The sequence below is a fragment of the Abramis brama genome (assembly GCF_963993115.1).
Source record: "Abramis brama genome assembly, chromosome: 1".
NCBI lineage: Eukaryota > Metazoa > Chordata > Actinopteri > Cypriniformes > Leuciscidae > Abramis > Abramis brama.
Window position 1 is genome coordinate 41,782,401 of NC_139963.1, and position 144,179 is coordinate 41,926,579.

Sequence of the window (144,179 nt, forward strand, 5' to 3'; positions counted from 1 at the left end):
TGGTGTAGTATTTACCCACTGCAATATGTGCTTTTTCTAATTTCTGTATTAGTTATATATTTCACCGTTGTTGACTCTAAAACTTAGCTAGATTAAGTTACAATAAGAGAAAAAAAATTATATTAATTTCATTTTTATTGATGTAGAGAACCAAAGCGTATATAGGTTAGAGTAATTGCTTGAAGCCAGAAGATACTATTTGATTTTAAAACCAAATAATTACTTAATTTCAAAGTAGATTAAACCTTCTGTGGTGTGTTATAACTTGATTTCTTACAGTTGTACTGTATATTTTCCATACATCCTCTTATTTAATTAACATTTTTACCATTAAGTTGACCCCTCAGCTGTTGAGTTCTCATTTCCTTGCCATTAGGGGAGAGCAGGGGCGAAAGTACCATTTTTCAGAAAAACTTAATTTGAAAAGATGATATTTTAGACAGAGATATATTTTTGCTGTGGTCAGACACTTACAAGTGTGGTCTATCAATAGCAGGTGGTATTTTGAAAAAATGTAGAAGGACTTCAGTATAATTTCACTTTGAACTTAAGACTGCTTATGTTACTTTCGACCCCGTCAGTTGGGACGAAAGTAACACACAGGTGGGTCAAAAGTAACACAACAATATACAAGCTAGATTTTTTGTGTTACTCTTGTTTTTTTTGTTTTTTTTTATTAGCCTAAATATACCTGAGTATATGACCTTGTTAACATGTAACTGCAAACATATTTTGGCCTTTATATAAGCAAAAGATTGTTAATTTAAATTTTCATTTTAAATTTCAGTTTCATCAATGTTTCAAATAACCCAACAGTACAAACTTGAATTGTTTAAAATCTTTTTTTTTTTATTGCCAATGTCAATCTATTTTATAAAATGTGTTTTCAACATGAACAATATGAAAATTAAATTAAATTACCATAATATAAATTCTCAACATAATGTAACAATAGGCATGTATCCATCAAGCTGTTTTTATGCATAGATTTAAAATCTGCATAAAAACATCAGGATGGAAAGCCTGCAAATCCAGGAGGTAGAAAAGCTATAAGGTATGGCTAAAACCTAAATGTGACTATGGTAAATGGAAACAGATTGAGTGTAAAAAAATGGTGACACAGAAATCAGCTGATTTAAATGTGAACGCCCTCTCATAAACATCTGGCTGAATCAGACCTCTATCTGTCTTACTGACCCTCACTTTTGCCATATTCTGTTAGCATAATATGACATAAACATGTTTTAATAAAAGCTGCAACACAGAAAAAGTCACCACATTAGCAGCGCGACAAAAGAAACACTTGTTTTCACTATAGAGGGACAAAAGTAACAAGTGTTACTTTCGTCCCGACAGGAACTCCGGACATTTAAACCCGATTTACTTTTATACTGAAAAACTCTGACAAGGCAAACTTCAGGATGTGTTACAGCACTTAATAACCTGTAGATTGATCATTACTGTGTGACATGAAACTAAAAACACAACTTGTAATTAGAAAAAAAGTACCGCTTCAGTAATTTACTTATCGCACTCGAAAACTGCTTACTGGACCTAACCGCGGGAAACGATGACGAAATCGCGTGATATTTGGCAGCTCTGTCAAGGGATGCGTACTAAACGTGCTGTCATAGCTTGAAATGCTAATATAGTCAGGGCTCTGAGAAAATTGCTTTGTTACTTTCGTCCCGCGTTACTTTCGCCCCGGTTCTCCCCTACTTCTGTAATATCCTGTTCAATATCACGCCGCTGGCCGCAACTGGAATTTTATTTCTTTAAGCTGTTCTCAACTTCATTTTTAAAACAAGGCATTGCTCTAGGGACCCGTGTTAACACTTGTCCACTTTGTGTTTTCACTGATCGGATATAGCTAATCTTCGGATCGTGAATAGATCAGGTGTAAATGCCCTCCAAAACGCATTCAAAACTATTTGCAATCCAAATACTCAAACCACTTCAGAAGTGTAAAATGCAGTTGTTTGTTCAATCCACATACTGTATGTAGGTTACTCCTTCCAAAAACGGTTAAAGAAAAATTAAGGTGCATGTGATTATTAGCCAGATAGCACAGCACTAGCCTACTGCAAAAATGTATATCGACAGATTTGGCCTGCCACAGATGAGTAGGCTATCTCTTCAGGAAGCAGATGCTTCAGTGTTTGTCATGCAAACTCCAATGAATTTCCATATTGAAGATCATATTTATATTCATTTGGTGAAGATACATTTATGTGACCAAGTATAAATGAAACTGTTTTTACAACTGATAGCTATCTGATCTCTGAAACGCATGAAGCGGCCAAGTGTATAAACACCCCAAATGTATAAAACTGATAACAAAAACCAAGAAGAAACATCATTATTTAAATGAAATAGCATCAAATGTGAAGTGTCACACAGGGAATTCTGGGAATGTCCATTTAGAGAAACAACAGGAACAGAAAAAAGAGACGAGCAGAAACACAAGAACTACAACTGACTTCAGCCACAGCCTTAGATGAAATCAACTGAAGATAAAAAACATTAAATCTGTGAAGATCTCAGCAGAGGAGGATTAAACAACTCCACAAACAGCATTACCAGCTTCACTTATTACTAACCAGACTGACTTTATTTCTGTCAGACGTCTACAGTTCTGTTTGAGAATTAACAGAGGTTTAGATGTTGATGATTTATTGTTTCATTTGAAGTCACCATGATGGAGATCAGTGACTGCTTTAGTTGGGCTCTTGACCCTTGACTTTCTGACATTAGTTTTTCTCTGCCTGCTGTAACTCTGTGTTTATAAGACATGTTGATTATGGCTAGGAAATCAGAGAGAAAATGAATCATGTGATGTTGGTTGTGTATCAGTGATGGCAATCACCATGTTTGATTCACTGAACTCTTAAAGAGTCTTATCTTTGATTATATGTGTTATTAATTTTACATTATTGATTGTAGTAGCCTTATGATTCTACAGCATGTGATCCATCATTGCTGTAATAATCAGAAGACTTTTTAAAACATTGTGTACAATAAAGGTTTGAACTGCTGTATCTTTCAGACACACACAGACATCAAGAGTCAGCGTATGAATCTCAACAACGGTGATGATAAAAGTGCAGTGCACTTGATGGAGCCTCCAGTCAAAACTCATCAGTATCTCCCAGCATGCATTGCAGCAGGAATACATTATGCTGAATTGCCTTAGTATTTTCTTTTATTATTATATCTGCTTTTATTTTTGATGTTGTTTTTGTTGCAGCTTTTTAGTAGCTTGTTTTGTGATGTTCAGAGTTTTATCTGATTATTGTGTTGTCACCGTTGTTGAGATTCATACGCTGAATCTTGATGTCTGTGTTGGTTTAAATCAAGCAGTAGTTCAAAACCTTTTTTCTACACCATGTATTTTTAAAGTTCTTCAGATTATCTGTTGCTCACTTACAGAGATATTATAATCAATAATATGAAATACTTATTTTTAATATTATAATTAATATTATCACTTTGCTCATAAAGTGAGAAATAAGACTCTTTATGAGATCAGTGAATCTGGCCACAATATGACGATTATCTCATCATTAACCTGCCATCATCACCTGGTCACATTTTCTCTCTGATTTTCATGCCATAACATTTGTGTTATATAACCACACAGTTAAGGCAGTCAGAGTAAATCTAAAGTTAAAAAGTCAAGGGTCAAGAGCCCAACTAAAGCAAACACTCATCTCCATAATGGTAACTTCAAACTTTATTATTTTCAATAAAACATCAACGTCTAAACCTCTGGTAATTCTCAATAATTAGATTACAGGAAACCACAGCTGGCAGGTTTTTATTTTTTATTTTTTATATAAAAGTTCAGTTCAATGTTCAATGCCATAAAACCTAAAATATTACTACCGTATTTTTTACGGTAAAGCACTTGCAAGCTGCTAGTTTTTTACCGTAAACTTTAGTTCAGTGCCGTAAAAGCAAAATAAATTCTACCGTATTTTTTACGGTAAAGTACTAGCAACCACAGCTGCCAGTTTTTTTCCGTAATATTTAGATCACTGCCGTAAAACCTAAAATATTACTACCATATTTTTTTACGGTAAATCGCTTTCAACCAGCTGCCAGTTTTTTACCGTAAACTTTAGTTCAATGCCGTAAAACATAAATATTTATACCGTATTTTTTACGGTAAAGTACTGGCAACCAGCTGGCAGTTTTTCACTGTAATTTTTAGTTCGATGATGTAAAACTTTGTAAAATTAGTAAACATTTGCTACCGTATTTTTTACGGTAAGGTACGGTAAATGCAACGGTAAGTTTTTTTTTACAGTGTACTTCCAAAATCCGTACATTTAACAGTATATTAATGTAAAATTACATGAAATGTCCCGTGAGAGCTATTACAGTTTTTCACTGTATATAGTAAGGGTACATACCGTTAAGGAATTAACATTTTTTTTCCGTTGCTTTTTTACAGTTTTTTACAGTTAAAATTACGAACATTTTTTACAGTGTAGTTCAGTTTAACACATACAGTATTACAGTATTTATATTCATTCTGCAGATTTTGATTTAAAATAAATGTGGAAAAAGGCCACGGATTCAGTTTGGTCCTGCTCATAACTAAATGCTCTCTAATGCAGCACTTGCCACAGAAAATGGCTTGGTACATCAAGTTTTCAGTTTCAGAGCCCTAAACAAAGCTGAGTCAAATAATGTCATTGTGACCAATTGTGTTTGTACAGTAATCATAATAATACTTTTAAAAACCTAAAATATGGACTAGATTCACCTCTAAAATGATCATTGTAATGGGGCAAACTAAGTTTAAATGATTGAAAGTATGACTTGTTTAGCATCACCCAGTTGATTCCCTCGACAAAAACCCAATAGGATTTTTCCATTGGCTTCAGAATTATAAACTATATATAGCCTATGGATGATAGCTTGTGTTCACTGCAGACCTTATTTTAAACATTTAACCAAAAACCCATTCAAAAAACCTATTGACTTCAGGACGATTATATACAGGAAGTGCTAAAATGCTAACTCGTTTCCGGGGGTTTGGCCTACAAAAATACGTCATCCCTGCCTGCACTACTCTATTATTTATTAGACACCTACAGGTAGACTGAGGTGGAACTCTCATCAGGCGGTGGAGCAACAGCAATGGGGATTGGTGCAGGCAACTCTGGGTTGTGACTGAAACCAAGATGGATGGAAGTGGACTAGAGTCCGGAAGTGATCTCTGGATATGGAGGAAGAGATAGATGGCGGGGAAAATGAAAGAAACAAAAGTAGTAAGTGGACTGTAGAAAAGTGAAGAAGAAAGAAAGATTGGAGCCAAACATCAGGAACCAAAAGTGTGAGAGAATGTCATCAGTTGAGAAGAAGAGAGGAGTAAGTTTATGACAGAGGAAGCAAATAATTTGAATCCTTTGAAATTGACTAAACTGCTGAAGGAAATGGTTGTAAATATTGAGAATGCTAATATGTTGAGAGATGGGAAAATTATGTTTTGCAAAGACATCAAACAACAAAAGGCTGCTCTAGGGATTAAAACTATATTAGAGCAAAACGTTACAAGTCAAGGTATGGGAGAAAAGAAGTGGATGAGAGGAGTTATCACTGGAATACCAACGAATGTTTCTACAGATACGATTAAGAAAAGCATCTCAGGAGCGAAAGTGATAGATTGAAGGAGGTTGAAATATACTCGAAACGAGGAGAGGATGAACACTCTTTTGAAATGAGAATTGACGGTGATTAACCATGCTGCTTATAAGATGCTGGCTTTCTCACCCTCTGGAGTCCAAAGCTTGGGTTTTGGTCACTGCGGTTCTCGCTGTTCGGTTGTCATGCTGGCTTTCTCACCCTCTCCAGTCCAAGGCTTGATGTTGTTGTGTTTTGCATCTTTATATTTAACTTTTTGTTTGATGTAGTTATGTCTGTTTTCTTGATTAAATACTTCTTGTTTCAAATTTGATTACGTGTTTGGCCTCCCCATTCATGTTGCTACTCCTTGAGCCAAGGGGTCATAACAGTCCCCCTTGGTGGAAACTAGTTTTGCAGCAAAAGGTTACAGACACACACACAATACATAATACACATCGCACACATCATACTTCATATATATATATATATATATATAAACATTGTATATAAAACACAAAAACACTTCCTATGAAGAGTTCAATAGACCAACAGCCACCGACACACACACACACACACACACACACACAAAAACCTTTACCTGTTTTGTTCTACCACCCGGCACCCTAAAACGATGCCCAGAAGGCAACAATTGAAATTCTTTAAATAGGGGATGATCAAAATTTTGTAAAATTGAATGTGCCTTATTCAAAACCTGTCATGATAAATATCAATAGGCTGGATTTGACTTTTCCTGCAGACTTAACAAGAATATTTAGCCTATTTCTATTTGTCAAAGTTAAATTGCCAAACCAAGCTACAATACAAAAGGAAAAAAAACTGATTCAATAAAAAACTTATAAAATAAAGTCATCTTAGAGCAGCATTGAATATTTTCATCTTCCTAACAAAAAAACAGTCTTTGTTGAAACTTATTGCAAACATCAATACTTTTGCTTTGTTTGTTGTCAGTCACAGTTCCCAGATATTAACAAATGTATAAAAGTATCCCAGTTTTAATAAAAGAGGGTAGATATATTATGACAAATGAAGAAAAGGCAGAAGATTTAGAAGCTTTCATAGTAACAATAACAAATCTGAAAGTATGAGAGTACAAAGGGAACACATTTTAGAGTTTTTTAATAAGATATGGGAGTTGGGAAAACTCCCTACCTCTTGGAAACTTGGAGTGATCATTCCAATTGCCAAGCCTGGAAAGGATCACTCAATAGCATCAAATTATAGACCAATTGCTTTAACATCTAATTTATGCGAAGTGACGGAGAGAGTGAAAATAACCCGATTAAACTATGTAATAGAAAAGAAAAACCTATAAGCTCATTTCAGAGTGACTTTAGAAAAGGGCGTAATACAGTGGATTCAATAATATTACTCTGACTTATTCAGCAGATAACGGGACCCCACAACACTGTAAAAATGTCATGTGCTATTTACTTTAAAAATATGGTAACAATATTACACATGATATTTTTGAGTAGCCTAGTTATTAAGGCTTGATTTGTTTAATGGAATTTATCTGAATTAATCATGTAAAATCCCCTAAATTATTTAGTCTATGACACAATGATATTATTCTAAAGTATTTAAGAGATACAGATTTGATTAGAAGGATATGATTTCTTTCTTTCTTTCTTTCTTTTTCTTTCTTTCTTTCTTTCTTTCTTTCTTTCTTTCTTTCTTTCTTTCTTTCTTTCTTTCTTTCTTTCTTTCTTTCATCGAGGCTTCACACTCCATCCCAGTAGGAGGCGGAAATGCACCTCAAGTTGGTTTGCTAACCGCCAAAAACACAAAGGAAGAAGTCGGCTGAGATCCGTCTTGTTCCCTGTGCTGTCTGAAGTATGCTTCTGGTAAATATCCATCCAGTACAAAATAGCTAAAAAATAGGTTCATTTTGCATTTTGACAGAAACAACTCGTTATATTATTTGTATTTGTACGTATACTTTCCTGCATTGCGTCATTTTATGTCAGTTATCGCGTCGCATGAACAAGCTTAGCCCATCGTCTCCGTGTATTCTCTTTCCAGAAAATTTTGTTTTGTGAATGCTGTGAAATGAATAATAATAATAAGAATAAGAATAATAATACAAATAACTTAAACCAAACCCATTCGGTGACTGCAGTTATGAATGGCTTGAGACAAACAAATTTCGATCTGCTTTCGGTTTCGTTTTAGTTGCTTCTATTACACTTGATGTCGCCTTGGGGTTCTAAGGCCGGTGACACACTGGATGCGTGACGTGAGCGTGGCAGCTGCGTGGCGGCTGCGTCGCGTTTTCCATGTCTTTGCACACCAGAAACGTGTCTGACGCGGCGCTGCTGCTGCGAGGTGACATATGATCAGTGGCGTCATGCCCATTCACGTGCCCCCTCAGATTTTTCCTCCCTGATAATTTTTTTGTCACAACTTTATTCCTATTATGCTCCATAATATACCAGCCTATAACGACTCAAATGTATTCTTCTGGATGTGTAATAAATCGGTCAGCATCAGCCCGCCCCTTTTTCCTAATATGGTGTCTGTGTCTGCTCTAGAATCTTTGCTGTGTATGTTCAAGCAACTCACTCGTCTCGCACGTTGAGCTGGCAATGTTTTACATATGGTCTTGAAGTGGTGGGCAAAGCAACAAATCGGCATTGAATTAGTTATCGGATGATATTAAAAGGTAGTGGGATTATTTGTGGTTGACCTGGAAATTTTAACTTGATCAAAAAGTTATGGATTTGATATTTACGGAAGAGGATTAGGGCCAGGCAATAATAAAAAAAATAAAACCATCTCGAGATTAAAGTCATTATAATGCGAGATTAAACTCGTTAAATTTCGAGAAAAAAAGTCGAAATACAATCTTGAGAATAAACTCATTAAATATCGAGAATAAAGTCGTTGTGTTTCGAGAAAAAACTCGTTAAATTACGAGAAAAAACTCGAAATACAATCTTGAGAATAAACTCATTACATTTCGAGAATAAAGTCGTTGTGTTTCGAGAAAAAAACTCGAAATACAATCTTGAGAATAAACTCATTAAATTTCGAGAATAAAGTCGTTGTGTTTCGAGAATAAAGTCGTTGTGTTTCGAGAATAAAGTCGTTGTGTTTCGAGAAAAAAACTCGTTAAATTTCGAGAAAAAAGTCGAAGTAATTGTGAGAATAAACTCCCTACTGATAGAGGACATGGCAGAGTTAGATCACTTAGTCAATCTATATTTTTGACTTTCTTTCAGTAACAAAGAATAGAACATGGTCGAGGTCGGCTACGTGTTTTTAGAAGAAAAAATCCAATTTGCGCGATGTACTCGCTTTTGTCCAACATGAAATTCATCGAGGTTTCGTGGTTTCCCAGGCGTACACAACCAACAACGATTAATAATGAGTCTTATGGTAGCTGGGAAACCACGAAACCTCGATGAGGTTGATATCAGTAGGCTATGCAATGAACACTGATCTAATGCGTTATTCTCTACATTTCATTTCGACTTTTTTTCTCGAAACACAATGACTTTATTCTCGAAATTTAATGAGTTTATTCTCAAGATTGTATTTCGAGTTTTTTTTCTCGAAATTTAACGAGTTTTTTCTCGCAACACAACGACTTTATTCTCGATATTTAATGAGTTTATTCTCAAGATTGTATTTCGACTTTTTTTCTCGAAATTTAACGAGTTTAATCTCGCATTATAATGACTTTAATCTCGAGATGGTTTTATTTTTTTATTATTGCCTGGCCCTAATCCTCTTCCGTAGATATTAGCTGCGAATTCAGAGCATTAACTTGTGTCAGTGTAACGTTATCGATAGCTAGCCTAGTCTAACTGTAAACTAGTTGTCTAACATTACTGCCATACAAAGCCATAGTAACGTTATCTGATCGGTTTTGAAACATCTGTTCTGTTTTGTCTTGTGTCAAAGTCTCCAGCTGGTTCAATTGTTTTCAGTTTCATAGAAACGAGGGTGTTAAATTTGTTGTAGGCTAACTGCAAAATCCAACCTAACGTTATCAAGGCATCGCTATATGGTTCATGGCTAGCTACGCATCATGGCTAGCTATAGCCCTTCTGTCTGGTTCATAGGTTAAATGTACAAGTTACAAGTTACTAGCTTTTCTGTTAGCTCATAAATTACTCTTTACAAGTTCCTTATTTAAAATATAATAATGAGCAGTGTAACTACAGTATTTCAATGATTTTACTAAAGTAATGTTACATATTACATTTGATTTGATTACTTTTTTACATTTCTGTCAAATATTAACCATTTTCAAATAAACGGGGTAGTGTTAACCTTATTCAGCACTGAAATCTGTCAAACTTCTTTCAAAGTCCATCACATATTAATATTAAAATAACTTAATTTCAGCACCACAAAGTCAGACCTCAGCACTAGGGGTGTAACGGTACGCAAAAATCACGGTTCGGTACGTACCTCGGTTTTAAAGTCACGGTTCGGTTTATTTTCGGTACAGTAAGGGAAAGAAATGCAAACATTAAACTGCAGGTTGTTTATTACTATAAACTTTTTTTTAAACAATTTGTTTACACTTTTTAATAAAATATAATAAAATATATATAAAATAAAAAAAAGAATAAGAAATAAAATACTGCTGCAAAGCAAAACCAATATCACATAATAAATTTAATCAAAAATATAAATAAATAACTATGATTACAGTGCAGCATTACCAATCCCAGCTTGTAGGCCTGCTTATATTTAAAAATTAAGGCTGGGAATCGATTAAAAAAAATTAACTAATTAATTGCACAATTTGCTGTAATTAATTGCAATTCCTCCAAGCTTGTAATCATCAATAATTAGGCCTAAACTTAGAATCACCTAATTAAATGAAACACCAGGGGTAAAAAGGAACAGAAAATAGCCCTATATTAAAATAATATTAAACATAAATGTTATACTAAACAATAATGTTAATATTAAACAATGTATTATTATTTTTCAATAATCAATCAACATAATCAATTTAAGATTTTTTTTTTTCCATTTTTTTTACTAATTATCAAAATAAAATATAGTCCTACAAAGCTATTATTACCAGAGCATGTGATCAGAGCAGGTCATTTTACCATTGTTGCCAGCATGACTATACCAGCTCAGCAAACAGAAGTCTACTACTGAGAAATTTCACCTTATTTGAGCGGACTTTGCTTTTCCAGTGCGTGATCGGTCCATGATTGGAGTGTTTGGGCCGTTAACGACAGAGCAGAACGCGCAGCGCAAACACGGAGTCGAACATTGAGCAGAGAGCGCAGTGCGCAGACACACACACACAGATGGAACGGAGAGTGCGGCGGCGCACACGGAGCGGAAAAGCTTTTTTTCGCCCTGCAGTCGATTTCATTGGTTTAGGTTACAGTGACGACGGGTAAAACCAGAGAATGTCTAATAAGGCAGACGGGCTCTGGTAAAACTTTAGAATCAGCTGCAGGGCGGGATTTGCGCTGAACGCGGAGACTTCCGCCACTTAATATGTTCGTGTGGAAACACGAAAATGTACCTATGTTCCGCACACAAAATATTGCATTCGGTCATTCGGTACACACGTGCACCGAACCGAAAGCCCTGTACCGAAACGGTCCGGTACGAATACACGTACCGTTACACCCCTACTCAGCACCTTTATGTACCTTTAATGAAAGATCGTTCTTAGGTCACATACCAATTTAAAATCATAACATAAAAACTGCAATGGTACTGTTTTTAAAATCATGTGTAGTAGGCCTAAGTGTACAGTAAGTGTGTGTGTAAACATGCTTTAATGAAGTAGACTTCAAAAGCTTTTGAATTTGAGCTTACAGTTCTTTCATCAACCTGTCTTTTACATAAACTTACAAAATAGATACTTTAACTTAGTCCTCAGATAGAGGAGGGTTGCTGCTAGCTCCGTTAAGGTATTTCTGTCCCTCCCAAACTGCATTGAAATGGTATGTTTAGCAGCCAGAATTTAAAAATTTTCAGGGGGAGAAACCCCCTGACCCCTCCTAACATGATCCATATCACCCGTCAGAAAACAATTGCAACGTCTCAGATTGTGCCCCCCCCCCAGAATTTTGGCTTGCATGACGCCCCTGCATATGATATATTTGACATACGGGGAGAGAGTTGTGGAAGGCCTATACTTCATGTTAAACATAAATATATAGCAGCAAAGACAACGTCGGCAGTGTTGACGGCAAAATAGGCTACAAAATATTTCGTTCTGTATTGACAGGTGCAGTATTTGAAAATCGATAATATTTTTTTTAAAATTACATTTATATTTGCATTTATGTCAAAACCTAGACACTTTTAAACATCAAAATGACATTTATTAATATGTATTCGTGTCAAAATGACATATAAACATCTTTTCCTATTCTATTTTGCCTGGAAACGCTTCCAACACGCTTGCGTGTCGCGTGAAAAATAGGCGTCGGTTCTATTTCTAGCATGCACGCGTTTTCCTGAAGCCCCATTCATTTTTCTAAAAGAAAAAATCCAGAAATCACAATATATGATTTTTTAACTATTTATTTGTATGATACAGCTGCAAATAAGTATTTGAACACCTGTCTATCAGCTAGAATTCTGACCCTCAAAGACCTGTTAGTCTGCCTTTAAAATGTCCACCTCCACTCCATTTATTATCCTAAATTAGATGCACCTGTTTGAGGTCGTTAGCTGCATAAAGACACCTGTCCACCCCATACAATCAGTAAGAATCCAACTACTAACATGGCCAGACCAAAGAGCTGTCCAAAGACACTAGAGACAAAATTGTACACCTCCACAAGGCTGGAAAGGGCTATGGGAAAATTGCCAAGCAGCTTGGTGAAAAAAGGTCCACTGTTGGAGCAATCATTAGAAAATGGAAGAAGCTAAACATGACTGTCAATCTCCCTTGGACTGGGGCTCCATGCAAGATCTCACCTCGTGGGGTCTCAATGATCCTAAGAAAGGTGAGAAATCAGCCCAGAACTACACGGGAGGAGCTGGTCAATGACCTGAAAAGAGCTGGGACCACCGTTTCCAAGGTTACTGTTGGTAATACACTAAGACGTCATGGTTTGAAATCATGCATGGCACGGAAGGTTCCCCTGCTTAAACCAGCACATGTCAAGGCCCGTCTTAAGTTTGCCAATGACCATTTGGATGATCCAGAGGAGTCATGGGAGAAAGTCATGTGGTCAGATGAGACCAAAATAGAACTTTTTGGTCATAATTCCACTAAACGTGTTTGGAGGAAGAAGAATGATGAGTACCATCACAAGAACACCATCCCTACTGTGAAGCATGGGGGTGGTAGCATCATGCTTTGGGGGTGTTTTTCTGCACATGGGACAGGGCGACTGCACTGTATTAAGGAGAGGATGACCGGGGCCATGTATTGCAAGATTTTGGGGAACAACCTCCTTCCCTCAGTTAGAGCATTGAAGATGGGTCGAGGCTGGGTCTTCCGACATGACAATGACCCGAAGCACACAGCCAGGATAACCAAGGAGTGGCTCTGTAAGAAGCATATCAAGGTTCTGGCGTGGCCTAGCCAGTCTCCAGACCTAAACCCAATAGAGAATCTTTGGAGGGAGCTCAAACTCCGTGTTTCTCAGCGACAGCCCAGAAACCTGACTGATCTAGAGAAGATCTGTGTGGAGGAGTGGGCCAAAATCCCTCCTGCAGTGTGTGCAAACCTGGTGAAAAACTACAGGAAACGTTTGACCTCTGTAATTGCAAACAAAGGCTACTGTACCAAATATTAACATTGATTTTCTCAGGTGTTCAAATACTTATTTGCAGCTGTATCATACAAATAAATAGTTAAAAAATCATACATTGTGATTTCTGGATTTTTTTTTTTAGATTATGTCTCTCACAGTGGACATGCACCTACAATGACAATTTCAGACCCCTCCATGATTTCTAAGTGGGAGAACTTGCAAAATAGCAGGGTGTTCAAATACTTATTTTCCTCAATGTATATACAACTATATCATTTTAATTTGACTAGGAGTTAGGCTCAAAAGAAACAGTATGCTTTTGGGACTGGGAGAGTGTTTTTATATTACCACAGCATTGTTCAGTGGATTAAATAATTTAGCCTAGTGGATTAACGATCGATCAATCAACAGAATAACTCATACTGTCATAAATTACTAAAACGACAAATAATCAATTTTCTTGTCCCTAATAGTCAAGATAATGCAGGGGAAACTGTAAAATGAACTGCAGCAGTGCTAAACTTGCATCATAAAATTACAACACTCGTACTAAATGTGTGTATTAAACTCACTGAGACTGTCGACAGTTTCTTTTCCATGCATCATTTTATTATATCCATGTATGTGGTTACAACCAAATCATGTAAAACAGTGAAATCGCCCTCAAACTCTTCTGTCTTGCCTGCACTCGAGATGGTGACGTGAGCTGAGCTCCACTGAAAGTCGTCTTTCCTATTGGTTGTCGCTCGCGAAAATTGCTTCTCATTTGCATAAAGTTTAAATTTCTGAACTTTTGTCGCGCGACGCTTGACACGCCCACATTCTGTCACCAACGGTCACTGTCGCTTGTGTCGCCAGAAGTCGCCAGCGCTCCATTGAAATGAATGGGATCATGTCGCTTTGTCGCTGCGTGTCGCTGGCGGTGTGAACGGGGCTTGAGACGCGCGTCTCACGCAGGCAGTGTGCAAACTCTAACCTGTTAACATGGTCGCCGCCATCTTGAAACAGGGGTCTTGTCATAGGAAGTAGCTAGGTAACGCTGCTATCTCCGCCTGTACTTCGAATTCATGGATGATGCCGGTGTGGTGAATAATCCGGTCACTTTGAATTGATGAGTCCGGGCTGTGTCAATAGCAGAGGAGAAAGACCTCGAAATTTAAAAATACGACTGTTATTGTGTCACGAAATGTAGTTTTAAGAGTTTCTCAGTCGAGAATGTAGTTGTTTGAAGCTCAAATCTTGTTTATTTATTATAAAAAACACACTAACAACGATAAATGTTTAATTTCACAATCTATAGCTTCGGTTAAATACTAGTATATTAAACATATAAGTTAAAATACATTAATGACTCGTTATAACGTACTACAAATGTCTTCTATAATAAAGTGATTTTGTATGATTTGTAATCAGGCACTAAAGCGATTACCCATAAAACGTGCTTTGAACCAATCGGATTGCTTGGGTCCTAAGCCCGGACTCATCACTTCAAAGTGACTGGATGGTTCACCACACCGGACTTTTGTGCTGCGTGTGGATGTTCACGCGAACGAAATCTAAAAACCAGACAGCAGTGATACATTTCACAAGTGAGAATGTGTTTTATGATATTGAATGATACGAAATTATATTTCTGGTTACGTTGGTTTGTTTCAGTCCTTGGTTAACGACAGCTAAATGTTTATTTCTGACCAAACTGATTTTGTACAGTTAAAGTAACCCCATTCACGCAAAACATGGCTTAAAGAAATATCATCAGTCTAGTTACTGTGTGGATGGTAGTATTCAAGTTGTTTTTTTAAGTGTACATTTCTCTGCTTGGAGGAAGAAAATGAACTGTGAATGTGCTGTACTCTTTAGATATTATTTGAAATAACCCTTGTGTTTAAAATGTACAATATGCAGGAGTTGATCCTCAATACCCACTTTTGGCTGTGTTGTTCCTGACTGATTTTTTACCGATTGTACTCAAACCTTTTAATGGAAAAAAACAGTGTGACGCTTGTAACCTGTACAGTCCTAATAGTATGCTTGTCCTCTCCCTGTCAATCTTCAAACAGTACATCCATGATTATTATACATAGAATTCCACAAATCTTGAGTTCTTTTTTCTATAGTACACTTCTGTGTGAAATTGCTCAAATGTGGAAATTGAGTAATGTTGTTTGAGTAAATCTGTCTTGTACCTCAGGTTTGAAATGCCTGCAGCATGGCGTGTGCACGGCAATCTGCAATTGAGTTCCTCAAAAACGCCAGGAGAAACCTGGTGACCCATATGGAGAACCTTCCTCTGATCATTGAGAATCTTTATCAGCAGAGTGTTTTCAATGACCATGTGGTCGATGATCTCAAAGCCGAGAGGACAGAGTTTGATAAAGCCAGGTGTATATTGGATTGGGTCATTAACAAAGGGGAAGAGGCCAGTTATGAATTACTCAGGATTTTGGATGTCACTAAGAAGAAGACATTACATCCTGATTTACACTCCTGGATCAGCTGTTTTCCATTAAGAGTGGAAGATGAAGAGACCAGCTATTCATTTGGTAAATAGATAAATGAAAAAAACATTTTGGTGTCTTAACATATTTCTAATATAAATTGTGTTTTTGTTGCTGTTTTAGGTACAAAGCCCTGTCAAAACTACCAGTCAGCGCTCAAGAAGAAAGCAAAAAGTATTCTGAAGGACCAAAGGAAACATTGCTGTAAATATCCTGTTGACAAGGCACAAGGAAACTTCCATTTTATACCTGTCGTTTTAGAGAAAGACTCTGTGATGAAAACTCCTCAATGCAAAATAAAATGGAAAAACAAAAAATCCAAAAAGCTACGGCCCAAAAAGCTGAGAGCATACATTCCTACTGAGCAACAAGCACTTTCACCTGTGGATCTGCTGAGATGCCAAGATAAGAACATCCTCCTCATAGGCAAACCTGGAATAGGAAAGACTACAGTTGTCCAGGAAATGTTGTGTTTGTGGGCAGAGAAAGATGACCGAGAGCTGGACTACATGTTTTACTTTGATGAAAGTGTTTTGTCCGGTTCTAGCAATGATGATTTGGAATCTATTTTGTTTAAAGTGTATTTTAAACCAATGGAAAAAGACAGAAAGGACGTGTTTCAAGATATGGGGAAAACTCTGAGAAAGTTGTCATTGTATTTGATGGTGTCGTTGATTTAGAAGAAAATTCCACCTTATGGAAGATCATGAACCACAAGCTCCTGCCTGATGCCAAGATTATAATAACATGTAGATCAGAGGTGGAATATGATCCGCTTTTCTCCGTCTGGCCGACACTGAAAGTGTATGTCCAAGGATTCAGTGAGGAGTCTATCAACACTTACTATCAGAAGATGTTGGGTCACGATCCTGTTCTTCTAGATGTTGTTTTGAAGAATCAAGAGCTGTTCAGTCTCAGCCATGTGCCAATGTATGCATTCATGATTGTAGACTCGTTAAACGACAACGTTATCAACCATCCAAACACAGTCACAGAAATGTACATCCACATTTTCCATGTTGCTGTGAAGAAACAAATTGGAAAGAAAAAGAATGAGGAAATAGATAATTACCCGAGAGAGATCAAAGATCAGGTTTTTTTCTTGATGAAAAGTGCATTCAATGCAACCAAGCAAAAGTGCCTGAAATTTCTAGATATTACCAGTGTTAAGAGAGACATTTTTCACGCTTTTCTGAAGACGATCACAATAAGAGACTCTGCAATGACGTACTGTGCTTTTCTCCACAACACAATGCAGGAATTCTTCTCAGCTTTGTGGCTTTTTGGACATCCAGATGAAATTGAGAAAGTCCTACAACTCTGTCAAACTGAGGAGAATAAACACTTGAAACATGTTCTTCCCTTCCTATGTGGACTTCTGGGAGAACACAACATTAAACTCATCAAATGTCTCTTCCCAGAGGATCAGATAAAGAAAACATCTGACTGGTTTATTGAGAAGTTTTTGGAAACTTTCCTCCAACCTCAGAGTGAAAGTGAAGAGTTTGATCTTCTCTATGTGTGTCAGTGCTTGTATGAGCTCCAGTCTCCTAAAGCGTGTTTAATGTTCCTGGAGAAGATGGACCATCAGCTTGAGCCTGAAGAGGATCTCGACCCTCATCAGTGTTGTGCTTTGACTTATGTGATCACTCAGTCCGGAGATAAAGAGGTTTATCTGAATCTGCAGGACTGTAACATGACTGACGCAGGAATGAACATGATGCTCAGCTGCTCACCCAAGATCAGGTACTAGGGAATAGGGCTGAAACGATATATAGCAATATTAAAAAACAAATGTGACAAACGTATGGTGGATGTGAAAATCAATCGCAATATAGTTTTTCCCTCCCTAAATATTTATTATTTCATCATGCATAAACCTTTTTTTATGAAACCTTTTTAGTTTATTCTTATCATGTAAGTGCATTTTAAAAGTTGTGAGAAAAAAAGTTAAGTTTCAGTGACAGAACTATATTTAAATGGTATCGTGATAACAGTATTGTGTATTTTACCAAATCGCGACATGAGTGTATCTTTACACCCCTACTTTAGTTAGGAAGGATCATGATATTTGACTAGTCAACCAACAACTTTTGGACTACACTTAGAGACGCAGTATCTCAGATTTTTAGCCTGCCAAGAGACTGACTTTACAGGACTAACTGACACACTTTACTCCAGTCATTTCTTTCACTTCAGCTAAAATGGCCATGAATTTTTACCCCTAAAAGCTGCCTCTAAATTTGAATTTATCACGGACTCTTTAATGCAGTTCAGAAATGACATGAATATATTTACACTGCAGTTACGATTGATTAATTAATTAAATTAATTAATGGTGTAAGATTATTATTATTATTATTATTATTATTATTATTTTTAATTAATATTGAAATCTGAAATGTATTTTCATATTTCAATATTTAATGCTCATCTATTCTAGGCCACACCGTAAACCCACAGCAAAAAACACACTTGTTGCAACTTGCAAACTTAATTTACATTACTTTTAAGAATAATAATACAAATGTTGGGAAAGTGCATGTAGGGGTTTTTCTATTGCATGCAGAAGTCCTTTATCAGAGATGAGGTAAATAATAGTGTTGCAGTCCAAACTACAGCAGATTAATGGTTTATTATGGGGCTATTGTCCATTAAAAAATATTTTTTTCTTGCATTTTGTGCTGTGTTAGCCTTTTAAACTATATACTTCTCAACGTCCATGCAATAGGCCTATGTCACACTTCCTGCTTCCGGAACGTGGAGTAGGGATTCAGAACTTCCGGTCAACAGTATTTCTCGATAAGGATTTAGATTATCAGCCATAATGTCTAAACCATCCGAGGTAGACTGACCAAGAGCTATGAGGTTGTGAAACTAAGGTTTTTGCTCCTGTAGAAGCTATAAGTTCGTATGAAATCAACCTTGTTTTAAGAAAAACATGCTTTATCCATGATCTTATGAAAAAAAACTACACTACCCACAATCCTAAGCGTAGCAGCAACGTCTGCTGATTGGTCCAACTCACTGTTACCATAGAAACATTTACCTTACTGGCGAACGGATTCAAACACTTACCTCTGTAATTGAAAATGAATTTCTCCCAGAGGAACTTGTACCCTTTCCTCAGTTTTGACGTTTCCATTTGAGAGTTTTCATTTACTACCCGAACCACATCGTCATATGTGACTTCAGGCAGGTTGTGGAGAGATTTGATCCAGCGGTATCTATTGGACTCCGCCATTGTAAAAAGCTAACTGGAAGAGCCGTATCCCTACTAAAAGACATACTTCCGGTCTTCAATTTTTTTGTGACATAGGCCTATAGGATATAAATGATAACAGCCACCCCCACCCCCTGTGCTATGGTACAGCCCACAGTGCAGAATGCAAGAAAAACGGAAAAATATTCAATATTATTCAAAAGATCATTTCTAAAGTCACAATTAAATGATGGGTGGGGGTGGCCGTTATCGTTTATACCCAACTGTGTGCTTGTTGGGAAGTAGCCCATATAGTTTAAAAGGCTAACACAGAGGAACACCTTTTTTTCACACAAAGTGCCAAAGTTTTTATTGTAAATAACTGCTAAATCTAAGGCAGATTGGGAGCAGTGTGTGAAATGGTGGCCTGGAAACCTATTTCACCCGCTGCTGCAGGTCGTTTGTATTTATTTACTTCTTCGTTTTTACTTTATTATATTGTTGCAAGCCTGATGCACCCAAATTATTTTGGAAACCAAAACAAATTATGAATCCGGTAATCTAGACTTGTGGCATATATTTATAAGATAAAGCCTATCATTCAACTCATCCCGGGCGAACAGCTTCTATTGTAGTGAACTGAGTTAAAGACTGTGCTGAATTTAAGGAGAACGAGAAGCACAGAAGTTCAATGTTGCCGTGGAAACGAACAATGGTGTCCACTAGCGAGTGAAAATATCTGCATCTGGGGAGTTTACTATGTAGGCCTAAATATATTGTATAGGAGAGACCGGGGATAAAGTAACACCTTAGTTTGAGCATCTGTAACTCAGCCACTGTTTGTGCTAGATCTCTCAAAATTTGATACATGGCAGCAACATTTTTCTGCTACAAATATAACTCACTTGGACATATACAAAACAATCACAGACTGTGTGAGTTAATGTCAAATACAAAGAGTTCAGTTGTTACAATCTTCCCCACAACTGGCTGGGGATAGATGCAATGATAGGTCATTTGCTGAAATAAGATTCACACTATTGCATTTTTAAGGACTTTAAATTTAGCACAAAAACAATTGCAAATAAAGGTAATACTCTGTGTTAGACTTTTAAACTATATACTTCTCGACGTCCACGCAGGAGGCTATAAACTAAATAAATAAACATAGGAGGCTATGGAAAACAGTCAGAAAAACATCAGGACTGCACAAGCTAGCAGACGGTGCCATCAGCGATTGTGTGCAGAACACGCTTAGCATCTCAGCCAGTGTCCAAAGTTAAAGGCACCATGAAATCAAAATGGAATATTGCAGTGTTTATTATGAAATATTTATTTGTGCACATAACTTTTTTTTTAAATCATAAATATTGTAATATTTATTCAGAATAACTTCCCCTCCTTCACTGACATCTCATCTCGTCTCTGATGACGTGTTTACTGGCGTGAGGACGGGAAAATAAACTCCAGCAAACTTCTGTCACTCACATGAGATCAAAGCAGTAGCAAACAACAGCAATCCAACAGGCAATTCCCATTTTGCCATCACAATATGGGGGAAAAAAAACGGTCACAACCATTTCATCTCAACTTTTAACACTTGTCAAGAGTCTATTGTCAGTAAAAATCGTCTTCACACTAACTCTTCTCTGGTGGTGCTGTAAGTTTGGGTCACTTGTATCATGCGTTTAAAAAGGCAACATGTTTCAACCTTCTGCAGTGAGATTTGTTATGAACTAAAGAGAAGCTCTAAGGTCTTCACCAAAATAAAAGTTAAAATTTGAAAGCAAAGAAATTAAGACATAAATATTAGTATTTTAATTTTACTGATGTTCTGTACATTTAAATTGGATTATTATTATTATTATTATTATTATTAAATGCCTTTATTTCACAGTACAATATAATTATTGCTATAGTAATGTATTTCTTTATTAATTTGCTTAATTGTTATAATTTAAAATTATTATTATTATTGTTATATGATTTCTGTGTTGCAGATTAAAGATTTGGAAAGAACCACTGAAGCAAATCACATTCTTTCGAGAATTCTTCCATAAAGCATCTCAGTGCAGTTGCTCCTTTTTTGACACGAGACACAATAACAACCCAGAACTGTGTGATTTCCTGCTGGATCTTTACTCACATGTGAAGAACTATGAGACTCAAACAGGCAGGAGTTTCCTTCCAGCATTACAGTCAGTTTTCCAGTCACCTGATGTCTGGATCATAGATCTCTCACAGAGAAAGACCTCCGTCCTCCTGGAAGTGCTGAAACTCCAGACAAAGAAGAAACCAGTAGATCTGAGAGGATGTTCAGAGGAAGAGAGTGAGATGAAGAGTTTCCTTCAGTGTCTGCCCTACATCTCACAGCTGAGGTAAGATATTGAACAGCCTTTTGCTCAACATGTTTAAAAAAACTGGAGTAGGTATTTGTGTATTAAATGGATCATTATTATTTATTATTATTATTTTGTATTTACCTTTGGATGCAGAAATGTGTAAAATTGAAAAAAAAAAATGTTATTCTAAGGGTCACAGAGAAGCTGGAAAATAGTCAGGAAAATTAAACTGACTGGTTCTAGAAACCTCAACTAACATTTGTAGCAAATTAGCTCAAAAAGGAAATATCACCAACAGTTAATCTTTGAGAGCCGGCAAAGAATCAAATCACCTTAAGGCAGGGGCAAACAATCTTAAACGCATCTAAATTTCGATAGAAATAATACTTGAACTTATTCTTTGGTGCATAGCGTGTGTGTGCGTACGTGCGTGCGCCTGTGTGTGTGTGTGTGTGTGTGTGTGTGTAGATCCTCGGTGTGTGGTTCGTGAGCTTGAAGTGTTCTTTGGGTTCTTCCGGAGGGCGCGTCGTTCACGGAAAGTTTAAAAGGTTAACTTGAAAGCAAAATTGCTGAAAATCAAGAAGATGTTGTCTCATCCGAAGGACAGGAAAAAGAGCGGACAGGGAAGAAGGAATGAGAGAAAATTAGCTATTGTCATCGTCCTTTAAGGATAAATCAGTCCACACCTATTTTGGATGAAATGACCAATAGTAGTTATGAACGTTTAGCGGGAGAGTTTCTTTGTCTCCTTCTGACAGCCTAATCTGTTTAATGATGATGTCAGAATTGATCATTTTTACTCCAAAGGATGGTAAAAATAGTATTATACATTTTATTGTAACACTAAACATCGTTAATTAAGGCGTAACAAGAGGAATATTTCGATACCAAGAAAAATATGTCTGGAAGATATCAAAGCAGAGAAACATTCTTACACTTGACTATAAGCACTGAGAGTTTAACTAACACAACTAGAAAGTTGTAACTAGGCTAATATAAGCTGGGGACATTCATACACACAGGAATATATCATATACATTCTGGGATGACTTAATTATGAGTTAAATGGAAAGAATGTCTGTGTATATTGGGTGCGTTTCTCCAGTTTCCAAGCCACGTGTTCTTTCGTTCCTGGTGTGAGAGGGAAGTTGAGTTGATTCAGATCTTTTTGAAGCTCACGAAGGTGTTTCTGTTCAGCCTCTGCCAGGACACTAAAGTGACAATGGGGGAAATTTGATCCAGACTCATCGGCGCTAGGCCTGTGATTTACATGAAGTCCAAAAAGGTTAAAAGCTTTCTGAAGTTTAAAACTGAATCGGTCATCGTGATTCAGTCCAGACGCTACACGTTATGGACCTTGGAAAAAAGTGTAATAAATGTCATTAGATTCTGTCCTCTTATATACAGTAAATGTTTCTTTTATGTTTCTAATTATGAGAATAATTGTTTTGTGCACTATATAGTTGATTTATAAATGTTGTATGTTGTCATAAATTAATGGGATTTTTATTTCTCTGTGTTTTATCAGGTTTAAATTATATTATGATGATGAAGAAATGAAGTCTGCAGTGAAATTCCTGCTGAATCTCAGTGTTGCTGCTGTAGAAAATGTCACAGTTACAGGAACAAGACTCTCTACTCTGCTGTCGTCTGTGTGCAGTTACAAAACCTTCCCTTTTGATGAAGAGCGGGATGATGATGATCCTTATTATCAGTGTGATTTCCTGCTGGATCTTTACTCACATGTGAAGAACTATGAGACTCAAACAGGCAGGAGTTTCCTTCCAGCATTACAGTCAGTTTTCCAGTTACCTGATGTCTGGATCATAGATCTCTCACAGAGAAAGTCCTCCGTCCTCCTGGAAGTGCTGAAACTCCAGATAAAGAAGAAACCAGTAGAGCTGAGAGGATGTTCAGAGGAAGAGAGTGAAATGAAGAGTTTCCTTCAGTGTCTGTCCTACATCTCACAGCTGAGGTACCTGAACTTTTGGATATTCACTTGCCTTCTTATAGATCAGTATCACTTCACTGTATCTGAATCTGTTTATGGAAAGATATGTTATATTAATTTTAAAATCATTTTCACAATGATTAGAGTTTTAAATAATTTTTTTCCCTTTCATCCGTTTCACTTATTAAACTATTTATAACAAATGAAGCTGAAATTTGCTTTCAAGCACAAATAGAATTTCTGCGTTTTTGTCTTCGTCAGAATTTTGTGATCATTTATCTCTGTTTATAGTATTTTTTTTCTTTGGGAAACAGGTTTGACTATATGTATATCAGTGATGAAGTGCAGTTTCTTCTGAGACTCTTCATTAAAGCAGCAGAGACTGAGACACAGACAGGAGAGCAGAAGCTGAAACTGTTATCATCAGTCTGCACCTACACATCTTTTCCTTATCAAGAGACTGACAGAATTAAGCAGAGTGATTTCCTGCTGGATCTTTACACACATGTGAAGAACTATGAGACTCAAACAGGCAGGAGTTTCCTTCCAGCATTACAGTCAGTTTTCCAGTTACCTGATGTCTGGATCATAGATCTCTCACAGAGAAAGACCTCCGTCCTCCTGGAAGTGCTGAAACTCCAGACAGAGAAGAAACCAGTAGATCTGAGAGGATGTTCAGAGGAAGAGAGTGAAATGAAGAGTTTCCTTCAGTGTCTGTCCTACATCTCACAGCTGAGGTACCTGAACTTTTGGATATTCACTTACTGTACCTACTTCTCAATCAGTTTCACTTCACTGTATTTTGAATCCGTTTGAATCTGCGCACATTTTATGCATACAAGCTTGATTTTTAAAGTCAACAAAACTATAAAAGATTTACATTATATACAGTAAAAGATTGAAAAAGTAACCAAACTTTTTTCTTTTTTTCTTTCAATTAAATAAATATGCTAAACTTTAGTTTAATTATAGCGATGGCACAACAGGGCAAAATGAAAGATTAGATAGGGCTGAGTTTATCATTCATTTTTCCAACATGTTTAGACTTTATTCATGTATAGACTTTATTCAAGCTGTAAAACTATACATGTAAAACTAAATGTATCTTGCAGCACAGGGTGAAGTCAGTATGTACATTAACAACAATTCTGGACAAATTTAATGTAATTGAATTAAAAACTATGTTCAGTGGTGCGTCAGGATTATGAACAGTGTTGTATCTGTGCGCGCGGACAGACGTCGAGTGACACTGCCGGTGTTCGTACACTCATAGAGAACAATGTGTTTAAATTTTAAAGACCCATCATCGCTGCGCTTCTCATTCGGTGTGTGTGTGTGTGTGTGACCCCTTTCAGAGTTCTGTGAAATGTCTATTCATATGTGCCGACTGGACCAATCAGACACACAATTATTCATTATATTTCATTAATATTTAAATACTCATATTTCCCTTGAGATAGATTGCTACACATACAACATTTTAATTTTCTTTTGGAAACAGGTTTGACTATATGAATATCAGTCTTGCAGTGAAGTTTCTTCTGAGACTCTTCATTAAAGCAGCAGAGACTGAGACACAGACAGGAGAGCAGAAGCTGAAACTGTTATCATCAGTCTGCACCTACACATCTTTTCCTTATCAAGAGACTGACAGAATTAAGCAGAGTGATTTCCTGCTGGATCTTTACACACATGTGAAGAACTATGAGACTCAAACAGGCAGGAGTTTCCTTCCAGCATTACAGTCAGTTTTCCAGTCACCTGATGTCTGGATCATAGATCTCTCACAGAGAAAGACCTCCGTCCTCCTGGAAGTGCTGAAACTCCAGACAAAGAAGAAACCAGTAGAGCTGAGTGGATGTTCAGAGGAAGAGAGTGAGATGAAGAGTTTCCTTCAGTGTCTGTCCTACATCTCACAGCTGAGGTACCTGAACTTTTGGATATTCACTTACTGTACCTACTTCTCAATCAGTTTCACTTCACTGTATTTTGAATCCGTTTGAATCTGCGTACATTTTATGCATACAAGCTTGATTTTTAAAGTCAACAAAACTATAAAAGATTTACATTATATACAGTAAAAGATTGAAAAAGTAACCAAACTTTTTTCTTTTTTTCTTTCAATTAAATAAATATGCTAAACTTTAGTTTAATTATAGCGATGGCACAACAGGGCAAAATGAAAGATTAGATAGGGCTGAGTTTATCATTCATTTTTCCAACATGTTTAGACTTTATTCATGTATAGACTTTATTCAAGCTGTAAAACTATACATGTAAAACTAAATGTATCTTGCAGCACAGGGTGAAGTCAGTATGTACATTAACAACAATTCTGGACAAATTTAATGTAATTGAATTAAAAACTATGTTCAGTGGTGCGTCAGGATTATGAACAGTGTTGTATCTGTGCGCGCGGACAGACGTCGAGTGACGCTGCTGGTGTTCGTACACTCATAAAAAACTATGTGTTTCAATTTTAAAGACCCATCGCTGCGCTTCTCATTCGGTGTGTGTGTGTGTGACCCCTTTCAGAGTTCTGTGAAATGTCTATTCATATGTACCGACTGGACCAATCAGACACACAATTATTCATTATTTTTAATTCATATTTAAATATTCATATTTCCCTTGAGATAGATTGCTACACATATAACATTTTAATTTTCTTTTGGAAACAGGTTTGACTATATGAATATCAGTGATGAAGTGCAGTTTCTTCTGAGACTCTTCATTAAAGCAGCAGAGACTGAGACACAGACAGGAGAGCAGATGCTGAAACTGTTATCATCAGTCTGCACCTACAAATCTTTTCCTTATAAAAGGACTGACAGAATTAAGCGGAGTGATTTCCTGCTGGATCTTTACTCACATGTGAAGAACTATGAGACTCAAACAGGCAGGAGTTTCCTTCCAGCATTACAGTCAGTTTTCCAGTTACCTGATGTCTGGATCATAGATCTCTCACAGAGAAAGACCTCCGTCCTCCTGGAAGTGCTGAAACTCCAGACAGAGAAGAAACCAGTAGATCTGAGAGGATGTTCAGAGGAAGAGAGTGAAATGAAGAGTTTCCTTCAGTGTCTGTCCTACATCTCACAGCTGAGGTACCTGAACTTTTGGATATTCACTTACTGTACCTACTTCTAGATCAGTTTCACTTCACTGTATTTTGAATCCGTTTGAATCTGCGCACATTTTATGCATACAAGCTTGATTTTTAAAGTCAACAAAACTATAAAAGATTTACATTATATACAGTAAAAGATTGAAAAAGTAACCAAACTTTTTTCTTTTTTTCTTTTAATTAAATAAATATGCTAAACTTTAGTTTAATTATAGCGATGGCACAACAGGGCAAAATGAAAGATTAGATAGGGCTGAGTTTATCATTCATTTTTCCAACATGTTTAGACTTTATTCATGTATAGACTTTATTCAAGCTGTAAAACTATACATGTAAAACTAAATGTATCTTGCAGCACAGGGTGAAGTCAGTATGTACATTAACAACAATTCTGGACAAATTTAATGTAATTGAACTAAAAACTATGTTCAGTGGTGCGTCAGGATTATGAACAGTGTTGTATCTGTGCGCGCGGACAGACGTCGAGTGACGCTGCTGGTGTTCGTACACTCATAGAAAACAATGTGTTTCAATTTTAAAGACCCATCGCTGCGCTTCTCATTCGGTGTGTGTGTGTGTGACCCCTTTCAGAGTTCTGTGAAATGTCTATTCATATGTGCCGACTGGACCAATCAGACTCACAATTATTCATTATATTTAATTCATATTTAAATACTCATATTTCCCTTGAGATAGATTGCTACACATATAACATTTTAATTTTCTTTTGGAAACAGGTTTGACTATATGAATATCAGTGATGAAGTGCAGTTTCTTCTGAGACTCTTCACTAAAGCAGCAGAGACTGAGACACAGACAGGAGAGCAGAAGCTGAAACTGTTATCATCAGTCTGCACCTACACATCTTTTCCTTATCAAGAGACTGACAGAATTAAACAGAGTGATTTCCTGCTGGATCTTTACTCACATGTGCAGAACTATGAGACTCAAACAGGCAGGAGTTTCCTTCCAGCATTACAGTCAGTTTTCCAGTTACCTGATGTCTGGATCATAGATCTCTCACAGAGAAAGTCCTCCGTCCTCCTGGAAGTGCTGAAACTCCAGACAAAGAAGAAACCAGTAGAGCTGAGTGGATGTTCAGAGGAAGAGAGTGAGATGAAGAGTTTCCTTCAGTGTCTGTCCTACATCTCACAGCTGAGGTACCTGAACTTACATGCTTTTGATTGTTGATTTAACTCTCAGAGACCCAGACATTGATATTCATGATTTCATTTTTCATCATTAAACATGTTTTAGGAAGGCATTGATGAGAAAATGTATTTTGTTTATGTATGTTTTGGATTGGGGTGTAATTTGGAAAAACATTGCTAATTTACTATGTTGATTTTTAATACAGCAAGTGAAAGTTTGGATTCACAACACAATTCAATGCACACATCTATATGTAAAATAATATATTACAATCAGTAAGGACAAATTCAGTCCGTAAAAAGTTTAGAAATTTGACTATTAAAACCAAGAACTATTTAAAAAAAAAAAAAAAACTGCAATAAAAAAAAATCAAGTACAAAAAAAATAAAGGATAAAGAATCTGTCCACGACTGTTGAACCAAATAGCGTCTTTCTCCTTTTGTCACTTACATTCAGAAAGTACATTTTTCTCCATTAATTGTTTGGTTTTAACTGTTTTTTCCATTGTCTGGTATAATCAAAATAATAGAAATGCTCTCCTCTGAATATAACTGTAGGCTGTGTAATGTAGTATTTTAATATAAATCATTGAGATATTAATGACTTTACACAGCATAGAAAATAGATGAAAATGATTTGGAGTAGTTTATAATTGATAAGTTGAATAGAGTCCATTGTTTTGCTGAGCGTAGAAAAATAGTCTCAAATGTAAGTTGATCATTTCAGGACACATAATGTTGTTCAATATTTAAACACTTTAAGAATTAAGTAAAAAAAGTAAGATGGTAAATACTTTTTCAAATATATTTGGTGAAAAATGGATTCATTATAAAGTTCATCGCTAGAACTGGCTGATCCTGCAGATTTGCCTTATACAACATGTGGGATATTCTGCGCGCAGTGGGATGGTTGGAACTCAACTGGCCTAATTCTTCGGTTAGAATGACCTGCAGCTACTCCAGAGTGAACTTGTCCATTCTCCATATTTATTAGGCCATACAATTGCAGGTTTGCGTGGATATACACATAAAAGTGGTTTCTGTGAGAGAACAAATTAAGGATGATAAATATAAATGATAATATGACATGACAGATTATACACACATAATACCTGTATAAATATACATGGAGAAGTTAAAGTTGTATGAAGTAACAGCAAACCAGAGCTTACTGAAATATATGGGCTCTAAATGCAGCTACATTAAACTGCCGCTGCTGCTGCCGCTAACAAGAGGTGTCCGGTTATGAAAGTGTGTGCGCTGCTCTAGCACTCCCCTGCACTCTTTGTAACATTACTAATATGCCGATAAGATATTGGATAAATATTTTAATCAACATATGACAAGCAACTCCCTTTCCCAAATGAGTAAACATTGTTGATAAAATATAACTGGATGATTCGTTGAATACGTGAGCATTGTGCCGATTGTGTGTATATTGACACAATTATATTTTTGACGTAAAATAAACTGAATCACGCTCTGACACTCTCTGAAAAACATCTACAATGGCAATTTTTACTTACATACTTACGTAATAGAACGCACATCAATACCACACAAGAAAAAAAAAGACTTTTAGAAAATAAACAGTGCCAGGAAAACTCCGTATAACTTTGGTACTGGACGCTGCCGAATGAAACTTTTTGCTCATGCATCAGACAAGTCTGAACAAGTTCGACTTGCGCATGCGTGAGGCGGGGAATTTTGTACACAACATTTGGAGGATCATGCCCTTCCTATCAGAGCATGATACACAACTCCTTGTCCAAGCACTTGTTCTGTCCAGACAGGACTATTGTAATGTTCTCTTCCAGCTTGCTCTGTCAAACCTCTGCAACTGATCCAGATGCTGCAGCTAGAGAGGTCTTTATTGAGCCGAAGAGAGCACACGTCACTCCTCTTCTCACAAAATTGCACTGGTTGCCAGTTGCCGCTTTCATCAAATTCAAGGCACTGACGCTTGCCTACAGAACAACCACTCAGTAGCACCTCAGTGCAGTACACGAGATCCAGGGGGCGGAGTTGGATCCAGATATAAGGGGTGGAGATTTGTAGGTTTAGGGGTGGGTTTAGGGATCAGGGGGGGTGGAGATGGGTAGGTTTTGGAATACGTAAGGTGGGAGGAGTTGGATCCAGATCCTCCCCCCACTGGCTCTGCTCCCTTTTACCTAAACTCATTACTCCAGACTTGCGTGCCATCCAGAAACTTACGTTCTGCAAGTGAACTTCGACTCGTGCTGCATCTCAGAGAGACACAAAATCACTTTCACTGACCTTTTCCTTGACTGTTCCCTGCTGGTGGAATGTCCTGCCGAACTCAACCCGCGCTGCCGAGTCCGTAGCCATTTTCAAGAAATGAATGAAGACATATCCTTTTCTGCAATACTTGATCCATTAATACTAACACTTTCTTTTCTATTATCTTCTACTCTATATAGATATAGAGATATGTATTTTTAATTTTTTTTAGGCCTAGATCTATATATAAAAAAATATATATTACACATACTGCGTTAGACTAAACTAGAAATCATCACAGCACTTACATATTGTTGTCTTATTGTTAGTTTCACTGCTTCTATTGCTCTCCTCATTTGTAAGTTGCTTTGGATAAAAGTGTCTGCTAAATGATTTAATGTAAATGTAAAGTGTTAATTACTCTGTCAGTATTAACTGACTAATTTGATGCTCTGTCTAAAGTGTTTACAACAATGTGAGACAAAATAAAAGGTAAAGAATCTGTCCACGACTGTTGAACCAAATAGTGTCTTTCTCCTTTTGTCACTTACATTCAGAAAGTACATTTTTCTCCATTAATTGTTTGGTTTTAACTGTTTTTTTCCATTGTCTGGTATAATCAAAATAATAGAAATGCTCTCCTCTGAATATAACTGTAGGCTGTGTAATGTAGTATTTTAATACAAATCATTGAGATATTAATGACTTTACACAGCATAGAAAATAGATGAAGATGATTTGGAGTAGTTTATAATTAATAAATTGAATAGAGTCCATTGTTTTGCTGAGCGTAGAAAAATAGTCTCAAATGTAAGTTGATCATTTCAGGACACATAATGTTGTAAATATATTTGGGGAAAAAAATTATTTATCATTATTATAAAGTATTTACAACAATTTGAGCTGAAAACAAGAAACAAACAACACATTATTTTAATTTGTATTATTTAGTCAAGTTATAGTTATAATAAGTTCTGTAATATTTCTATTTATTCACATTTCTCATTTCCATTTTGTTACAGATTCTCTAATCTGAATGAAAGTGTTCAAAGCAGATTTCTTCTGAGACTCTTGATTAAAGCAGCAGAGACTGAGACACAGACAGGAGAGCAGAAGCTGAAACTGTTATCATCAGTCTGCACCTACACATCTTTTCCTTATCAAAACACTGACAGAATTAAACAGTGTGATTTCCTGCTGGATCTTTACTCACATGTGAAGAACTATGAGACTCAAACAGGCTGGAGTTTCCTTCCAGCATTACAGTCAGTTTTCCAGTTACCTGATGTCTGGATCATAGATCTCTCACAGAGAAAGACCTCCGTCCTCCTGGAAGTGCTGAAACTCCAGACAAAGAAGAAACCAGTAGATCTGAGTGGATGTTCAGAGGAAGAGAGTGAGATGAAGAGTTTCCTTCAGTGTCTGCCCTACATCTCACAGCTGAGGTACCTGAACTTACATGCTTTTGATTGTTGATTTAAACCTCAGAGACCCAGACATTGATATTCATGATTTAATTTTTCATCATTAAACATGTTTTAGGAAGGCATTGATGAGAAAATGTATTTTGTTTATGTATGTTTTGGATTGGGGTGTAATTTGGAAAAACATTGCTAATTTACTATGTTGATTTTTAATACAGCAAGTGAAAGTTTTGGATCCACAACACAATTTAATGCACACATCTATATGTAAAATACTATATTACAATCAGTAAGGACAAATTCAGTCTGTAAAAAGTTTAGAAATTTGACTATTAAAACCAAGAGCTATTTTTTTTAAAACTGCAATAAAAAAATCACGTTGGACAAAATAAAAGGTAAAGAATCTGTCCACGACTGTTGAACCAAATAGTGTCTTTCTCCTTTTGTCACTTACATTCAGAAAGTACATTTTTCTCCATTAATTGTTTGGTTTTAACTGTTTTTTCCATTGTCTGGTATAATCAAAATAATAGAAATGCTCTCCTCTGAATATAACTGTAGGCTGTGTAATGTAGTAATTTAATATAAATCATTGAGACATTAACGACTTTACACAGCATAGAAAATAGATGAAATTGATTTGGAGTAGTTTATAATTGATAAATTGAATAGAGTCCATTGTTTTGCTGAGCTTAGAAAACTAGTCTCAAATGTAAGTTGATCATTTCAGGACACATAATGTTGTAAATATATTTGGGGAAAAAAATTATTTATCATTATTATAAAGTATTTACAACAATTTGAGCTGAAAACAAGAAACAAACAACACATTATTTTAATTTGTATTATTTAGTCAAGTTATAGTTATAATAAGTTCTGTAATATTTCTATTTATTCACATTTCTCATTTCCATTTTGTTACAGATTCTCTAATCTGAATGAAAGTGTTCAAAACAGATTTCTTCTGAGACTCTTCATTAAAGCAGCAGAGACTGAGACACAGACAGGAGAGCAGAAGCTGAAACTGTTATCATCAGTCTGCACCTACACATCTTTTCCTTATCAGTGGACTGACAGAATTAATCAGAGTGATTTCCTGCTGGATCTTTACTCACATGTGAAGAACTATGAGACTCAAACAGGCTGGAGTTTCCTTCCAGCATTACAGTCAGTTTTCCAGTTACCTGATGTCTGGATCATAGATCTCTCACAGAGAAAGACCTCCGTCCTCCTGGAAGTGCTGAAACTCCAGACAAAGAAGAAACCAGTAGAGCTGAGTGGATGTTCAGAGGAAGAGAGTGAAATGAAGAGTTTCCTTCAGTGTCTGTCCTACATCTCACAGCTGAGGTAAGATATTGTACAGCCTTTTGCTCAACATGTTTAAAAAAAAACTAGGGTAGATGTTTGTGTATTAAATGGATCATTCATTTTTTTTATTGTTTTGTATTTACCTTTGGATGCAGAAATGTGTAAAATTGATTGAAATTTTTTTTTTGTTATTCTAAGGGTCACAGAGAAGCTGGAAAATAGTCAGGAAAATTAAACTGACTGGTTCTAGAAACTTCAACTAACATTTGTAGCAAATTAACTCAAAAAGGAAACCGTACGATCTTCTTATCAACTCTTGAGAAAGATTATTCTTCTGGCCATAAATAATAACTTTTCTGTTCTATTAGATTACTAACTAAAGTACTCAACAGTATAAAAGCTTGTAGCTAAAGATCAAACATTTCAGTGACTATGATCTGTGAGCAGCAACAGAGACAATCAAGTGTATAATGGTTTTTAATAAATGAAACTATAAATACATACGACTACATTTAAATAAAGAATACATATATACAGAATAATGAAAAGTAAAGACAGAAAGAGAGAGGAGATCACAGAATGGAAAATATCACAAACAGTTAATCTATGAGAGCCAGCAAAGAATCAGATCACCTTAAGGCAGGGGCAAACAATCTTAAACGCATCTGAATATTGATAGAAATAATACTTGCACTTATTCTTTGGTGCTGAGAAAGAGTGTGTGTGTAGATCCTTGTGGTTTGTGAGCTTGAAGTGTTGTTTAAGTTCTTCTGGAGAGCGCGTCGTTCACAGGAAGTTTAAAAGGTTTAATTGAAAGCAAAGTTTCTGTAAATCAAGAAGATGTTGTCTCATCCGAAGGACAGGAAAAAGAGCGGACAGGGAAGAAGAAATGAGTGAAAATGAGCTAATGTCATCGTCCTTTAAGGATAAATCAGTCCACACCTATTTTGGATGAAATGACCAATAGTAGTTAGGAACGTTTAGCGGGAGAGAGTTTCTTTGACTCCTTCTGACAGCCTAATCTGCATGTTTAATGATGATGTCAGAATTGGTTATTTTTACTCCAAAGGATGGTGGTAATAGTATTATACATTTTATTGTAACACTAAACATTGTTATTTAAGGCGTAACGAGAGGAATATTTCGATACCAAAGATATGGCTGGAAGAAGCAGAGAAACATTCTTACTCTTGACTATAAGCACTGAGAGTTTAACTAACACAACTAGAAAGTTGTAACTAGGCTAATATAAGCTGGGGACATTCATACACACAGGAATATATCATATACATTCTGGGATGACTTAATTATGAGTTAAATGGAAAGAATGTCTGTCTCTGTACAGGTGCTGGTCATAAAATTAGAATATCATCAAAAAGTTGATTTATTTCAAGAATTCAACTTAACAGGTGAAACTAATATATTATATAGACTCATTACATGCAAAGTGAGATATTTCAAGCCTTTATTTGTTATAATTTTGATGATTATGGCTTACAGCTTATGAAACCCACAAAATCAAAATCCCAGAAAATTAGAATATTACATGAAATCACACAGTAATTGCACAGTGATACCATGGTCATTGAACCAGGTTTTGGTTCTTTTGGCAGTGTGGGCAGGTGCCAATCCTGCTGGAAAATTATGCAAGATGCAAAATTTGCTCTCATCAGAAAAGAGGACTTTGGTCCACTGTGCTTTATTAAATCCAGAGTCAACGCAGCCGTCTACCAGGACATTTTCAGAGCACTTCATGCTTCCTTCATTTCCCAGCAGGATTTGCACCTGCCCACACTGCCAAAAGAACCAAAACCTGGTTCAATGACCATGGTATTACTGTGTAATTACTGTGTGATTTCATGTAATATTCTAATTTTTTGAAATCCTGTTTTCGTGGGTTTTATGAGCTGGAAGCCATAATCATCAAAATTATAACAAATAAAGGCTTGAGATATCTCACTTTGCATGTAATGAGTCTATATAATATTAGTTTCACCTGTTAAGTTGAATTCTTGAAATAAATCAACTTTTTGATGATATTCTAATTTTATGACCAACACCTGTATATTGGGTGCGTTTCTCCAGTTTCCAAGCCACATGTTCTTTCGTTCAATGCACACATCTATATGTAAAATAATATATTACAATCAGTAAGGACAAATTCAATACTTCAAACGTTTAGAAATTTGACTATTTAAAACCAATAACTATTTTAAAAAAAACTGCAATAAAAAAAATCCCGTTGAACAAAATAAAAGGTAAAGAGTCTGTCCACGACTGTTGAACCAAATAGCGTCTTTCTCCTTTTGTCACTTACATTCAGAAAGTACATTTTTCTCCATTAATTGTTTGATTTTAGCAATTTTTTCCATTGTCTGGTATAATCAAAATAATAGAAATGCTCTCCTCTGAATATAACTGTAGGCTGTGTAATGTAGTAATTTAATACAAATCATTGAGACATTAACGACTTTACACAGCATAGAAAATAGATGAAGATGATTTGGAGTAGTTTATAATTGATAAATTGAATAGAGTCCATTGTTTTGCTGAGCGTAGAAAAATAGTCTCAAATGTAAGTTGATCATTTCAGGACACATAATGTTGTTCAATATTTAAACACTTTAGGAATTAAGTAAAAAAAGTAAGATGGTAAATACTTTTTCAAATATATTTGGTGAAAAATGGATTCATTATAAAGTGTAAATTACAGTATTTAATGACTAATGTGCTTATTTCAAGTGTTTACAACAATGTGAGCAGAAAACAAGAAACAAACAACACATTATTTTAATTTGTATTATTTAGTCAAGTCATAGCTATAAAAAGTTCAGTGATATTTCTATTTATTCACATTTCTCATTTCCATTTTGTTACAGATTCTCTAATCTGAATGAAAGTGTTCAAAGCAGATTTCTTCTGAGACTCTTGATTAAAGCAGCAGAGACTGAGACACAGACAGGAGAGCAGAAGCTGAAACTGTTATCATCAGTCTGCATCTACACATCTTTTCCTTATCAAAACACTGACAGAATTAAACAGTGTGATTTCCTGCTGGATCTTTACTCACATGTGAAGAACTATGAGACTCAAACAGGCAGGAGTTTCCTTCCAGCATTACAGTCAGTTTTCCAGTCACCTGATGTCTGGATCATAGATCTCTCACAGAGAAAGTCCTCCGTCCTCCTGGAAGTGCTGAAACTCCAGACAAAGAAGAAACCAGTAGAGCTGAGAGGATGTTCAGAGGAAGAGAGTGAGATGAAGAGTTTCCTTCAGTGTCTGTCCTACATCTCACAGCTGAGGTACCTGAACTTACATGCTTTTGATTGTTGATTTAACTCTCAGAGACCCAGACATTGATATTCATGATTTCATTTTTCATCATTAAACATGTTTTAGGAAGGCATTGATGAGAAAATGTATTTTGTTTATGTATGTTTTGGATTGGGGTGTAATTTGGAAAAACATTGCTAATTTACTATGTTGATTTTTAATACAGCAAGTGAAAGTTTGGATCCACAACACAATTCAATGCACACATCTATATGTAAAATACTATATTACAATCAGTAAGGACAAATTCAGTCTGTAAAAAGTTTAGAAATTTGACTCTTTAAAACCAATAACTATTTAAAAACAATATGCAATAAAAAAATCAAGTTGAACAAAATAAAAGGTAAAGAATCTGTCCACGACTGTTGAACCAAATAGTGTCTTTCTCCTTTTGTCACTTACATTCAGAAAGTAAATTTTTCTCCATTAATTGTTTGGTTTTAGCAATTTTTTCCATTGTCTGGTATAATCAAAATAATAGAAATGCTCTCCTCTGAATATAACTGTAGGCTGTGTAATGTAGTATTTTAATATAAATCATTGAGATATTAATGACTTTACACAGCATAGAAAATAGATGAAGATGATTTGGAGTAGTTTATAATTGATAAATTGAACAGAGTTCATTGTTTTGCTGAGCGTAGAAAAATAGTCTCAAATGTAAGTTGATCATTTCAGGACACATAATGTTGTTCAATATTTAAACACTTTAAGAATTAAGTAAAAAAAGTAAGATGGTAAATACTTTTTCAAATATATTTGGTGAAAAATGGATTCATTATAAAGTTCATCGCTAGAACTGGCTGATCCTGCAGATTTGCCTTATACAACATGTGGGATATTCTGCGCGCAGTGGGATGGTTGGAACTCAACTGGCCTAATTCTTCGGTTAGAATGACCTGCAGCTACTCCAGAGTGAACTTGTCCATTCTCCATATTTATTAGGCCATACAATTGCAGGTTTGCGTGGATATACACATAAAAGTGGTTTCTGTGAGAGAACAAATTAAGGATGATAAATATAAATGATAATATGACATGACAGATTATACACACATAATACCTGTATAAATATACATGGAGAAGTTAAAGTTGTATGAAGTAACAGCAAACCAGAGCTTACTGAAATATATGGGCACTAAATGCAGCTACATTAAACTGCCGCTGCTGCTGCCGCTAACAAGAGGTGTCCGGTTATGAAAGTGTGTGCGCTGCTCTAGCACTCCCCTGCACTCTTTGTAACATTACTAATATGCCGATAAGATATTGGATAAATATTTGAATCAACATATGACAAGCAACTCCCTTTCCCAAATGAGTAAACATTGTTGATAAAATATAACTGGATGATTCGTTGAATACGTGAGCATTGTGCCGATTGTGTGTATATTGACACAATTATATTTTTGACGTAAAATAAACTGAATCACGCTCTGACACTCTGAAAAACATCTACAATGGCAATTTTTACTTGCATACTTACGTAATAGAACGCACATCAATACCACACAAGAAAAAAAAAGACTTTTAGAAAATAAACAGTGCCAGGAAAACTCCGTATAACTTTGGTACTGGACGCTGCCGAATGAAACTTTTTGCTCATGCATCAGACAAGTCTGAACAAGTTCGACTTGCGCATGCGTGAGGCGGGGAATTTTGTACACAACATTTGGAGGATCATGCCCTTCCTATCAGAGCATGATACACAACTCCTTGTCCAAGCACTTGTTCTGTCCAGACAGGACTATTGTAATGTTCTCTTCCAGCTTGCTCTGTCAAACCTCTGCAACTGATCCAGATGCTGCAGCTAGAGAGGTCTTTATTGAGCCGAAGAGAGCACACGTCACTCCTCTTCTCACAAAATTGCACTGGTTGCCAGTTGCCGCTTTCATCAAATTCAAGGCACTGACGCTTGCCTACAGAACAACCACTCAGTAGCACCTCAGTGCAGTACACGAGATCCAGGGGGCGGAGTTGGATCCAGATATAAGGGGTGGAGATTGGTAGGTTTAGGGGTGGGTTTAGGGATCAGGGGGGGTGGAGATGGGTAGGTTTTGGTATACGTAAGGTGGGAGGAGTTGGATCCAGATCCTCCCCCCACTGGCTCTGCTCCCTTTTACCTAAACTCATTACTCCAGACTTGCGTGCCATCCAGAAACTTACGTTCTGCAAGTGAACTTCGACTCGTGCTGCATCTCAGAGAGACACAAAATCACTTTCACTGACCTTTTCCTTGACTGTTCCCTGCTGGTGGAATGTCCTGCCGAACTCAACCCGCGCTGCCGAGTCCGTAGCCATTTTCAAGAAATGAATGAAGACATATCCTTTTCTGCAATACTTGATCCATTAATACTAACACTTTCTTTTCTATTATCTTCTACTCTATATAGATATAGAGATATGTATTTTTAATTTTTTTTAGGCCTAGATCTATATATAAAAAAATATATATTACACATACTGTGTTAGACTAAACTAGAAATCATCACAGCACTTACATATTGTTGTCTTATTGTTAGTTTCACTGCTTCTATTGCTCTCCTCATTTGTAAGTTGCTTTGGATAAAAGTGTCTGCTAAATGATTTAATGTAAATGTAAAGTGTTAATTACTCTGTCAGTATTAACTGACTAATTTGATGCTCTGTCTAAAGTGTTTACAACAATGTGAGACAAAATAAAAGGTAAAGAATCTGTCCACGACTGTTGAACCAAATAGTGTCTTTCTCCTTTTGTCACTTACATTCAGAAAGTACATTTTTCTCCATTAATTGTTTGGTTTTAGCAATTTTTTCCATTGTCTGGTATAATCAAAATAATAGAAATGCTCTCCTCTGAATATAACTGTAGGCTATGTAATGTAGTATTTTAATACAAATCATTGAGATATTAATGACTTTACACAGCATAGAAAATAGATGAAAATGATTTGGAGTAGTTTATAATTAATAAATTGAATAGAGTCCATTGTTTTGCTGAGCGTAGAAAAATAGTCTCAAATGTAAGTTGATCATTTCAGGACACATAATGTTGTAAATATATTTGGGGAAAAAAATTATTTATCATTATTATAAAGTATTTACAACAATTTGAGCTGAAAACAAGAAACAAACAACACATTATTTTAATTTGTATTATTTAGTCAAGTTATAGTTATAATAAGTTCTGTAATATTTCTATTTATTCACATTTCTCATTTCCATTTTGTTACAGATTCTCTAATCTGAATGAAAGTGTTCAAAGCAGATTTCTTCTGAGACTCTTCAGTAAAGCAGCAGAGACTGAGACACAGACAGGAGAGCAGAAGCTGAAACTGTTATCATCAGTCTGCACCTACACATCTTTTCCTTATCAAAACACTGACAGAATTAAACAGTGTGATTTCCTGCTGGATCTTTACTCACATGTGAAGAACTATGAGACTCAAACAGGCTGGAGTTTCCTTCCAGCATTACAGTCAGTTTTCCAGTTACCTGATGTCTGGATCATAGATCTCTCACAGAGAAAGACCTCCGTCCTCCTGGAAGTGCTGAAACTCCAGACAGAGAAGAAACCAGTAGAGCTGAGTGGATGTTCAGAGGAAGAGAGTGAAATGAAGAGTTTCCTTCAGTGTCTGTCCTACATCTCACAGCTGAGGTACCTGAACTTTTGGATATTAACTTACTGTACCTACTTCTCAATCAGTTTCACTTCACTGTATCTGAATCTGTTTATGGAGAGATATGTATTATATTAATTTCAAATAGTTTTCACAATGATTAGATTTTTAAATTATTGTTTTCCCTTTCATCCGATGCACTTATTAAACTGTTTATAACATCATCTATGGGACTGACAGGAAGAACGAAAGACTCAGACTCGGCCGAACCCGATCCAGATGAACTAATCATTTCTCTTTCCGGTACTGACAGCATAGTCTCTATGGGACTGACAGGAAGAACAACAGACTCGGAGGACCCGGTCGAGCCGAACCCGAAGTCCCAAAGTCTCGAACTAAACATTTCTGTTTCATGTACAGAACCTATGGGATGTTCCGCACATGTGCGGTCAACACAAAATTAACGAATCACTCTCTGAGACAACTTCGTAGTCCCGAGTCATATTAAAGATTCGTTCAAAATGAATGAATCGTTCATGAACGACACATCACTGGCTCGTTACTTGGAGCTTGCTGGTTAGCTAAGCTTAACATTACTGTACTAGCATCTTGCGTTTGATCTCGACAACAAAGGGTAAATTATCGTTAATATTGTTAGCTCACTTAGAAACTTTCGATTTAAGCAGAAATTACTTCAACAGTCAAGAAGTGGATAAAATCACTAACGTTACTGCTTGCGGTAGGGTTTGTAATGGCAATATAGTTGGAATTGCCTTCAGTATCAAAGGCTGAGCGAAGCCTGCTTGAGACTGTCCCAGGTTAGAAAAACTGTCAGTGGTGAAATGGGCAGAGCAAACTAACAACTGTGAATTAAAATGGTGCGGTATCCTGTTGTAGATAAACATCAACCATGCCTGTTGACAGTTCTGTTCTGTGGGAAGAGTGTGAAAAGTGCTCACATCCCCTGCACAGCCTGGAACATAACATTTATATCCATGATCTGCCATTTTCGCTATTGTCCTTGCTTTCTTCTTCACAATACCTGCAGAACTTCTGATGATTCGGGTGTGCAGGTCCACGTTACTGCCTGGCCTAGAACATTGGCTGGTATATGCAGATTTTTGGGGCGTAAATATTAATGATCCCGACTGCAACGTCACAGTCGGTGTTATGTTGGGATTCGCCTGTTTTTCAGTAGTCTTTTGCAAACACGAGATTTACATATGAAGGAGGAAACAGTTGTGTTTGAGGCTCACATACTGTCAGTTACATGGACAGAACACTTATTATACAACTATGCCAAGATAAAGACAGTTTTCCATTATATGGCACTTTTAAATAAAGAATACATATATACAGAATAACGAAAAGTAAAGAAAGAAAGAGAGAGATCAAGGAATGGCAAATATCACAAACAGTTAATCTATGAGAGCCAGTAAAGAATCAGATCACCTTAAGGCAGGGGCAAACAATCTTAAACACATCTAAATATCCATAGAAATAATACTTGCATTTGGTGCTGAGCAAGAGTGTGTGTCTGTGTCTGTGTCTGTGTGTCTGTGTGTCTGTGTCTGTGTGTGTGTGTCTGTCTGTGTGTGTGTGTGTGTGTAGATCCTCGTGGTTTGTGAGCTTGAAGTGTTGTTTAAGTTCTTCTGGAGAGCGCGTCGTTCGCAGGAAGTTTAAAAGGTTTAATTGAAAGCAAAGTTGCTGAAAATCAAGAAGATGTTGTCTCATCCGAAGGACAGGAAAAAGAGCGGACAGGGAAGAAGGAATGAGAGAAAATGAGCTAATGTCATCGTCCTTTAAGGATAAATCAGTCCACACCTATTTTGGATGAAATGACCAATAGTAGTTAGGAACGTTTAGCGGGAGAGAGTTTCTTTGTCTCCTTCTGACAGCCTAATCTGCATGTTTAGTGATGATGTCAGAATTGGTTATTTTTACTCCAAAGGATGGTGGTAATAGTATTATACATTTTATTGTAACACTAAACATTGTTATTTAAGGCGTAACGAGAGGAATATTTCGATACCAAAGATATGGCTGGAAGAAGCAGAGAAACATTCTTACTCTTGACTATAAGCACTGAGAGTTTAACTAACACAACTAGAAAGTTGTAACTAGGCTAATATAAGCTGGGGACATTCATACACACAGGAATATATCATATACATTCTGGGATGACTTAATTATGAGTTAAATGGAAAGAATGTCTGTGTATATTGGGTGCGTTTCTCCAGTTTCCAAGCCACATGTTCTTTCGTTCCTGGCGTGAGAGGGAAGTTGAGTTGATTCAGATCTTTTTGAAGCTCACGAAGGTGTTTCTGTTCAGCCTCTGCCAGGACACTAAAGTGACAATGGGGGAAATTTGATCCAAACTCATCGGCGCTAGGCCTGTGATTTACATGAAGTCCAAAAAGGTTAAAATCTTTCTGAATCTTAGAACTGAATCGGTCATCGTGATTCAGTCCAGACGCTACACGTTATACTGTATGTGGACCTTGGAAAAAAGTGTAATAAATGTCATTTAGATTCTGTCCTCATATAAATGTTGCTGTTATGTTTCTTCTTATACTTGTTTTTTGTACTATATAGTTGATTTATAAATGCTGTATGTTGTCATGAATGAATGAGATTTTTATTTCTCTTTATTTTATCAGTTTTAGGTTTTATTATGAAGAAATGAAGAAGTCTGCAGTGAAATTCCTGCTGAATCTCAGTGTTGCTGCTGTAGAAAATGTCACAGTTACAGGAACAAGATTCTCTACTCTGCTGTCGTCTGTGTGCAGTTGCGAAACCTTCCCTTTTAATGAAGAGTGGGATGATTATGATCCTGATTATCAGAGTGATTTCCTGCTGGATCTTTGCTCACATGTGAAGAACTATGAGACTCAAACAGGCAGGAGTTTCCTTCCAGCATTACAGTCAGTTTTCCAGTCACCTGATGTCTGGATCATAGATCTCTCACAGAGAAAGTCCTCCGTCCTCCTGGAAGTGCTGAAACTCCAGACAAAGAAGAAACCAGTAGAGCTGAGTGGATGTTCAGAGGAAGAGAGTGAGATGAAGAGTTTCCTTCAGTGTCTGTCCTACATCTCACAGCTGAGGTACCTGATTTTGAACAGCCTTTTGCTCAAAATGTTTAAAAAAAGCTGGAGTGGGTCTTTGTGTATTAAATGGATCATTAAGAAAATTAATTTTGTATTTACCTTTGGATGCAGAAATGTGTAAAGTTGATTGCAAAAACAAAAAAACTGTTATCCTGGGGGTTACAGAGATACAGAAGAGGATTAGGGCCAAGCCATAATAAAAAAATAAAACCATCTCGAGATTAAAGTCACTATAATGCGAGATTAAACTTGTTAAATTTCAAGAAAAAAAGTCGAAATACAATCTTGAGAATAAACTCATTAAATATCGAGAATAAAGTCGTGTTTCGAGAAAAAACTCGTTAAATTTCGAGAAAAAAGTCCAAATACAATCTTGAGAATAAACTCATTACATTTCAAGAATAAAGTCATTGTGTTTCGAGAAAAAACTCGTTAAATTTCGAGAAAAAAAAAATCTCGAAATACAATCTTCAGAATAAACTCATTAAATTTTGAGAATAAAGTTGCTGTGTTTCGAGAAAAAAAGTTGAAATGAAATGTAGAGAATAACGCATTCGATCAGTGTTCATTGCATAGCCTACTGATATCAACCTCATTGAGGTTTCGTGGTTTCCCAGGATACCATAAGACGCATTATTAATCGTTGTTGGTTGTGTACGCCTCCATCCACAGAATGCAACGACCGTAACCATCTATACAGCCATAAATGGCAATGCCGTACGGTTTTAATTTATCATAGCTGTCCATATGCCAGAGTAAATAAATGAATAATTTGTGTGTGTCTGATTGGTCCAGACGCTACAACAACTAGAAAGTTGTTACTAGGCTAATATAAGCTGGGGACATTCATACACACGGGAATATATCATATACATTCTGGGATGACTTAATTATGAGTTAAATGGAAAGAATGTCTGTGTATATTGGGTGCGTTTCTCCAGTTTCCAAGCCACATGTCCTTTCGTTCCTGGCGTGAGAGGGAAGTTGAGTTGATTCAGATCTTTTTGAAGCTCACGAAGGTGTTTCTGTTCAGCCTCTGCCAGGACACTAAAGTGACAATGGGGGCAATTTGATCCAGACTCATCGGCGCTAGGCCTGTGATTTACATGAAGTCCAAAAAGGTTAAAGGAACACTCCATCGTTTTTTTCATATTAAACTATGTTATTCCCTTAACTAAGACGAGTTGATACATACCTCTCTCGTCTCAGTGCGTGCACTCAATCGCTCTGGCGCGCGGCGACACTTTAATAGCACTTAGCTTAACTGTATTTAAATACAGTTACATGAGTAGTTACACGACCAAGTATGGTGACAAAATAAAACGTGGCGCTTTTTTAAGCGGGTAAAAAGGATAACTATAATGTATGGCGCAATAGCACTTGGGACTCGGGAGCACTTCGACTCGGCGCAGTAAAAAGTCACGCCTGAAAAATCCTCTCTCCCTCTCACTTCTGTCATTAGAACCAACGTGACTTTTTACTGCGCCGAGTCGAAGTGCTCCCAGTGCTATTCCGCCATACATTATAGTTATCCTTTTTACCCGCTTAGAAAAGCGCCACGTTTTATTTTGTGTCACCATACTTGGTCGTGTAACTGTATTTAAATAGGGAAAACGTGGAGGTGTTTGGTCGCTTCTAACTTCATCTCTGTTTGGATCCTAATGAATGAACTGGGCTAAGTGCTATCAAAGTGTCGCCCCACACCAGAGCGATTGAGTGCACGCACTGAGACGAGAGAGGTATGTATCAACTCGTCTTAGTTAAGGGAATAACATAGTTTAATATGAAAAAACGGTGGAGTATTCCTTCAAAAGCTTTCCGAAGCTTAAAACTGAATCGGTCATCGTGATTCAGTCCAGACGCTACACGTTATACTGTATATGGACCTTGGAAAAAAGTGTAATAAATGTCACTAGATTCTGTCCTCATGTATAAATGTTGCTTTTATGTTTCTTATTATAAGAATAATTGTTTTTGTGCACTATATAGTTGATTTCTAAATGCTGTATGTTGTCATAAATTAACCGGATTTTTATTTCTCTGTATTTTATCAGGTTTAGGTTCTATGATGATGAAGAAATGAAGAAGTCTGCAGTGAAATTCCTGCTGAATCTCAGTGTTGCTGCTGTAGAAAATGTCACAGTTACAGGAACAAGATTCTCTACTCTGCTGTCGTCTGTGTGCAGTTACAAAACCTTCCCTTTTGATGAAGAGCAGTATGATGATTATGATCCTGTTGATCAGAGTGATTTCCTGCTGGATCTTTGCTCACATGTGAAGAACTATGAGACTCAAACAGGCAGGAGTTTCCTTCCAGCATTACAGTCAGTTTTCCAGTTACCTGATGTCTGGATCATAGATCTCTCACAGAGAAAGACCTCCGTCCTCCTGGAAGTGCTGAAACTCCAGACAAAGAAGAAACCAGTAGAGCTGAGTGGATGTTCAGAGGAAGAGAGTGAGATGAAGAGTTTCCTTCAGTGTCTGTCCTACATCTCACAGCTGAGGTACCTGAACTTACATGCTTTTGATTGTTGATTTAACCCTCAGAGACCCAGACATTGATATTCATGATTTCATTTTTCATCATTAAACATGTTTTAGGAAGGCATTGATGAGAAAATGTATTTTGTTTATGTATGTTTTGGATTGGGGTGTAATTTGGAAAAACATTGCTAATTTACTATGTTGATTTTTAATACAGCAAGTGAAAGTTTGGATTCACAACACAATTCAATGCACACATCTATATGTAAAATAATATATTACAATCAGTAAGGACAAATTCAGTCCTTTAAAAAATTTAGAAATTAGACTATTTAAAACCATGAACTATTTTAAAAAAAAACTGCAATAAAAAAAATCACGTTGAACAAAATAAAAGGTAAAGAATCTGTCCACGACTGTTGAACCAAATAGTGTCTTTCTCCTTTTGTCACTTACATTCAGAAAGTACATTTTTCTCCATTAATTGTTTGGTTTTAGCAATTTTTTCCATTGTCTGGTATAATCAAAATAATAGAAATGCTCTCCTCTGAATATAACTGTAGGCTATGTAATGTAGTAATTTAATACAAATCATTGAGACATTAACGACTTTACACAGCATAGAAAATAGATGAAGATGATTTGGAGTAGTTTATAATTAATAAATTGAATAGAGTCCATTGTTTTGCTGAGCGTAGAAAAATAGTCTCAAATGTGATCATTTCAGGACACATAATGTTGTTCAATATTTAAACACTTTAGGAATTAAGTAAAAAAGTGAGATGGTAAATACTTTTTCAAATATATTTGGGGAAAAATGTATTCATTATAAAGTGTTAATTACTCTTTCAATATTTAATGACTAATGTGCTTTTTTCAAGTGTTTACAACAATGTGAGCTGAAAACAGGAAACAAACAACACATTATTTTAATTTGTATTATTTAGTCAAGTCATAGCTATAAAAAGTTCTGTGATATTTCTATTTATTCACATTTCTCATTTCCATTTTGTTACAGATTCTCTAATCTGAATGAAAGTGTTCAAAGCAGATTTCTTCTGAGACTCTTCATTAAAGCAGCAGAGACTGAGACACAGACAGGAGAGCAGATGCTGAAACTGTTATCATCAGTCTGCACCTACACATCTTTTCCTTATCAAAACACTGACAGAATTAAACAGAGTGATTTCCTGCTGGATCTTTACTCACATGTGAAGAACTATGAGACTCAAACAGGCAGGAGTTTCCTTCCAGCATTACAGTCAGTTTTCCAGTTACCTGATGTCTGGATCATAGATCTCTCACAGAGAAAGACCTCCGTCCTCCTGGAAGTGCTGAAACTCCAGACAGAGAAGAAACCAGTAGAGCTGAGAGGATGTTCAGAGGAAGAGAGTGAGATGAAGAGTTTCCTTCAGTGTCTGCCCTACATCTCACAGCTGAGGTACCTGAACTTACATGCTTTTGATTGTTGATTTAAACCTCAGAGACCCAGACATTGATATTCATGATGTTATTTCTTTTTACATCATTAAACATGTTTTAGGAAGGCATTGATGAGAAAATGTATTTTGTTTATGTATGTTTTGGATTGGGGTGTAATTTGGAAAAACATTGCTAATTTACTATGTTGATTTTTAATACAGCAAGTGAAAGTTTGGATTCACAACACAATTCAATGCACACATCTATATGTAAAATAATATATTACAATCAGTAAGGACAAATTCAGTCCTTTAAAAAATTTAGAAATTAGACTATTTAAAACCATGAACTATTTAAAAAAAAAACTGCAATAAAAAAAATCACATTGAACAAAATAAAAGGTAAAGAATCTGTCCACGACTGTTGAACCAAATAGTGTCTTTCTCCTTTTGTCACTTACATTCAGAAAGTACATTTTTCTCCATTAATTGTTTGGTTTTAGCAATTTTTTCCATTGTCTGGTATAATCAAAATAATAGAAATGCTCTCCTCTGAATATAACTGTAGGCTATGTAATGTAGTAATTTAATACAAATCATTGAGACATTAACGACTTTACACAGCATAGAAAATAGATGAAGATGATTTGGAGTAGTTTATAATTAATAAATTGAATAGAGTCCATTGTTTTGCTGAGCGTAGAAAAATAGTCTCAAATGTAAGTTGATCATTTCAGGACACATAATGTTGTTCAATATTTAAACACTTTAGGAATTAAGTAAAAAAGTGAGATGGTAAATACTTATAAAATATATTTGGGGAAAAATTTATTCATTATAAAGTATAACCAACACGTGCTACTCTGAGTAAATGCTAATTAAGAATCTGTTTGTAGGGAGGGTCACAAACACCAACATATGTTTTAAACTAATGAGTAAATAAAAACAGCAATGTAAGCACCTTTTGTGAACTTTATATAATCACCGAAATAGACTCAAAATAAAGAAACAACATCCAAACAGCACTGCAAAAACACACTGCCCACAAAGATATACATAGAGTTCTGTACACATGGGTTGAAGCAAGATGCAAGTCCCGATTGTCTTTAAGGAGTCCAATGATGTAGAGGCTTGATGGCAAACGAAACCCAACAATTGCAGACGACAGTCATCAAACACATATATCTCCCGTCAACGGCAGTCCGCAGCAGCAAAGTCATGAACCTGGTAGAAGTACTCAATGTGACATAATCCCAACCAGGACCACAAAACTGGCACAAATTCATTCAGCAGATACAAAAAAGTCCTTCTACAAAACAAAAAATGCCTCCTGTTATTTATCTGCATCAAATCCCCTATATTCAATAAGCACAAAGATAATATTTCACCAGTAAATAAAACTTAAACATTAACATGAACGTTTTACTTACAGTTGAGCATGAAACAAACTGTTTCCCAACAGGGCCTTGTTTGACCAAGGAGGTCAGCCATGATAATTTATTCTACTGCTCACCCGTCTCTTTCCCTTCTTATACTGTCTATGGTCTCTTTATCTAAACGCAGTTGTCTCACTAATACCCCTAGTGGTGAGGAGTGTAATAGCGGTCTAAGTAACTGACAGGTGTCTGTTACAAAAGTGTTAATTACTCTTTCAATATTTAATGACTAATGTGCTTTTTTCAAGTGTTTACAACAATGTGAGCTGAAAACAGGAAACAAACAACACATTATTTTAATTTGTATTATTTAGTCAAGTCATAGCTATATTAAGTTCTGTGATATCTCTATTTATTCACATTTCTCATTTCCATTTTGTTACAGATTCTCTAATCTGAATGAAGGTGTTCAAAGCAGATTTCTTCTGAGACTCTTCATTAAAGCAGCAGAGACTGAGACACAGACAGGAGAGCAGAAGCTGAAACTGTTATCATCAGTCTGCACCTACACATCTTTTCCTTATCAGTGGACTGACAGAATTAATCAGAGTGATTTCCTGCTGGATCTTTACTCACATGTGAAGAACTATGAGACTCAAACAGGCAGGAGTTTCCTTCCAGCATTACAGTCAGTTTTCCAGTTACCTGATGTCTGGATCATAGATCTCTCACAGAGAAAGACCTCCGTCCTCCTGGAAGTGCTGAAACTCCAGACAAAGAAGAAACCAGTAGATCTGAGAGGATGTTCAGAGGAAGAGAGTGAGATGAAGAGTTTCCTTCAGTGTCTGTCCTACATCTCACAGCTGAGGTACCTGAACTTACATGCTTTTGATTGTTGATTTAACCCTCAGAGACCCAGACATTGATATTCATGATTTCATTTTTCATCATTAAACATGTTTTAGGAAGGCATTGATGAGAAAATGTATTTTGTTTATGTATGTTTTGGATTGGGGTGTAATTTGGAAAAACATTGCTAATTTACTATGTTGATTTTTAATACAGCAAGTGAAAGTTTGGATTCACAACACAATTTAATGCACACATCTATATGTAAAATAATATATTACAATCAGTAAGGACAAATTCAGTCCTTTAAAAAATTTAGAAATTAGACTATTTAAAACCATGAACTATTTAAAAAAAAAACTGCAATAAAAAAAATCACATTGAACAAAATAAAAGGTAAAGAGTCTGTCCACGACTGTTGAACCAAATAGTGTCTTTCTCCTTTTGTCACTTACATTCAGAAAGTACATTTTTCTCCATTAATTGTTTGGTTTTAGCAATTTTTTCCATTGTCTGGTATAATCAAAATAATAGAAATGCTCTCCTCTGAATATAACTGTAGGCTGTGTAATGTAGTAATTTAATACAAATCATTGAGATATTAATGACTTTACACAGCATAGAAAATAGATGAAGATGATTTGGAGTAGTTTATAATTAATAAATTGAATAGAGTCCATTGTTTTGCTGAGCGTAGAAAAATAGTCTCAAATGTGATCATTTCAGGACACATAATGTTGTTCAATATTTAAACACTTTAGGAATTAAGTAAAAAAAGTGAGATGGTAAATACTTATAAAATATATTTGGGGAAAAATGTATTCATTATAAAGTGTTAATTACTCTTTCAATATTTAATGACTAATGTGCTTTTTTCAAGTGTTTACAACAATTTGAGCTGAAAACAGGAAACAAACAACACATTATTTTAATTTGTATTATTTAGTCAAGTCATAGCTATAAAAAGTTCTGTGATATTTCTATTTATTCACATTTCTCATTTCCATTTTGTTACAGATTCTCTAATCTGAATGAAAGTGTTCAAAACAGATTTCTTCTGAGACTCTTGATTAAAGCAGCAGAGACTGAGACACAGACAGGAGAGCAGAAGCTGAAACTGTTATCATCAGTCTGCACCTACACATCTTTTCCTTATCAAAACACTGACAGAATTAAACAGTGTGATTTCCTGCTGGATCTTTACTCACATGTGAAGAACTATGAGACTCAAACAGGCAGGAGTTTCCTTCCAGCATTACAGTCAGTTTTCCAGTCACCTGATGTCTGGATCATAGATCTCTCACAGAGAAAGTCCTCCGTCCTCCTGGAAGTGCTGAAACTCCAGACAAAGAAGAAACCAGTAGATCTGAGAGGATGTTCAGAGGAAGAGAGTGAGATGAAGAGTTTCCTTCAGTGTCTGCCCTACATCTCACAGCTGAGGTACCTGAACTTACATGCTTTTGATTGTTGATTTAAACCTCAGAGACCCAGACATTGATATTCATGATTTCATTTTTCATCATTAAACATGTTTTAGGAAGGCATTGATGAGAAAATGTATTTTGTTTATGTATGTTTTGGATTGGGGTGTAATTTGGAAAAACATTGCTAATTTACTATGTTGATTTTTAATACAGCAAGTGAAAGTTTGGATTCACAAAACAATTCAATGCACACATCTATATGTAAAATACTATATTACAATCAGTAAGGACAAATTCAGTCCTTTAAAAAATTTAGAAATTAGACTATTTAAAACCATGAACTATTTAAAAAAAAAACTGCAATAAAAAAAATCCCGTTGAACAAAATAAAAGGTAAAGAATCTGTCCACGACTGTTGAACCAAATAGTGTCTTTCTCCTTTTGTCACTTACATTCAGAAAGTACATTTTTCTCCATTAATTGTTTGGTTTTAGCAATTTTTTCCATTGTCTGGTATAATCAAAATAATAGAAATGCTCTCCTCTGAATATAACTGTAGGCTATGTAATGTAGTAATTTAATACAAATCATTGAGACATTAACGACTTTACACAGCATAGAAAATAGATGAAGATGATTTGGAGTAGTTTATAATTAATAAATTGAATAGAGTCCATTGTTTTGCTGAGCGTAGAAAAATAGTCTCAAATGTGATCATTTCAGGACACATAATGTTGTTCAATATTTAAACACTTTAGGAATTAAGTAAAAAAAGTGAGATGGTAAATACTTATAAAATATATTTGGGGAAAAATGTATTCATTATAAAGTGTTAATTACTCTTTCAATATTTAATGACTAATGTGCTTTTTTCAAGTGTTTACAACAATGTGAGCTGAAAACAGGAAACAAACAACACATTATTTTAATTTGTATTATTTAGTCAAGTCATAGCTATATTAAGTTCTGTGATATCTCTATTTATTCACATTTCTCATTTCCATTTTGTTACAGATTCTCTAATCTGAATGAAAGTGTTCAAAGCAGATTTCTTCTGAGACTCTTGATTAAAGCAGCAGAGACTGAGACACAGACAGGAGAGCAGAAGCTGAAACTGTTATCATCAGTCTGCACCTACACATCTTTTCCTTATCAAAACACTGACAGAATTAAACAGTGTGATTTCCTGCTGGATCTTTGCTCACATGTGAAGAACTATGAGACTCAAACAGGCAGGAGTTTCCTTCCAGCATTACAGTCAGTTTTCCAGTCACCTGATGTCTGGATCATAGATCTCTCACAGAGAAAGACCTCCGTCCTCCTGGAAGTGCTGAAACTCCAGACAGAGAAGAAACCAGTAGAGCTGAGAGGATGTTCAGAGGAAGAGAGTGAGATGAAGAGTTTCCTTCAGTGTCTGTCCTACATCTCACAGCTGAGGTACCTGAACTTACATGCTTTTGATTGTTGATTTAACCCTCAGAGACCCAGACATTGATATTCATGATTTCATTTTTCATCATTAAACATGTTTTAGGAAGGCATTGATGAGAACATTTATTTTGTTTATGTATGTTTTGGATTGGGGTGTAATTTGGAAAAACATTGCTAATTTACTATGTTGATTTTTAATACAGCAAGTGAAAGTTTGGATTCACAACACAATTCAATGCACACATCTATATGTAAAATACTATATTACAATCAGTAAGGACAAATTCAATACTTCAAACGTTTAGATATTTGACTATTAAAACCATGAACTATTTAAAAAAAAAAACTGCAATAAAAAAATCACGTTGGACAAAATAAAAGGTAAAGAATCTGTCCACGACTGTTGAACCAAATAGTGTCTTTCTCCTTTTGTCACTTACATTCAGAAAGTACATTTTTCTCCATTAATTGTTTGATTTTAGCAATTTTTTCCATTGTCTGGTATAATCAAACTAATAGAAATGCTCTCCTCTGAATATAACTGTAGGCTGTGTAATGTAGTAATTTAATACAAATCATTGAGATATTAACGACTTTACACAGCATAGAAAATAGATTAAATGATTTGGAGTAGTTTATAATTAATAAATTGAATAGAGTCCATTGTTTTGCTGAGCTTAGAAAAATAGTCTCAAATGTGATCATTTCAGGACACATAATGTTGTTCAATATTTAAACACTTTAGGAATTAAGTAAAAAAGTGAGATGGTAAATACTTTTAAAATATATTTGGGGAAATATTTATTCATTATAAAGTGTTAATTACTCTTTCAATATTTAATGACTAATGTGCTTTTTTCAAGTGTTTACAACAATTTGAGCTGAAAACAGGAAACAAACAACACATTATTTTAATTTGTATTATTTAGTCAAGTCATAGCTATAATAAGTTCTGTGATATTTCTATTTATTCACATTTCTCATTTTCATTTTGTTACAGATTCTCTAATCTGAATGAAAGTGTTCAAAGCAGATTTCTTCTGAGACTCTTCATTAAAGCAGCAGAGACTGAGACACAGACAGGAGAGCAGAAGCTGAAACTGTTATCATCAGTCTGCACCTACACATCTTTTCCTTATCAAAACACTGACAGAATTAAACAGAGTGATTTCCTGCTGGATCTTTACTCACATGTGAAGAACTATGAGACTCAAACAGGCTGGAGTTTCCTTCCAGCATTACAGTCAGTTTTCCAGTTACCTGATGTCTGGATCATAGATCTCTCACAGAGAAAGACCTCCGTCCTCCTGGAAGTGCTGAAACTCCAGACAAAGAAGAAACCAGTAGATCTGAGAGGATGTTCAGAGGAAGAGAGTGAGATGAAGAGTTTCCTTCAGTGTCTGTCCTACATCTCACAGCTGAGGTACCTGATTTTGAACAGCCTTTTGCTCAAAATGTTTAAAAAAGCTGGAGTGGGTCTTTGTGTATTAAATGGATCATTTAAAAAAATAATTGTTTTGTATTTACCTTTGGATGCAGAAATGTGTAAAATTGATTGCAAAAAAAAAAAAACTGTTATCCTGGGGGTTACAGAGATACAGAAGAGGATTAGGGCCAAGCCATAATAAAAAAATAAAACCATCTCGAGATTAAAGTCACTATAATGCGAGATTAAACTTGTTAATTTCAAGAAAAAAAGTCGAAATACAATCTTGAGAATAAACTCATTACATTTCGAGAATAAAGTCGTTGTGTTTCGAGAAAAAACTCGTTAAATTTCGAGAAAAAAAAAACTCAATACAATCTTCAGAATAAACTCATTAAATTTTGAGAATAAAGTCGCTGTGTTTCGAGAAAAAACTCGTTAATTTTCGAGAAAAAAAGTCGAAATAATCGTGAGAATAAACTCATATTTCGGGAATAAAGTCGTTGTGTTTCGAGAAAAAAAGTTGAAATGAAATGTAGAGAATAACGCATTCGATCAGTGTTCATTGCATAGCCTACTGATATCAACCTCATTGAGGTTTCGTGTTTTCCCAGGATACCATAAGATGCATTATTAATCGTTGTTGGTTGTGTACGCCTCCATCCACAGAATGTAACGACTGTAACCATCTATACAGCCATTAATGGTAATGCCGTACGGTTTTAATTTATCATAGCTGTCCATATGCCAGAGTGCATTTGGGCCAGCGCAAGTGTACTGAAGTCTTCTCAAGCATCTCCTTCAATGAAATTCCACACCTTGAGGATCAACAAGTTTAATAATGCGTCTTATGGTATCCTGGGAAACCACGAAACCTCGATGAATTTCATGTTGGACAAAAGCGAGTACATCGCGCAAATTGGACTGATTTTTCTTCTAAAAAGACCTAGCCGACCTACACCTAAGAATTTTCTATTCTTTGTTACTGAAAGAAAGTCTAAAATATAGCTTGACTAAGTGATCCAACCATGTACTCTATGAAATGCGTTATTCTCTACATTTCATTTCAACTTTTTTCTCGAAACACAGACTTTATTCTCGAAATTTAACGAGTTTAATCTCGCATTATAATGACTTTAATCTCGAGATGGTTTTATTTTTTTATTATTGTTTGGCCCTAATCCTCTTCCGTACAGAGAAGCTGGAAAATAGTCAGGAAAATTAAACTGACTGGTTCTAGAAACCTCAACTAACGTTTGTAGCAAATTAACTCAAAAAGGAAACCCTACGATCTTCTTATCAACTCTTGAGAAAGATTATTGTTCTGGCCATAAATAATAACTTTTCTGTTCTATTAGATTATCAACTAAAGTACTCAACAGTATAAAAGCTTGTGGCTAAAGATCAAACATTTCAGTGACTATGATCTGTGAGCAGCAACAGAGACAATCAAGTGTATAATGGTTTTTAATAAATGAAACTATAAATACATACGACTACATTTAAATAAAGAATGCATATATACAGAATAATGAAAAGTAAAGACAGAAAGAGAGAGGAGATCACAGAATGGAAAATATCACAAACAGTTAATCTATGAGAGCCAGCAAAGAATCAGATCACCTTAAGGCAGGGGCAAACAATCTTAAACGCATCTGAATATTGATAGAAATAATACTTGCACTTATTCTTTGGTGCTGAGAAAGAGTGTGTGTGTGTGTGTGTGTAGATCCTCGTGGTTCATGAGCTTGAAGTCTTCTTTGTGTTCTTCTGGAGGGCGCGTCGTTCGCAGGAAGTTTAAAAGGTTTAATTGAAAGCAAAGTTTCTGTAAATCAAGAAGATGTTGTCTCATCCGAAGGACAGGAAAAAGAGCGGACAGGGAAGAAGGAATGAGAGAAAATGAGCTATTGTCATCGTCCTTTAAGGATAAATCAGTCCACACCTATTTTGGATGAAATGACCAATAGTAGTTAGGAACGTTTAGCGGGAGAGAGTTTCTTTGTCTCCTTCTGACAGCCTAATCTGCATGTTTAATGATGATGTCAGAATTGGTCAATTTTACTACAAAGGCTGGTGGTAATAGTATTATTATTGTAACACTAAACATTGTTATTTAAGGCGTAACGAGAGGAATATTTGGATACCAAGAAAGAAATGGCTGGAAGAAGCAGAGAAACATTCTTACTCTTGACTATAAGCACTAAGCACTAACACAATGTAGCAAATTAGCTCTATGAAATATTAATAATCAATAATAACTGGTTATAATTGATTATGAATATTTGGATCAGTTAATATAATTAACTTACTGTCGTAAATTAATATTACAATCAATTAACCTGTTTGTCCCGTGAACACTCAGGATTAATTGTTTATCAACTCTAAGAAATGTACATTTCCGGGGCATGGGAAATGTCTTTCTTAATTTACAATACTACTAAGAGCAGTAGCAAAAATCTAAATGATTAGTGACTCCAGTTATGAGCTTGAGACACGGACAACTTTACGTGTGACATGAACACGATTTTATTTACTAGTCTAAACACTTAAACTACTCTAACATACACACACATCCATGCATACAGTTTACCAAGGGAAAAAGAGCTGAAGCAGAATACAGGAAAGCAAGAAGTTATAGCATTGTTTGAAATTCAGCAGATCAACAGCCTTGAGCAAACCATCAGTTTAGTTCTAACACACCCTTCTTTAAAGGGGTAAGGATACTTAATGTAACAAATAATGAGACTAAGTTTGATACTTGCATGTCTCGCCCATTTGAATGAAACTGTCCTGATGCAATTTGTTGAGGCTCCAGTTGATCTTTGCTGATGTGGTCTTGATGAGAGAGAACCAGTGGGAGTCAGAGTATCTTTGGTGAATGGAAAGACAAGGCCGCAGCCTGGCACAAGCTTGGTGGGTCCTTAGAGGCTTCTAGTTCAGCATCATCTTCACGTCAGCATTCCAGTACAGGAGTAAGAGAGAGAGCTAAAAGCTGATCTTGGGTTTTTAAAGTGTGAAGAAGTAACACCTTCTGGAGGTGCAAGAGCCAATGAGAGGATTTTCCTTTGGAGGTAAATTCTTTTACGACCATTGTCTTTGAACATGTAATCTGATTGGGTGTTTAACACAAGAATCTTCAAGATGCTTATAATACTAATGCATAAATTAGCAAAATGTAATGTGGATTAACAAATCGGAGGCGAAGATTGGATTTTATAGATGCCACACCAAACATGCCACACTTATGATTTTAGTTGACCATAATATGCAAAGTCTGAAACATTAACCCAATAGAGTTTACAAGAATACAAAAGCCACACCACATAAAAGAAAATCATGAGATGGGAAAATGAGATACATGTTTACACATTTCTCAAGTGGTTATATATAGAATATATAGGATTACAGGGTTTATTTCTCCTCCTCTGACAGAATTTAAGTGAGATTCACAGCTTTCTGGAGACATTCCTTTCGATCATAAAACTCAGTCTCAGTGTGTGTCCTGTAACAAGACACCGCGTCCTGCCAGTGTGTTCGTTTTTGGGGGACGTTTCACAGGCCTTATTTGGGAGAGTGAGTTTGCTGGATTATTCATTAAATAAATGAATAATTTGTGTGTGTCTGATTGGTCCAGACGCTACAACAACTAGAAAGTTGTAACTAGGCTAATATAAGCTGGGGACATTCATACACACAGGAATATATCATATACATTCTGGGATGATTTAATTATGAGTTAAATGGAAAGAATGTCTGTGTATATTGGGTGTGTTTCTCCAGTTTCCAAGCCACGTGTTCTTTCGTTCCTGGCGTGAGAGGGAAGTTGAGTTGATTCAGATCTTTTTGAAGCTCACGAAGGTGTTTCTGTTCAGCCTCTGCCAGGACACTAAAGTGACAATGGGGCAGTGACGTGCGGTCTGGGTAGGCAAACTAGGCACTGCCTACCCTGCCAAAATTCAAAAATAAAATTGTTTATTAAATAATAAACTTGTATTTGTATTTTTACTGTTTATTATTGTGATTTATATATGCAATATGTGTGTTATTCCAGTTATTTAGACGTTATGATGACAAATGTAGCAGTTACGCATAATCAAATATAAAACAAATCGTAGAATAAGCAGTGCTTTTACTGTCCATTCATTGCAGACGGCAAGCGAAAAACCCATGTTGCGCATGCGCACTTCGATCCTGTATTCTTTAACATGTACGTCAAAAAGCACAACTCTGCTGTGCCTTTGGACGTAAATATGGTATGCCCGTAACATCTCCGTAACATATCAGACATGGACCAATTAAAATCGAGATATTACTGGACATTTGCGCAGCTAACGTAATTAACGTTACACCACAGCTAGCCTACATGCCTAATCCCCGCGCCAAATTCAAAGCCAAAATGACAGCACCGGAGTTAAAAGGCCGTCATCAGAGACTTTGCAAACTGAAGGCCCGTAAAGACGAGTTTTACAAAGCTGTGATCGACGTCTTCACGAGGAAAGGGCGGCGGATGAATTTGATGTAGGCTACAAATAATCTACCGATTGGTGAGTCAAAAACTATTTTGGGCGTAATATTGAATTGATAAATATGGTTGAATTTATGCAAGCCATTTGCCTTCATATTCAGTGTGTGATTTTACTTTTACTTTTGGCCGCTGTGCAACAATAAGGATTAAGAATGGTTGCATTCATTCTAATGCTGGAGTGGACATTAACTACCGTTACCCGTGGTGTGTGCCTCTGCCGCGCTTGTGTGTGTGCGATGTGCGTGCGTGTGTGAGTGTGTGTGTGTGAGAGAGAGAGAGAGACTGAGAGAATACACGCGATATACATCCTGATTTGTACATTTCTTGATATGCCGCGCTTGTGCGTAATGTTTACTGTTATTATGTATTATTAATTATTCAATAAATCAGGTAATCTGGCTTTCATAACTCAGTGCTAGCCTCTTTAAGACATCACCGCACGTCACTGCAATGGGGGCAATTTGATCCAGACTCATCGGCGCTAGGCCTGTGATTTACATGAAGTCCAAAAAGGTTAAAGGAACACTCCATCGTTTTTTTCATATTAAACTATGTTATTCCCTTAACTAAGACGAGTTGATACATACCTCTCGTCTCAGTGCGTGCACTCAATCGCTCTGGCGCGCGGCGACACTTTGATAGCACTTAGCTTAACTGTATTACAGTTACATGAGTAGTTACACGACCAAGTATGGTGACAAAATAAAACGTGGCGCTTTTCTAAGCGGGTAAAAAGGATAACTATAATGTATGGTGGAATAGCACTGGGAGCACTTCGACTCTGTGCAGTAAAAAGTCACGCCTGAAAAATCCTCTCTCCCTCTCACTTCTGTCATTAGAACCAACGTGACTTTTTACAGCGCCGAGTCGAAGTGCTCCCAGTGCTATTCCGCCATACATTATAGTTATCCTTTTTACCCGCTTAGAAAAGCGCCACGTTTTATTTTGTGTCACCATACTTGGTCGTGTAACTACTCATGTAACTGTATTTAAATAGGGAGAACGTGGAGGTGTTTGGTCGCGTCTAACTTCATCTCTGTTTGGATCCTAATGAATGAACTGGGCTAAACTAAGTGCTATCAAAGTGTCGCCGCGCGCCAGAGCAATTGAGTGCACGCACTGAGATGAGAGATGTATGTATCAACTCGTCTTAGTTAAGGGAATAACATAGTTTAATATGAAAAAAACGGTGGAGTGTTCCTTCAAAAGCTTTCCGAAGCTTAAAACTGAATCGGTCATCGTGATTCAGTCCAGACGCTACACGTTATACTGTATATGGACCTTGGAAAAAAGTGTAATAAATGTCACTAGATTCTGTCCTCATGTATAAATGTTGCTGTTATGTGTCTTATTATCAGAATAATTGTTTTTGTGCACTATATAGTTGATTTCTAAATGCTGTATGTTGTCATGAATGAATGAGATTTTTATTTCTCTGTATTTTATCAGGTTTTGGTTCTATGATGATGATGATGAAGAAATGAAGAAGTCGTCTGCAGTGAAATTCCTGCTGAATCTCAGTGTTGCTGCTGTAGAAAATGTCACAGTTACAGAAACAAGATTCTCTACTCTGCTGTCGTCTGTGTGCAGTTACAAAACCTTCCCTTTTGATGAAGAGCAGTATGATGATTATGATCCTGTTGATCAGAGTGATTTCCTGCTGGATCTTTGCTCACATGTGAAGAACTATGAGACTCAAACAGGCAGGAGTTTCCTTCCAGCATTACAGTCAGTTTTCCAGTCACCTGATGTCTGGATCATAGATCTCTCACAGAGAAAGACCTCCGTCCTCCTGGAAGTGCTGAAACTCCAGACAGAGAAGAAACCAGTAGAGCTGAGAGGATGTTCAGAGGAAGAGAGTGAGATGAAGAGTTTCCTTCAGTGTCTGTCCTACATCTCACAGCTGAGGTACCTGAACTTACATGCTTTTGATTGTTGATTTAAGGCGAGACACGGCAGGCAAAAACATTGTTTTTTTTTTCACTGGTCAATTTTGAGATTTTGGGATATTTGTCTTCAATAACATGTCTTCTTTCTGACTTGTGGTGAAAAAAAGGCCGAAATACACATTTAGGTCTTTATTTTCCTACACTTTTTCTGTTTGCGTCTGTAGATTTCTCATAAATTCAACAAAAGTTGGCGTTGTAAATCATCCTTCCCGCTGCTCCGCGGTCGCTGTCTGCACACTGTCATCACATACACCTTTAGAAAGCTCTCTCTCTTCTGTACAATGCTGTCGGATCCAAATATGGTCATTTCATTTTTATCAGCAACCAATCATGAAAGTAAAAGGGGGGATTTAACTCAAAATGTGCAATCTCATTGGCTGATATAAATCTTTAAAGCCCGTTTTCTCAAAATGACTTTTCTCTCATTCTCCAAGTCCGAAATCTCCACTTCAGTAGCACCTATATACACCAAACTTTCCAGTCTTGTACCTAGTTATATTATGAAGACATTTACAGAGGGATTTGTAAATATATTATTCCTAGCTTGATTTATATAACATTTTATTCCAAAAAACATGGCGAAAATCATTTTTCAGGCTATTGACAGTATATTCTGATTTACAGGATAACAAAAGTAGATATCCTAGCCTGGCTAACGTCAGACCTCTTTCTCATTGAGACATGGTCTGGGAACCACATGTTCATTTTGTCATATTTGAGGCGTGGTTTACGAATGCCCAGAGCCGTTTATTGGGCGCTACGAATGTCTATCAAATGCGCCTGTACGTAGTTCATAGCCAATTGTTTCAATTATACCAGATGATGTATGTAGAGCGACAGCAATTCGACGAGGAAGAAAACGATGGCTGAAGAAGACTAAACTACTTAGAACACTATCTAAGGCTGCATCGAAAGGTAACTTCGCGTCTGCTGCCATGTTGGATCCATAGATATAAACAAACTGCTTCGGTGTGTCGCATAGACGTCGTCATTGTCTTGCTGCTCCCTCCCCGTTCTGTGATTGGTCCCCTTTTATTCAGGCTGCCTAGCAGCGTGAATAAAATCGCGCTGCGCTCAAGGCAGCATGGGGAAACCCAGGCTAGTAGATATCCATAAATCCCTCTGTAATTTTTTTCCCATCTAATATGTGAACACAATGGAAAATTAATTTTGAACCTGGCTTTATCCAATACTCAGATTTAAAACATATGCAAATTAGATAATGCCTAATTTGCATATTTAAACATTAAATTACAGAAAACTTGTAATACATTTTTTTTCTCATCTTAATGTAGGTAATCAACTGGGAAAGTTTCATGGTGATATCTGCTAGTTAACATTTTTACCCCATTCACCTGTAGTGTTTCGCCTTAACTCTCAGAGACCCAGACTATTTTTTCATCATTAAACATGTTTTAGGAAGGCATTTATAAGAAAAGTTATTTTGTTTATGTATGTTTTGGATTGGGGTGTAATTTGGAAAAACATTGCTAATTTACTATGTTGATTTTTAATACAGCAAGTGAAAGTTTTGGATCCACAACACAATTCAGTGCACACATCTATATGTAAAGGGATAATCCACAGCTAGCCATGCATTAAAGGATTTTAATGCACGTCGTAGAGGCAAAGAACCACCCGACGCAAAGCATTTAATCCTTTAATGCATGGCTAGCCGTAGATTATCCTGCTTATACCTTGGTTATTTGCCAAGTTAAAAACAAGTTAAAGCTGTAACTGATGTTTACAGTGTAATTTTTTAACAGACAGGTAAAAATGACGGTTATTTTCTTAAGTTACGGCTCGTTAGTTCTAGCACTCCGTCCGCTTTAAATAAAGTAGAGCCATCGGATTGCTTTTATTTGAATGAATTATCACATTTATTTAAATTTATTATTAAAAGAGAGAGACAGAGAACTGAAAGAGAAGGAACAGAGAGAGAGAGAGAGAGATGCGTGCGCGAGTTACCTGTGTGCGTCTCTTCTTTAAAGTCTACAGTCCCCTCGTTGCTTAAGCATATAGCTAACTTAATGATTCTTTAATGGATTTATTAAAATTATTTATGAATGACAGGCAACACTGACAGTGACAAGGCAATCTTTATTTGAACTAATCATGTCATTTATTTAAATGAATTATGTAGGGTGTGAAATAAAACCGGCGTCTCTAACCACGATTACTATATAAAGACACATTACATTTATTGAAATGCATCAAAAATACTTTTTAGCATATTGCCAAGGTAGTTGAGCCCCATTGACTCCCTGGTGAACCACACTTCGGTGCTCTCGAGTTTGCACAGAGGGATGCGTCTCGGATGCAAATAGAACGCTCCGGCATTTTCTGGACACTTTGACAGATATTTTTTAAAGCTGTCCACGGGACAAAGTGGGTCGCCGGGGCTCGCAAACATAAATCCTCGTAAATTTTCCCTATCCGATGCAGTGGGATCCTTGTGGTTTTTTGTCTCTGGGTTATGCGCCAGGGTCAGGGTCTTGCCGGAGAACGAAATACTCTTTTGATAGGTTACGGTTTCCTTCTCTTCCCCTCCGTGCAAAACACAGCTGTATGTCAAACCAAACTTTTCTTACAAGTCCTGTGGGTGTGAAAGGGGAGAGTGCAGGTGCATTTCTAATTTTCTCCAAGTCAGACTCAGTAATACGCGGATGATGAATGCTGGTGTCTTTTCCAGTTTTTTCACGTAGAATAACTGCGTAGCGCTTCTGTGTTATACGTCACACGTAGGCTCACTATTGGCCGACGCTGGTCATGTGTGTGATGCGTGTGACGCACAACACAGAAGGGCTGCGCTAAAACACTACGTGAAAAAACTCGAGGCCCAGAGAGAAGGAAATGAATAGTGGAATAAAGTTGTTATTTTTGTTGGTTTTTTTGCGCACAAAAAGTATTCTCGTCGCTTTATAAACTGAAGATTGAGCCACTGTAGTCACTTGGACTATATTAACGATGTCTTTAATGCATTTTCTGGGCCAGCAAGTTATAATGTCTTAGAAGCCTATGGAGCAGTGATCCAGCTCTCAGATTTAATCAAAAATATCTTAATTTGTGATCCGAAGTTGAACGAAGGTCTTACGGGGTTGGAACAACATGAGGGTGAGTAATTACTGACAGAATTTTCATTTTTGGGTGAACTAACCCTTTAACAGCAAATTAATTCTGGACAAATTTAATGTAATTGAATTAAAAACTATGTTCAGTGGTGCGTCAGGATTATGAACAGTGTTGTATCTGTGCGCGCGGACAGACGTCGAGTGACGCTGCCGGTGTTCGTACACTCATAGAAAACAATGTGTTTCTATTTTAAAGACCCATCGCTGCACTTCTCATTCGGTGTGTGTGTGTGTGTTTGAACCCTTTCAGAGTTCTGTGAAATGTCTATTCATATGTGCCGACTGGACCAATCAGACACATAATTATTCATTATATTTCATTAGTAAATATAATGCTAAACATACAACATTTTAATTTTCTTTTGGAAACAGGTTTGTCTATAGGAATATCAGTGATGAAGTGCAGTTTCTTCTGAGACTCTTCATTAAAGCAGCAGAGACTGAGACACAGACAGGAGAGCAGAAGCTGAAACTGTTATCATCAGTCTGCACCTACACATCTTTTCCTTATCAAAACACTGACAGAATTAAACAGAGTGATTTCCTGCTGGATCTTTACTCACATGTGAAGAACTATGAGACTCAAACAGGCAGGAGTTTCCTTCCAGCATTACAGTCAGTTTTCCAGTTACCTGATGTCTGGATCATAGATCTCTCACAGAGAAAGACCTCCGTCCTCCTGGAAGTGCTGAAACTCCAGACAAAGAAGAAACCAGTAGAGCTGAGAGGATGTTCAGAGGAAGAGAGTGAGATGAAGAGTTTCCTTCAGTGTCTGTCCTACATCTCACAGCTGAGGTGAGAGAATCTACAACAACTTACAGTGTCAGTGTTCTCAGGTTGATATTATTCTTAGTTTGGTGACAGAATGTGTCAACATCAGATGCTATGTTGTCATGCCGCGCAGTCACAGCTCGAAGCTGTCTACACTGGACGCGACGGGGGTGTAAATATTTACACAGGATGATTGGGGGTAAATTTGTCATTTGGAAATATGTAAGTATTTAATGTAGCTTCTGCAGGGCAGCACTAAAAACTAAGATCCTAAAATAAAATAAGGATGGTCCAATCCTCCTTTTCAAAGGTTTACAGCCACCGGCTCTTGATGTGTTGTGTTGCCTTGAGCATCAGTGAATGTTTGCAGCTTTTGATCATTCAGGAAACAACACAACTGGATCTTTTGTGTAAATTCAGTTATTATTATGTCTTGTGGTCTATATGTAAACAAACATCATGTGACTTGAACTGTACATATATTTAAAGTTCCTCTCAAATGTCTCATGCAATAAACAATACTAAGTAGTTTATTTTTCATAGAAAGTATTAAAAAACTGTAAAAAATGCATTTTATCTAGTATTTAATACAATTTCATTAGAAATTGAAAAGAAAAGTGAATCATTCTGAATTTGGAAAAAAAGAAAAGAAAAACAAAACAATGCTTCATAAATCGAATCAAGTGTGACCAACAAACATTACATAAGTTTTCGAAATTCCCCCCAAGTAATGCAATCCTAGAACGAAACCTGTGCGACGGTCAAACACGTCCATCTAGCGCATGATTAAATTGAAAAACAATGGACAAGTAGCGCAGTGAATGGAAAAACACGTTCTGTTCTGTGTCACGTTCTAAGAGGCTTTAGATTTTTTACACATGAAATACAATACATTGTTAATTTATTTTTCCAATTGTAATGAGTCATATTAATTCATCTAGTCATTTTAATCAAGTATTTATTGTATTTTTCAGCTGTTCTGAGCAGTGTTTGTTAACTTTAGTTAAAGTGGTTCAGCTCAGAGAGAATCCAGAGCTGGTGACTTTACTGTTGGAGGTTCTCGGCTCCTCCGTCAGTCTGGAAGGAAGTTTACCCAGTAAATCCTGCAGGTCTGTGGGAAGAGTCTTACGTTTCTCCTCTGACAGACTCAACCTCTCTCTAAAACCTAAAGCCATCTCTCTAAGAGGAACAAGGCTTCTCTTCAGACACATCACACACATACACACACTCAGGTACAGACAGGATTATTAATAATCATCTCAAATGTTGATCTTGATTAATTTTCCTGCTAATATTTACAGTGTGTATTGTTTTGTTTAGGCTGAGTGGTGATATGGTGCTGAGAATAGTGCAGGTGTTGAGGTCAATGAGGGTTCAGACTCCTGTCACTGTTAATGAACTCACACTTGATCTGAATGGTGAACGGCTGTCAGAGAGGAAGTGGTCCAGAGTCCTGAGCAGTTTGGCCATCTTTCTGAGACTCTGGACTGTCCAGTGTTTGAACCTGACTGAATACAAGATGGCTTCTGTTTCTCTATGTGTCCTGCTGTGTCACCAGGGCCCAGTGATTCTCAGGTATTAGACTATTAGACACATTTCAGCAGTGTTTGACCTTATATTTATCATGGCATAGAAATAAAACAGTGAATTCTGTGTGTGTAGACCATCTAAAGAGAGTCTCCAGACGCTGGTTGAATGTGTGTATGAAGCTCAGGAAGAGGAACTGACTCAGCACTTCCTGCAGAAAGTGGGCGGAGATCTGACTTCCTGTTCCTTGAGCTGGGAAGAGCTTCACTATTTCCTGCAGCACAGAATTCAACAAATCACTGTGAACTTCAGAAAGAGCAACATTCAGTGCAACATCAGAGACATTCTGCCATTTCTGAACAGGATTCAGTTTAAACAGTAAGCTATTCAATAAATTATTTCTATCTCAAAAACACTTTAGAAATTATATAAAACTTCTAAATGAATGGCAAGATTTCAAGGTTTTCTTTTTTCACATAAAATCTCGAACTGAATAAGAAATGATACAAAAGATCAATCTTTAATCATGATGATTTGTGTGTGTGTACAGGATGAGCCCTATCTTCATGCTGTCTGTAATGACAGTGATCTATGAGAGCGGCTCTGTTGAGAGTGTGTCCAGTCTGTTGAGTTCAGTGAAGAACTACATCACCCTGCAGAGCAGAGATCTGGACTCTGTCCACTGTGCGGCGCTGCGCTTCACACTGCATCACTGCACTGCAGTTTCACTCGACCTGCTGTGGACCTCCATACCAGAGGAAGAGCTGGAGAGCATTGTGCCTCTCTTCAGACATGTCTCCCACATTAGGTCTCGCTGCTTTTCTCTGGAGAGGCTTCTCAATGCGAAGGCTGCGTTCCTCCTTTACCAGTCCTTCTGGAGCATTGAACACTGGAGTCTAGTGTATCTGATATTAAAAACTATATATATATATATTAAAAAATCTTTATAGGATCTTTCAGGGTTGACAGGCTGCTGTTACTGAAGATGCTTCGCTGCTGCAGTGTTGATGATGTGTGTGTGTGTGTGTGTGTGTGTGTGTTCAGGGTTGACAGGCTGCTGTTACTGAAGATGCTTCGCTGCTGCAGTGTTGATGATGTGTGTGTGTGTGTGTGTGTGTGTGTGTGTGTGTGTTCAGGGTTGACAGGCTGCTGTTACTGAAGATGCTTCGCTGCTGCAGTGTTGATGATGTGTGTGTGTGTGTGTGTGTGTTCAGGGTTGACAGGCTGCTGTTACTGAAGATGCTTCGCTGCTGCAGTGTTGATGATGTGTGTGTGTGTGTGTGTGTGTGTGTGTTCAGGGTTGACAGGCTGCTGTTACTGAAGATGCTTCGCTGCTGCAGTGTTGATGATGTGTGTGTGTGTGTGTGTGTGTGTGTTCAGGGTTGACAGGCTGCTGTTACTGAAGATGCTTCGCTGCTGCAGTGTTGATGATGTCCAGAAGGAGTTTTCCTCAGTTCTGCTCTCCGTCCTGCAACACAAGCTGGACTTCTCCTGCCGTTCTGCTCTGGATCTGACAACAAACACACACTCTGAGACTCTACATCTGACCACTGAGGACTGCCGTGTGATGACCACAGTCATTCAGAGAGCTCACACACACACACACACACAGCTGATTCTACAGGACTGTGAGATTAACACAGCTGGAATGGACCAGCTGTTCCCAGTGTTACATGCTGTGAAACTCTGGTGAGAAACATCAACAGATTACATTCATACACAAACAGACAGAAATCTAATATAAATATAAATGTAAATCATCTCTTTCTCTGTGTGTTTCAGCTGTGATAAATCTCTGCTGCTTCAGTTTCTGGCTCATGTGAGTCCTGAGGAAGCGGAGTCTCTTTCTCGAGCTCTGGGTGACGAGGTGGACCTCAGTCAGACTCCTCTGGAGCCGCGGGTCTGTCGAGGTCTGGCGCTGATTCTGGAATATTCTGAAGGACTGACTGAACTGGATCTGAGTCAGTGCCATCTCACTGATCCCAGCCTGGATCTGCTGCTCCCAAACCTCCACAAAGCACAAAACATTGAGTGAGTGACTGAGACACAAAGAAGTATAAAGTATAATCTGTAGTATAATGTAATATTTTTGCATTTTGTCTGATTTGTTTGTTTGATCTGCAGTTTTAGTGGCAATAGCATCACTGACACTGGGGCTCAGGGAATCTACAGTATCGTCTGTCGCAACAGTGACATAAAGACAGTAAGGTGTGTGTCTGAAAGTCACAGAATCAGATTTCCTTCTAAAGTTATTTGAGCTGAAGTCTTATAGTAGCAACAAACATGAGGCTCAAAAATAAAACTGCGATCTCTGAGTTGAAGTGATTTCTCTTTGATTCAAGGCCATTTTGTTTCTGCTTTTCCTTTGCTATCTACTACAATTTATCGTTCATTTAAAATAAATTAAAACATTGGAACAATTTATGTCTACAAATCTGATTTCTGTTCATGATGGTTTGTTTGTTTCTGCTGCTGTTTCTAATATCAATGTGTGTGTGTATCTGTAGGCTCTTTAACAACAGAATTGAATCCAGAGAGCTCTTCCTCACAGACCCACGATTTGAGATCTGGTGATGATAATAAACTCTCTCTGGAATCAGCAAGCAGGCGAAACAACCAATGCAGATCTAGAGAGATGAGGCTTGTGAAAAGGTAACAGGTGTGAACACTTTTGAAGATTCGGCCCATCAGAGTCCCAGAGATGAATCTAGCAGCAGATTTTATTCCATATTCATGTTTCACACTTCACCTAAAAAAAAAAAAAAAGAGCAAATTGAAATACTGGCATAATATTTTTGTGAATGTTAAAGATGCTTTTGATATATTTAATTTTCAATTTCAATGTCTTTCCAGTAGAGGGCAGCAATGATTTGTTAAAGTGAAAGTGAAAGAAAGTGAAGTGACACAAAGGTCCAGTTTGGTAACCCATACTCAGAATCTGTCCCCTGTATTTAACACATCCAAGTTAGTGCACACACATTAGGAGCAGTGAGTAGTGAATACACACACACACACACACACACACACAGAGTTTAGGTGTCTCGCTCTCACTCATTTCCTGCCGGTATTGAGAATCAAACCCACAACCATTGTGTCACAAGTCCGACTCTCTAACCATTAGTCCACGACTGCCCTCTCATTAATAATGAAAACATCCAAACTGAAGGACATACAGTAATGTATTTACACCATTGGTTACCTGATCTTCTCCTCTTCATCATGAAGAAGAGTATGAACTGTTTGACTGCCTGAACTCTAGTGTTTACTGCAGACAGAATACAAGAGAGACGTTTTACTCATGAAAACACACTCACCTCATTCCTCCGACTGATCTTCTAGTTCTTCCTGAATTATGGTACTGAGACAGTTGAAATATAATATTACAAATGTTAACAGGATGTACAAGGTGTCACACTGTTACTTGACTGGTTTTCAGATGTATTTTTGACAACTTTTGCATTCAATCCTGTGTTGTATTTATAGCTTTAATAAACTGTTACTGATTGAAATTAAATCTGACATTTTCCGTATTTGTGTCATATCCAGAATACGTTCATTTTGAAATATAATGCTAGACTTTAATAAAACTTTTCTGAATTTAAAGCTACTGAACTTAGTTTTTTAAACATATTTATTTGATTTTAGCAGTTCTTTTGAACAATATTCAAAGTTAGTGAAACAGAGGACGATCTGATCGAGATGCACATTAGGAGAGACGATAAGGGCACTTGTGTTTTCCTCTTCAGAGTTTATGATCATCGCTGTTGCCATGACGATTCCATTTCCACAGACATGCTGGAACAACGGCTCCAATCACTGAAACAATCTCAGTGTTTTTCAGTTGATGTTGAATGCGTCTGTATGAGGGAGTCTCAGTAGGACGACTGAGAGCTTACAGAACATAAAACATCTCAACATCTTTGAGAAAGAGATGAGCAGCTGTTGAAGTGTCTTCCATACATACGTGTTCACTAATATATTACACTTCACTGAGGTTTGTTTTGAGGAGAGAAACGTTGTTTAATATTTCTGCACATCATAGCCTGTAGATTTAAAAAGTTTCATTTCAGTAGAAAAATGATTCAAAATGTCAATTAGCCATTTTATGAAATCATTTTTATAATTTTAACTAATTTTATCTGTCTTCATGTACAAGATTGGTCTTCAGCACCAGCAAAGTACTTTTGCATTTATGAAAATCACACAATATTGAGAAACTTTCTCCAAATCAAACACATTGTAAGGTCATAAAGAGCTGGTTCAGTTTGACCAGAACAGATTTCCTTGCGCTTGATGTTTTTGTTAGTTTTTGTTCGCTCGAAGTCCATAGCTGCACTTTTTATTTTTTTACATTTTAAGTGTGAACAAACTCTATGTATTTCCACCTGAGTATGAGACAATGCTGTCGCTGTGTGTGAGACTGAAAAAGCAAAAGACGGTGTGTTTAAGAATGTTGTAAATGATTTTAACAGTTGCGTCTCTCATCTTCAGGCTTTTAACCTTTAACTGATATTGAAAACTGTAAAACATATGCAGTTAATGCAAATGAAATGCAGTAAATAAAGTTGTTAATCTAAATTCTAGTTTTCGATTCCGAAACGTTTCTCTGATGGTTTTGTGGGTTTGTTCGAGCATCATTTGTTGGGAGTCTGTCTTTAACTCTTGGAGAAGCAGAGAGTCCTGACCAGCTCTTCAATGAATTATTCAGCTTCTCCACTTTGACCGTCTGTGGGCTTGTTTTTAAAGTCTTCTACAACCTTCATTTACTTTCAGAGACCCAGCAGGTGTTTCAGCACAGACTGGCTTCTCGGATTCTGGGGTTTCTTGTGTATTTGTATGTGTATGTGGGAAAGGATTGTGTGGCACTCTGACATTCTTATACAAAAGCTGCAGGAACTAGTTACTGCTTCCCAGTGTTTATGAAATCTCAAGGTTTATGTGTATTTTTGGAGTTATGAGTTCAATCCCATCCAATAAAACAATATTTGTTGTGCTTATTCAGTCAGTTAGGGTTTGACTTACAACTGCTCACTTACTAGTTTGAACAGAAAGCTTACACATCTATTTAGACTAACAAATACTACAATATATATATATATATATATATATATATATATATATATATATATATTTTTTTTTTTAAACACCATTTGATAGCAACTATGGGCTCTATGATGTTCATGCTTGAAACCAATGGTTAGATCATTATTTGTTGAGTCACAGATACTAGGATACATATTGTCCAAATGTCGCTCCATCCAACAGAGAGTCTGAACAATGCAACAATGCTGCAGATTTGTTTAGAGTTCCCAGCATGCATTTCTGCATGAATAAATCATGTGGTTACTTTTATAGGATCATTTTATTCTTTGCTGGCTGTTTGTTTCTTGTTGTGTGATGTTCAGAGATGTTTCATCATTTTACATGATTATGTATATTGATTGTCAATTTTCATGAGGTTCATGAGGTCCCTGTGTGTTGTCTTAAGAATGTATATGATTTTTTTTTATTTTGCATGATAAAGATAAATGGTTTCCTGTGTTAGATAATCCAGTACAGTGTTGCCTTTGTGTAATTATTTGTTTGTTTATTTTCTTATTTCAGGGTAGGAAAGTAAATATCTTTAATATCAAGCAAATGTAGACATTTTCTGAAGTCTTTTGCTTCTTAGATTTTTTTAATTCAGAGGAAAGATCCCAATAATCTCACACATTTCTTCATAAAAAAAAAGAAATCTGAATAATGTCTTAAATTGTGCTCCCAAAGTCTGCAGTTTATATTAGCACAATATCTCCTGAGTGATCTTAGGTGTTTTAGTAGAAATGTCTGAGACAAAGATGATATGATTCATTAATGTCTCCTGAACTACAAAAGAGAAACAACATTTAATTTTTTTGATTTCACACCGTGCAAGTGAGTTATTACATTTAAGTCATTTAAGTCATATACAGTTATATCATATACATATACAGACTTGTACAGTAAAGTCATGTGGATTTGAAATGACATGAGAGTGAGTAAATGGTGACAGAATTTTCATTTTAAGGTGAATTGTTCCTTTAAGTGACACTAATTTGTAGGGAAGCACACTCTTTATGTTACTGTAGCACAGAGCTGATTAATCGTCCTCTGCATGAGCTTCGCCCACAGAGCACATCCCTCTCTCCTCGACCCATTTCAGTTTCTGCTTTCATCTGCTCTCCTCTCGGGAAGGGTGAATTGTCTCATATTGTCTTAAAGCCCTAAACACGAAAGCAATCTGCTCAGCAACTGGTACATCAGACAGCACGAGGCTTTCCTCTGATAAACAGGCAATGTTTGATTACATAACATATTTTAAAATGTCTATTTTTAATAGTGTACTGGGGGTTTTAAGGCATTATTCTCTGTAATGAACAATATATATGTTTTTTTTTTTTTTTTTTTTGTGAATATATTTGAGCTGTGGACTTGCTACTGCTAATAGATACACAGAGGTAGTAGTAGATCTAGGCAGGTGGAGCTGGGGAGGTGGAGGAGTTCAGATGAACTCTGATAGTTTACGCCAAACAAGGAACCAGACTATTTAAATGTTGAGCAAGCAATCTCATTGGCTGCAGGATCAGCAGAAGCCAATCAGCTTGTGCCATGCGGTAATGATGTGATCGCTTGCAGATTACATGTAAAGGGCCGATCAGCCTGCGCTCTCTAGAGTTTCAGGACTGAACTAGAAATGTAAACTAATTCTAATATCAGAAGGTACATGTTTACCTACTGTATATCAACTCAGTTTTAGATGTTATTTCTCATATTCAGGTCAGGTCTTCTATAAATCCCCTGGTTAGAGGTTGCAGGACTGCTGTAGTTTGATGGCAGAGATGCTGATGTCTGCAGATGTTTTAGCTAATGCTGATGAAGCTATAGAGCTCTCAGCCGTCATGATAGATGGATCTTTCTAACCTTCATCTCTTTTAAATTCAGTGAAAGTGCAGATTATAGAGTCCACTTACAGCTTCACCTTGGCATGAACTTTCACCTGATTACCTAATGTACATCACCCTACAACATAGAAAAATATGCAGTTCATAGCACAGCAATAGATGTCAGGAAATTCTTTATGAACATGCATTGCAGTCAAATATGGTTGTTATAATGGAACAACAATTAAACTGCAGCTGTGTTTGTATATTTCAGTGAAAGCTTCATGATAATGGTATTATAGTGACGATAACGGTTTCACTCCTGGTTTGAGTCATGGATATGTAGGTAGAGGTTTATGTGTGCCTTTATGATCCATATAGAGTCATTTGATGTGAGCAATAGAGCTATACGGCCAAAATACGAGCATCATTTTGTTCTTTTGTGTTTATATTTGCAACTATTGGCTTGCAGTGCCCTGCCATCAGTCAATCTGTCAAATTAATTCCCACTTCAGCCGACCGTTTCCAGTGAGTAACCACAGATAAATAAACCTGTCTTTAGCTTCAGTATAACCTGGCTCTTTATGAACATATGCCAAATAATGACATAAAATTGCATAAAATTGTATGTAATCGTGTTTAATTATTTATTTATATACATACACCCATTATACACTTATTATATATTTTCCTCTTTGTTCCAAATGAGTGTGTACTAACTTGTGTGTGTGTGTGTGTATGTATATATATATATATACACACACATATGTGTGTGTGCATGTGTGTGCATGTGTGTGTGTGTACTCATCATCTCCATAATTTTTCATGATTCTTATAGCAAAATCCTCCAGTTTCTTGGTTCCTCTAGTCTAAATGCTCCATCTTTCACATCCTGAGGGTTTTGCCTGTTTGCATGAGATTTGCTCTGGCGTGACTCACAAACACTTTCGACTCAGATTTGGACCATGCTGTATTCAGAGGAACCCAGAGAGCCCCAGGCCTTGAAATATGACATGCTTCCACATCGCCCAACTCACATCTGCTCCACAAAAAAATACATCTATTTTTGTGGGACAAGCTTTAGTCCAGAATGTCACAAAAACTCTTTTATATTTAATAATAACATATTTCCAAATGATAATTAATATTTTTTAATTGAATGAACTCATTATGGTGTAAAGTGGATGTTTCCTATTGGTTGATATAGACAACTACTTTATTTTAACTTTTCTTTTTTTAAATCTATTATTTGTTGGTTTTGAATGTTTAATATATAAATGTGCAAACATTAATTTACAGCATCAACTACTGGTTTGTAGATGTTTGCCATTCGTGATAACAGCAAAAACAATCAAGTTGGTTTCAGAGACTAAGTAAAAAATACTTTTTTTATTTTGGAGTAATGCAAACTGATGTATTGTAAGTAAATGCAGTCAATTTTGATTTCATGTTGAATTTAAAGTTATGGTAATATTGTTTGGAATGACACTGATTTTCATGACAGTATGGATGAGTGTAAAATAATACTATTTTCATTGCGTAATTATCAATTTGAAGTGAATATAATGCAGGGATGCTCACAAAGGCGTTTGAGAAGGTCTCAAGAAAACAGAGGTCAGTATAATATTTTTTTTTTTTTTTTTTTTTTTGACATACGAAGTGTGCAGTGAAGTGCATTAGTCCCACCACATGCACTCACACATGAACATACATACACACACACTGGGTTTGCCTCTCATGCCTGAAATATTCATTCAGTGGAATTATGGGATGTTTTAAAGCAGCCATGCATGCTGAGGGTGGACAGAGGAAGATTCCTGGCCATTTTTCACTCAACTTTCTCTTATGTCTGTCTCTCACATAATGAAGAAGATCATGTGGGTATGATTTAAATTAGCTGGCTGTTCAAGACACAATCTGGATTCTCAATGAGCTGCCAGCGAAGAACATCCAGCCCTGTGCCAATGATTCTCACTAACAAACGTGTGTGTGTGTGTGTGTGTGTGTGTGTGTGTGTGATGTTTTCAGTCCTTTAGGAAGTGAGATGTCTTTATCTATGTCTTAGACACCATGCACTGTTACAAAGAATCTGTGAAATTCATAAAATGTGGATACCATATTTTTTAAGGGGTAAAGTGCAACCGTAGCTGTTGTTTTTTTTATTTTATTTTTTTAGGTTTTACAGCTTAAACTTAAATGAACTGTAAAAAAAAGAAAAGTAACTGCTATGATGTTAATAAAATACTAAAATAATGCTTTGTACTCTTATAATATACTGACAACCACCATTTTGATTTAACGTTCATCACAAGTAGCTTTTCAAAATACTAATATATAAAGATATCACACAACTATAAACAGTCACATGACATTAAAATAATGCAATAAATATTAATTTAACAACACAAGATGTAACAGTGTAAATACTAAGAATGTCATTTTATGGTTTTCCACTGTAAATTATAGGATTACTTCTTTTTCACTTCCAAAAACTGTGAATTCAACTGTAAAATCACACAAAATCTCTTCTTACTTGAAATGTACTTGATTTTAATCTGTTGGAATTGGATCATGTAGGCTACATGAGGTTGGAGGGGAGCTGATTGCTAAAAATTGCTGTATGTGATCAGGAACGTGTATTAAGTAAATTTAGGGTTTATAGTTCTATAGGATGTTAAATGTAACCCAAATGAGAAAAACCGGCCTGTTAAGTTGCAATATGTTAAAATATAAAAAGCTGCTCTAGAAGTGTGTTACTTCCACTGGGAGACACTAGTTACTTGCTCCATTGTGCTCTACCAAAAAAACTGCAGGAATAAGCTACAACCTGTCCGTTCTGACTGTTTGCTAGCTATGACCTCTTTTTTGTCATGAATTTTAATGAGGGAAGGCCGTTCTGTCGCATCAGTGTAGACCGCATCAGTTCTCCATCTGGCACTGAATAACACGCATCATTTCTCGTGGCTGCAGAAAAGAAAGATGTTTTTCTAGGAGACGAGGTTCTACAAGATCTTCTGAAACAGGCTCTAATGAAACATGATGTTCATTTAACCATTGTACATAACACTGTGGGGGAGAATGAGTTGCACCCGCTGATAGTGTCGTTTATTTGCGTAAGATGTTTGCGTCGCTTTAGCACTTAATTCACTGAAGGAATTATGCAAATCCGACAACAGTGAAAATGCGCCCATAAAATCTGTGCTGAACTCAAGTTGCATGGCGCAATTCCCCATCTTGTGCCTATAGTTAAACTGAGTTGTGGGTGGTTAGTGAGTTTCACCAAAATAATATAGTTATGGGTACTTCATCAATGTAAGTCTATGGGATTTTTTTTGCAGAAATCATAAATCAGAGGGTTTAGCACAGATCTCATCAGATCTCATAATTTCAGTCTGTAGTACAACTTTTGCAGAACGAGTTACACTTTAAATAGATTTTGTGGTTTGTTCAGATCTATAACCCTAAAGTATAAACAATAATATGCTTTTGCAAAAAAAACACACCAAAAAACACATCAATGATCAGAAACAGAACTGGTTCAATTTCTAGTGTTGTAAACATAACATCCATGCTATATATTCATGATTTTGACCTTTTTGTTTTTATTCTTCCTTCAGGTCTTGGAAAAAAAATAATGCAGTCATTTGCTTGTATACAGCTGACATACAGAGCAGAAATATGAAGCATTTAAGGTCTTTATCGATTTTTCTCTCCCTCCAAAACCCCCCTTACTGGGATGATCAAGTGTGAGCAGCACCGCCTGACTGAATACAGGACTCAAGGGATTGCTGCCTGACAAGATGTTAAGCAGAGCTGTCCAATCACACACACACACACACACACACACACACACACACACACACACACACACACACACACACACACACACACACACACACACACACACACAGTCTAGAAGTAAAAGGTTAAGTCACATTTGCACCCAATGGACTGCTATAATGCACATAAATCACCCTTGAGACATGCAAACTACTTTAGTTTCAGATTTCATTTGCATTTGCTCAGACCGTGATGTCTTTGCTATCTGCAATTAACATTAAAGGAATATCCAGAAGGTTTTATAGCAAAGGTTTGGTACTTTAATCTCTAAAATTGCTAATTTCTGAAAAATATGTGATTGGTGCTTGCACATGCAAAACCCATTCTGGATGGTTACTAAGGCATTGCCAGAATGTGTTCAAAGGAAATCTTTGATAAGAAGTTACAAGGAGGGTGGTCTTAACGCTTTAGATTTTCAAACTATCAACCAGACATTCAAAATTAACTGGATTAAGTATTGTATTTCTAATAATAGTTTACCCTGGTTTTGGATCCCTAACTTAATCTTTAAACACTGTGGTGACCTAAATTTTTTATTATCTTGTAATTTTAAGTGCAGCAAATTACCTATTAAACTCTCAAATTTTCATACACAAGCTCTAGAATCCTGGAAGATTGCTTTCAAACATAATTTCTCCCCACACACGTATATTATTTGGAATAATGAAAATGTACTGTGTGGTAACAAATCACTTTTTTTCAAAGAATGGGTGGATCAAAATATTCTTTTTGTTTCTGATTTGTTCAGTGCTCAAGGAGACCTTCTTTCTTTTTCTGAGTTTATGTCCATGAAAGATGCTGTGATTTCTGTAAGAGATTTTAATAAGGTGACTAAAAGTATTTCTGTCAGTGTAAGAACTTTGTTTAAAGCGCATTTAAGATACTACTGTTTAAACAACTATATTCCTACACTTGCAATCAATGGTGTTAACATATTAGATAAAAAATGCAACAATTTCTTTATTAGAAATGTTCTTTCTTCAACTACAAGAACCCTTCCTAAAGCACGATCTAAATGGAGTATCTGTTATCCAAACTCTGATTTGAATAACTTATGGGCATTTTCTCACAAACTTTTTATCCCTAATAAAATTAAAGAACTCCATTTCAAAATTGTTCATAGATATTACCCTTGTAATTTATTTTTGAGCAGGTTTTCTGAGAATGTATCTTCTTTATGTTCATTTTGCAATATTGAAGAAGAATCTATCCTACATTTATTTTATCAGTGCCCATTTTCTAAGTCTTTCTGGTCAGATGTTACCTTGTTAGTTTTTTGCTGTTGTAGCAAATTGGTGCAAATGTCAGAATCTATCATTTTTTTGTCTGATTTTCATTCTAATGATGTTAATCTTAATAATACGGTATTATTACTTTGTCTTCTGGGCAAGTTTCATCTTCACAAAGCCAGAACCATTCATTGTAATCCTGATTTTAGAATATTCTCCTCTGATATAAAGTCCCTTTTTTCTTCCTTTAAGAAAATGTCAAAACCTTTAAACTCAAAGGTTTCTAAAACAAATAATATCCTTGAGTCTGTTGTAAAGAACCTTTAATGTGTTATTTTGACAAACTGTAATATTGTATTGATTTGTGTAGCCTATCTCAATCTCTTTTGATGTCCGTATACCCCCCTTGTTTTATTTTTCGAGTCTAATGGAGTCTTCAAACGCCTCAGATGTAAAGTTATTCGCTGTCAAAGTGACGCCAAAATGAATGGGAGTCAATGGAATGCTAACAGCAGGTGAAGTTCTGCTACAAGATGGTAGCACGCGGCCGGCTTCAACTTCCGGTCGACTTCCTTCCCGCTTGAGCCAGACCCGATTGTTCACCACACCGCCATTGGCTAGCGGACCCCCACCTGCTGTTAGCATCCCATTGACTCCCATTCATTTTTGCGTCACTTTGACAGCGAATAACTTCACATCTGAGGCGTTTAAAGACTCCATTTGTCCATTATTTATTTCTAAAGAAACACGAAAATGTATAAAAGGCTTCATTACCTTGTAGCTTCTGTTATGGCCCCGTAGAAGCAATTTTTGTAAAAATAGGCTAACGATTGCGTCATAACCACGCGACTCTCTGTCGCACAGTAGAGAATTACCGTATGGACAGGAGGAGAAGCTTGCGCGCAATCGGGGGGACGTGGAGGCAAAGTGACAAAATAATTAATCAGAATACATAGCAAACATTGCTCCTGCTCATAGCTCATGGACACCTCCTACTCACACTCTCTGTCTCTGCAAGTTTCGAAGGGAATGATTCAGATTTCTCTTGGCACAGCTACTAAAAGACAGACGGGTTGTCACATCTACGTCGTCAAGCTCAGTTTGAGTCTGCGCAGTACGCTCGACCCCCAGGAAGTAAGAGTTTCTAATTGACTTCACTTTGTCTCCGTTGAATCCAATGGGGTCGCTGTGTCCATTTCTTTTACTGTCTATGCGTTTAACACTAGAAGTGCCAGAATTCCATAACTACTAGAACTGCCGCAAGCGGTCATTTTGACCGCTAGATTCCAAACTCTATATCTTTAATGATAAATACCCAATTGAGAGATTAATGCATTTATTGTATTAGGATGTCTTTTAAAAACAAAACAACACCAAACTGTACATTTAAACAAGTTTAATTCTACATTTATAAATAAATAATATCCGTAGATGTCCTGAACAAAATGACGGAGTAGCCTATGATTTCATGTTTCCACTGTTCGATCGCGCCCGCGCCCGCCGATACACACACACATACACACACACACACCATATTCCAGCATTGGAATCTTGACATTGCAGCCTGTTCATTATAGCCATAATAAAATATAAGAATAAAATAGTCAACCTAACATATAAAAATTCCACTGCTCTGTTTGTCAGTATAGCCTAGTACAATTCATACCATTTTGCGCGTGTGAAGAGGATGATTTTTTCCGTCGATATTGGAACGTGAGTGAAGTACAAAGCCTATAATAAAGAATAGTTTACCATCCAAATACATCGCAAATGTTGAAACATTTTGATTCTAAACGCCGCTTACTTTCACTTTCGCTTATAAAGTATTTCATTTTGGCTTGTTTATGGTTATTTTTTTTTCCATTCTTGTTCTGTTCTTTATATCATTACACTTAAATGATTTGTTGTTGAATATGTTTAGTGTATTTTATACCACATTTTATTGTTGTGTATATTGGTATAGCCTATAATAATACCGCGAAATTCAGTGCGGTCAATATGACCGTCTATGGCCGAAATAGGTAAATATTTTCATTAGTTTTTTTGCCTTATGTGTAATTTATATGAAAAACATTTTAAATGAAAATACAGACACTTTTAGGAAAAGTCAGGTACCAGCAGGATTGTATTTATTTTTTCAACAAAGTTATTGCAGATATAAAATTCAAAACGGTCAAAATGACCGCCATGGCAGTTCTAGTGTTAATGGTGCATGTACTTTTAAATAACCATAACAATTTTCTACCGATTTTCAAACGGTTTGGTTTGTTATAAACGTCAGAGATGTAGTTATGACACTGCATACATACACTGCATACATACACTGCATACATATGAATAATTATAACATACATGTTCAAGCATTCGGAATTATAGCCACGTTAATAATGTTTGTAAGAAAACAAACCGTTTGTAAATCCGTCAAGATTTCAGCGAGATAAGATGATTTGTGTGCATGCTGATCGCTCACCTTAATTCACAGCTTCACTGTGACAAGATGGCCGTACGGTGATGCTGGAAGTGACTGCGCCATAAGACATCTAGCGTTTATACAGTGAGGAAAATAAGTATTTGAACACCCTGCTAATTTGCTAGTTCTCCCACTTGGAAATCATGGAGGGGTCTGAAATTGTCATCGTAGGTGCATGTCCACTGTGAGAGACATAATCTAAAAAAAAAAATCCAGAAATCACAATATATGATTTTTTAACTATTTATTTGCATGATACAGCTGCAAATAAGTATTTGAACACCTGTCTATCAGCTAGAATTCTGACCCTCAAAGACCTGTTAGTCTGCCTTTAAAATGTCCACCTCCACTCCATTTATTATCCTAAATTAGATGCACCTGTTTGAGGTCGTTAGCTGCATAAAGACACCTGTCCACCCCATACAATCAGTAAGAATCCAACTACTAACATGGCCAAGACCAAAGAGCTGTCCAAAGACACTAGAGACAAAATTGTACACCTCCACAAGGCTGGAAAGGGCTACGGGGAAATTGCCAAGCAGCTTGGTGAAAAAAGGTCCACTGTTGGAGCAATCATTAGAAAATGGAAGAAGCTAAACATGACTGTCAATCTCCCTCGGACTGGGGCTCCATGCAAGATCTCACCTCGTGGGGTCTCAATGATCCTAAGAAAGGTGAGAAATCAGCCCAGAACTACACGGGAGGAGCTGGTCAATGACCTGAAAAGAGCTGGGACCACCGTTTCCAAGGTTACTGTTGGTAATACACTAAGACGTCATGGTTTGAAATCATGCATGGCACGGAAGGTTCCCCTGCTTAAACCAGCACATGTCAAGGCCCGTCTTAAGTTTGCCAATGACCATTTGGATGATCCAGAGGAGTCATGGGAGAAAGTCATGTGGTCAGATGAGACCAAAATAGAACTTTTTGGTCATAATTCCACTAAACGTGTTTGGAGGAAGAAGAATGATGAGTACCATCCCAAGAACACCATCCCTACTGTGAAGCATGGGGGTGGTAGCATCATGCTTTGGGGGTGTTTTTCTGCACATGGGACAGGGCGACTGCACTGTATTAAGGAGAGGATGACCGGGGCCATGTATTGCGAGATTTTGGGGAACAACCTCCTTCCCTCAGTTAGAGCATTGAAGATGGGTCGAGGCTGGGTCTTCCAACATGACAATGACCCGAAGCACACAGCCAGGATAACCAAGGAGTGGCTCTGTAAGAAGCATATCAAGGTTCTGGCGTGGCCTAGCCAGTCTCCAGACCTAAACCCAATAGAGAATCTTTGGAGGGAGCTCAAACTCTGTGTTTCTCAGCGACAGCCCAGAAACCTGACTGATCTAGAGAAGATCTGTGTGGAGGAGTGGGCCAAAATCCCTCCTGCAGTGTGTGCAAACCTGGTGAAAAACTACAGGAAACGTTTGACCTCTGTAATTGCAAACAAAGGCTACTGTACCAAATATTAACATTGATTTTCTCAGGTGTTCAAATACTTATTTGCAGCTGTATCATACAAATAAATAGTTAAAAAATCATACATTGTGATTTCTGGATTTTTTTTTTTAGATTATGTCTCTCACAGTGGACATGCACCTACGATGACAATTTCAGACCCCTCCATGATTTCTAAGTGGGAGAACTTGCAAAATAGCAGGGTGTTCAAATACTTATTTTCCTCACTGTAAATGATACTGTATCTATGGTAATACTCCCAAGGAGTGAGCAGCCAGTAACAAGTAGTAGTAGAAGAAGAACGCCGTAATCTCAGTTCTCGCGCATGCATCCTGGCGCTCCTGTGAACTCTCATCAGAGGCCCACATTGAAGAACACTAATAGTTGGATAAAGTCGTTATTTTTGTTGTTTTTCCGCACAAAAAGTATTGTCGTCGCATGATAAACTTAATGTAGAACCACTGTCACTTGGACTATTTTAACAATGTTTTTAATAACTATTCTGGGACGGCGAGTTTCGGTCCCTCTGAAAGCCTATGGAGGAGTGAGACAGCTGTCAGATTTCATCAAAAATATCTTAATTTGTGATCCGAAGATGAACGAAAGACTTACATGGTTGGAACAACATGAGGGTGAGTAATTGCTGACAGAGTTTTCATTTTTGGGTGAACTAACCCTTTAAGTCTCAATGATATTCTGGTCCTTCATAGTTTTATTTTCCACTCTCAAATTCATGTCATTCAAATGCATTTAATTTTCTTTCCTCTGCAGAACAAAAGTTTTGTCATGATAACTCTCAAGAGTTGGAGTTCATGGTAATATGGCAATGTTGATATGCTTGGTCTTGGCGTCTGCTATAGATCTGCTACGCTGCTGTTATTGCTGCTGCTGCAGAGCGAGTAAGGGACTTGCTACTGCCAACACGACACGCTGCTGTGAGCAAGTAAGACATGCTGCTGCTGTACAATGTAGCATATATGAATTGCCTGTAGCAGATCCATACAGGTGGAGCTGGGGAAGGTGGTGGGTTTCTGAAAGTGCACTGTGCCGCTAAGGAAAATTCTGACCAGGGTTGAGCTGTGAGCTCATTGGCTACTGAAACAACAGGAACCAATCAGCTGTGCCCTATAGAGAATGATGTGAATGTACAACCCGATCTCACGTTAATTCGTTCGTATTTTACAATGTGGCTAATTCGTACGAATTCATACAACGTCATTTGTACAAATTTGTAAAATTTTTGCTTAATCGTACATATTTTACGAGTTGCTCAATTCGTATGAATTTGTACGAAGGCCTACCTCTGACCCCGCCCCTAAACCTAACCATCACTGGGGTTTAGACAAATCGTATTAATTAATTCATATGAATTGGTCGTGAGATAGCGTTGGAATGTAAGCAAGTTGAGTGAAGGAACTATTAGACTTTCAAGACAGAACTATATTTTGAAGACAAAACAACATTGGACTTTTATTGTGAGTGCAGTGCACATACACACACAAAAACATTTATTTTCTCAAAATATCATCTTTTGTGTCGAAGAAAAAAAAGTCATAGAATGACATTAATGACATAAGAGTGAGTGTAAATGGTGATAGTATTTTACCTTTTGAGGGAATGATAGAGTACCTTAAACTCATTTTCACTGCTTATGATAAACAATAGATCATAAATCAGTCGTTTCGAATGAAAAGTTGCATGGAAAAACTTTGGAGTTTTGACTCAATTTGATCAGACTTTATCCTAAACACCGGCTATATCTGTAGAATGGACTTATAAAAACCCAGAAGTAGATGAACTGTTTAACACTAACATGTTTCATCACATTCTTATATGGGTCACTGTTCGTTCATCATACTGTACATTATCAACACTCCTTGACAGTTATACTGATGTATGCTAAACACCACTAATGAGTGTAATGTAACTGTTTGTTTTTGATATTATAGAGACCGACATGCTTGACAAACATTGACCTACTGCAGAACAATTTGAATATAACATTAACCTACATACACTACAGCTCAGACTGTTACCTGAATCCTCAGAGAGAGAGAGAGAGACATAGAGAGAGAGACGCGAGCTTGAATACAAATCAGCCTCCCCGTCGCGCACACGCGCATTCTCTGCAGCCGCACTGGAGAGCTGCGGTTGACGTGACGATTTAATCTCTCACGCCTCATTAAGCAGGATCCGCCTGTGCATGCGAGTGCGGTTTACACACAGACCGTGAGCGCATCTGCATGCGCTAATGTGAGGAAACACTCCACGAGAAAAAATCCTGTGTGGGTGGGAGGATAAGAGGAAGGACGAAGAGAGGAAAGCTGGATCGGTTCACAGGAGCTCCATGGCAAACGCGCGTTATGGCCACTGCATAGGAATCTATCTATCGTGACGGCTGCAGGGTGTGAAGTAAGTGGCTATCCATCTAATTGTGCATGCAAACGCTTCTGGTCACCATTACGCGAGGGTTCTTCCATTATGGACGGTGTGAGTGTGGCCGCTTTGGAGTGAATCACCCTGGAAGGATGAGTGATGTTTCCTGCCCCATATCGCTGGAAATCAGAAGGACATTGAGAAGGAGGGTGTTGGTGGTATTCCCCAAACGCTAGCTCTAATTACCCTGTATAGCAAAATCCCTTTAGGGTTTTACGCTCTTATTGCCTTCGCATACATCCCCCACCTTTAATAGCTTGAAATTGCGATGCTGCCGGATGATGCATGTGGTGATTTGAAACGTGTGTGTGTTTGGGGGGTGCTCGAAACCCAGAGACACGAAATCACGAGATTGACAGTAGAGCGATAGACTTAGACACGTACAGTACACAGGGTAATCCAGGTGCTTACATCAACAGCGCGCCAGCAAGAGGATTACGCGCTTGAGCATGTGTTTTATTGTTGTTGGGTTGGATAAATGAAGGAATGAATGCAGAGAGGAGGGCGAGACAAGAGACAGAGTAAGTCGTGCATGTCTTCTTTTTGAGTTTAATTTGTGCAGGATGTATATGTTAGTTGATGGGATAGTTCACCCAAAAATGACAGTTCTGTCGTTATTTTCTCACCCTCATGTCGTTCTAAAAACCTTTCTTGTGTGGAACACAAGATATATCTATATCTCAAGTTTGTTTGTTTTTGTTTTTCCATGCACTGAAAGTCAGTGGGTTCATATTTAGTTTGGACCCAAACGTCCTTCATAATATCTTATTTTGTGTTCTGCAGAAGAAAGATGTTCATAGAGGTATAGAGCAGCATGAAGATCATTAAATAATGGTATTTTCTGTTTCCATTGCTCCATTGAGTGGCATAAATCCTGCATCATTTGTGCTATAATAGACATAATTTTGTTGATGAGAGGTGAGCTGTTACTTTTCTAAGCAATATATTTTTTTTCCCCTGGGATTTATGTTGTTGCCCTCTTAAATATCATAGACACTCTTTTGAGGGTCCTTTTTACTAAGCAAACACTTAGCGAACACCCAAAACACCACAAGTCTACCTTGTTCTGCAAAACTCTTGATTAATTTCCATGAAATGGAATTATTTTGTTATGTATATTCGATTGAAAAACTTTAGGGCAGGACTTGATTTGGTCCATGGGTAATTGATTGGCTGGTTGGATGGTTGTGGTTTGCTATTGGTGGATCTCATGTGAGTGACAGGTTGCCCCGCCCTCACGCCAGTAAACACATCATCAGAGAAGAGAAGAGATGAGCTGCCAGAGGGGAAGTGATTTTGATTAAAGATCACAAGGGCACAGAATTCAAAAATAATGTTGTGCACGGATAAATCATTTGCCGCATAATAGATATTGCAATATTCCATGGTGACTTTAAGGTAAGACTGTAAATAAACACACATATGCATCTTGCAGGACTTTTGGTGAAAGGAGTGGGACCAGGCAAAAACTTCATGTTTTCTCTAGACATACATGTAAAACATGTACCATGTTTTTGTTGTTAAAGTCAGGTTGTGCTGGTGAAGATTCTGTAGCTTACCTATCCAAATATTACCACACTGGAAAATGTGTTCCATATTTACATTGCATATAATTTTACTAAAAATTGCTGACAACAATGTGCAAAATGGCATGTATGCATGCTTGTCTTTCCAAACCATGTCTGTCTTGTCTTTTGTAGGTTGTAAATGTCAGTTTGTATTGGTGAAGACAAGTAATGCTCTATTATAGGTTTACATGTAGATGCAAAGCTAAAAACATTGTGGAGACTGTTTTGTTTGACTTTTTTCACCATCCTTTAGTAACAGTCATTCTGAACACTAATTTAATATGAAAGCTGATTCAGACTGTCTATGTTTTCATACATGAACCATAATGGAAAGCCAGGGCAAGCTTTGCATTGTAATGGAGTTGGTCTAATTGAAGCTCAAGTGTCCTCTGAGGATATAGGAGCCTAATCTCAATTTGTGGTCATCCAGAAACCCTCAATCTCTATTTTTGAAGTGGCTCTTTCAGCATAATTTATTATTTTAGTCATTGCCTTTGTGTTTTTTTGTCAGCTTGGCTCTGCTGATTGTATGACACACACGAGTTAGTCATACAGAGCCAGACTTTTGACTATCAATGAAGTCTGGCCAACTTTGCAGCTTATTCTGACCAAAACCTGCTCATTTAGTGGCAACACAAATCCATGGAAAAAATGGCAGCTTATCTGGACAAACAATGGTACTTCAGACTTCAGTTTGTTCAACTGTCATATAGTACACACACACACACACACACACACACACACACACACACACACACACACATTCTTCTACATCTATCTTTATGAGGACATTCAAATAAATTTGAAATTTGACATTCATTGACACAATGCAGTCTCTAGCCGCTTACCCTAACCTTACCCATCAAAACTAAGTGCCTAACCCGAACCCGAACCCTGACCCTAAACCTACCCTAAGATAATTATAACCTTATCTTATCTTAATTAAAACCAAGTCTTGACCCTCAAACAGGCCTTTAAAGGGGTCTCTGTAAGTGAGGACCGGCCAAAATGTCCTCACTTTACTTTCTTTGTCCTCACTTCAATGGTCTAAAACTCAAACTGCTCCTCACAAAGATAGTTGTACAAGTACACACACACACAGAGAGAGAGAGAGAGAGAGAGAGAGAGAGAGAGAGAGACTATGTATAGGTATTTTACCATTAGAAAATTAACTAACCTGCTTGTTTCCTAGCAAATTGACAAGAACTCTAAAGAACAAGAGCAGGAGGGTTCTAGCTAACAATTTTCACTACGATCTTGAATTTTTTGTGTGTAAAACGCAACAGACGGTCCGTAATATGTGCATGTAGGTTGTAGGCATCCCGTCTGAGTCTAAACATGAGTGGACCATATGCTCTTCCAGACACTTTACCTGCATCATTTCTTTCAAGCTTCAAGCATCTACATAATTATCAAAGCACATGTTAAAGGAGAACTACGGTCAATTTTAACATTGAGCTCATTTTTTGGTAAATTTGGAGTGCTGTCAATACAGAGAACAACGACAAAAATCAGTGTTGCCTACACCGTGTTATCCTCTTTTTAAAATTCGCACCCTGTTGACTTAAATGGGGCAAGTTTTAAACCTGCTTTTAGCCTCTTAACATCAAATCAAATCAAATCAAATCAAGTATATTTGTATAGCGCTTTTCACAATACAGATTGTATCAAAGCAGCTTCACAGTATTAAAATAAAATAATACAACAAAGTTTGTTTCTAGTGGAATTTATTGATTGATAGAATAAAATTAAATATCCCCAAAATATCCCCAACATCCTTGATGTGTCATTACAAGTGCACAGCCAATGTGAGTGATTCCTTCAGAGTGAACACAGTGAATCTGACTGCAGTAGATGTGAAAGATATGAATAATTGAGCCAGCGCTCATACCTGTATTTACATCCTGTTTTCGGTCGAAGTCCACAGTAGTCGATTGTCGAGTTCACGCGCGTGATCATAGGTAACTAAACCTATTTTAAACCTGTTTAAAACTTGCCCCATTTAAGTCAACAGGGTGCAAATTTTAAAAAGAGGATAACACTGTGTAGGCAACACCGATTTTTGTCGTTGTTCTCTGTATTGACAGCACTCCAAATTTACCAAAAAATTGACCGGAGTTCTCCTTTAACAAAAGCGAAAGAGACCCAATTTGTTCTAAAACCTTCTTCCAGATTGTAGATTACAGTTATATTTGGATGAATTTACCCCTGGAGTCTTACATTAGAGCACGTCTCTCTCATGGATCATGCACTTTAGCTTTCTTTTTCCTCAAAGACATTAAAACGACACACGGGCGAGTTTTTTGAAAAACCTTCCAGTGTTGCCCAGCAACGAGGAAAGGTTTCAAAAAATGCTGCTTGGGCTCCTTTTTTTATATACATTATCTGAGGACTCGCACACTGACAGATGTAAAATGTTGACCGCTCCACCGCTGTGAGCGTAAGGCACACTAAAAGCGGAAGCATGTACTAGATGCTTTCTGTCGTTGGGCTTTAGTGCCTGGCTTCATGTGATATTCATTTCCCTGTCCTGAACTCAGAGGTTTACAGTGTGATGTTGAACAGGCCATCTGACAAAACGCTGCTCTGTGGTTCACGGTCGAATGAAAGTCCAGTCCTAGAGAGGTTTAGACCAGCTGCAAGTTAATCCTGAAATAAATGGGGCTTTGTAACTACTAATTAGATTTTAAGCTGCTAAAAATGGTTGCACCTCTTGATCTTAACACACTTGTTAATCTTGTAGGTCATAAGCTCTCTGTAAAGTAATGAGCAGTAATGGCATATATCTTAATTGATCCAACAAGCGGCCTTAGTTTGTAAACAGCAACTCTTGTATTTCAGTTCATCATTTATATTTAAAACCTTTTTGGGTCATGTAACTGTCAGTGGTAATAAAAAAATGTCTATAAAGGATACACAAGAACAGGAAATACGATAAATAATGAATCATGAAACACAATAAATAGCATATTTTAATACTATTTTCCATTGCAGGTTTGGGGGTTGTTTTGTTTTTGTGATCAGCCGCTGATAATTTTAAATAATGGCCACAGTTTTAGAGCCTGAAATCAGCCTTGTCAGTGTGTCACAAATTGTGTCTTCACCAATCAACTGAATGTTTTGTTTATAGATAGTCATGTTTTGAAGGAGTTACACCGCACTCATGATCACCAAGGTGCCAGACAAACAAAACTGAAGATCTCGAAAAATAAACTGTCTGATGGTCGTTTGACCGAAAGCTTGGTGATTAAATTTGCTTAAAGGATTCAAGTGTGCAGACAGTTTATTTTTCGAGATTTATAGATAGTCATGCAAGAGAGGTAGCCTAGATGTACAAGCACAAATGAGTTATTGTAATTGAGTTATTGAGTTTTCTATCACCTGACCTGTTCTTTCCTCCTCTCTCTTTCATGTGTGAAGACTAAAGTGGGAGTGCGAGAGGAGAAAGAGAGCAGAAAGAAGCAGGATCTACAATGGCAGCAGAAGAGAAGCCTGCTGTGAAGAGCAGTAGCTCCATTGTACCATGTTTCCTCTTTGTAGAGGTGAGTTATCATATCAACATAAATAATCCTGAACCCTGACTATAATTATCAGGAACTTTTATGAACTCTCAATGGGCCTGCAGTGAAAAATATGAGGTTATGCCATGACCTGAAAGGAAGTGAAGCTCAGATCAGATATGGAGAAAAGGCTTCACATCAACAATTTACTTAGTATTGCCTGAATTCAGCTTCACTTTGAAAAAACAAATGTGTAATAATAAATGCATCTCCAGCACAGCGAAGCGTGGAGGAAGAGTGCCATTGGGTGAGGAGTCTGAGTCCAGATTTGAACCTTGTACTGAATATTTGGTCTCACATTAAACTCAAACAGGGAGACGTTTTTTAACTACTCATGAACGGTTTGAAGCCGTTAACATTGAGTGAAACAACACTGATTCTTCTTCCTGTAAAAATCTGTCTGCAAGTTGAGGAAGGCTATATTCTGTTGCTTTGTCTACAGTATTTGTGCAATTCTTGCTAATTTCCTGACCAGTGATTTGTGATTAAAATGATGAAGACCATTAAAAGACCACTAAATATTTAGCCATTTTTGGCTTGGCCTTTTTGCTGCTCAGGAGTGTATATTAACAAATAATAATTCATGTTAGATATACATATTTAAAAATTATTTTTTAATGATATATACTGTGCTACCGTTAGGGGTTGCTAAGATTATTTGAATGTTTTTGAAGTCTGTTGCTCTCACCAAGGCTGCAAAATACAGTAAAAACAGCGGTATTGTAAAATAATATTACAATTTAAAATAACTGTTTTCTATTTGAATATATAGTAAAATGTCATTTATTCCTGTGATCAAAGACAAATTTTCAGCATCATTACTCCAGTCTTCAGTGTCACATGATCCTTCAGAAATCATTACAATAGTATAGGGGAGAGTGGGGTAAGATGAGCCAGTGGGTAAGTTGACCCACCCCCTTTATCTTGGCAACTGCACACTTTTATTGTCATTTGACCATATATTTTGGAATCACCCATCATTTCTGTCATACTGTGAAAAGTAGAAACACAAAGGAGGAGTGAAGGCATCCATTCACTTTAAAAAAACGTTTTTGGCTTGTCAAAGTAAAATTTTAGCATAACAGATGTAATGGCTATTACATCAAAGCAAATTTGTCCATTTCTTAAAGTATTTATGATCCATATTGGTGATTTAGCAATGTATAAAACCATCCAAATCATTTAGCTAAATATTAGTCTGAATTGGTAAGATGGCTAGTTTTGTCCAAAATGGCAGCTATGGGGCAAAGTGAGCCAAATGATGTGGGGTAAATTGAGCCAGCGTTTTAACTTACACCACCATACGACACTGTAGTTAAGTTAAATCTCTGAAATACAAACTGGTATAGTATCAATTTAATATTACAAAAACGGTTTAGTTTATTATTATTTTTTATTATTATTATTTTAGTTTGAGTTTATTTGATAGGAATAATGTACAAGTACACCAAATCCTTCTCTGATTAGAACCAGAAGATGCTTAATCATCTATATCTTTCCAACTGTTAGTAGTCCCTAATGGCCTAACATGTTCGACATTGCAGAAAAACTACCATGCCAACTTTTTGGCTATAATGTTTATTAGTTTCAGTGGCATTTTTTCATTCATTCTAATTCAGTTTTTATTTAATTTTACTCAAACTCTCTGTTTAGTCTGTTTTTGGGAAGGTTACAACTGCAGGTGTTCAACATGTTGTTTTAGAACTGCAAACAATTACATATATTGACATTTCAGCTTCATTTTTGGTTTTATGTTGTTTAAGTTAGCTTTATGAAAAGAATGCAATGATTTGTTAAAGGAAATTGGATTATTAAATTAGTTTTTAAAAGAGGTAAATTATCTTTCAAATTTCACACGTGTTTGAATTAGATTCATTTAGTTGGTCAGTTTACACCCAGAAGGTGCAACTTACCCCCTGACCTGGATCAACTTACCCCTAACCTGGGGTAAATTGAGCCACATGAGCACTTTTTATAAAAGGCCATTATTTTAGAACCCTTTGTCATAGATGCAGTCTGACCATTTAAAAATTATAGGAAAGATTCTGAAATTACTTTAGATACTTTATTGCACTTCTACCTCATTTTCCCTTATCTTGAGGACCACATAAATAAAAAATGGCTCATCTTACCCCACTATATATATATATATATATATATATATATATATATATATATATATATATATATATATACAGTGCAATGCATAAGTGAATACACCCATGCTAAAGTTGACTAAAAAGAGGAATAAAAAAATCATATTTTGGAAATTGAACTTAATGCCTTAATTTAAAAAATTAGGAAAAATCCAACCTTTAAGGACACCAATTTTCTTTGTGAATGAATAATGTATCGTAAATAAATAAATGTTCTTCCTTAAAATACATGGTGCATAAGTGAGTACACCCCTATGTTAAATTCCCATAGAGGCAGGCAGATTTTTATTTTTAAGTATTTTTTTATATTTTTTTTTAGGATACTATGCATCCTGATAAAGTTCCCTTGGCCTTTGGAATTAAAATAGCCCCACATCATCACATAGCCTTCACCATACCTAGAGATTGGCATGATTTTATTTCAGTTAGCCTAAAAGCTAGTTTGATTTGCATTGAGAGATGATCTTATGGAAAGTACCCCATGCCAATCTCTAGGTATGGTGAAGGCTATGTGATGATGTGGGGCTATTTTAATTCCAAAGGCCAAGGGAACTTTATCAGGATGCATAGTATCCTAAAAAAAAAAAAAAAAAAATACTCTATGGGAATTTATAGAATCTGCCTGCCTCTATGGGAATTTAACATAGGGGTGTACTCACTTATGCACCATGTATTTTAAGGAAGAACATTTATTTATTTACGATACATTATTCATTCACAAAGAAAATTGGTGTCCTTAAAGGTTGGATTTTTCCTAATTTTTTAAATTAAGGCATTAAGTTCAATTTCCAAAATATGATTTTTTATTCCTCTTTTTAGTCAACTTTAGCATGGGTGTATTCACTTATGCATTGCACTGTATATGAGAATTTTATACATTTATAATAACGTTTTATTAAATGATTTCTATGATTCAGAACATTTCATAGTTTTCAAGTCAGTTCTAAACGTCTAGTTTCTTTCATTCTTTGTTTTCCTGAAGGATGGGATGTTATTGTGTGTGAGCGTGCACACTAATGTTGCGTGTGCATCACAAACACATCACGACACTTGCCTCTGCTGTTGTTACTATGGATACCAATCAGCTGGATCTGGATCCCATCTCTACGCTATCATTTTTAGATTCTCTCCCCCACAAGTGTAAATCTTCTCTATGCTTCTGCCTTCTGCTTTCCTCCAGTGATTCAGCCGCTCATGCATTCACAGGCAGATCCAGTGTGCTCTTGCAGAATGCATGTATGATTATTTGATAAGCCACATTGTTTTTGTTTTTTTTCATGTAGCACATTCAGCTACTGCTATGACTCACTTTAGCAAGGCGGAGCAAAAAGCACGGAAACTGGGAATGTGAAAGAAACATCATAACAGCCAGTTATACAACTTAATGGAAGGGTTCTCTGAGTGAGTGAGTGTGTGTATGTGCGTGCATGCGTGTGTGTGTGTGTGTGTTTGAGAGAAAGAGAACCTGTTATTCACGTACAAATTTTCAATGAAAAATGTCAATTTACTCTTTTTTTTTTTCTTTTTTTAACACAAAAGGGGAAATTTTGAAGAATGTTCACGCTGCTCTTTTTCATACTATGAAGCAAATAGTGAGCAGGGATATATTTTAATATATGATGACAGAATTCACAGTTTTATGAAATTGTTGCCTTTGATTCTGTAGGTTTGTGATGCTGAATGAGAAATTTGTTGTGTAGCTCCTATAAGATCCAGCAGAGGGCGAACACTGCTGCGCTTCAGTGAACTCTAGGTGAATTTTGTAGTTATTTTATCTATGGACTTGAAGGTTTGTTCGCATGTCTCTGTGGGTCTGATTTGGCTTACACTGTGTTGACTAAATGTCCACTAAGTCAGTAAAGTAAAACCTGATATCAGCTACATTCTTATGAGGAAATTTGAGGGAAATGGTAAAAAAAAAAAAAAAACATGAAATGCTGTTCAAAATAAAAAGCAACAAGTATTGAACAAGCAAGATTTTTAAAAAAGTAAAGGTTAATTTACAGTTTCCAGTCATGTGACTGGCGAACTGCAGGACAGGCCTGTCAATTTTCCATCTGGTTGAAGCCATGAGTATTTAAATCGCCTCTCAAAAGAAGAAAAACTAAATTATTTGAACAAAATGCAAGTTTTTTGCACTTGTGATCCTGCCACAGTATTTCAATCACTGGAAACAGCGGGATATTAACGTGACAAATACTTAAAGTGCCTTGATGTAACGCAGTGATATTAAAGGCATAGTTCACCCCAAAATGAAAATTCTGTCATTTACTCACCCTCTAGTTGTTCAAGAATCAATACCTGTATGCATTTATTTCTTCTTCTGAACAAAAAAGAAGATATTTGGAAGAATATGAGTAACCAAACAGTTGATCATGGACCATTCTATAGGGAAGTCAATGGGGTCCATCAACTGTTTGTTTACCGACATTCTTCGAAATATCTTCTTTTGTGTTCAGCAGAAGAAAGAAACTAATACAGGTTTGGAACAACTTGAGGGCGAGTAAATTATGACAGAATTTAAATTTTTGGATGAACTATCCCTTTAAAAAAGATCAAATTCATATTACCCTTATTGATGATGCACAGATGATCCCTGAATATGAACGCGCTCAATGGTTCAGCGTTTTCTTTATAATGGTTTTCTATGGAAAAAATCAGCAAGAAACTGTGCATCCTTGCTGCACATATTAATAAGGTGTATACTGAATCTGGTCTTTTAATATAACTGTCTTACTACATTAATACTTAGCACAAACCTATAAGGGTGACGTCGTGAAAACTATGAATAAAATTAAAGGTTCTTTTATTAGCATCCTTCAATATACATATGAAAAGTGTTCTCACACTATGAAAAAAAAAATCTTTTAAGAGCTGTTATTGAAAGGTTCTTTGGGGAACTGAACTGAATGGTTCTTTAATGGCATCGCTGCATAAAAAACAAAAAACCTTTTGGCACCTTTATTTTTAAGAGTGTATATGCAGAAGAAAAATCTATCTCTATCTTTCTCCTCATGGGTTGGTCTTTGGATGTGAATAGCCCTGAGCAATAGCAGATCTGCTCGACTGCAGTCTCTCTGGCTCCTTTGATAGCAGCGTAGAGATCTACAAAGCCACAGGAAAATGAAAGGAATAAAAATGTATTTTTTTAAACGAGTCTGACACTTGAACTGGCGGGTCACTGATGAGCATTGTGAGAGCTGAGCAGTTTGATTCAGTAGGAGGATAAAAGATGAACAGCGGGAAGGCAGAGGAACAGTGTTGCTCTTGACGGATGAAAGAATAGTTACGGAGACTTGTAGAAAGGGAGGACATGAAGGGAGGATGGATAATGTGTGTTTACAGCTGAGACTTCACTGCACACAGACTAATAACAGACTGATGTTGCTTCTGCGGCTGTAGTCTCTTAACAAGCTGTTAATCGTGATGCAACAACAAACATGTTGAAACATTATTCATTTTGTGCTGTAAATAATTTGAGTGGTACTTGCGAAAATATTAACTGAATGAATATCAGATTTTACAGTCATATTTGAAAAGGTGAAAACTCCCAAACTGAGACTCAAGAGACCAGCTACAAGCTTATGCTTTAGGCTTTTTTAATGCAGAGGATTCAGACAAATACCTGTAAGAAATCATTGCATCTGTAACGCTGCTGGCTGAATGATAGGAGGAAGCAGGATCCACATGCAGCAAACTTTATTTAATAAACCAAAAACTAGACAAACTCAGACTCGGGAAACAGGACACAGGAACCAAACAGCCAACATACACAAACAAGAACCCACAAACACTGAAACAAGATACAGGGTTTAAATACAGAGACTAACAAGCTAAACAAGATAACAAGGGGGCGTGGTTAATCTGAAACACCTGGGGAGACTAATAAACAAGAAAGACTACAAAGGACTACAAAACATGGCACAGAACAGGAAATAACAAAAATGCACACCAGACAAGGGAAACACAGGACAGGAATCATGACATAGCCCCCCACTTAAGGAGCAGATTCCAGATGCTCCTCAGGAAATAGTTCAGGAGGGTGGTGGAGCGGAGGCGGACCCGGGGGCGGGATGGAGGGCCTGGAGACTGTGGCAGAACGGGAGACCAGGGCGGATCAGGCTGTGCAGGCGGCCAGGGCGGTGCTGGCTGAGGAGACGGCCACGGCGGAGACGACCCTTCGGGCGGCCACGGCGGAGACGACCCTTCGGGCGGCCACGGCGGAGACGACCCTTCGGGCGGCCACGGCGGAGACGACCCTTCGGGCGGCCACGGCGGAGACGACCCTTCGGGCGGCCACGGCGGAGACGACCCTTCGGGCGGCCACGGCGGAGACGACCCTTCGGGCGGCCACGGCGGAGACGACCCTTCGGGCGGCCACGGCGGAGACGACCCTTCGGGCGGCCACGGCGGAGACGACCCTTCGGGCGGCCACGGCGGAGACGACCCTTCGGGCGGCCACGGCGGAGACGACCCTTCGGGCGGCCACGGCGGAGACGACCCTTCGGGCGGCCACGGCGGAGACGACCCTTCGGGCGGCCAGGGCGGAACAGGAGACCACCCCTCTGGCGGTCCTGGCGGATCGGGCTGGTCCGGAGGTGTATTGCCCCCCCCCAAAATTTTCTTGGGGAGGCTCCCCGGTAAAGAGTCCTGGACCAGCGATGAAGAGGGCTTTGAGCTGGGCAGGACCAGCGGCGAAGAGGGCTCTGAACTGGGCAGGACCAGCGGCGAAGAGGGCTCTGAACTGGGCAGGACCAGCGGCGAAGAGGGCTTTGAGCTGGGCAGGACCAGCGGCGAAGAGGGCACTGAGCTGGGCAGGACCAGCGGCGAAGAGGGCACTGAGCTGGGCAGGACCAGCGGCGAAGAGGGCACTGAGCTGGGCAGGACCAGCGGCGAAGACGGCACTGAGCTGGGCAGGACCAGCGGCGAAGACGGCACTGAGCTGGGCAGGACCAGCGGCGAAGAGGGCACTGAGCTGGCGTGAAGCTCTTGATCGGCAGAAGTGACGTGAACAGTCTCTGGATCAGCAGAAGTGACGTGAACAGTCTCTAGATCAGCAGAAGTGACGTGAACAGTCTCTGGATCAGCAGAAGTGACGTGAACAGTCTCTGGATCAGCAGAAGCGACGTGAACAGTCTCTGAATCAGCAGAAGCGACGTGAACAGTCTCTGGATCAACAGAAGCGACGTGAACAGTCTCTGGATCAGCAGAAGCGACGTGAACAGTCTCTGGATCAGCAGAAGTGACGTGAACAGTCTCTGGATCAGCAGAAGCGACGTGAAGAAGCTCAGGTTCAGGAACAGGCTCAGACTCAGGAACAGATGCAGTCTCAGGAACAGACAGAGGCTCAGGAAGCGTGGCGGCGGCCATCCTTGGAACCAGAATCAGGCGTGGCCGCCTTCTTGGCTGGAGATTCTCAGACAACGTGGTGGCGGCCATCCTGGGAACCAGAATCAGACGTGGCCGCCATCTTGGCTGGAGACTCCCCAAAGCTGCTGCTGGATCCATTAAGTGGTGGGTTCTTCTGTAACGCTGCTGGCTGAATGATAGGAGGAAGCAGGATCCACATGCAGCAAACTTTATTTAATAAACCAAAAACTAGACAAACTCAGACTCGGGAAACAGGACACAGGAACCAAACAGCCAACATACACAAACAAGAACCCACAAACACTGAAACAAGATACAGGGTTTAAATACAGAGACTAACAAGCTAAACAAGATAACAAGGGGGCGTGGTTAATCTGAAACACCTGGGGAGACTAATAAACAAGAAAGACTACAAAGGACTACAAAACATGGCACAGAACAGGAAATAACAAAAATGCACACCAGACAAGGGAAACACAGGACAGGAATCATGACAGCATCATTGTTGGCCGCCACATCCATCCACCCATCTATCCTCACACAGTACGCGTATATGGTGCATGCTGTCCTTTGGTGCTGTTTAGTTCTGCTCATCAGACAGAATAAAAGCCCTTAATGAGCTGAGAGAGCTGTCACTCAAACTTCAGTGTCTGTCAGCTTGAGAACGCTGTTGAAGAGGAAGAACTCTAAAAATACTCTGAAAGAAGAGTCTGATTTCAAGCACAATTAGAGCTGAGACATTTGAATGATACTAAGATTATGACTCATGTCTGTCTCTCTGTCTGTCTTTCCATCTGTCTGTCTGTCCATCTATCTGCCTGTCTTTCTGTCTGTCTTTCCATCTGTCTGTCTGTCTGACTGTCCTTATATCTCTCTGTCTTTCCACATGTCTGTCTGTCCATCTGTCTGTCTGTCTGTCTATCTTTCTGTCTGTCTTTCCACCTATCTGTCTATCCATCTATCTGTCTGTCCGTCTTTCTATCTGTCTATCTTTCTACATGTCTGTCTGTCCATATATTTGTCTGTCTCTCTTTCCATCTGTCTGACTGTCCATATATCTGTCCTTCTGTCTATCTGTCTGTCTGTCCATCTATCCATCTGTCTTTCTGTCTGTCTTTTCACCTGTCTGTCTGTCCATCTCTCTGTCTGTCTTTCTTTCCGTTTGTCTGACTGTCCATAAATCTGTCTGTCTTTCTGTCTGTCTTTCCGCCTATCTGTCTATCCATCCATCTGTCTGTCTGTCTTTCTCTCTGTCTGACTGTGTCCATATATCTGTCTGTCTTTCCACATGTCTGTCTGTCTTTCCGTCTGTCTGACTGTCCATATATCTGTCTGTCTGTCTGTCTGACTTTCTGTCTTTCTGCCTATCTGTCTATCCATCTATCTGTCTGTCTGTCTTTCATTTGTCTGACTGTCCATAAATCCGTCTGTCTGACTTTCTGTCTGTCTTTCTGACCTATTTGTCTATTCATCATCTATCTGTCTGACTGTCCATATATATGTCTGTCTGTCTGTCTGTCTGTCTGTCTTTCTGTCTGTCTTTCCACCTATCTGTCTATCCATCTGTCTATCTATCTATCTATCTATCTATCTATCTATCTATCTGTCTATCTATCTATCTATCTATCTATCTATCTATCTATCTATCTATCTGTCTGTCTGTCTGTCTGTCTGTCTGTCTGTCTGTCTGTCTGTCTGTCTATCTATCTATCTATCTGTCTGTCTGTCTGTCTGTCTGTCTGTCTGTCTGTCTGTCTGTCTGTCTGTCTGTCTATCTATCTATCTATCTGTCTATCCATCTGTCTATCTATCTATCTATCTATCTATCTATCTATCTATCTATCTATCTGTCTGTCTATCTGTCTGTCTGTCTATCTGTCTATCTGTCTATCTATCTATCTATCTATCTATCTATCTATCTATCTATCTATCTATCTATCTGTCTGTCTGTCTGTCTGTCTGTCTGTCTGTCTGTCTGTCTGTCTGTCTATCTATCTATCTATCTATCTATCTATCTATCTATCTATCTATCTATCTATCTATCTGTCTGTGCTTTTTTTTTTCATACAAACTTTGACTGATTCTTTTTGTATTTCACAAGAATGAAATTGTAAATATTGAAAAAACTCATAAAATAATAAAACAAAAATAATCCTCAGTTTTTTTCTTTGACAACCAATATAGTTAGGCCTAAGCATCAGCAATGAAAAAAAAAAAATCGTCAGCCTTAAAGGGATAGTTCGCCTAAAAATGATATTTAAGCCATGATTTACTCACCCTCAAGCCGTTCGAGATGCATATGTCAATCTTTTTTCAGACGAACACATTTTCAGTTATTTTAGAAAATGTCTTAGATCTTTCAGTGGTTATAATGTGAAGCAATGGGGTCCAGCTGATTCAAGTCGCAAAATGTGCATGCAACCTTCACAAAAATAATCCATCCGGCTCCAGGGGGATAAACGAAGGCCTTCTGAGGGTAATCCGTGCAGTTTTGTCGTAAAAATATACATATTTAAAACTTTATAAACGAAAATAACTGGCTTCCGGTGGCGGTCGGCGCGCGTTCATGTAGATGGTTGCTGGCATATGACGTAGGACGTAACGCAGGAAGCGTCGTGACGTAGAACGAGCGTGACAGCGCAGCCAGAGAGCAGAGCAAAACAAAACTCTACGTTCGCTCTACGTCACGACGTCATTCATCTACATGAACGCGCGCCGACCGCCACCGGAAGCCAGTTATTTTCGTTTATAAAGTTTTAAATATGTATATTTTTACGACAAAACTGCACGGATTACCCTCAGAAGGCCTTCGTTTATCCCCCTGGAGCCGGATGGATTATTTTTGTGAAGGATGCATGTACATTTTGCGACTTGAATCAGCTGGACCCCATTGCTTCACATTATAACCACTGAAAGATCTAAGACATTTTCTAAAATAACTGAAAATGTGTTCGTCTGAAAAAAGATTGACATATGCATCTCGAACGGCTTGAGGGTGAGTAAATCATGGCTTAAATATCATTTTTGGGCGAACTATCCCTTTAATCTCTCCCAGATGTAATATTTCACAGGCCAGCTGCACACGGCTCTCGAGTCCTGGATCAGAAGGAGGTCAGAATCCTCCGAGGAGCACCTGTACCTTCTCAAACAGACCTCGCCTCACCACGCTCTTCCCGAGATACAGCACATCTGTCATCATTCATTTATGACAGCGATGAATCTTGTCCTTTGGAAGTCCCTTCCTCCGCTCTCCTCCAAACACAATGCAGCGTGTCCTCCTCTAAAGCGTGGCGTCTGCTGTCAGCTTTGTTTACTGTGAAGCTGTGCTAATACGGCGTGGGCCTCTATTGATCTGTCTCTACTTGTTTGCTGTACGCGCCACAATAGGGGCATATAGAAGTACATATATTACAGAGCAAATATTCATGCATCTGTGTCACATATTAACCGGCCTTCTTTTGCTCATGTCTTCCACAGCACACAGGCTCTTTATTTCGGCTTAGTACAGTCATGTCTCCAGGCCTGTTCAGAATCTGAACTTTTATCTCAGGCTAAACTATCCAGAACTGACTGATGATAGCACAGTGGATTTCTGTGGAAAAACATGTTGGCATATGGAATATTCCTGCTCCCCCGGCTCTTTCATTAGACTCTGTGAGTGAACACAGATCCACAGAGTGATTCTGGCACAGTGGGTTTCATGAGCGTTTCACTAACTCATGCCAAATACAAGCAGCATGTTCCAATGAGATACTATTTTTAAAATTTGGGTGGAATATTTCCAACTAACGAATGAATGAATGATCAGATACTACATGTGTTCACTTACACATGAAATTAATATGGCGAAAGAGCAAATATTGTTAATTAACATAGCCTACTAATATCAATCCATCAGTTTGGGCTCAGTAAGATTTTTTAGAAGAATAACTGTATTTTAAAATGTAATTTATTCCTGTGATCAAAGCTGTATTTTCAGCATCATTACTCCAGTCTTCAGTGTCACATGATCCTACAGAAATCATTCTGATATGAGGATTTGATGATCAAGAAACATTTCTGATTATTATCAATGTTGAAAAAAGTTGTGCTGCTTCATATTTTTGTGTAAACCGTGAAACATTTTTCAGGATTCTTTGATGAATAGAAAGTTTAAAAGTCTGACCACTTTTATACAATTGCAAAAGCATCCTTGCTGAATAAAATGATTAATTTCTTTAAAAAACTAAATCTTATTGATCTCAAATTTTTTCTTGAAAGTTAAAAAAGACTTATCAACTAAACATAATGTCTGAATTTATAGCCTTCCAGTCATGATTACCCACGCTTGTTTTGGGGCAGTATTTTATTAGAAAGTGGCCGAACAACCTTTTTGCATTATGTGGTTTAGTGTGTTCTGGGTGGTTGCTATAGCCTACTTGCTCTTAGTGTTTTTCTACTGGTTCAAGTCAGAAGACTCATGAAGCCTGTAAATATGTCTTGAGTCCCTCCTTTAATGTACATGTGCAGGAATTATTATCATTTTTTTTTTTTCTATTTTACTGTCCACAATCATAAGTCTGATCACTTGGAAAACTAATAGCACATCTATCCCCTAAAAAAAAAAAAAACGTAATATTATTCATTTTTGTAACAGCTATTCACCAAAGTTGAATGCTTATGGTTATGGAGTTGTTTAAATTTTTTACTCTTAATATGAGCAATGGTAATAGTGATTCTTGCCTTATGAAGCGCCACTGATCATCTTCAAAAGCTTCAGTCTGCCCTCTAGTGGTCAACATCAGCATTGCACAGCACCACATCTATTTTCCTTTTATTTTCTTTATCTAACAGTGTATTTTGGAGGTTGAGAGATCTAGGTGAATAATCCAAAAATAATCCACGCTTTTCAAATGCTCAGGAAACAAGTGCATTTATGAGAATAAGAAATAGGCCTACGTATCGGCCTAAAAATGCATTTGGACACTATATGTCACAAGTTATGCCAGGTCCCATTTAACACTAAAATCAAAAGAAAAATATTTTTTTTAACTCTAATATTATTGTCATGTGACATCAGTTTGCTGCCAAATTCTTATTACTAAAATATGGCCAGATGTTTTCTAAATTTTCTAAATTAATATTAAAGATTATAAGATTTTTAATTTATTTTTACATTGTGACATTACAGTCATGTCAACCATTTACCAACAACAAATTCTTATTTTTTAAACACTTTATTTTTCTTTTCATTTTCGTTTGTTATGCATTTTATTCAGAATGAATATTTTATAATAATTTAACTATAATAATACAATTATATTTTTTTATTAAATATATTCATATTATTTTCATATATGAGTTAATAAAATAATGTGAAATATTACAATAGTATTTATAATATTTTCATTTTCTTTTCATTTTCATTCAGTTCAGTTCAATTTCATTATGCATTTCATTCAAACATTATGTCCGTGTGTGTTTATTTTAATAAACATTAAACATGTTTATTTACTATTTTCAGATTATTTAATACAAATAATGTGAAATATCACAATATTTTGAATATTTTATTTAAAATTGTAATATTGTTTTCATATTATTTACTGAAATAATTTTAAATATTACAATAGTATTTTAAATATTTTATTTTATTTTTATTTTATTTTATTATGCATTTCATTCAAACATATTTTTTATATTTATTTAATATTTTCATATTTTTTAATAAAAATAATGGAAAAATATTACAATAGTAGTTTGAATATTTTAATATTATTTTCATATTATTTAATAAAATAATGAGAAATATTACAATAGCATTTATAATATTTTGATATTTTATATTATAATATTTATTATTAGCCTACTTATTGAGTATTTTAGATTTTTTATTTATTATTATTATTATTCTATAGACATTGTAATATTATAATCACAAAATGTTTGGCCAAATCATGCAGCCAAACAAGCACAGCAAACCTGATATAGCCTATAGCCTATATATATATATATATATATATATATATATATAGCATTTAAATCTGAATTTGTGTTATAAAGGTTTAATGAGAAGCATACAGTAGTGTGTAAAAAGGCTTGAATGAAAGCAAACTCATTTTGAAAGTCGCTAATGAGCGAGTTCACACCCTCGTTGTGTTTCACACACATCCAAAATGTCACGGACGTGAACACACGGACACACACACCGTGAGCCAATTTGTGTGTGCTCAGGCTCAAATTCACGCTGTCCCTCCCCGCTGTTTCTCTCCACATCTTTCCCCGCTTTCCACTCTCTTCTCGCTCGTTCTGTGAAGCTTTCCTGGAAGAACAGCGTGTAACGTTCTCAGTATCACGACACCGGAGTGAGTGTGTGTGTCTCTGTGATTGTGCGCTAACACACAGGCTGTGGCGGAGCGTCTTCATCTCTGGTTGTAAAGCGTGGATCATGTTCTATTTTCAGCTGGTGATCATGGCAGGAACCGTTCTCCTGGCGTACTACTTCGAGTACACGGACACCTTCCCCGTACACATCCAAGGATTCTTCTGCTTCGATAAGACGTTCTCCAAACCGTACCCTGGACCGGACGAGAGAAGTAACGTACCGCCGGTGCTCATCTACTCTCTGGTCGCTGCGATTCCTACTATGATCGTGAGTAGCCTCTGTCTTCCCTTCATTTCTCTGTGTGCTTGTGGGTAGAAGTGAGACTCAACTTTAGTTTGAGTGATAAAGGATGAATCATCATTCATTATCTGGATATATATGTGAGCTACGCCTACATGTAATGTGATTTTGTGTGTGTGAGAGAGAATGCAGAATTCAAAAATGTACAAAACAGGCTTTATTATGTAATGTATACCTTAAAGGTTATTTAAGGACTAATCATTTTGTATGTGACATTATATTCCCAACCCAAAACTCTGATATATCAAAATGGAAAAAATAATTAAATTCTTATCACCATAATGTGGGGAAAAAATCATAAAGATATTAAAGGTAGGGTAGGACATTTCTTTTTTCATAAGCACGTTTTGTTATTATGGTTGGAATTCTCTTCATGTCCTAAAAGCAATCAATAATAGAAGTTGTCTAAATATTAAAACATGTACACATGTCTTCTGTGGAAGTCTCGGGACCAAAACAATCTTCGTCCAATCATTGCATTCGGTCCGAATGCAATGATAGGATGTCCTGACTGTCAATGTATGTTTTTGCATACCTCATCGCATCTGCTCGCGCAGACGTCACACGTCAATTGGCAAAACTGCAGAAATTGCCTACTTTAATATATAATAATATATTATTTAAATTACAAAATATTTATTAAATAAAATTAAATGTTAAATAAAAATGTTATTTTATTATTGTAGCCTAAATGTATTTAAACCTGTATTATGTTTTAATTTGACAGTAAAGTGTTGACATGACAATAACATCACAATGTTAAAAAAGTAAGCATTTTCTTTTTTTCTTTTTATTTAGAAAATTTAGAAAACACCTGGCCATATTGTAGTAATAAGACTTTGTATATTTTAGCAATAAGAGTTTGAAATTGATGTCATTACAATAATATTTAAAATTTTTTTATAAATGTATCGATTTTTTAAAGCATTTTATTTTTATTTAATGAGAAGCACAATGTGTGTAAAAAAGGCTTGAATGAAAGCAAACTCATTTGAAAGTCGCTGATGTGCATGTTCACACATTTTCATTTTAGTGTTAAATGTGGCTGGACAGGTTTCATGAGATTTACCCAAATGTTTTAAAGGGGGACATTCAGGGGCCCTTTACAAGATACCATTTTCAACTAAAAATGCAAAACTTTTTTCTAATAAATAAATCATTTACTCGACAAAAGCATTTTTGGGCCTGAAAACGCAAACTTTTGAAAAAGAGTTTCAAAGTGCAAGTTTTTGAAAGCGGTAGCATCACATATCATCTCTGTGTAAACAACAGAAATGTTAATTTGTGTAAATGGTGATGTCATGCGCATGCATAGACAGTATATAAACTGGACACAGCAACCCCATAGGTTTCAACAGAGAGAAGTGAAGCAAATTAGAAGCACTCACTTCCTGATGGCTGAGCGAACTGCGCAGACTCAAACTGAGCTTGACGGCGTCGATGTGACGTGAGCAGTAGCTGTGCCAAGAGAAATCTGAATCATTCCCTTCCGAATCTCGCTGAGACGGAGAGCGTGAGTAGGATCTGTCCATAAGCTAGGAGCAGGAGCAACTTTATGATTCTCTATGGGCTTCTCCCTTGACTTTATCGGACTTTATGCCTCCACGTCCCCCCGATTGACTGCGAGCTTCTCCTCCTGTCTCTACGGTAATTTCCAGAGAGTCGCGTGGTTATGACGCAATCGTTAGCCTACTTTTACAAAAACGGCTTCTACGGGGCCATAACGTAAGATACAAGGTAATGGAGCCTTTTATACATTGTCGTGTTTCTTTAGAAATAAACAATGGACAAATGGAGTCTTTAAACGCCTCAGATGTAAAGTTATTCGCTGTCAAAGTGACGCCAAAATGAATGGGAGTCAATGGAATGCTAACAGCAGGTGAAGGCTTGTTAGCCAATGGCGGCTCCGGGGGGTGGTACGGAAATCGAGCGCTCGATTACCCCCCTGTGCGCATGTGTATTATGTGTTCAGTCTATAGACGCGTAGTTTTCCTTTACAAAGTGACGTCGCCATCTACTGGCCTTTCATGATAATACAGAGTTTTTAGACAGCATTTTTGCTGTGTAAACGTACCCTTATTTTGCTTATAAATATCTCAGTAGTTTCTCTTAGACAAAAGTGAGAAGAAATAGAGTGTTTTTTAGTCCTGTGGTTCTCAGATCTTTTTTCTCCAGTGAAAAAGACCCCAGTTATCGGACATGATGATGTCTCAAGTTTTACCAGAACGCTAACGACTGCAATCAAAAGTCAGAGATCTTGAAATTAACTTAAACAATTCAAAATCAATTCCCCCTTTCCTTTAAGTTTAAAGTTAATCCCTAACCGAGATTTAAATAGGAGTTTAAAGTAATGGAGCAACAGGATTACATTTTGTCTATCTATCTCTATATATATATAGCTTAAATGTAAGTTTGGTGCAACAGAATTATCAGATGAACCAGAACAACCCCTGAACAACAGTAGACAGCAGCTATAACTGGATGTGATGGTTTGTAGGTGCTGGTTTTACTGGTGTCTCCCTGCCACGTTGTGAAGCGGAGGCAACAGATTGTGGGACCACACGGATCTGCCTCCCTCCTTTTTCCGAGTCTGTCAGAGCCACGTGTGGTACATGTGGGCATGTGTTTCTGAGCGAGTGTATGAGCCAGCAGTCGATCTGAAGCCTGGAGTACGAGCTTCATGTACGAGTGTACTGGCATGAGCTGTCAGAGCCAAAACACACTCACACATAAAGTACAGCCAAGTGAAGACGAGGCCGAGAGACGCATGAGAAGGTGTTTGAAATGGAGAACTTCTGTTAGATTCATAAATAAGGGAAAGTACAAGAAATCAAGCAAGGCATAGTGGGATAGAAACACGAGAGATGTTATGATGGCCGGCAGAGGCAATGATTGATTGAGAATGAGAAAGGGAATGAAATGTGCGACATCTGGTGCTTTTGCCCATCGGGACACAGTCACTTTCTGTCCAAAACAGAGTGACACGGTCACCCAGATCTTTTTATGGGGGAATATCATGCATAAAATACACTACAATGCTCGAAAACAAGTGATATTGTGAAATATTATCACAAAAACTGGATTTTCACATGATCCTTCAGAAATCATTCTAACATGATGATTTGATCCTCAAGAAACTGAGCAATTCTGATTATTATCAGTGTTGAAAACAGTTGTGCTGCTTCATAATTTGGTGGAAACATTGATAATGTTTTTTAGGACTCATTGATGAAAGCCTATAGGTATTTATATTTTAGACCTGATGGGATGGGTTTCACAGGAAATTGCGTACATGCGTCATTCACACGTGCGTGTCTCGTCATATCCGTAAATAGAGAAAAGTTGCTCTGGCTACTTTGACAAAACAAAAGTTTTGGATCGGTAAGATTTTTAATGTTTTTAAAAGTTTAATGTTTAATGTTCTCTTCTGCTCACCTAGAATGCATTTATTTGATTAAAAATACAAAAACTGTAATATTGTTAAATATTATGACAATTTAAAATAACTGTTTTATATTTTAATCTATTTTAAAATGTAATTTATTCCTGTGATCAAAGCTGAATTTTCAGCATCATTACTCCAGTCTTCAGTGTCACATGATCCTTCAGAAATCATTCTGATAGGAGGATTTGATGATCAAAAAACATTCATTATTATTATCAATGTTGAAAACAGTTGTGTACAATTTTCTTTCTGATTCTTTGATCAATAGAAAGTTCAAAAGAACAGCTTTTATTTGAAATGGAATCTTTTGCAACATTATAAATGTCTTTACTGTAACTTTTGATCAATTTAATTCATCCTTGATTAATAAAACTAGTGATTTATTTTATTTATTTCCCCCAAAAAATTCTTACTGACCCCAAACTTTTGAAGGGTAGTGTTTAGTGTTACAAAAACTTTCTATTTCAGATAAATGCTGTTCTTTTGAACTTTCTATTCATCAAAGAGTCCTGAAATAAAAATGTAAATAACTGTTTTCAACATTGATAATAATGAGAAATGTTTCTTGAGCATCAAATCATCATATTAGATTTCTGAAGGATCATGTGACACTGAAGACTGGAGTAATGATGCTGAAAATTCAGCTTTGATCACAGGAAGAAATTACACTTTACTATATATTCACATAGAAAAAGTTGTTTTAAATTGTAATAATATTTCACAATGTTACTGTTTTTTAGTATTTTGTAAATGAAGCCTTGGTGAGCAGAAGAGACTTTTAAAAACATTAAAAATCTTACCGATCCAAAACTTTTGACTGGTACTGTATATTATTCAAATTTTGAAAATCGTAACATTATGGTATAATAGCATGTGTTCTGTACTGTCTTTAATTCTTGCCAAGTTGAACAACAGCAGTCAAGGGAGTGTTTGAGAGTTCACTTAAGTTATCACTTACAGAACCTTGACTCATATGACCCACAACCGATGAAATGAAGTGTTCATCAAAAAACACACACCACTGCCCATGGGTGACATGACATCAGTCATCACCATCAAACACAGACATCACCAGTTTTAATGGTGTGCATGTCAGCATGTTGGCCTGAGCTCTAAAGTCATATTCAGTCGTTTCAGAGAGCCTTCCTGTAGCGCCAGAGGGAGAAGAGACGTCCAGATCAGTCTCCAGCTCTTTCGTTAAACTTAAAGACATTAAAGACATGTTCTCTTCATCACAGACTACACAAACACACATCAGTGCTTCATTTTAGATCTGCTGGAATGGTCAGTCTCACCCAAACAATATCATTTAAATTTCTTTATCAGTGTAGTTATTTTCTTGTTGCATTTACTATTATTATTATAGTTCAGTCCTGAAACTCTAGAGGGCGCAGGCTGATCGGTCCTTTACATCCAATCTACAAGCAATCACTTCATTACCGCATGGCACAAGCTGATTGGCTTCTGCTGATCCTGCAGCCAATGAGATTGCTTGCTCAACATTTACATAGTCTGGTTCATTGTTTGCTGTAAACTATCAGAGTTCATCTGAACCCCTCAGCCTCCCCAGCTCCACCTGCCTAGATCTGTCGGATTTATGTATATTTATCAGCATATCTTACATGTTCACAGCATGCTAATAATAAAAATAATAATTAAATGCAACAAGGAAATTACGAACAGAAAGAAAAATTGCGAACGAAAGGAAGATACAAACAAAAAAGCAAGAAAGCATCACTAAGATTAAATAAAATGTGTAGCATAAAAATCAGAAGAAAACTATATGGCTTCCTGTGTCACATCTCTCACCACGTCTCTCACCGAATTTGATGGAGTGTTTTCTGTCACCTGATGTACATTCTCGCTGAGACTTCAAGCTCTGACCACTGAAGCTGAGATGTCACTCAATGTACAGTCACACATCCCATCAAGCTCTGTGTGTGTCTGACTCTCCTCATCTCTTTTCAAGTGTGACACTCTTCTGGAGTAAAATTGGCTCCAATCCTAAGTTTCGAAAATTTGATGAGAAACTGTTTGACAGACAGACCTTCAGTTTCTAATTATCTTGTCTGATTCTAGAGCTTTCTGGTTAGATGTGACCGCTCCTGTGAAAAGTGGACACTGAGAGCCCCGAAGCTTTTATGTCTCGATAGTCCATAACAATTGTTTTCCCAAGGAAAGATAAAAAAAAACTCTCATTCAAATACACTCACACATGTTGTGCAGTTCATATTGAGGGCAGTGAGATTAACATTTAATATGGTTTGGTCTTACAAGAACATGTTACATCACTGGGTAGAAAATACATTTGGGGAAAATACAATATTTCCAACATCGCTCAGGTCTGAAGTGCAGCTGGATTCAGCAATATCAAACTAGCAGCATTTTCATCTCCACCATCTTCTGACTAAAACATCTGATGTAGTGACATATTGAATATTCCATTTCACAGTCAGAGAAGTACTTTTTTTACATAGACAAACAGAAGTTACCTTGATTTCACATAACCAGATGTTCTTCAGCCAAAATTATTACTAACAATAATAAAAATAGTCAAAGTAAGTTTTGTTTCAGGCATAAAAAGGTTGTCATTTTATCAAAGGGTTCTGCACATTCTCTAGCCAATTCTAGCCTGCAGAAGAGTAGGGGGAGCGCGGGCACAACCTAACACGGGGTTAGTTGTAACACGCTTGTTTTAAATACTTCCGCACATGCTTGAATGACGAAACTTTGTGTATTTACTAGCTGCTATATCAACACTATATAGAAAAAAAAAATTCTGCCAAAATAATTATTTTTTGGAAGATATCCATAGACATTTATTAAACCATAGCAAAAGTAAATTTCTTACTTAAGTTAATTTTTCATCTCTATTTTTTGTGTTTATTTAAAATAAGACAAATCTGATATTATTTTAATCTCTAAGATGTTATTTAACAGTTGAGATAGTTATTTAATGCTTCGCTAACTAGCAGAAGACACTAGCCAGGTTTAAATCCCAGTTGTGCAGGCGGGGGCATGTTGTAACACTGCGTTACAATGTGCCCCTATTAGAAATATGCTATTATATTCTATACTTTTATTAATTTTATTGAGAAAACGTGAGAAAAAGGTGAATAAAGACTGAGAGTCAATGTTCAGAAATTACTAATTATTTATTTGTTTTGAACTATGTTGTATAGCTGTGTTTTCCTGTGTTCGTAGTCAAAACTCAAAAATGAGTTTATATTTAATTATTAAAAATTGCCATTATTTTATATTAAAAAGTTTTTTAATTGTATTTTATTTAGAAAATATTTTATTTATTTTTTTATTTTTATTTTTATTAGATCAGATAACATTTTAAGCTGTCATATGGTTATGTTACAATGTGCCCCTGCACATGTTACAATGTACCCCACCTATGGGGCATGTTGTCACATTTCACTTCCATTCTTTTGGGGTATATCAAGAAAAAAGTAAATACTGTATTAATAAAACAAAAACACATAATTGTAGTAGACATGTGGGAAATTAATGTGGGAAAAAATAAATACTCTGAACCATAAGTAGATTTACACAAACTGAGAAAGTCAAAAAGCGTTACTTTGTGCCCCGCTCTCCCCTATATATTGCATCAAATAATGGAAAAAAGTGAATAAAAGAGTGTTCACAGTGATGATTAATTTGAAGGAAATGTGAGAACAAGAGACTGTAAGCATGAGTGATAGAGACTGATGAAAGAAAGCTAGAGATAAACGCTCTCTCTACACCGTATGATCAAAAGAGCCAAAATCTAATGTTGAAAGAATGTCAAAAAGAAGCCGTTAATAATTAATTATGTGCTGCTCTAAAAGTTATTTTCAAAAGCTGTAAGTGTTGTAGGTAACCCGTGTTTTCTGAAAATTTGATAGCAGACTGTAACCTACTCATGATCAGATCATGTTGCTGTTGTTATTGTGACTTCTTTCTTCCGTTTAGCACTGAAGGAAATGTGTAGGAAAAAGTTCATGCTGCTGTATTTCACATACAATTAACATATTCAGTTATCACAAGCTTCAAAAATGACAAAGGTGACATGAAACCACCACAAAAGTGTTACATATGACTTGTGCACTATGTTTAAAGTATGTTTAAAGTCTCTTTTAAAGCTCAAAAAAGATCAAAATGATCAAATATCATAGTCTATAAAAACCCTTTTAGTTGCTTGGTTGGCCATAATACTTCCCTAAACCGTTTTATCAGATAATTTCCAGTATTGTGCTTTCATTTATGAGGTATAAATATTTTGAGGATGTTTATGCTCTGCTCAGGCATTAGACAGGTCACTAGATTATTAGGACTGGAGATTAAAATCTCCATGAAATCAATATTGACAATTCTGAGTTTACCTGTCACTCACATGAGATCCACCAATAGCCCCGCCCTACTTTTGTTTTGTATTTCACTCGAATATACGTCGCAATAGAAAAGAAAAAACTATCGCACTTTCTGTTTCATGCCAACTTTAATTTATCAGCAACATAAAATTGCTGTTTTATGTTTCAGCCTGATTCAAGGTGTAAACTGCATCAAAACAGTCTAAATATAAGCGTTTGATGGCCAGAGTGTGTGGAGTGTGTGGAGGGTGAACAGTGATGCCACCTGAGAAACCGGAGCAGATGGCACTGGCTACTCGAGGGGGGGAATGCACTGGCATTTCAACATATGTGACCCTGGACCACAAAACCAGTCTTATGGGTCAATTTTCTTAAATTAAGAATTATACATCATCTGAAAGCTGAATAAATAAGCTTTAAATTGATGCATGGTTTGTTAGAATAGGACTCTATTTGGCCGAGATACGACTATTTGAAAATCTGGAATCTGAAAAAAAATCTAATTATTGAAAAAAAATCGCCTTTAAAGTTGTCCATTTATGTTGATAAATAATAATAATTTTTGATATATTTAAGGTAGAAAATGTACAAAATATCTTCATGGATCATGATCTTTACTTAATATCCTAATGATTTTTGGCATAAAAGAAAAATTAATAATTTTGACCCATACAATGTTTTGTTGGCAATTGCCACAAATATACCCGTGCGACATGTGACTGGTTTTGTGGTCCAGGCTCACATATGTCTGAACTGTGCACCTCTCTGTCGTGGCAGGAATGTCCACTCGTAGCCTCAGGGAAAAGTGTGTTTATGGTCTGTTCTGCGTCACAATAAGAGCGAAGATGAAACGGGGTAAAGCAGCCGTGTCAGGCCTCTAGGCTTTCATTCGGTTTCATCACACATAATAAAAAAACACTGCTTGACTGTCTGGTTTTGTGTTGTGGAGCTCAGGAGATGAACAAAAGGTGCTTTTAAATGATGCTGATGAATTTATAGTATTTATGCATATTTTGGATAATCTTTACATAATCATTTCTTTTAAGAAATTAAGACTTTTCTTCAGCCAGGACGCACTGAGTTAATCAAAAGTGACAGTAAAGAAAGAAATTTATATTGTTACAAAAATATTTTTATTTCAAATGAATGCTGTTCATTGGATAATAATATTCCTCAAAGAAACCTTAAACAAAATGTATCATGGTTTCCACAAAAATATAAAGCTGCACAACTGTTTTCAACATTGATAATAATGAAGAGAAATGTTTCTTGAGCATCAAATTATGATATTAAAAATGATTTCTGAAGGATGACACTGAAGACTGGAGTAATGATGGTGAAAATTCAGCTTTGATCACAGGAATAAATTACATTTTAACATATATTCACACAGAAAAAAACAGGGGGGTTTTTAAAACTTTTTTTTATATTACTGCTTATGTATATTTATCAAATAAATGTAGCCTTGGTGAGACTTCTTTCAAAAAAAATTTTTTTTTAAATTAAACTGTTGAATGTTAGTTTATATGTTAGTGTTGTGGAATCTCTTCCCAATTTCATCAGATTTACCTAAATAATAAACATCCGGATGTCTTTGATTCACAACACACTGTAGTTCTGTAATATGATATATTACTTGTTTTGTGTTGTTTTTGTCCAGAAATAGGATATTCAGTGAAAAAACAGAAACTTGTATAAACAAAGTAAATGGGGTTAATTTTGATGTCATGTTGACTTAATGAATGTTAACTAAATATAAATCTTGAGCTATCCATTTGAATTATTTTTGAGGATTTTCTTTTCTTTTCTGTGCTGTGATCTCATATCATTTACTATGGTATCAAGTGATTATATGGTGGGAATTAGACATCATATCCTGCCGGTGACACTTTCCTGCCCTCAGTTGGGAGCCGTTGTGGTGTTGAGATCTGCTTTATAATATACATTAATATGAGAAACATGAGCCACAAGCCATGACCGGCTCTAAAAGCTGATAGAAGGATCTAGAAACTCGGCTTTATCTCATCTAATGATGCGTTATTCACACTTCAACTGATGTTCACACTCTCACAAGCACACTATAGTAGATGCACAACAACAATGCAGTTCACCCAAAAATGAAAATCGGTCACCCTTACGATATCGTTCCAGGCCCTCCAAACTTTCTCTTGCTGCGTGAGTCACATGGACTGACTGTTGGTCATTCCCTCACTGATGTCAGTGTGTGTCAGCGGTCAGGTGCTAAACTGGGGAATGTGTGAGGTGAACTCTATGTTCCTGTCCCTCACTGTCCCATCCCTGACGTATCTGTCTGTCTCTTCCAGTTTAAGCTCATGGATTTGATGTCTGTGTTTGTGGTCTCCTGTTCTTCTGCCACCAGGGAAGTGCTTGTATACCAGTATGGTTCAGATGTTTTGTTCAGTGTTTCAAAGCATCTTTACAGTGATAAACAGGAAAATTATGCATTTCGATTGTTATTCAGCGTTTATTCAGTTCTGTTTTGAAGATCATAAATTATTAAATTAGTTAATTTCATCTATAAAGCAGCTTTGGAGAAAACAGTGATGTCATTGTCCAGCTCAGTTCAGTTCTCATACAAAAGCGTCAGGAATATTGCTGAATATTAAGTGTCGCCAACTAAGCAAGCCAGAGGCGACAGTGGCAGGGAACCCAAACTCCATCAGGTGACAGAATAGAGAAAACTAAAAAACCTTGGGAGAAAGCAGGCTCAGTTGGGGGCCAGTTCTCCTCTGGCCAACGAATAAATCACAGAGTGATTATGATTCAGGATGCATCACAAGTCAGAATTCATTTATTGTACACAAGTAAAGGTTTTTAAAATGTTAATGCACTTTAAATCAAAAATTGCACTATAGTAATATTTGCACGAATTGCATAATCTCAACAACATGCAAATATTTAAGAAGACTTTTAGTGTTACTCACTTTATTGATTATTATTAATTTTTTTTTTTTTTTTTTTTTATGATCTCTTCCATACATTTTTTTTCAACATGGCTTTCAGTGTTACTTTTTTTATCATTTGAGTATTTTATATATTTTTAAAAGGTTTATTGTACCCAAGTAAATGTTCTTAAAACGTGAATGCTCTTAAAATTATTTTTTTTTAGTAAAATTTCCATAAATTGCATTTCAAAAAATGACTCTATTTTTAACTTGACCTTTGGTGTTACTTATATACAAATTGTTTATATGCAAGTTATTTATATACAAATATTTTAGACATCCCTAATTTTCAAAACACAACGTTTTCTTTCCCAATCTCTTCTATGGTTTATGTTTGTCTTATAAAAGTATTTTGCATTTTGATGGTTTCACACATGTGGTCCACATTTTGATGGTTGCATTTTGATTGGTTTAAACACATGTGGTCCACACAAACCTTGCTTATTCTCATAGCAGGTGTGTAATATGGGCTGTATTTTCTTTTACCTTGCATACTTTTGTTCATAGTTTTTAAACACAGAATGACATGATTGACCAATCAGAATTAAGCTGTGTTAGTATAATTGTGAATAATAAATTATCTTTTACTGTTTGCATTGCAGAGACATACAGTATGAGTATTTAAACAGAGAACTGATATAAGTGTAGCTCTTATTGCTAAGCAGAATTAGTCACGTTGATGAGCTGTTATTCTTCTCAACCGTTACCAGGGAGATCAGAAATAATGAGGTTCTGGTGTTGGCATTTGAGAACAGTGAAGATGAGGGACTATTAGCAACTCATGATTCAAATTCTTCTGGAGGCAGAAAACGCCTGCTTAGAAAGAGTATGCGCATGTTTCTCTGCACTCGGATTTCAAGCAAATGGAGCTACAACAATACAACGATGTCAAAACAAACGGGGTGGAGGATGTTCTGGCGGGCTGAAGCAAAGCTACTGTTTGATTCATTCGTGTGTTTTCCTCCTCAGATCCTGGCTGGCGAGGTGATGGCGTTTTTCATGAGGTCAGAGGGCGCGCAGGAGAAGACCATAGTCACCGCCGACTGCTGTTACTTCAACCCCCTGCTGAGACGCATCATACGCTTCCTAGGTACATTCAGTGAAGAAGAACTAACAGTGAACCTTTTAGGATGAGGGTCAGGACATTTAGGGAATTGGAGAAAATATAGTTGTTCATTATAGGTATAAAAGCCATTTTAATGCTACAAATTGTGATATTAAAGTCATCATCATACACTCTTAAAAATAAAGGTTCCAAAAGGTGTTTTGATAGCGAGAAAAATTTTGGTTCCCTAAAGAACTTTTTAGTGAACAGTTTTGGATGGTACCATTGATGTTAAAGGTTCTTCAAATGCCAATAAAGAACCTTTATTTTTATGCAGTTTGTGTTTAATGGGCATTTTTTCAACATCAAGATTTCTTTAGGTGAAAATATAAGGGAATGCATGTAAATATATATTTTTTAAGTGCTGCAACTAAATACCAAGTTTTCAGTTTTAAGTTTTTTGTTTGAAATAGAAATATTACAGGTTATTTATCAATTAATTAAAGTTAATAAGAAACGCATTTATAATAAATGGACAAGAATTAGAAAAATGCTTTTTAAAAAGATAAATTCAGATGAAGTGTCACACGGTGGGACACGACTGTTACTATTTTACTTTTTAAACCAAATAAATATGTTATGACCAATAATCAAATATAATTGCCAATTTTATAAATATTTTTATTTTATTATGACCAATAATTTTTATTTTAACCAATAACTCATAGGCTATAATGGACAAGATTAATAAGTTGTTTTATTTTATGACCAGTAATAAATATGGAGGCTAATATTATAAATATATTTTATGTGATTTATATTTTTAATATTCAATATAAGATTGGCCAGCTGCATAAACTCCGACTATTCTAAGTAAGTTACTATAATACAATTTGTTTATCATATTATTTATCATATAATGTTTTTCTTCAAGACTGGTCATAACCTTTTAAAAGTCAGTTTCATAAAAAGGTACATTAATGATCAGATTCAAGTAAGACTGACTACCCCTGACTGCAAGTTGGTCTGCTAGACTAGTTCATAAAACAGTGGCTATGTTATGCAATTGGTCTATGCTCTCCAATTTATCAGCAGTCTCAATTTTTACATGTTTTCGCATGCGTTTCTGATGCCTTTCATCTGTGTTCTCTCACTCAGGTGTCTATACCTTCGGCGTGTTCACCACCACCATCTTTGCCAATGCTGGACAGGTGGTGACAGGAAACCAGACGCCTCACTTCCTGTCAGCGTGCAGACCGAACTACACAGCACTGGGATGCCATTCCAACTTACAGTACATCACTGAGCGCAAAGCCTGCACAGGGAACCCTCTCATAGTCGCGTCTGCACGCAAATCCTTTCCCTCCAAAGATGCGGCCCTCAGTGTTTACTCTGCAGTGTATACCGTGGTGAGTGTAATGAACCTAGAACTACTTTATTATTTGAGTGATTTAGTGACTGAATCTGAAATTACTCGTACTGACAGACAAACAAAAGAGTGCAGCAGCTGTAAATCTTTGGATTTATAAGCAATCTCACAAACTCCAGGACACAAAAGTAATTGCTGGATAGAGCAGTTCACAGTCACACCACTATGAATGTCAGTGTTTTTCCAGCTGATTTATGGTACTTAACACTGGTCTGGCTGGTGCACCAGTATGGCCATGTCACCAGCAAAAAATGGAGAAACTGGTTGGACATGTTCCTTCTGGTGAATCTGGTCAGACAAGAAAGTCTTGGTGTTAAGTGTCAGGAATCACACCTGCATCAGTGTCATTCTGTGAAACAGGTGCCTTTTACCTAGTTAAGGTTTTAAACTTTCTTTTAGACAAATAAAGCTGCAAATTAATATACATATGATTGGATTTTCTGAACGTGACCAGATGGCCAAGGCGGTTTTTTAGTCCTCTGTCTGCCTGAAAGAAATTACTACTTTTATTCAGCAAGAATGCATTAAATTGATCAAAAGTGACAGTAAAAACATTTATAATGTTACAAAAAAAATCTATGTCACATAAATGCTCTTCTTTTGAACTTTCTATTCATCAAAGAATCCTGAAAATAATTTTTGGTCCCCATGAGGGAAACAGCTTTTAAATCATAGTAAGTAATTTTTTTTATTCATTTTTTATTTTATTTTTTTGAAAATGTAAAAATGCAGAAAGTTGTCTTACAGTTTAAACAGGATAAAAAACATTACGCCTATGGAGAGTCCCCACAAAGATAGTGAACCAGATGTGTGTGTGCGCGCGTGTGTGTGTGTGCACGTGTGTGTGTGTACTTGTACAATTATCTTTGTGAGGACCAGTTTGAGTTTCCATTGAAGTGAGGACAAAGAGGGTAAAGTGAGGACATTTTGGCCGGTCTTCACTTTCAGAGACCCCTTTAAAGGCCTGTTTGAGGGTCAAGACTTGGTTTTAGGGATAAGGTTATAATTAAGTTAAGGGTAGGTTTAGGGTCAGGGTTCGGGTTAGGCACTTAGTTGTGATGTGTAAGGTTAGGGTAAGCGGCTAGAGATTGCATTGTGTCAATGAATGTCCTCATAAAGATAGATGTACAAGAATGTGTGTGCGTGTGTGTGTAATTGTATCAGTCTTATTCTTCACCACTGTCTGCCTGTGCTTGCAGATGTACGTGACGCTGGTGTTCAGGACTAAAGGGACGCGTCTGACCAAACCCACGCTCAGTCTGACTCTGCTGTGTCTGGCCATGTTGGTGGGTGTGGTCAGAGTGGCTGAATACCGCAACCACTGGGCCGACGTCCTCGCTGGATACTTCACTGGCGGAGCCATCGCTGTCTTCCTGGTGAGAGTTTGTGTAGTGGGATAAATTAATACTGAAATGACAAGATAATTGCACGCATGTATGCAGTTTATATATAAAATGCAGATATAAATGAATGCATATACACTACAGTTTAAAAGTTTGAGGTCAGTAAGTTTTACAAGAGATCCACAAGAGGACTTTAAATTGATCAAATGTGACAGTACATACATTTATAATTCTATTTCAAATTACTTTCATTCTAAAAACTTTTTAAACAAAAAAAATCTTATCGACCCCTACTTTTGAACGGTAGTGTATAACCAGGTGTTATTCAGGGTTTCAGTATCACTTTAGATGCGTCATTAAACCTGCTTGTGGTTAAGACAACTTGCAAATTTCTACAAAATATTGATAAGGCCCTGTTTACATCTGGTATTAACAGTTGTTTTGGTCGATCGGATCACAAGTAGACGAGGGAGACACGTTCTCGTTTACACCTGGTGTTTTAATCCGTTTCTTTTGTCCACTTTCAACCACTTCTGTCCTGATTTCTTTGAGGGGAGAGTCTATGGGCAGGTAAATGTATGGGCTTTTTCAGATCTTTTAATCTAATGGACAAAATAAGCTCATACAATTCACATATGAACGTGGCCGGAGACGACAGAAAAACATACGGAGAGTAGCAGCAACTTTTCGTTTCTGCTCTGAAAGCCTCAAGATCAGCCGAACGCTATGAGTTTGTTGTTAGAAATCATGAATGGTGAGAGAACATTGTGCTTGGTATGTTTTTCATCTTCAAACCAAAGTTGGGTCTTCAGTCAACAAAGTTTAAATCCCGTCTGGCTAGCCCATATTCCAATATTTTTTACGCTTTAGATCAGTAGGTGGAGAGCAGGCGTCTTTTGAGGCTGTTTGAACACATTCGACCCCATGAGCATCACCCGTTCTAAAGCAATCCGGTCGAATGCGTTTTCGACTACCTTGGAAGTGGTCGAAAGTGGTCAAGCTCAAAACGTTGTCCACTTGTGATCCGATCGACCAAAACACATCTTAATACCAGGTGTAAACAGGGCCCAAGTGACCCCTCTCTCCATCACACCTTCTTCTCTTTATTCCATCTCTATCTTCCTTCGCTCTATTCTCTCTCTCTCTCTCTCTCTCTCTAGGTAACGTGTGTGATCAACAACTTCCAGCAGGCAAAGCCCCCACCCCCACCAGCGCGACCTCAGCGTCCGGAGTCAGTGCTGGGCATGCCCATGATGGCGCTGCCCTGCGTAGAGAGTCCACTTGAAAAGTTAAGTGGCACTCAGGTAAGGGGTGGGAGTGGGTTAGTGGCAGGACTGCACACATAAGGGGGATGGATTACGCCCCACCCTCTTCTTCTGTTTTTTGACCCAGTGGACCCTAATGTGACTCCCTCGACCCACCCAGCCCTCCTTCTCCCTTTAGTAGCATGACCAACCTGCACAACCCAAACACCAACCCTGCAAAACCCACTGACGCTCTGGAGGATTGTTCTGCTCTTTGTCCTGAAGAGACGTTGCTATCACTTTTATAATAGAGTATCTGACAAGCAACAAAATGTTTAGGGCCATTAACTCATTGATTCCTCAATGGGCTGATGGAAATTTAGCGTCTCTAGAAAGTGGACCGTGTAGCATGTGGAACGTCAAAGGCGGAAGGCAATTAGATGTGAAACATTACGACAGTGTGAGTTTCCCTTCGTAGGCCACCCTCATCCTCCTCACTTTTGAAACTGCTTTGACTTTTTTTTCCTCTCTTTGTCACATCGACCATTCAGTCATCCCTTTTCTCCCTCAGTCTTATATTTTGTTTAGTGATGAACCGAAGTACCTCATCATGTCTTATTTAATCACTCAATCAGCGCCTATAAATAATGTAAACAATATATCCTGCAGCGTTACATTTACCTCAGAAAAGCCATTCAATTAACATAAACTCGATAGTTAGCTAAAAATTACTATAGAAAGCAGCATTTTAATAAATATATGCACTATATTACATTTTCATTATACTTAACCTGTGATGTCTTCATTATTTAATGTCTGAATAAATCTATTTCATCAACAAACTGGAGTAGAAACATAATTATCTTAGTAAAAATGTTAGGGTTTTCTGCTTTAAATTTGGTCTCAGTGTTTTGGTTAAAAATACATTTCGGTGCATCACTTAATTTTAATTTACGCAGTTTCCACCTTCCAGTCTTGTTTTCTCATCCTTTCTCTCTCTCTTTCTCTCTCTCTCTCTCTCTTTCTTTCTCTCTCTCTCTCTCTCTCTCTCTCTCTCTCTCTCTATCTCTCTATCTCTCTCTCTCTCTCTCTCTCCCTTCACACACTCTCTCTCTCCCCCCTTACAGACTCCAAGGGGATCTTCATTCACTGAGATCACATGACCATCAGCCTCATCGGTTCCCCGTCCCCCCCGATGTCCTCATACCGTCTCGCTCCATTTCCAGCGAAGTCTAGACCAGCCGTCCCAGCACGCGCGCCACTGCGCCGCCCACTCCGCGGGACACTCCTCCACTCTGCACCGCTCCTACTCCACGCAGGTCTAGAATTCCTCACCTCCAATCCTTCATCCTCCATCATCCTCCATGCTGCCGATAGGGCCTCCACAAACCGCTCAAACAAACAACGAGAAGCACTTTTAGAGAGCCTGCTCGAAGATCTCGAACGCCAGAAATCACAGGTAGGCGTCTCACTCTTGCCAGAGGGTTTGTTTGGACTGTGGGTGGAGGATTCGAACGGATTTTTTGGGTGGAAGACTTCAAACCTCAACCTGACCTATTTCCTCGGGAACCGATGAAGAAGTCTTGATCAGCTTTTGGCTGAAATGCAGAACTTGATTTTTACTGCAGATATTTCAAGTCATATGTAAATACATGCACAGTTTTCTTTTTCTTTTGGTTAAAGGCATGTCTATTTTTTTTTCTTCTATTTTGTTCATAGTACTGATCAACTTTTTATATTCATCACATGGAGTATCTATTGGTTGTCTTTGAGTCATGTTCACTATGCACTTGGGACAATCTCATCAGATATCTGGACCATATAAGTGCACATCAAGAATTCCCTTAGGAAAAGACCTCTAAACTTGGACACGTTCTTGATACCAGCTCTTATAATAATGTTTGGATGCATCGTAAAGAATTGTGATGTTTAATGACATACACACAAAAACTCGACCACAGCATTCTTTTTCATATTTAATGTCCAGTTTGTGCTCACAAGGATTTCTCCACCAGCTAGATGTAATTCACAGTCTGACGTGAGCCATCATTTTCATTACTGTCGCCCCAGACACAACACAGCGCTTTCAGACACTAGACATTCTTACAGTTTGTCATCAAAGACGGATTGGATTCTTCGTTTCTGAGGAGAGAAAAGCAAGAATTGCATCTCATGACGTCAACAGAACATTAAAGACAACATCTGTATTGTTGTTGGTATTTTTGTGAAGGTTTTCAAAAATGCAGTAACTGAAGGTCAGCTAGTTTCTTTCTTGTATAGTGAATGACCTTTTCACCATGTGTTACTAACAGGGTTGTGCACCATACAGAATTTAATTGAAAATGGCATTTAATTTACAATTCGGTTCCCGAATTTGAGTTGAATTTGAATTGAGGTGATGCAGACAGATGCAGAATTGCAGTTCAAATTTGAATGTGCAGAAGTGATTGAAATTCAAAGAAATTCAAGTAACTACGGTAATTTGTAACTAGAAAAGCAACATCTGTCAAGAAAACTTCAAATGTTAGATGGATGGATGGATGGATGGATGGATGGATGGATGGATGGATGGATGGATGGATGGATGGATAGATAGATAGATAGATAGATAGATAGATAGATAGATAGATAGATAGATAGATAGATAGATAGATAGATAGATAGATAGATAGATAGATCTATCTAGTGGGGTGTAGTCAATTCAGTTTAAATTCACATTTGTAAATTGAAAGGGAACCCATTCTGAATTTTGCACAACCCTCATTAGCAAGTGTGTAAAACCTTTGGCTGTCATTTTATATTGATGATGTTATGAAAGGACCTTGATTAAATAATTCCTGCTCTTTGCAAACAGCACTGGATGCCTTGTAGTACAGTGAAATTTTAATGTTTAAAGTTATTTGAGCTATTTGATGATTGGTTAACATTAACCAATAGCCTGCACTGCCTATAGGTGAGGAGAGCTCAAAAGGAAAGTCATTTCGGTAGTGGAGCTTTTTAAGATTAAAGAGGACCTATTATGTTACAAAGTCTTGAATTTGTTTTTGGGATCTACTAGAATAGGTTTTCATTCCTGAATGTTAAAAAACACATTATTTTTCCCTTATTTCGACATTATTGCAGCACCTCTCTTCTCAGTCTGTCAGTAACGCTCTGTTTAGTTCCTGTCTCTATGAAGCCCCTCCTTCTGAAAGCGCAGTGTGCTCTGATTGGTCGGCTGGATTAGTGTGTTGTGATTGGTCAACAGCTTGGAGTGTGTTTCAGAAATGTCACACCCCTTACCATAACCGTGATTTTTAACACATTACTAATTAACTCAACCAGGCTCCGTCCATTTATTTTGCATATACCTTGGGCGGGAATTATTTAAATGAAGAATATTATGACGTGTTTGTTCCTGGAAGAAACTCAAGACTACAATGGAGGCGTTTCAGGGAGTTCAGAAACAGTGTTACTGATATAGAGAATAATTCCCTCTGGAGTGACTGTGATTTGTAACTTTGCAGCAACAGCAACATTACACAGAAAAAAAGTTGGAAATGTAAAAAAGCATAATAGGTCCTCTTTAAGACAAACATTATTTTCTTTTGGAAGAACATGCACAACTGAATCATTCTAGATCTGGAAAATGTATAGAGAAAGTACATTTTAAACAAATGGTTTGGTGTTTTAGGCAGCTAAAATAAAATGATGCTCACAGATTCATGTGCAGATTTGAGGTTCGACTATAATTGATTTTGAGTGTCAGTTTTTCTAAACTGAGGATTCTCATGAGCATGTCAATTGGATGTATGTGCTGTACCATAGGCCAAGTTTTGTGCACTACATCATTTTATTGAGCTCTGTTAAATTGGTTTGTCTATTTTTCAGATTTATTATATATTTTGTTTTGTTTAAGTTTTGCTTTGAATCACATTTTTTTAAACTTTGTGTTTACTTAGACTCATTGTTTGGTACTGTAAGTAAGCTGTGTATACAAACTGTGTGTACTTTAATCAGATGAGTGTAAACTCTCCACCTAGTTGCACTCCAAACGGATGAAAATTAATGTTTGTAACATTAACTGTGAAATCTAATCTGTCTGATGCCCCCTCAGCCTTTACATCCCGGCACCAGGTCCAGCCTCTGCCACATTCTGTGCTACGTACAGTTACTGTCTCTGTTGTAAGAGCACCATGCTTCACATGCTAAGATACACATTCCTTAAAGGTGAAGTGTGCAATTTTTATATGACTGGGGAACTGCATCAACAATAATTTTAAACATGTTTCCCAAACGTCTGCTATTGGTCAGACAAACAGAAAGCCCCACCCCCAAACTCACGAAATTGGTTGAGCCAATGGGATTTTCAAAGAAACTGAGCAAGAAAAGATCTACAATCTTTACACTTTTGGGGGGAATTAAACTATGAATTATTCATTTATAGTTTGCATATTAAACAAGGATACCAGAAATAATTTAACATGTAAAAAATTGCTCACTTCACCTTTAGAAATCTTTTACCTGTAACTCTCAGCTCTCTTATTTCTTCTTTCATACACCCAATTAAAAAAAAAAAAAGATATTTGTACAGTTTTGCAAAAAGTCTTTTTGTATAAAAAAATGCACCGGATTAATTTATTTACTTTGGTGATCTTTATTTATATACACCCAACAAGTCATTGATCTGTGTTTTGGGTAATTGAATAAAGTAAAAGCGTGACCTGCCTCTGACTTTTTCTGTGACATCATTATTAAAGGTTTTGTTCACTGCGTGAGGCCTGTTCCATGTTAAAGGAGCAGTAAGCGATTTCTGAGAAATCAGTGCTGATTGGCTCACTCTCTCTCCCCCATCATGAGTGGATACACCCCTTACTGCTGATTGGCTCACTCTCTCTCCTCCCCCATCATGAGTGGACACGCCCCTTACTGCTGATTGGCTCAGTCTCTCCTCCCCCATCATGAGTGGGCACGCCTCCTACAATTGATTGGCTCACTCTCCCTCCTCCCCCATCATGAGTTGGCACGCCCCTTACTGCTGATTGGCTCAGTCTCTCCTCCCCCATCATGAGTGGGCATGCCCCCTACTGCTGATTGGCTCAGTCTCTCCTCCCCATCATGAGTGATACGCCCCCTACTGCTGATTGGCTCACTCTCTCTCCTCCCCATCATGAGTAGACGTGCCCCCCACTGCTGATTGGCTCACTCTATCTCCCCCATCATGAGTGGATACGCCCCCTACTTCTGATTGGCTCACTTTCCTCCCCCATCATGGGTAGACACGCCCCCTACAGCTGATTGGCTCACTCTCTCTTCTCCCCCATCATGAGTGGACGCGCCCCTTACTGCTGATTGGCTCAATCTCTCCTCCCCCATCATTAGTGGGCACGCCCCCTACAACTGATTGGCTCACTCTCTCTCCTCCCCATCATGAGTTGACACGCCCCCTACTGCTGATTGGCTCAGTCTCTCCTCCCCCATCATGAGTGGGCACGCCCCCTACTGCTGATTGGCTCAGTCTATCCTCCCCCATCATGAGTTGACACGCCCCTTACTGCTGATTGGCTCAGTCTCTCCTCCCCCATCATGAGTTGACACGCCCCCTACTGCTGATTGGCTCAGTCTCTCCTCCCCCCATCATGAGTGGGCACGCCCCCTACTGCTGATTGGCTCAGTCTCTCCTCCCCCATCATGAGTGGGCACGCCCCCTACTGCTGATTGGCTCAGTCTCTCCTCCCCCATCATGAGTTGACACACCCCTTACTGCTGATTTGCTCAGTCTCTCCTCCCCCATCATGAGTGGGCACGCCCCCTACTGCTGATTGGCTCAGTCTCTCCTCTCCCATAATGAGTGGGCACGCCCCTTACTGCTGATTGGCTCAGTCTCTCCTCCCCCATCATGAGTGGGCACGCCCCTTACTGCTGATTGGCTCAGTCTCTCCTCCCCCATCATGAGTGGGCACGCCCCCTACTGCTGATTGGTTACTAGTCTGTTGTGCTGCTCGGCCCGATCTACTTTCAACAACATTTCTCAGAAATCTCTTACTGCACCTTTAAGGAACAATATTTGATCAAAAGAGTGAATAGTTACTATTACTATTACAATACATTTACATACTTTTACCCAAAGTGACTTACAAAAAAGGAGCAAAAGCAATTTGTCAAAGATATTAGTATACAATATACATCTAATTCCATGTTGTATTTCTGTATATAACATAAGCACCATAGTGACATATTGCCATATTGATAAGCACCATATTGATTCAGAAGAGTCAAAATCGTTTTTCATTATTTTTAATGGTCATTAAAAATGTATAGTTTTTTAATGACCAAATTTTGGGTCCACCCAGTCTTTACTATATATTTAATTACGTCTTTGCTTTTGTCTGTATGATAAAAGCTCCCAGCTAGCCTAATTATAAGTTGGTGTCACCTATAAAAGAAGGTATACAACTGCAGGTTTTTAGTTAGTAATTATGATGTCCAAATTGTAGTTAAGGCTGGTTAAATAACAAAAGCAGAACTATTCACTGCCATCTTCTGATGGTTACCATTGCCTGTATGCAATGAACAGCTAGAGGGCAAAAAAAGGCGGAGTGAAGAGTGCTTTCCCCAACTAGTGACCCTCATGATGTGTCACAACATGGTCAATATTGCACAACACCTGAAATAGACACTATTAGCAAACTGAATTCTGCTGCTGTCATGCATGTTGTTTAAGTTATAAATTTAAGTCCTTTTGTCATATAATATTCCAGAAATACCTCAATTAATTGTTTTCACATTTGTGTTGTTTCATGTATTAATGCAGTTTTTTAGATAGATAGATAGATTTTCTCAGAATGAGTTTACATGTTCTGGGGATTTCATCAGTAGTGTTTTAATGTGCGGTGGGCGGGGCTTCATTGGGGGGGGGTGCAGGGAGGGGGAGGGGGAGGAGGAGGAGGAGGAGGAGGAGGGGCGGGACAGTGCTGACGTCATCACGGAGCCTGTCAATAGGGTGAAGAAATGCAATGTTTGGTGCAGCAGACTCCGTGGAGGTTTACGAAATCCTTGCGTGTTTGTTAAATGTCTGAAATGGCCTCGCGCCAGAAATACAGGTTTATTCGTCCGTTCGCCCCCTGAAGACGTGCGGTTTTAAAGACAGCGTGTGGGCTAAGCGCTCGCTAGCCGTCGCCATCGAAATAAAACTGGGTTCGTGGACAGAAGAAAGAAAGAAGACGACAGGATCTGGACACGTTTACACAGACCTATGAGACTCTTATCAGGTGATGCAAACTGTAAATGTCATTCGAAAAGCTTGTGTGTATCTTACAGAAGCATCGCTCTCTGCACCTGTCACATGCATTAGCCTATTTACATGGCCATTGTGTTAGCGCGACCGATGAATAGAAAAGTTTAGCGCGCTATAGTTGGTTTGGACACTCATTCAAGTCGATACGTGTGCAGAATTTTCTTACGCGATGCACATGCAACGCATTTTCTGTGTGAAAGCGGCTGGATGCATTCACTGCGTGTAGGCTTTGTTATTGTTCTCGAGTTTGGGAATCGGGGACGGTTAACGTTACGCAGATGATCATTATTATGCAGCGCATTATGACGCACTGGGGTATTATGACGCAGTCACGCTTTCTTTCATGTTTCGGAGAATGTGTGAATGTAGAATTCAAACTTAGAATTGGTAATTTGTTCATTGTTATTCTTGCGAAACTGAACCTGCTCAGCGGAACGAGCTTCCGCATAATTTCACAATTTCGCTTGATAGCTGGCTTTGCCTTTGTCACACGTTTCTTGTCACACAGCCTCTAATATCTTAATATGTGTGGGTGTGATAGATTTTATGATTATATATTTAGTTCATTTCCTTACACACACACACACACACACATAGACCTATGAAAAAATAGCACTTTTTCCAAAGAACTTACAAAAATATTAGTATGTTTTTATAACAAAGATTGGCTGTCCTCAATATTGCTTTCACTTTTTCATATTTTTCATATATATATATATATATATATATATATTTCTCATTTTTTAACATTTACATTTTTAGATCATGATCTATTAGAAAAGAAAATCAATTTCTTATTACATTTTTCCATTAAAAGATGACTGACTTGTCAGTGTCATGTATAATGAGTTCCTGGCATTTAAATAGATACATACTGTAAATGCCAGTCAACCACACACATGCCATAAAACACTTTTAATGAAGTCAAGCCTAAACTGATGTTCAAACTCTATTAAGACCTCATAGTGATTAGGCCTATCAAATGAGAATATCAAAAGTTAAACCGTGACATTTGAGAATGACCCTCTTACATGCACATGGTTTGTTGTTATTGAAACATCATCTAGTGTATCATGTTGTGGAATCGACATTAATTTGTGCATTATTCCCTAAAATCTATCATTCTCCCAGGTAGCATAAGCTCAGCAGAGTCTTTTGACCAGCCATGAAGGTCTGTGGTTATTATGTGGTGGTCGATTGTTTGTTGATGAAAGGTTACCTGTGGCCCATTCCCTCTCAACAGTATGCGTCACGCTAAAGTGTACAGTATGTGCTCCATACCTGCCCTCACCAGAGGGGGTCACCTTTTTTTAGTCTGTAAATAGATTTACAATGGAAGTGTTAAGTTGGGGTAACAGGAGACTGGTTACTAGATTAAAGAAAGACATTGTGCTGATATCATCATCATGACCCAATCTGCTTCTATTGCTGCAATTTTGTCAGTACCTGGGTAAATGATTTAAACCTTCGTTAGTTTAATCTTATTAAAGTACAGCTACATGTTTACTCACATTTTTGGTGGGATTAGTGCGGTTGAGCCCATTGTTTCTGTGTTAGATGCAATCATGAGAGGTTTCGCAATAGAAGTTCAAGTAATTGTGTGAGATTTAAATGAACAGCCAGACTTTTATGTGAAAGAACGTATTTGGAAACCATGCTAAAAATAATGCATGTGTAAAAAAAAAAAAAGAAGTGTTTTATTTTTGGTTGATTAGGTTAATATAAGTTTTTATTGCTGAAGTAGGTGGAAGAAATGCTTTATCGCAAAGATATTGATGCACAGGTTAGTATTTCTTTAGTGTGTGTGTTATAGCTTGATACTGTGATACAGCTTGAAAAATACCAGATGACTCAATATGACTCTTCAGCATGCTGGGGGACAGTGACCCCTCTCTATAATGAGTCTCTCTCTCTCTCTCTCTCACACACACACACACACACACTTATATTACATTCCTCTTGCCTCTGGCGCTCATTTTTCTGAAATGTCTAGACATTGACCAGAGAAATAAGATGTTTCCTGTGGTTGTTTTTGCTAAAATTTTCTTGAATTTTTCTCATTCTTTTAAAGGGTTAGTTCACCCAAAAAAGAAATTCTGTCATTAATTTCTCACCGTCATGTCCGTAAGACATGATTCAGTCATCTTTGTTAAATAAATGAAGATATTTTTTGATGAAATCAGAGAGATTTCTTTCCCTCCATTGACAGCTTACGCAACTACCACTTTCAAGCCCCAGATAGGTAGAAGACATCATTAAAATAATCCTTGTGACTCCAGTGCTTTCACCTCAGTTTAATGAAGCGACGCGAGGGCTTTTTTTGCAAAAAAACATGATTTAGCCTAACATTTTATTTACAAAATATTATCAACGTCTGCACTCGCACCAACACAAAACGTGGTGCTCTCTTTACACTGGTAAATCTTAACAGTACCATCTTTTAACCCTTTTTATGTAGAAAGCCCATCACAACCATTTTTTTTTAATGTAAAATGCATGAAATGTATGACTATCTGTCCTTTCATTTTTTTATCTAGTACTTTTTTTCTAGATGATTGTGTTATGTTGTAATGATTAATATTTGAAACTACTTAATTAAACATCTTTCCTTTTGAGGATTTAAGGGATTTTAGAAAACTTATCCCAACTTTAACTGAGGTTTCTACCAATCTTTCATAATTTTTCATATTTATTGCTATTTCAAAATAAAGGTCTAAACATGCCTAATCAATATGAAATATTCTTGTTGCAAATTGATAAATAACTTCTCCTCTTTAATGTATTTAAAAAAATATGAAAACTAGAGATTGTAAGCTTTCAAATGATATATAGTTTGTCAATATTACTCTTGGTTTTTACTAAGATATTATTGTTTTAAAAATAGAATGGTTGACAGTCAAGGGGTTAAGATTGTTTTTTAACTGTTGTTCAATAAATAAATAAATTAAACATTTGTATTTTTGGGACTACAAAATGTTTTCTTATTTCTTATTAGTATTTTATTCTTAAGAATGTTCCATAAATCTGGATAAAGTCCTGCCAAAATTATCATACATTTATGTAGCCTAAATGTATGTACATTTTTAAAGTTATTTAATTTCATTTTACTTTTGAAAATTTGACAAATAAACACTTTTGACTATTGTTGTTAGTTAGCGTAAACAGAGACGTAAAAATAAATACATTTTCACATGCTAAGTAATTACCATTTTCAAAAATACAAAATGTATTTAGTTTGTCTTTCTGTTCCTGCTCTCACATTCTCCGTCACTCTTTCCCACCGTCATAATCTTCTTTCTGGAAAACATTTGGAAAACAATGAAGTGCTTTCACGATATTACACGTTTAATTACTTTCTTTGTCAGTCTACCTCTTTTCACACAAAAAGATTAATTCTTAACACATAGTCTTTGTGAAATGAATGAGCAGTCGATCAGATGCACTGTTGCTGTGCTCTTGTCTGGTGAGAGATTGCACACAAACGCTGTCAACATTGTGAGTGATCACTGGCTGAGCGAGCACAAGTGTGACGGACGGTGTGTGTTTGTCTCTTGTGCAGGTGAGCGATGGATATGAGAGAGGTGTATGTGGTGGCTGGCAGCTTCGTGGGGTTCCAGCTGTTCTTCTCCTGCCTCAGTCCGGTTCTGTCTTCCAACTTCACGCAGGGTTATGGGAAACTTCCACCACACAAACTCAACGACTGGAACTCCAGGTATGAGCTCAAAATAAATCACAGCCGCCCCAACAGAAATGTGGGCAGAAATGCATGGATGGGTATACACAGTATAAATAGAAATGGATGGGTAGTTATATAGGCTTTGTATGGATGGATGGATGGATAAATAATGGTCAAATTTGCAAACAAATATAGACCTATACATAGACACAAAGCAGTTCTAGCAGAAGTCACATATTGTAAAATATAGCATGAATGTATTGATGTGTTGATAATGCTACTGGGTTCATGAGTGCAGCTGGGTTCATGGAAATCATAAGATTAACGTTATCTTAAGATTTTAGGATTAAACTCTGAGAACTTGTAAACAGTTTTCTAAGGGCTTGAGAAATTCTTAATTTCTCAAATATTCTCAAAGAACATTTTTTTTTTTTTCTTAATATAATAGTATAATAAAATGTATGTTTGTATACTATCCAGCACATGAGGCTACCTTGTCTAATATAACACATTTAAATCAAATTTTAAAACTATATTTGACATGCAATTAACCTTTTTTTAAGTAGCAAGCTTTTCCAGATATTTTTTTTTAAGTGTAAAATGCATGAAATGTATTAATTTAATGACATTAACAGGAGAGCATTTTCTAGATGATTGCAATAAAATCTTGCTGTAGCGATATGTATTATATGTTGCAATGCTTAATCTAAACTGAATAATGACACTATTGTCTTCTGTTGAGGTGCTTTACAACAGAATTTGAATTGGTGAATAATCTTAGGCTCTGTTTCCACCTGGTATTAAGATGCGTTTTGGTCGATCGGATCACAAGTAGACGACACTAAATAATGGGGTCTAAAACGTTTGGAATTTGTCCACTTTCGAAGTTGAAAACGCATTTGAACGGATTGCTTTCGTATTGTAGATGCTCATGTGGTCGAATGTGTTCAAACAGCCACAAATCTCCGTCTACTGACCGAATTCAATTCAATTCAATTCAAATTTATTTGTATAGCGCTTTTCACAATACATATTGTTTCAAAGCAGCTTTACAGAAAGTGCATTTCAGAAAAATACAGTTAGTTAATCATGCATTAATTTAGGGCATAAACATATCGCCAGCGTCGAGTCGTCGTCGAGTCGTCTCTTCACAGGCTTCGAGTCGTCTCTGCACGGGTGTTGGGGCAAGTGGTTGAAAGTGGACAAAAGAGATGGATTAAAACACTAGGTGTAAACAGGAATGTGTCTCCCTCGTCTACTTGTGATCCGATCGACCAAAACGCATCTTAATACCAGGTGTAACACAGAGCTTTAGAATTACTGTATACAGTCATATGATAGAATTCTCTTTTTTGGTGAACATCTTCAAAAGTACAAACAAGCCTTCAAATATCATTCGTAATGTATTCGTGAGTGTAGGCCGACACAAGCGAGGTCGAGTGATCTCTGTACTGAATTGTGAAATGTAGGATTTCTCTAATCACCTTACCTCTTTATCTTATGAACCTGGTGACCTTACACCACTTAGTCAGGAAGAGATAGATCTCTGTACAGCACTTTAAATGGTTATGAAAAATGGTTCGAGGTCAAACACACAAGATGATTGAATTGGTTTTAGAAGATAGTAAATACCTCCCGTTCTGGTTTTGACATCCTCCATTGGTTTAAAAGTCATGGTGTGTTGAGAATTGGACCCTAAACTAAAGTGTTACCCAAAATATTTTGCACAATAGTTTATTTATCTGTTGTAATTAGCTTACATATACCTAAAAAAATAGTTTGAGTCAAATTTGGACAAACCCAACTGTTGGGTTTTTAAAATTTATTTAAAAAATACTGGACCAAACATGGGTTGAAACAACCCAGAATCAACCCTTCCACCTCAAAAGTAAACTTTATTCACACTATCATGGGATGAAAATAAGAATGTAATTTGATAGCAAAGTATTTCCCGTCAACCTTGATTACTTTTTGTTTACAAGACATAGTAGGACAGAGAATTTTAAAAAACACATTGGATCAATGGTCTTCATAAAATATATATAGATTTTTTTTTTTTTCTGTTAAATGGTGAAAAGATTCCTAGAAGGTTTCTCAACACTCAGATAACAGATTCAAAGGTCTACGGTCCACAGACAATGTTCATGATTAAACAAACTAATGGATCAGATCAAATCATAGTTCATTCACTGTCTGTTATCTACCATAGATACTATTTCCTTCTGTGTCAGCACCATGTTATCTATGTGTTTATCTGTTGTAAATTAGCTTACATATACCTAAAAAAATTGTTTGGGTCAAATTTGGACAAACCCAACGGTTTTTTAAATTTATTTAAAAAAAATACTGGACCAAACATGGGTTGAAACAACCCAGAATTAACCCTTCCACCTCAAAATGAAACCTTATTCATAATCTATCATGGGATGAAAATAAGAATGTAATTTGATAGCAAAGTATTTCCCGTCAAACTTGTCAACCTTTACTTTTTGTTTACAAGACATAGTAGGACAGAGAATTTTAAAAAACACATCGGATCAATGGTCTTCATAAAATATATATCGATTTTTTTTCCTTTTTCTGTTAAATGGTGAAAAGATTCCTAGAAGGTTTCTCAACACTCAGATAACAGATTCAAAGGTCTACAGTCCACAGACAATGTTCATGATTAAACAAACTAATGGATCAGATCAAATTATAGTTCATTCACTGTCTGTTATCTACCATAGATACTATTTCCTTCTGTGTCAGCACCATGTTATCTATGTGAGATTCCTTATGTTGATTTTATTTCTACCCAGCCTGCAAATTATACAATGACTCACTTTTTGAAAGAAAATTCTAGGTCTCAATCTCGTCTCGCCAACTAAACTGTCTTTTGGTTGTCAACTATCTTAAAAACTAAAATCAAGAAGCTTGCAATGGGATATGCATATCTATAATTAAATGATTGATCGTGTACTTATGTTCATAGGTGTCTATGTGGTGCCAGCATAGTTGTTAGTTGTGCAAAATTCTGAATTTAAGAATTGTCTCACTTTCGATTTATTCTGTGGAATTGGATTTAATCACTGAACTGAATTGGCAATCCCACAGGAAGTTGAAATTTAAAATGACAGGAAGAGGAATTTCTTACATGAGTTCTTCCAACCTAGTCAATAAATCAACAGAATGAATTTCTTTAAGACGTATAAAACCAACAAATGTCAAGATTATTCTCAAACAAGACAGTTTGGTCATCATTTAAAGTTTGTTTTGACAATCTTTTTGTAGTTCCTTTTCTGTTTAAAAATTACACTAGTAATTTTCATTTTTCACAAAACTCTTTTACCGCCAGCATTTTTTTTTTTAATTGCTTTTAACACAAATGTTTTATGGCCCCCCAAATATTTTGTTGTATGAATATCTGAACATACAATATATCAAAAGAAATAACAGAGCCTTTGCTTTAAAAACGTAACTTCATTCATTCCTTTTTTATCAACACTTAAAAGCAACAAAAATTCCGAACGATGATCATAACATAGACGGAGTAGATCGTGTCCATCAACCTCTTCATGGTTCGACATTTCTTTAGGTATCGTTAGGCAGTTTTGATTAATATGCAGTTTAATGTTTGATGATTACATTAGTAACATGTGTGTAAGCAGTGCTTCTATTGCTTGCTTCTGCTTCTTCTTCACTTGTATTTGGATCCAGAGATTCTGTACTCTTTTGGAAGATGTGTAATAGCGCCCTCTACCGTATATAGTGCAGTAAAACATGGATTGGCCGAAATTATGTCAGTGGCGGGTAAAGAGTTCAGTTCTGTGAATTTCAATCTTTAAATCCAGCTACCTTAAGTCAAGTGCAATTAAAATCCAGGAATTTATTTAAAAATTTAAAAGGCGTTCTCAATTAAATTCTGAATGATGCACAATCCTGAGTGCCAAACTGCTTGAGTTTGTGATTACTGAAATGTTGCTTGAAAATTCCTAAAATGTTGAGTTAAAATAGGTTAAAATAGCTTTCTTTCAGGTTCAAGATCCAAATGATTCTCTGTCTGCCTGGGAATAACAGAGTTGTTTTTATGTCCTCAGGCTGGTGTCCACTGTCCATGCATTAATTGTGGGGCTGTTCTGTCTCTATATCCTCTGGTACGATGATGCCGTCAATGAAGACCCTGTCTGGTAAGAGGCCAGTAGTTCAAAAACAGTGCAGGTTTATTTTCACCTTTTATTGTACTTTTTGGATCTCATTGTGAGAATTTTTTCTTCTTTTTTTTTCACTGCTTAAAACCAAACTCACAAATGCGTCTTTAGTAGAAAAGCTATTTATGAATCACCCCCAAAAAGCAAGAATCAAACAATTAGTACCAATCAATATAAAAGTGCCCATATTTGATGATATAATGGATTATACGACAAATTTCCCTTTATCCTGAAGTTGTAATTGAAACTTTTGCTCTGTCATCAGAAATGTTGTGTCCACTGTAGTCGCCAGTGCAGAGAACAGTCTCATTTGTCTTCTTGTCTTTATTTTTCTTTTCTTCTTTCCTTTTCTGCCTGCTGCCTGTTTGGTCTGCATCTTTGCATCCTGAAGGGGAAGAATGGTAATTTGTCTTTAGTTGTTGTCCTAGCTCTGCTCCAAAACCTACTGAGCTGCCTACTGAGACAGCTTTTTGAGGCCTCATAAGCACGCTGTTAATGCCTGTTCCAAAAGGTAGAAAGCAACTTGGGGTTTATTCACACTTGGCAGGTTTAGTTCGATTGTTCAATTAAGTGTGAACGCTGCCATCCAAACCCTAGTGCGCACCAAACAAGTGGACAGAGATCGCTGAAAAGATGGAAGAAGACCTCTAAATGAACCAAAAACAGGACGTGATGTCACCAGATGCAACCCTATAAAGGACAGAATGCTCAAGCATACCTGTTTGTTCTCTTTATAGTCGTGATGTTGGAGTCAGAACCGCGTCTCCTCGCAGAAGATCTTCGATTGTGTGTGTGACAGGGATTCCTGCTGCTGTTTTGACTCCTTTACACATTTCTCAGCTGGTCAAAATACCATCATACGTAGCTACGCACACACAACAAGCGCATTTAACCCAGCACACAGCATTGTTTTGGATGTTTGGTCTCAAAATACTTGTATCATTTGTTTTGCCTTAATGGCAGTGGGAATGCAAAGTGAACCAGGACTAAATGTATTATTTTCTTTTTTGGTCCGGACCAAAAGAACCAAAAGAATCGAACTACAAGTGTGAACACACCCTTAATGTTTCCTTCTAAGTTGCCTCGTTTTTAGCAGCATTGCATGAAGGCTTCGTGGATAAAGCAAACCCAGAATGCATTGCAGCACACAAATACTCTGAGCATAAAGCATAAGCTGCATCCCGATTCGGAGGCTCAATCCTTCAAAGGCTGCATTCGAAGGCCGAATGCATCACAGCGGCGCAATTCGAAAAGCTCTTTCAATGCGACTTACAAATGCGTCCTTTTTTGGGCTATGAAGGATAGAACGAGTGGATCCTTCGCAGCCTAGCCTACACCAAGTTTTATTGTGTGGCGATGAGGATTGGATTTTTATTCTTAAGAGAAAATGTAAGTATTGTTAGGTTTCAACTTACTTGAATATCTAACGATACAAATGTTTTTTTTTTTTAAAATGTTGACATATCTTACCAAAATGTGGTTTTATTGATAGTTTATACTCTTTATCAGGTACATGAATGGACCAAGGTGAACGTGGTGTTTAGTTTTCAGACAGTTGAATATAACTTTCAAAAAAGTCCAGTTCAAACGTTACTGCCACTCGTCAACGGAAGCTGCCACAGGACAATCCTCTGTAGGCTAGACTGTCCCGTTTAACAACACTTGGTATGACCTTCGTGGCCTTTGTAGTCCGTGTCCTTCGATGGATGCAGCCTCTGAATTAGCGCACAGCTTTAGTTTACATGCACGAATATTAATTGCATGCTAATGCCAGACGCAATTAGAATCAGATGTGAGTCTAGTCTCCCGTCTAATTCATATTTATGGTGCTTGTGAAATTGCTGCTTTTGTCAAATAAACAGAAGGCAGCTCACTAGGTTTGGGAACAGAGCACTTGTCTTTGCATTTCACTTCTATATTCATCTCTTCTTTCACCATTTGCTTTCTATAACAGTGACTGGACACTTTTTCTGCTATTTTGGTTCTAGAGGTCTTTTTTTTTCCTTTCATTTTCTCCATAGTGAATTCATGAAATTCTTTAATAAAGAGCCTTGAATCATACCAAAAATCTCTGAGATGAACCACAACATTACATACTTTTGATTTGAAGTAAACAGAGAAAAAAGACACTTAAATTCTTTAATGAGGGAATTAACTATTCATCCCATAAAACATTGCAAATTATGGAGTTTAGTCAAAAATGATGGTACAACATAAAACTTGATTTATAATGATTAATTATAAGTATAAACAAAGTATACTTCAAGTGTATTGCAAAATATCATATCTATAAATAATTAAGAGAATATAGAAACCAACTCAAGTCTCAGAGTTCAGGGTGGCACTGTTTTGAAAGCTGTACATTATCGTTAAAACGGTTTCTCTATGGAACAAATGAATATTTCTTGAAGGAATTTTTTGAATATTAATATTTACTTCATGAATAACTTTTCCCCCAGTTCCTTGATTTGTCACCTGTCCTCTCGCTTTATTTCTTTCTCATCACCTCTGCTCCTTTTTTCCTTGTTTTCTTTGGTTACCTGTTGACTCGTTCAGAGAGGGAAACGTATTTCTGTCTGTCTGTTGTCAGTGTGTCTCTTCCTCTCTCCCTTCTCGCTCTCTGAGATCAGAGAGTTTTTAATCTTGTCAACAAGGCGCTTTTTCAGCAGGAAACATCAGATTCCCAGTCCCCCTCCTCTCTCGTATCATGTGACAGTCCTCCAGGCCTCCTTTCTCCTCTGTCCCATAGGCCGTCTCAGGCCAGAAATGCTGACCACAAACACGCTGCTGAGAATTTATTCCCATCCACCCCTCACTTCATCCTCACCCCAGTAAACCCTTTTCACATTTCCAGTGTTTTACAAGCTGAAGTCTTCATAGTTGGGTAAAGTGGTGGTGAGCGGAAACTACAGCAAATATAGTTTTAGCATTCCCATTTGCTCGAATAGCAACAAAATCCACAATACATTTCTATGACTTTCCAAAAGAGGAAAAAATATAGAGAGATTGATTACGGTAGTAAAAAGACAACGATTTCAAATTTGGAGTCACTCCCTCAGCTGTTGTATTAGAAACACTTACGCAGTGAAATTAATATAACACAAAATATAGTTACAATGTTAATAACTGTGGAAATGGATCATCATATGCCATGTTTCCATCCAAAATTGTGAATTTAATTTTAGTGCAAACTTGGAATATCGCATAAACATTTGCGAATAAAGCAGCGTTTCCGTCCCATGTGTTCAAGAGAACAAATTTAGAACTTCCTGGGAAATTGGTGCAAATTTTCTGTAATATAAATGGAAGTTGCTGCAATCGTGGAAGCCACTGTGGTTCAGAGCGCGCAGATGCACATTATTATTTATTTGTTATTTGATAACCCAAAATTTGCATAAAAATGGGTGGATGGAAGCATAGCTACAGTATGTCAAGTACATATGCCTTTTTGATTTATCTTTTTTTTTTTTTACTTTTTTTTTTATATTATTCTTTTTAACAATTTTTTTTTTTTAAAGTGCTCATGTGATTTTATTCTAGATGATGTCACCTCTTTATGTCTGCTTTGCTTCACTTGCTGTTGTGGGATCATGAAGGAAAGGTTTCTGTCCTTGTTTTTCTGTTGTTTTTTGTGACCCGTCTGAGCAGCCTCCACTTGGCTTGATAATATCCAGTTACAAGTGTAGGTAAATTGCATTGTGCATCTCAAGCTACATGATCAATATTAATATGTCGGCTACTCTATAACTAATACAGTTTAGAGCTGATGGTAACAGGGTTGGAAGTTTTACAGTTTTTGTCTTGTGCACATCATTGTGTCATTCAAGGTGAATTTAAGAAGCTACATTTAATGCTAATATTGCGAGCACAACAACGTTCCTTTTATATTGTGTCAAATATGGGATTTGTCTTTTCATTTGAACCAGGACAAGAAGTTTTAGAGGATTTTGAAAAATTCAAAACAAATAAAATGTATGTAGCATGAAGAAATATTATTCTGCACTATCTTTACATTTTTTTTTGGCCGTCCTCTGTTCTGTTTTCAAATATATTAGCAATTATGCACATTTTGAATCTACACACGTGATAATGAAAGGCACTTTTTTTGGTTTTGTCGAATGACCCAACAGAAAGTCATTTGTTTCAGTGTCTGGGCTTTTGTTTGCTAAATTAACAAAACAATTATGCCTGTTTACTCACTGTCTTGCCTGAAGAGTTAAGCTCCACAGAACCCTTTCAACCACTCAAGCCGATCTCTTTGTGTTTTATGCTAACGGCTACATACATTGCCATCCAGCTTGACTCAAGCCTTACACTAAAATGTCTTTCATTAGATTCGTCTATACTGTAAGTCTGTTGGGTCAGTTGATTCAGCAGATTCTGTTCCCCAAAGCTGAGTGAATTAGATCACAGTTGAAGAAACTTGCTTAGGTATGTCTATCTGAAAGCTAATACTACATCTTTCTATATAAATGAACTTTTGCCTATTTTTTTCCCCCCTAAACCAACCAGTTATCTGTTCTCGGGTAAGAAAAAAATAACCTGATTATCAAGTAGGTTTTAGGTCAATGTCAGAATGACATGTACCACGTTCAAACCATAAATGTACAAAAAGAAGTAGATTAGATAAGAGGACACATTTAATATAATTTTAAAAGATTTTTCATTATAAATTATAAAGTAATAGTTGAAAGAAATTAATTCTGGGTTATTTTTCCTGCCAAACTATCATCAAAGTAATCTGCTTAAATGTGCAGTGTGTAATATTGACAGTTAGTGGTTGAAATGGGTACTACAGTCCAAATTCAAAATATTGGAGAGAGTTGTTTCCCCCCCACTCCTCGTCCTCAGACTCCACGAACGCACGGGTTGCCAGATTGAGGACACGCAACAGGAACGAGCGCAATTGAAAATGTAAGGCGACGAGCCTTAACTTGTAAGTTGATGAGTTGATTTATACGTGTTTTAATATGCCTCTGATCATAGTGCTTTTTTAAATGGATGCCGAGGCTTTTTAGGTAAAATCTGCGATCTTTGACCCAGTTTGTTCGCTGGCTTCTATGTCTGAAATTCGCTGTGTCTTCCGCAAACTGGCAACCCGGGGTGTTGAAATACTATTGGCTAAATTGACAGTGGGCGGATTCTCACAAACCAAAACAAAAACAGACATTCCATCGCACATTTCAAAATAGAATAACAGGCTGTATCATTGTTTTTCAGAGAAAGAAATATATGAACTTAGCATATTTCCTAAATCTCTGCAAATGCTTTAGTACAGTCAAAAAACTTGCATGCAGCACCTTTAAGGCTACAGGAGGCCTTCTACAGTACTTTAGAACCACTTGCACATGTAAGATTAAGTGTGAAGTCCTGCATGGAGGCGTCAGCTGTGCAGTGCTGGACGGGGGGAGTGAGACTTCAGGTGTTAGACAGAGGGGTCAGAGGTCAGTGGAGTCACGCAGAGGGTATACCGAGCTTCCTGTGCATGAGAGTCTGCTAGCGCTCGTATTGAGATCATGTTTCACTCACACATGTCCTCTGCTACTGGACACCTGCGATCGCTGTGTATCGGTTCCCTGATCGCTTTACAGACTCAGAGAGAGACACTCAGATCTCAGGGACGCATGTACTGTAACGCTCTCTTGTTATTCATTCACCAAGATATTCATCTTCCATATGGCAAGCGCATAGGTTTGTTTAGTTCATTTCTCTCCCTTGTAACTCTCAGATGACCCCATCGACCTCACTCGAATGAATTTTCATGAAAATAAACTTCTTAAACGATCCTAAGCTGCGATGCTTGATGCCATTATCTGCAGTTTGAGCTACTGGAATGATTGTGTATGTAAGTTTGAGTTTATGCAGCCATTTGTGTGATTTCTCTCAACAAAGCGTCTTTATTAGTTATGCTCTTGGTTCAAAAGAATCTACTCAGATCATCTGTTGATCTATTAGGGCCGTATGATTTCTATGATGCTGAAAATATGGACATAATCATGGAATTCAGTCATAAAAATTTAATTTACTGGAATTTGGAGGAATAAAATAAAAGTAGGGCTGTACACTTATTAGCAATATGGACTAGTGTCTATGAATATTAATATTATTAAATAATTATGAGAGAAATATATTACCATTATACAGTAGAATGTCCCTCTTAAAGTAATAATAACACAAAAATATTAAAATATCATATAATTTCTCATCCATGATTTAATTTAAACAGTAAAAAATTGAAAGGAATTGTTTAAATTTAATTTGATTACATTTTAAAAGATTAATTCAGTCATAAAAGTTCTATGCATTCATTTTTTTTACCACCGTATTTAATAAAAGATTTTATTAAAGCAAATAATAGTTACATTTTTATGATAAATAGTTCGTTAGACATTATATTTGGTCAAAATAATAATCGAACTAAACCATTAAAATGGAATCCAGAAAAATTTAAATGGAAAACACAGAATTTTGGAAGAAATAAAATGGAATTTGGAGGGAAAAAAATGAGTGCAGTCAAATCGCGATTAATCAAATCTAATATTAAAGTTTATACACACACACACACACACACACACACACGTGTGTATATATATCAATTTCCGATGAATCGATTTATTTATTATGTTAGATGCGATTTAATTGATTTGACAGCACTAAAAAAAAAAAGGGCCCTAATCTATTTCTGGATATTTCAAATGCATGAAACTGACCTGAGATCAGACAGTTCAAAAAGTCACAGCACACATTTGTTTCACGTATTAAACATTTCATTTTTATAGTATATTTGCACCAATGTGGATATGTATTTGCTTACAAGATATTATTACCAGATATCTGTGATGGTGAAAAAAAGCATTCTTGAATGCTTGAATGATGTTTTTCATGCAAACGTTGTAGATCACTAGCATCTCAGATGTTCACCCAGGTAAATTCCATTAAGCATTGTTTCATTGGAATGTAATTTTACCGAGGAACGTCACTTGTACAGTTGGCAGTGTTGACAGTGGCATGTTGCCATTGATAGTACAGTAATAAATGGCTTCATTCAAAAACAGCACCGCTCCCTCATGCTTTGTTGTTGGCTAAGGTTTCCATCTGCAGGTTTTCTGGGTGGTGACGCTTTTAGGGATTACACCTTTCAGAAATAAGCAGTTCATGCTAATCTTTTTAATCTCTTTTGACTGCATTTCATATACTTTTGTTTGAGCTTTATCTTTTTCTGCTTCTTCAGGGGTGATCCTAACCTGGTTAAGCTCAATGTGGCCATCACCTGTGGATACCTGTTCTATGGTATGAATCGTTGATTTATTATGGAAGTTCACGCACAGATGACACATTTCAGATCTTTTCAGGTTTGTCTACATTTTTTTTTACTCTATTGTTTTCTCTTCCGTCCTCTACTCTTCTCTTCTCTCAGACCTGGTGCTTCTAGCTTGTAACTGGAGTACCATGGGTGACTCGTTTTTTGTCTGTCACCACTTGGCGGCGCTGTATGCTTATGGATATGTCCTGGTAAGTACCTGGTAATACAGAGCACAACATGAAAGGCCCTTGAAATTGAGGACATTTACTGTAAAAAGAAAAAAAAAAGTCTGATTAAAAAATGAAAAATCTTTAATGATGAGTCAAATAAAAGTTTATATCTTTAAAACACAATTCTTAGGTGTCATATATACTTAAAAAGTGACTTCTTTTCACTGTTATTTATATTATTTAAAGATTTTTTTTAGCTTGTGTCATTTGATAGCCCAAAATAACCTTTCAGTTTTAAAGAGACTTACTAGCCTTGGCACACAGTCTTGTTAGTTAGTTGGTTAGTTGGTTAGTTAGTTAGTTAGTTAGTTAGTTAGTTAGTTAGTTAGTTAGTTGACAACAAAATCGCATTTTGGGTATATCACCCTGTCTTTGATTTGACTGTATATATTTATGCATGTGTGTGTATATACAGTGAGGAAAATAAGTATTTGAACACCCTGCTATTTTGCAAGTTCTCCCACTTAGAAATCATGGAGGGGTCTGAAATTGTCATCGTAGGTGCATGTCCACTGTGAGAGACATAATCTAAAAAAAAAAATCCAGAAATCACAATGTATGATTTTTTAAACTATTTATTTGTATGATACAGCTGCAAATAAGTATTTGAACACCTGTCTATCAGCTAGAATTCTGACCCTCAAAGACCTGTTAGTCTGCCTTTAAAATGTCCACCTCCACTCCATTTATTATCCTAAATTAGATGCACCTGTTTGAGGTCGTTAGCTGCATAAAGACACCTGTCCACCCCATACAATCAGTAAGAATCCAACTACTAACATGGCCAAGACCAAAGAGCTGTCCAAAGACACTAGAGACAAAATTGTACACCTCCACAAGGCTGGAAAGGGCTACGGGGAAATTGCCAAGCAGCTTGGTGAAAAAAGGTCCACTGTTGGAGCAATCATTAGAAAATGGAAGAAGCTAAACATGACTGTCAATCTCCCTCGGACTGGGGCTCCATGCAAGATCTCACCTCGTGGGGTCTCAATGATCCTAAGAAAGGTGAGAAATCAGCCCAGAACTACACGGGAGGAGCTGGTCAATGACCTGAAAAGAGCTGGAACCACCGTTTCCAAGGTTACTGTTGGTAATACACTAAGACGTCATGGTTTGAAATCATGCATGGCACGGAAGGTTCCCCTGCTTAAACCAGCACATGTCAAGGCCCGTCTTAAGTTTGCCAATCACCATTTGGATGATCCAGAGGAGTCATGGGAGAAAGTCATGTGGTCAGATGAGACCAAAATAGAACTTTTTGGTCATAATTCCACTAAACGTGTTTGGAGGAAGAAGAATGATGATGAGTACCATCCCAAGAACACCATCCCTACTGTGAAGCATGGGGGTGGTAGCATCATGCTTTGGTGGTGTTTTTCTGCACATGGGACAGGACGACTGCACTGTATTAAGGAGAGGATGACCGGGGCCATGTATTGCGAGATTTTGGGGAACAACCTCCTTCCCTCAGTTAGAGCATTGAAGATGGGTCGAGGCTGGGTCTTCCAACATGACAATGACCCGAAGCACACAGCCAGGATAACCAAGGAGTGGCTCTGTAAGAAGCATATCAAGGTTCTGGCGTGGCCTAGCCAGTCTCCAGACCTAAACTCAATAGAGAATCTTTGGAGGGAGCTCAAACTCCGTGTTTCTCAGCGACAGCCCAGAAACCTGACTGATCTAGAGAAGATCTGTGTGGAGGAGTGGTCCAAAATCCCTCCTGCAGTGTGTGCAAACCTGGTGGAAAACTACAGGAAACGTTTGACCTCTGTAATTGCAAACAAAGGCTACTGTACCAAATATTAACATTGATTTTCTCAGGTGTTCAAATACTTATTTGCAGCTGTATCATACAAATAAATAGTTAAAAAATCATACATTGTGATTTCTGGATTTTTTTTTTTAGATTATGTCTCTCACAGTGGACATGCACCTACGATGACAATTTCAGACCCCTCCATGATTTCTAAGTGGGAGAACTTGCAAAATAGCAGGGTGTTCAAATACTTATTTTCATCACTGTATATATAAGTTACTAGCCACTCAGCATTTTCACTGGCCACAATTTTAACATTAAAGGGTAACTCTCGCCAAAATGCAACCTAGGGTCTTTTTGTTAATCTACCCAAGGCAAACTTTCGTTAAAAGCATAATTAGAATGGAAACGCCACTTTTAAGTTTGACCGTATTTTCGTTTTCGGAACTGTAGCTGTGTCCGCCGGCATTTTGTCAGTCAAAAATAGTCGATCTCCGAATGTGAATGAACTGACTCTGAATTTTAGTATTGTTTCTTATATGAGGATCCTTTTTCAAATACAAGGTCAATATTGATTTTCACTAACGACAAAACAACAAATTATCCGTGAATTTATATGGAACTAAGCTTTAGGAACTTTCCATCTTTACACTCCTCCCTGTTACGTTGCATTTGGAGATCGACTATTTTTGACTCTCTATATGTCGGCGGACACAGCTACAGTGAGTTGTTCAAAATCTTTCTCTTTAGTAATCTCTGTGTACACAAACAATGTTCTCAATGCTTGAGTTCATGTGTAGAGCCCCTGGTAATACTTCAATGATACCCCTGGTGAAGTTTCATGTTGTGTCAAACCTTCTTAGTGTTTTAAAAATAGCGATTTTTGATGCTATCATAGAAGTGCCCCATGCACTCCCATTCAAAAGGCAATTTGACCGAAAACGAAAATACGGTCAAACTTAAAAGTGGCGTTTCCATTCTAATTATGCTTTTAAACAAAAGTTTGCCTCAGGTAGATTAACAAAAAGACCCTAGATTGCATTTTGGCGAGAGTACCCTTTAATGCAGTGGTTCTCAATTCCAGTCCTCGTGACCCACTGCTCTGCACATTTTGTATGTCTCCCTTATTTAACACACCTGAACCAGATCATCAGCTCATTAGGAGAGACTCCATGAACTGAACTGAGTGTGTCAGATAAGAGAGACATACAAAATGTGCAGAGCAGTGGGTCACGAGGACTGGAATTGAGAACCACTGCTTTAATGCCATATGGAAAAACTGCCATTTAGGTAGCAGGTTTATTAGGCTGCTGTCACTT

The 144,179-nt window shown here is 37.1% G+C and overlaps 4 protein-coding genes across 10 annotated transcripts in view; all 4 read left to right on the forward strand.

Annotated features, from left to right (window-relative positions):
- Positions 1-7,438: 7,438 nt before the first annotated feature.
- Positions 7,439-16,536, forward strand: LOC311092470 (nucleotide-binding oligomerization domain-containing protein 1-like; the record flags this gene model as incomplete). The annotated part of the gene is made up of 3 exons (XM_084129215.1): positions 7,439-7,499; positions 15,550-15,901; positions 15,980-16,536. The coding sequence occupies exons 2-3, from the start codon at positions 15,568-15,570 to the stop codon at positions 16,534-16,536; spliced, it is 891 nt and encodes a 296-aa protein (XP_083985341.1). The 5' UTR covers positions 7,439-7,499; positions 15,550-15,567.
- Positions 16,537-16,562: 26 nt separating this feature from the next.
- Positions 16,563-68,463, forward strand: LOC311092136 (uncharacterized protein; the record flags this gene model as incomplete). Of its 4 annotated transcripts, none has more annotated exons than XR_014608210.1 (28): positions 16,563-17,602; positions 21,059-21,436; positions 22,929-23,375; positions 23,666-24,088; positions 24,853-25,275; positions 26,033-26,455; positions 27,213-27,635; positions 30,890-31,312; positions 32,216-32,638; positions 35,479-35,901; positions 39,144-39,566; positions 42,189-42,632; positions 44,690-45,139; positions 46,138-46,560; positions 48,362-48,784; positions 49,783-50,205; positions 51,204-51,626; positions 52,621-53,043; positions 59,021-59,479; positions 63,024-63,446; positions 64,397-64,654; positions 64,743-64,997; positions 65,085-65,327; positions 65,500-65,757; positions 65,910-66,638; positions 66,732-66,980; positions 67,074-67,157; positions 67,457-68,463. XR_014608210.1 is itself a non-coding variant. In XM_084128493.1 (28 exons), the coding sequence occupies 28 exons, from the start codon at positions 16,563-16,565 to the stop codon at positions 67,521-67,523; spliced, it is 10,863 nt and encodes a 3,620-aa protein (XP_083984619.1). In that variant the 3' UTR covers positions 67,524-68,463. The 4 variants fall into 4 exon arrangements, 3 of the variants coding, with proteins under 3 accessions (XP_083984619.1, XP_083984621.1, XP_083984620.1); XM_084128493.1 differs by having other exon boundaries at positions 66,330-66,638; XM_084128495.1 differs by lacking the exon at positions 49,783-50,205 and having other exon boundaries at positions 66,330-66,638.
- Positions 68,464-83,072: 14,609 nt separating this feature from the next.
- Positions 83,073-123,136, forward strand: plppr2a (phospholipid phosphatase related 2a). 4 transcript variants are annotated; one of them, XM_084129124.1, is made up of 8 exons: positions 83,073-83,257; positions 88,270-88,391; positions 102,378-102,566; positions 114,338-114,458; positions 115,572-115,822; positions 117,042-117,218; positions 118,346-118,489; positions 119,557-123,136. In XM_084129124.1, the coding sequence occupies exons 2-8, from the start codon at positions 88,323-88,325 to the stop codon at positions 119,590-119,592; spliced, it is 987 nt and encodes a 328-aa protein (XP_083985250.1). In that variant the 5' UTR covers positions 83,073-83,257; positions 88,270-88,322; the 3' UTR covers positions 119,593-123,136. The 4 variants fall into 4 exon arrangements, with proteins under 4 accessions (XP_083985250.1, XP_083985248.1, XP_083985251.1 ...); XM_084129122.1 differs by having other exon boundaries at positions 118,346-118,473; XM_084129125.1 differs by lacking the exon at positions 102,378-102,566 and having other exon boundaries at positions 118,346-118,473.
- A 2,217-nt stretch (positions 123,137-125,353) lies between these two features.
- tlcd4b (TLC domain containing 4b) overlaps positions 125,354-144,179 on the forward strand; it is a 23,611-nt gene continuing 4,785 nt past the window's right edge. The window contains exons 1-5 of the mRNA XM_084129240.1: positions 125,354-125,679; positions 129,265-129,417; positions 133,461-133,550; positions 140,803-140,861; positions 140,989-141,083. Coding sequence (XP_083985366.1) covers positions 129,272-129,417; positions 133,461-133,550; positions 140,803-140,861; positions 140,989-141,083 — 390 coding nt within the window. The 5' untranslated portion in view covers positions 125,354-125,679; positions 129,265-129,271. The remainder of the gene's footprint in view (positions 125,680-129,264; positions 129,418-133,460; positions 133,551-140,802; positions 140,862-140,988; positions 141,084-144,179) is intronic.

What these genes read in the sequence shown, in the direction of transcription:
- plppr2a (XM_084129122.1), top strand. Translation starts at nt 88,323, where the DNA reads ATGGCAGCAGAAGAGAAGCCTGCTGTGAAGAGCAGTAGCTCCATTGTA. An exon ending in CTGCGATTCCTACTATGATC is followed by an intron (nt 102,567 to 114,337) that starts GTGAGTAGCCTC and finishes TTTCCTCCTCAG; the next exon opens with ATCCTGGCTGGCGAGGTGAT. An exon ending in ACGCATCATACGCTTCCTAG is followed by an intron (nt 114,459 to 115,571) that starts GTACATTCAGTG and finishes TCTCTCACTCAG; the next exon opens with GTGTCTATACCTTCGGCGTG.